The sequence below is a fragment of the Lithobates pipiens genome, unplaced genomic scaffold (genome assembly GCF_037356315.1).
Source record: "Lithobates pipiens isolate NorthernLeopardFrog02 unplaced genomic scaffold, aLitPip1_a1.2 Scaffold_28, whole genome shotgun sequence".
Classification (NCBI taxonomy): domain Eukaryota; kingdom Metazoa; phylum Chordata; class Amphibia; order Anura; family Ranidae; genus Lithobates; species Lithobates pipiens.
Window position 1 is genome coordinate 194,452,405 of NW_027507789.1, and position 116,247 is coordinate 194,568,651.

The window sequence follows — 116,247 nt, forward strand, 5'->3', positions numbered from 1 at the left end:
CGAAAGAGAAGCTGGACCAATTTTTGGACCAGTGCTATATCCCCCAGTTATCCCAACAGGGCCTTGATGCCCTCAACAACCCATTAACTTTAGAGGAACTTACTTTGGCGGTGGCACAAACGCCGAAAAATAAATCTCCGGGAGTCGGTCTGCCCACAGAAACATATAGGAAATATGGGGAAATATGGGTCTCCCTGCTTCCATGAACGAGGCTATCATAGTAGTCACCCCAAAGCCCGGTAAAGATCGGTTACAACCCGACACATACAGACCTATTTCACTTAATACAGATGTGAAATTACTAGCTAGGGTACTGGCCACTAGACTGTCGGGAGTTGTGGCGGACCTGGTTCATGGTTTTATCCCCACCCGCTTTACGGCACTGAATATCCATAGATTATTATATATGGAATTATTTGTGGGAGGTGCTGCGTCGTTTCGGACTAGGGGACAAATTTCCTGGGTACAGTTGTACGCTGCCCTCACAGCAAGGGTGAGGATTAACAACATTCTGAGGCATTTCCTTTGTTTCCGAGGCACATGGCAGGGGTGCCTATTGTCACCCTTGCATTGGAGCCTCTTGCGGCTATGGTAAGGACCTCCCCTAACATCGCACGCTTTTTGGCGCGGACAAACTGAGGGGGAAAAAAATATATATATCGCATTTTTACGCAGATGATACACTGCTGTACTTGGATATACTGGGGAGTCTTTGAGGGCAGTTATGTCCCTCATCGATCAAGTCGGGCAGCTCTCTTTGCCATTAACTGGCATGAATCAGTTCTCTTACCATTAGACCTTTTATTAACCCCTCTATCGGAAGATCTCTCACATATACAAGTTGTTACCGCCTTCAAATATTTGGGTATTGTGGTGACCAAAGACCCAGGAGACTACATTACACTAAGCCCAAAACCAATCTTGTGGAAATTTCAACAAAAACAAGCTAGTTGAAGTAGGCTACCACTATCAGTTACTGGGCGTGTAAATCTTATCAAGATGATCTGGGCACCACAGCTATTATACATTTTACATAACGCACCAATCTGGATACCAAAATATTGGTTCAGACGGATTGATTCGCAATTCAGGGCCCTTATTTGGAGGTGTGAAGTGGCACGTATTAAGATTGCCACTCTACAGCTCCCAAAAGATCAAGGTGGAATGGCTGTTCCGCATCCACAAATGTATTACTTTGCAGCCCAGTTACAGCACTTTACGAGTGGGGGGGGGGGGGGGGGGGTTGGGACCTGGCGACAGTCAGGGACCCCTCCTCGAGCCTCCTTGTTGGGATGGATGTAACTTACACAGCCCTGTCTCACATGGAAATGGGATTCCTTAACACCCAACTACTAATGAAAATATGGAAGGGAGTTAGGAGTACACTTGGAGTGACAGGATATATGCATCAAACCCCCATCTGGTGCAATCGCCTCTACATGGACCTTGCTAAGGTTCCCAAACAGCCAATTTGGGAGAGAGCAGGGATTCGATTCCCTTATCAAATTCCAAATGGCTCCATACTAAAGCCATGCTCTCAGTGGCTAGAGGAATTCCCTGTGCTCAGAGGCCACCACTTTCAATATGTTCAGCTACACTATGCTGGCAGATGCCAAGGTAGACACTCCAATTTGAAACTAGACGACTCAGCATTTCTGGATTCTATATTCTCTGAACCTGAGAAGAAAGGGATTATCTCAAGAATTTATACCCATTTGTTATCACATATACAAGCCCCCGACCTTCTACCATGCAGGGAGAAGTGGGGAAAAGAGACGTCGGCCCTATAGATGTAGAACAATGGGAGTAGATTTTGTAGGTGGGACCATTGGTGTCAGTGTCCGCAGCACAGAGACTATCCCATCTGTTCATTTTGCATATCGCACGCCGGTGCAGTTGCACAAACGGGGCAGAAGGTACACCCCTATCTGTCCGAAGTGTCAAGCCCATTCGGGAGGAGATCTTATCCATATGCTATGGAGAGGTCCTAAACTGGTGAGGTACTGGAGCTCCATTGTAGCCAAAATCAATAGCACTTTGCAGGTACAGCTGGAAATGGACCCACTGACATGCCTATTGGGGAGCCTTAATGGAGGACCTGTACACCCCCTTGGTGTACATTGCACTCACGAGACTCCCATCAGCAAATGCACCTAAAATAACACAATTGATCCAACAGGTTAAACTCTCATTTGAGGGAAAAAAAAAGAAAGAAATTCCCTCTCTCTAATTTATCCATTCTACTGTTCATGGGGGAATAGGGGGAGCAAAGAAGAATTAGGTTCTCTCTCTTCCTTCCCCCTAAACCCTGCCTGCTCCCCCTACACAAGCACACAGCCATATTCCCTGGTACATATAAAGAGGGACCATAGTTTCCATTTTTTTTATTACATTTCTCCTCTTTACCCTGCGTAATTGTGATACCTTTTTACATAGCATATATAAAATCGGCTATTTTATTTTTTTTTTTTAAAGCCATGACGAGATCGAGGAGGGCGACTCCCGCTTCCATAGGGCCGGAATACAAGCCTTTGCCGCATTCAGAAGATGAGCTGCCAACAAGTTTCAGTATTTACATTTTGAAAAGTCTGAAAGATGAAGAAATTATCTTGCTTGGTCAGATCCCAAATCTGTTAACGGTGCTATAAGCTCTCGCATTTTGGACCAGAAATCCACTAAGTTCTCACATGACCAGAAAATATGAAGCATAATGCCCTCTGACTCCACAATGCCAACAAGTATTCATCTTTTCCAGAGATTTTTTTGTAGTAGTGATGGGCAGGGCAGGACTTAGGGTGGTGGGGGCCCCTGGCCTTGAGTCACTTTCGGCCCCTGCCTTCTATACATTACCGTATTTATTGGCGTATAACACGCACCCCAAGTTTAGAAGGGAATTTTAAAGGAAAAAAAATAAATAAAAAAAACAACTTACATTTAAATGCCCATCAATTAAGCCTCATCAGTGTCCATCTGCAGCCTTGTCATTTGCACCCTTGCCCCAGTGTCATTTGCACCCTTGTCATTGCAGTCTTGAAGTTTGGCGCCGCCAAGATACAGAGTCCTGTGTATCTCGGCAGCTCTCAGGTCCTCTCACAGTCCCGAGCGTAGCCGAATATGCTCGTCTCAGCTCACAATCACGCCCAGTCACTATGTTATGTCCATCATAGGGCGGGACTGGGCTTGACCGCGAACAGAGTCGAGTATACTCGGCTATCTATCTCGGTGGGGCCCCCTATTGGGTGGGGCCCATGGGCTTGAGCCCAGTCAAGCCCAATGGTAGGTCTGGCCCTGGTGATGGGACTTTGTACCACCAGGATTTTATAGCATAGCTCTTGGTAATTACTAGCTGTTGAGGAATAATGGGCAAAATATAGAATATGGCTCCTTTGCCCTTTAGAAAAATATCCAAGTCTCTTTACCATTTCTGAAGGAATCTAGGAAGTCCACAGAAGGAGCTATTAATATTTTATATACCTCAGATACTCCATGGGTGGAAGGCTTTTCTATCAGACATAGGTTTTCCAATGGTGTGTTTAAATGGTCCAATCTCTCCCCACGAATAATGCCCTGTACACGCGAGCAAAATTTCCATCGGAAAAATGCGATGGGAGCTTTTGGTCGTATATTCTGACCGTGTGTATGCTCCATCCAACTTTTTCTGTCTGAATTTCCGCCAGTAAAAGATTTAGAGCAGGTTCTCTATTTTTCAGTCGAAAAAAGTTCCTATCGGCAATTCCGTTCGTCCGTATGCAATTCCGATGCGCAAAAGACCACGCATGCTCGGAAACTCAATACAAGTGCATAAATGTAGTAACCGACCTCTAGGATGCACATTGCTGCATAAGCCCAGGTTCACACTGGTACAACAAACGCTCTGACATTGGAAGCTCATGACACGTGAAAAATCAATGTTTCCCTATGGGAGCCATCTTAACCACTTCCCGACCAGCGCACGCCGATGTACATCAGGAGAATGGCAAAAAAAAAAAAAAAAAAAAAAAAGATAAAAATCGCGGATCCCCGCCATTACTAGTAAAAAAATTAAAAATTATTAATAAAAATGCCATAAAACTATCCCCTATTTTGTAAACGCTATAACTTTTGCGCAAACCAATCAATAATCGCCTATTGTGATTTTTTTTTACCAAGAATATGGATCGGCCTAAAAGAAATTTTTTTTTTTTTTATATATTTTTGGGGGATATTAATTATAACAAAAAGTATTAAATAAATTTTTTTCAAAATTGTCGCTCTATTTTTGTTTATAGCGCAAAAAATAAAAACCACAGGAGGTGATCAAATACCACCAAAAGAAAGCTCTATTTGTGGGGAAAAAAAAATTGTTTGGGAGCCATGTCGCATGACCGCGCAATTGTCAGTTAAAGCGACGCAGTGCCGAATCGCAAAAAGTGGTCTGGTCTTAAGCCAGCAAAATGGTCCGGTCTGAAAGTAGTTAACTGGTCTGACTTTGAAAATGCTCCCTGCACTACTTAGGTCCGACTTCAGCCCATTGAATATCACTGAAGTCGGATCAAAGTCAGATCCGACTTTGACATGCGACTTGTGCAGTGTTCCGATGATCTTGAAGGGAAACTCCATGTCAAATAAAAAAAAAAATGCCATGGGTTCCCCCTCCAAGAGCATACCAGGCCCTTCAGTTTGGTATGGATTTAGGGGGGTTCCCCTTAAAATACATACCAGACCGAAGGGCCTGGTATGCTCCTGGAGGGGGAACCCATGCCATTTTTTTTTTTTTTTTTTTTTTTTAGCTTGGCATGGAGTTGCCCCTTCAAGATCATCAGAGCACAAGTCGCATGCCAAAGTCAGATCAGTCAAGATGGCGATCCAACTCCAGTGATATTCCATGGGCTGAAGACGGACCTAAGTAGTACAGGGAGCATTTTCAAAGTCAGACCAGTTAGGACAGCTCCCATAGGGAAACATTGATTTTCACACGTCGTGCGACATGAGCTCCCAATATCAGAGCGATTGTTGTACCAGTGTGAACCCGGCCTCAAGGAGGAAGTCCTATGTGACTAGCTCACTGTTCAGGTAATGACAGCTAAGAATTTTTGAACACATCTGAGGGCATCATCATCCTGAAGACTGTGTAATGGATGTGATTAATAAATGTGCTCATGATGAAACGTGTATATATATATATATATATATATATATATATATATATTTTTTTTTTTTTAATAAGCCTTAATACATATTCATATATTTAGCAAAAGCTCGCCCTTCCCTAGCTTAGGAACTGGACTGACAGTCGACAGTTACCGAAAAGTTCACGCCTATTTCCAAGAATACATCCAGAATATAACAACAACAGAACATCAATGGATTAAAAAGAAGTAAGAAATGCTGCAGAAATGCTTGCAAGAGCAAAGCTACTTCCTCAAACGAGCACCAAGCTAAAACCAATGTTTTAGCAAGATATGTATTTTTAGATGTGTTTAACCACTTGCTTACTGGGCACTTAAACACCATTCTGCCCAGACCAATTTTCAGCTTTCGGTGCTCTCACAATTTGAATGACAATTACTCAGTCATGCAACACTGTACCCAAATGAATTTTTTGTCCTTTTTTTCCCACAAATAGAGCTTTCTTTTGGTGGTATTTGATCACCTCTGGGGTTTTTATTTTTTGCGCTATAAATGAAAAAAGACCGAAAATTTTGAAAAAAAACGCATATTTCTTTGTTTCTGTGACAAAATTATGCAAATTATTAATTTTTCTTCATAAATTTTGGTCACAATTTATACTGCTACATATCTTTGGTAAAAATAACCCAAATTATTGGATATTATTTGGTCTTTGTGAAAGTTAGAGAGTCTACAAGCTGTGGTGCGAATCGCACAAAATTGATCACATCTGATGTACTGGTGGCCTATCTCGCTTCTTGTGACCCGAACAAGTCAGAAAAGTCCAAATACCCCCCAAATGACCCCTTTTTGGAAAGTAGACATTCCAAGGTATTTAGTAAGAGGCATGGTGAGCTTTTTGATGTTGTCATTTTTTTCCCACAATTCTTTGCAAAATGAAGATTTTTCATTTTTTTTATTTTTCTCCACAAAATTGTCATTGTAATAGGTTATTTCTCTCACGTGGCATGTGTATACCACAAATGACACCCCCCAAAAAATTCTGCTACTCCTCCTGAATATTACAATACCACATGTGTGGGACTTTTTCACAGCCTGGCCACATAGAGAGGCCCAACATGCAGGGAGCGCCATCACGTGTTCTAGAAGCATAAATTACACATCTAACTTGTTGACTATTTATTACACTTTTGAAATACCAGGACAATGACACGTGACACTGATGACAGATGGCACTGATACGTGGCAATGATGACACTTATACGTGGCACTGATGACACGTGGCACTGATGACAGATGGCACTAATATGTGGCACTGATGACAGATGACAGATGACACTAATACGTGGCACTGATGACACGTGGCACTAATACGTGGCACTGATGGCACGTGGCACTAATACGTGGCACTAATACGTGGCACTAATACGTGCCACCGGTGACAGATGGCACTAATACGTGGCACCAATGACGCGTGACACTGATGACAGATGGCACTGATAAGTGGCATTGATGACACGTGACACTGACAACAGATGGCACGTGACACTGACAGGTGGCACTGATGACAAATGGCACTGATACATGGCACTGATGACAGATGGCACTATGTGGCACTGACGACACGTGGCACTGACGACACGTGGCACTGACGACACGTGGCACTGGGGGCAGGTGGCACTGGGGGCAGGTGGCACTGGGGGCAGGTGGCACTGGGGTGGATGGCACTGGGGGCAGGTAGCACTGGGGTGGATGGCACTGGGGGCAGGTAGCACTGGGTTGGATGGCACTGGGGGCAGGTGGCACTGGGGTGGATGGCACTGGGGCGGATGGCACTGGGGCAGATGGCACTGGGGCGGATGGCACTGGGGCAGATGGCACTGGGGCAGATGGCACTGCTGGGGGTGGATGGCACTGCTAGGGGAGGATGGCACTGCTAGGGGAGGATGGCACTTTATTTTATTTTTTTACTTTTTTTTCTTTCACAGTCAGAACGGCTGCCGCTGCAGCCGTTCATCTCTCCCCTCTCGCACTGTCTGTGCGAGGAAGGAGAGCGGCGCTGAGAGATGATCTCATATGTAAACATATGAGATCATCTCCCATTGGATACGCCGATCACGCTGTAAACGGCCGCTGTGATTGGCCGTTTACAGCGATCTGTGTTTGCCTGTCCCCGGGGGACACGGCGAACACAGAACTTCCGCGATGCGCGCCCGCGGCGGCGCGCATTGCGGAAGTAAACATCACGCCGTCCAGGGACGACAACCCGGACGAAGGCGCCTGCTCTACTGCCGTCATTCGGCCATAGGGCGGGCGCGAGGAGGTTATATACGCCAGTCTTGTTGACGTATCTCTTAATCTTTAATGGAATTGTATAAAAATCTTAAGAAGCAGAAATATTAAAGAGAAAGTATTTTACTCTGAACGTGTGTCAGCGTATTACTTCACAGCGTGCATGCTTTATATACAATCTGATTAGGGGTAGATATAATATATCAGACTTTTGTTCTGATCCAAAACAACTGCATAGGTGCTCAGAGGCCTCCAGTTCTGAATATAGCAGTCTTTGAATGTCACCAGGTCATCTACAATCACATCATTATTGTAAATTATTTTCACATTCGTTACAATCATCTCGCCACTGTCAACATTGTGCTGTTTTCACGTATTATGTACTTGTACCACAAACTTGAAAAATCATCAGTAAAAACGTATGGAAAGAAAAGTAGACGTAAAATGTATCTGGATGACTTTGCATTATACAGAACTTGTTTCACTTTCTTTTGTGCTGATCTCCTGCCGCCACTTTGTGTCTACATTCACTCCAGCAATGACAGCATGGGGTACCCCGGAGCAGGTTTCCTGAGGGTGACAACAGTGGACCATGTCTGTCATTTATATTGAAATGGCTGTTTTTTTAGTCTCCATCAGGGAGACAACACAGCAACATAAATAGGAGATAGGGATAGAGCGTTGTCACCCTATAACAGGAGGTGCCTGAACAAGAACTTCAATGGCAGGATCAACAGGTATTATATGAAAAATGCAGATTTAATAAAAAATAAAAAAAAAAGAACATTTAAAGGATTATAAGAGATTAACGATTGAATTTATACCTACTTGAGCAGGATTGCACACTTTTCTCAAAACATTATACATAACGCACAGTTGTGTACTCTATACTGTTTTATAAGGTGAATGATTAGCCGGGTGTGAGTTTCTTTCTTGTGCCTGTTTTTAAAATGCCTACACAGCCCCCAAATCCAGTACAACACACAGAGACTAGGACATGTCCTCCCCTTACCTGTAGAAAGGTGGAAGTGTCTTCATATTATATAACATGTTCCCAGCTCTGAGCCCACAAGGCGTCTCCTCTGCAATCCACAGGCAGGTCAGGTTTTCCAGCTTTCTCCCCACAGCTGATCTAATTAATTAGCCTACCTTACTAATGGGACATCTGTGCTGCCACCTGGAAACCAAGAAATTAACTGGATGGACTGGTGTCCTTATTCAACCTTACTAACTATGAAACTATGAAATGTGCTCTTCCTTTTTATATCATAATGCAATGCACTGCATCATGCATGGTTTCAGGTGCATTGTGTAACATATGAAAAAACAGATCCTGTGCCTTTTTATTTTTTTTAGCAAGCGTATATGCATCTGTGAGCTGGGGTGCAACTAATTTCGCATTACATCTCACTGCAATGCAGGGTCCTAACATAGGAGTATTTGTGCAGCCAATCAGAAATGTTTTTTATATTGACTACACAGTGCTATTTGCTGTAAGGTATCCCAGACTGTACCTTAACCACTTGCCTACCGGGCACTTTCACCCGCTTCCTGCCCAGGCCAATTTTCAGCTCTGTCGCACTTTGAATGACAATTGAGTGGTCATGCAACGCTGTACCAAAGCAAATGTTTATCATTTTTTTTTTCCTAGACAGATAGAGCTTTCTATTGGTGGTAAAAAAAAAAGTTTTCCTTAGTTTTTGTCATAAAATCTTGTAAATAAGTAATTTTTCTCCTTCACTGATGGGCACCGATGAGGCTGCAATAGGGTTGCCACCTCATCCCTTTAATCCCGAACATATATTAATTACACAGGTTCTGTGGCTGATTAACCACTTGCCGACCAGCCACCATAGTTTTACCATGGCAGAATGGCATGGCTGGGCGAAACAAGATTATGTAACGTCGCTTCGCCCGGTGGCCACTAGGGGCGCACCGGCTGCTCGCCACTGGAGCCAGTGCAAGTGCCCGGCAGTTGCGATCATCGCCGGACTCCCGCGATCGCTACTGACACGCTGAGAACCGGGATCTGTGTGTGTGTAAACACAGTTTCCTGTTCTCTGAGGGAAGAAGAGACAGATCGTCTGTTCATACAAAGTATGAACAGACGATCTGTCATCTCCCCTAGACAGTCCCATCCCCCCTTCAATTAGAACACAGAGAGGGAACACAATTAACCCCTTGATCGCCCCCTAGTGGTTAACCGCTTCCCTGCCAGTGACATTTTTATAGCTCTGATCGCTGTATAAATGCCAATGGTCCCAAAAATGTGTCAAAAGTGTCTGATGCGTCCGCCATAATGTCGCAGTCCCGATAACTACTTACTAGTAAAAATTTATAAAAAAAAATGCCATAAAACTATCCCCTATTTTGTAGACGCTATAACTTTTGTGCAAACCAATCAATATACGCTTATTGCGTATTTTTTAACCAAAAATATGTAAAAGAATACATATCGGCCTAAACTGAGGAAATTTTTTTTTTTATATATTTTTCGGGGGATATTTATTAGGGGTGCAACGGATCAAAAAACTCATGGATCAGATCGTTCCTCGGATCAGAGTCACGGATCGGATCATTTTTCGGATCAGCAAATAATAATTGAATTTGCAAAAACCTGTGGAAATTCCACCACCATATAGTCCCCACTGTAATATACATCTCCCCCACTGTAATACTGGCTGGGTATCGCCAAGTTTGGCTGGTTATCGCAGAGTATGGCTGGGTATTACTGAGTATGGCTGGGTATGGCCAGAGTATTGGCAGGGTATTGCAGAGTACTAGCAGGGTATTGGCAGGGTATTTGCACACTATGGCAGGGTATGGCAGAGTACTGGCAGGGTATTGCAGAGTACTAGCAGGGTATGGCAGAGTATTGGCAGGGTATGGCAGAGTACTGGCAGGGTATTGCAGAGTACTAGCAGTGTATGGCAGAGTACTGGCAGGGTATGGCAGAGTACTGGCAGGGTATTGCAGAGTACTAGCAGGGTATGGCAGAGTATTGCAGAGTACTAGCAGGGTATGGCAGAGTATTGGCAGGGTATGGCAGAGTACTGGCAGGGTATTGCAGAGTACTGGCAGAGTATGTAGGGATGGCTGTGACTGCACTTCTCACAGAGCAGCGCTGTGGACTCTACAGATGCAGCCCACAGCGCTGCTGCCATGTGATCTCTCCCCTCCATTGTACAGATCTGTACACAGAGGGGAGAGAGGAACCGGCGTCATCATGAAGCCGGTTTGTTTACAAGTGAACACGCCGTCATTCGATGGCGCGATCACATTGTAAACGCCGACGGGTGCACCAAGATGGCCTCCGCTTCGGAATTAGGCGGAAGCCGCTGCCTTTCCTAAGGCCGAGACCGCGGAGTGCACCGCAGATCGCGGCGTGTGCCGATCTGAACGGGGTGACCCGTTCAGATCATGGATCGGTGATGATCCGTTGCACCCCTAATATTTATTATATCAAAAAGTAAAATATATTGTGTTTTTTTTTTAATGTATGCTCGTTTTTTGTTTATAGCGAAACGTCGCACAACCGTGCAATTGTCAGTTAAAGCGACGCAGAACTGAATCGCAAAAAGTGCTCTGGTCGGGAAGGGGGTAAAATCTTCCAGGGCTGAAGTGGTTAAGGTGGTAATGAAACATTTTAGACATCCATGAATGGCATCAGCTGACCTAAAACAGTCGCTTGCAGCAGCTTAAACCACAATACCATAGACCGTATGTTGTTGCTCCCTCACCGTCCAATAACTGGTTGTGGGCAGGTAGAAGACCTGGGTGGTTTGTTTAACTGCAAGTTGGTAGGCTGGCAGAGCTGTATATATCAAGACTGTATGGACAAAAATAAAACTCTGACTGGTAAACAGCTCTCATATACACTACATTACCACAAGTATTGGGACGCCTTCCTTTACACGCACATGAATATGGCATCCGGGTCATAGTCCCTTGGGGTTCAATATTGCGTTGGCCCACTCTTTTCAGCTATAAAAACTATCTGGGAAGGCTGTCCCCAAGGTTTAGGAGTGTGTCTATGGGAATGTTTGAGCATTCTTCCAGAAGAGCATTTGTGAAGTCAGGAACTGATGTTGGACGAGAAGGCCTGGCTCGCAATCTCCCCTCTAATTCCTCCCAAAGGTGTTCTATCGGGTTGAGGTCAGGACTCTGTGCAGACCAGTCAAGTTCCTCTACCCCAAACTTGCTCATTCATGTCTTTATGGACCTTGCTTTGTGCACTGGTCCAAATCATTTGGTGGAGGGGGGATTATGGTGTGGGATTGTCCAGTTAAGGGAACCCTTAGGCGTCAGCATACCAAGACATTTTGGACAATTTCATGCTCCCAACTTTGTGGGAACAGTTTGGGGACAGTCCCTTCCTGTTCCAACATGACTGCGCACCAGTGTACAAAGCAAGGTCCATAAAGACATGGATGAGTCAGTTTGGGGTGGTGGAACTTGACTGGCCTGCAGAGTCCTGACCTCAACCCAATAGAATGGGATGAAAATGGGATGAAACCTTTGGGATGAATTTGAGTGGAGACGATAAGCCAGGCCTTCTCATCCACATCAGTGCCTGATCTCACAAATGCATTTCTGGAAGAATGGTCAAACATTCCCATAGACACTCTCCTAAACCTTGTGGACAGCCTTCCCAGAAGAGTTGAAGCTGTTATAGCTGCAAAGGGTGGGCCAACTCAATACTGAACCCTATGGACTAAGACTGGGGTGCCATTAAAGTTCACGTAAAGGCAGGTGTCCCAATACTTTTGGTAATATAGTGTGGATATTAAAGTGGTGTATTTAGCTATTTTCTTGGAGTTTCGTTTTTAGAATGAGCAGACGTGTGAGATTATTCTCCAGTGTCAGATGTTTCCTAGTGGCCTCCTCTGAGGCTTAGGCTTGTGGGATTACACAACGATAAATCTTCCACTATTCCACTATTATGAGCTGTGAATGTTATTACTAACTTTCCTCTGCAGCCGAATGTTCATTTCAAATGTAAGTGAATTTTAATATTCAAAGATCAGCTGGGTCTAGACAGCATTTATATAAAACCTCTATGTGTACAGTAATTTCCGGTGGACACTCTACTGTATCCTGAACTGGAACATTCAGCAAAGCATAGGATTACAATAGTAATTGGCTTCAATATTGTCTGACATACCAGTGCCAGATGCATACCATGAAATTGCCCATTTGTGAAGTGAAGACCTTCTTCCGAATCTTCAATATTAAGGGCTTTAGCAAAGATTCTTCCTTGCATCTGTGATTGGGAGGATGTACTGGGACAGGCTGCTGCAATGAATAATTAGGTCTGCTTACTGTAATCATGCGACCAGTCCTTAAGATGAAAGGCTCAGTGCAGCAAATTGGGATTGGGCCAGGACTGTTTTTTAAGACAGGGCAAAAGGGGCAGCCCTGGACCCCGTCATTGTAGTGGGGCCCAAAGCAGCTGCCTAATACTTGCCAACTATCCCAGTTTAAATTCCCTTATCCCTTGAAGTTTTAGTCCCGTGCTGTGTCCCGATATCTCAGTGCAAACTTCTGCTGCTGCTGCCCAGCTCTGCCCTATTGCCATGTACAGATGACTCACCTGCAGACCCTGTGTTTACATGTTAATTAGCTGCATAAATATGTGAATAGCCGTGGCCCGCGGCATTGATATTTAAATAGAGGCGGCATTCATATGTATATCATGTCCTCCTGAGGTTACATCCACCATCACGTCTGCTGAATGCTGCCCACTGGGGAGGTAAAGGATGCTTGAAAGTCCTGCCTATAATTGTGGTCATTAAGCTTAACATCATGTTTTGAAAAAGTAAGCAAATTGGAGGTGGATACTTCAAAATAACATGGTGCCACAGCCCCCTGAATTTTGGTGCATGTGAATATGCAGGCAGGCAGTGAGGAGATTATGTGCTGTAAACTTTAGGAACCAATCAGTGAGCAGTAATGCTAGGCACTAACTAACCTCTTGCAACCAATTAGGGAGCAGTAATAATGTGCAGTAACCGCTAACAACCAATTAGTGAGTGGTATTGATGTTCAGTAATCTCTAGCATTCAATCAGTGAGCAGTATTGATGTACAGTAATCTCTAGTAGTGATGGCCGAACGGTTCGCCCGGCGGTCGTTTCGCGGCGAATTTCCGACATTCGCGGTCCGCACGTTCGAACGCCTTTTTCCGTCGTTCGCCGCGGCGGACTTACGTGTTTAATGTATACAAGAACTTTAACCTTTGGTGACACGTTTATCATGTGATACAGGACAGCCAATTGAGACATGACAGCACATGGACACTTGTACATTCCCCCTAACCTATAAATACACCCGATCCGGTGGCCATTTTACATTCTTTCTTCTGTTAAGATAGGGACAGGTTCCTGTGTGGAGTAGGGAGAGATAAACCACTAGCTATTTGGTACACAAAAGTTCTTTTCAGGACTGGTATAGGTGTTAGGTGTTGATAGGTTTGCTGTGCTGCTGATTCTTGCAGCAGCCTGAGTGTCTTTTGTTAGTTTAGAGAAAGGGAAAGGACGGTGTATGCTACAGGGACAGCCAGATTAGTCTTTCATCATCATCATCATCATCATCATCATTAGCTGTTACTATCAAGGTCCACAAAAGAGCTGTTCCAGTAACCACTAATCGTTCTCTTTTTTTGCCAATTTGTATAGGGACAGGAAGGAAGCAGTGTTGTCAGGCAGTGAGGGTAATTTTAAAGACTTGCTGTTATTATTAGTTCCACAAAGGTTCTTTTCAGGACTGGTATCAGTGGTACAGTAATAGGCTTGTACATGTATAATATTCTTTCTTCCAAATATAGAAAGGATATTATACTTGACTGCTGCCCTTCTGCTGCAGTCTGCTAAACATTCACAACTCACTTGTTCCACAAAAGTTCTTATAAGGACTGGTAACTTGGTATAGGGTGCTACGGTACATAGGCTTGAGTGCGGTACAGTCTGCTGTTCTGTAAGGACCGCTATCGGTCCACAATAGATAGGGTTGACGTGCACCACTGCTGACCGCTGCCCTATACTGCAGCAGTCCTTCAGCGGTATAGGGACTGACGTACAGTCTGCTAATCACTAACACACAACCTGCTTGTTCCACAAAAGTTCTTATAAGGACTGGTAACTTGGTATAGGGTGCTACGGTACATAGGCTTGAGTGCGGTACAGTCTGCTGTTCTGTAAGGACCGCTATCGGTCCACAATAGATAGGGTTGACGTGCACCACTGCTGACCGCTGCCCTATACTGCAGCAGTCCTTCAGCGGTATAGGGACTGACGTACAGTCTGCTAAACACTAATACACAACCTGCTTGGTCCACAAAAGTTCTTATAAGGACTGGTAACTTGGTATAGGGTGCTACGGTACATAGGCTTGAGTGCGGTACAGTCTGCTGTTCTGTAAGGACCGCTATCGGTCCACAATAGATAGGGTTGACGTGCACCACTGCTGACCGCTGCCCTATACTGCAGCAGTCCTTCAGCGGTATAGGGACTGACGTACAGTCTGCTAAACACTAATACACAACCTGCTTGGTCCACAAAAGTTCTTATAAGGACTGGTAACTTGGTATAGGGTGCTACGGTACATAGGCTTGAGTGCGGTACAGTCTGCTGTTCTGTAAGGACCGCTATCGGTCCACAATAGATAGGGTTGACGTGCACCACTGCTGACCGCTCACCTATACTGCAGCAGTCCTTCAGCGGTATAGGGACTGACGTACAGTCTGCTAATCACTAACACACAACCTGCTTGTTCCACAAAAGTTCTTATAAGGACTGGTAACTTGGTATAGGGTGCTACGGTACATAGGCTTGAGTGCGGTACAGTCTGCTGTTCTGTAAGGACCGCTATCGGTCCACAATAGATAGGGTTGACGTGCACCACTGCTGACCGCTGCCCTATACTGCAGCAGTCCTTCAGCGGTATAGGGACTGACGTACAGTCTGCTAATCACTAACACACAACCTGCTTGTTCCACAAAAGTTCTTATAAGGACTGGTAACTTGGTATAGGGTGCTACGGTACATAGGCTTGAGTGCGGTACAGTCTGCTGTTCTGTAAGGACCGCTATCGGTCCACAATAGATAGGGTTGACGTGCACCACTGCTGACCGCTGCCCTATACTGCAGCAGTCCTTCAGCGGTATAGGGACTGACGTACAGTCTGCTAAACACTAATACACAACCTGCTTGGTCCACAAAAGTTCTTATAAGGACTGGTAACTTGGTATAGGGTGCTACGGTACATAGGCTTGAGTGCGGTACAGTCTGCTGTTCTGTAAGGACCGCTATCGGTCCACAATAGATAGGGTTGACGTGCACCACTGCTGACCGCTCACCTATACTGCAGCAGTCCTTCAGCGGTATAGGGACTGACGTACAGTCTGCTAATCACTAACACACAACCTGCTTGTTCCACAAAAGTTCTTATAAGGACTGGTAACTTGGTATAGGGTGCTACGGTACATAGGCTTGAGTGCGGTACAGTCTGCTGTTCTGTAAGGACCGCTATCGGTCCACAATAGATAGGGTTGACGTGCACCACTGCTGACCGCTGCCCTATACTGCAGCAGTCCTTCAGCGGTATAGGGACTGACGTACAGTCTGCTAATCACTAACACACAACCTGCTTGTTCCACAAAAGTTCTTATAAGGACTGGTAACTTGGTATAGGGTGCTACGGTACATAGGCTTGAGTGCGGTACAGTCTGCTGTTCTGTAAGGACCGCTATCGGTCCACAATAGATAGGGTTGACGTGCACCACTGCTGACCGCTGCCCTATACTGCAGCAGTCCTTCAGCGGTATAGGGACTGACGTACAGTCTGCTAAACACTAATACACAACCTGCTTGGTCCACAAAAGTTCTTATAAGGACTGGTAACTTGGTATAGGGTGCTACGGTACATAGGCTTGAGTGCGGTACAGTCTGCTGTTCTGTAAGGACCGCTATCGGTCCACAATAGATAGGGTTGACGTGCACCACTGCTGACCGCTGCCCTATACTGCAGCAGTCCTTCAGCGGTATAGGGACTGACGTACAGTCTGCTAAACACTAATACACAACCTGCTTGGTCCACAAAAGTTCTTATAAGGACTGGTAACTTGGTATAGGGTGCTACGGTACATAGGCTTGAGTGCGGTACAGTCTGCTGTTCTGTAAGGACCGCTATCGGTCCACAATAGATAGGGTTGACGTGCACCACTGCTGACCGCTCACCTATACTGCAGCAGTCCTTCAGCGGTATAGGGACTGACGTACAGTCTGCTAATCACTAACACACAACCTGCTTGTTCCACAAAAGTTCTTATAAGGACTGGTAACTTGGTATAGGGTGCTACGGTACATAGGCTTGAGTGCGGTACAGTCTGCTGTTCTGTAAGGACCGCTATCGGTCCACAATAGATAGGGTTGACGTGCACCACTGCTGACCGCTGCCCTATACTGCAGCAGTCCTTCAGCGGTATAGGGACTGACGTACAGTCTGCTAATCACTAACACACAACCTGCTTGTTCCACAAAAGTTCTTATAAGGACTGGTAACTTGGTATAGGGTGCTACGGTACATAGGCTTGAGTGCGGTACAGTCTGCTGTTCTGTAAGGACCGCTATCGGTCCACAATAGATAGGGTTGACGTGCACCACTGCTGACCGCTGCCCTATACTGCAGCAGTCCTTCAGCGGTATAGGGACTGACGTACAGTCTGCTAAACACTAATACACAACCTGCTTGGTCCACAAAAGTTCTTATAAGGACTGGTAACTTGGTATAGGGTGCTACGGTACATAGGCTTGAGTGCGGTACAGTCTGCTGTTCTGTAAGGACCGCTATCGGTCCACAATAGATAGGGTTGACGTGCACCACTGCTGACCGCTCACCTATACTGCAGCAGTCCTTCAGCGGTATAGGGACTGACGTACAGTCTGCTAATCACTAACACACAACCTGCTTGTTCCACAAAAGTTCTTATAAGGACTGGTAACTTGGTATAGGGTGCTACGGTACATAGGCTTGAGTGCGGTACAGTCTGCTGTTCTGTAAGGACCGCTATCGGTCCACAATAGATAGGGTTGACGTGCACCACTGCTGACCGCTGCCCTATACTGCAGCAGTCCTTCAGCGGTATAGGGACTGACGTACAGTCTGCTAATCACTAACACACAACCTGCTTGTTCCACAAAAGTTCTTATAAGGACTGGTAACTTGGTATAGGGTGCTACGGTACATAGGCTTGAGTGCGGTACAGTCTGCTGTTCTGTAAGGACCGCTATCGGTCCACAATAGATAGGGTTGACGTGCACCACTGCTGACCGCTGCCCTATACTGCAGCAGTCCTTCAGCGGTATAGGGACTGACGTACAGTCTGCTAAACACTAATACACAACCTGCTTGGTCCACAAAAGTTCTTATAAGGACTGGTAACTTGGTATAGGGTGCTACGGTACATAGGCTTGAGTGCGGTACAGTCTGCTGTTCTGTAAGGACCGCTATCGGTCCACAATAGATAGGGTTGACGTGCACCACTGCTGACCGCTGCCCTATACTGCAGCAGTCCTTCAGCGGTATAGGGACTGACGTACAGTCTGCTAAACACTAATACACAACCTGCTTGGTCCACAAAAGTTCTTATAAGGACTGGTAACTTGGTATAGGGTGCTACGGTACATAGGCTTGAGTGCGGTACAGTCTGCTGTTCTGTAAGGACCGCTATCGGTCCACAATAGATAGGGTTGACGTGCACCACTGCTGACCGCTGCCCTATACTGCAGCAGTCCTTCAGCGGTATAGGGACTGACGTACAGTCTGCTAAACACTAATACACAACCTGCTTGGTCCACAAAAGTTCTTATAAGGACTGGTAACTTGGTATAGGGTGCTACGGTACATAGGCTTGAGTGCGGTACAGTCTGCTGTTCTGTAAGGACCGCTATCGGTCCACAATAGATAGGGTTGACGTGCACCACTGCTGACCGCTGCCCTATACTGCAGCAGTCCTTCAGCGGTATAGGGACTGACGTACAGTCTGCTAAACACTAATACACAACCTGCTTGGTCCACAAAAGTTCTTATAAGGACTGGTAACTTGGTATAGGGTGCTACGGTACATAGGCTTGAGTGCGGTACAGTCTGCTGTTCTGTAAGGACCGCTATCGGTCCACAATAGATAGGGTTGACGTGCACCACTGCTGACCGCTCACCTATACTGCAGCAGTCCTTCAGCGGTATAGGGACTAAGAGTTTTGTCACAGGGTCATTTAAAAAATGACATGCAGAGGAAGAGGCAGGCCCTTCCGCAGGGGTGGTAGGGGTAGGGCAGGAGCAACAGGCTTGAGCCAAAGTGGGAAGTTGCAGAAGGTGCGTTCAATTACTTTAAAGGATGCACCAGACTTGGTTGAGTGGCTCGCTCAGCCTTACTCTTCTGCACCCTCCTCATCCTCTCGATCTGCACCCTCTTCTTCACTCTCTGCTATGTGCACCCCCAAAGACACTACCACCAACAACACGACCACCACCACCACCACCACATACCTTCCGCTTGAGTCACTGGAATTATTTTCCGATCCATATCAAGAGGACATTTCTGATGCGCAGCCACTCTTGGTATTGGATCAGGAAGAGGAGGTAGCAACAAGCGCTACTCAGCAGTCTGACGCCAGTACCCAGATCAGCCCAAGGAGGAGGTTGGTCCCCGGTGTTGCTGCCTACTCTACTTATAGCGGTGGGGAAGGTGACGTTGATGATGACGTGTCTAGTGATGTCACGTGGGTGCCCACAAGAGAGGAAGAGGAGGGGAGTTCAGAGGGAGATATGGACCAGCAGATAGGGAGGAGAAGCAGCAATGACTTACATTGCACAGCAGGGACAAAGCAGACTGCAAATGTATCAGGAGCGAGTCATCGACCATGTACGGTCACATCTGGCGCTCCCAGGACACCGGCACATGGCTCCGCAGTGTGGGCTTTTTTTAACGTGTCCGCTGCTGACAATAGCGTTGCCATCTGCAATCTTTGCAGTCAACGCGTTAGTCGCGGTAAGCCCAATACTCACCTAGGGACGACCGCCTTAAGAAGGCACATGAGCAGCCATCACCGAGCCCAGTGGGAGCAACGGAACACACAAAGCCACACTGCAGGCTCTCACCGTCCAGCCTCGTCTTCTACTTCTCCTTCTCCTCTCTCCTCACAATTGTCCTCCACTCCACCTTCCATCACGCCAAGCTCACATTTTTCTGCAAAAAGGCAGGCTTCCGTGGGCCTAATGTTTGAGCGTAAAAAAATGATGACGCCGGATAACCCTCTTGCCCAACGGTTGGCGGCTGGCTTGTCAGAACTCATAGCCCGCCAACTACTGCCATATAAACTGGTGGACTCGGAGGCCTTTCGCAAATTTGTGGCCATTGGAACACCACAATGGAAGGTCCCAGGAAGGAAGTATTTCTCAGAGAAGGGCATCCCAGAGCTATATGGCCATGTTCAGCGGCAAGTGAATGTATCTCTGGCACACAGTGTCGGTGCCAAGATACATCTGACCACAGACACGTGGTCTAGCAAACACGGGCAGGGAAGGTATATCAGTTTTACTGCCCACTGGGTGAACCTTCTGACGGCCGTCAAGCATGTAACCCGTGGCACCCGTGTAGATTTGGTTTTACCGCCACGGATTGCATGCAGGCCTGACTCTTCTTCTCCTCCTCCTACTCCATCCTCCTCCCTCTCCTCCTCAGCTGCCTCCTCCTTTTCCGCTGCTAGCGTCTCTTCCACTGCACCGCCCAAGCTCCCCAGAACCTATTCCACATGCCAGGTGAGACGTTGCCATGCCGTGCTGCGTCTGTTGTGCCTGGAAGCAAAGAGCCACACTGGCCCGGCACTCCTTTCAGCTTTGCGTTCACAGGCAGATGAGTGGCTAACACCGCTCAATTTGACAGTTGGTAAAGTGGTGTGTGACAACGGTGCCAATCTGCTTAGCGCATTGAAACAGGGCAAAATCACGCACGTGCCGTGCATGGCACACGTCTTAAACTTGGTCGTGCAGCGATTCCTTGTCAAATACCCTGGGGTCCAGGACATCTTGCGGCAGGCAAGGAAAATCTCGGCCCATTTCAGAAGATCTTACACGGCCATGGCTCGCCTTGCTGACATTCAGCGGCGACACCATCTGCCGGTCAGACGTCTTATTTGCGATTGCCCGACGCGATGGAACTCAACCTTCTATATGCTTGATAGGCTGCTCCAGCAGAAACGTGCAGTTAACGTCTACCTGTATGAACTCTGCGAAAGAAACGGTTCTGGGGAGCTGGGTTTTTTTTCACCGCGCCAGTGGCTGCTCATGCGCGACACATGCAGACTTCTGCGGCCATTTGAGGAGATCACCAAACTGGTCAGTCGCAGCCATGGCGCCATCAGTGACATGGTACCTTATGCCTTCTTTCTGGAGCGTGCATTGCGTCGTGTCATTGATCAGGCTGTGGAGGAGCAGGAGCGGGAAGATGAGGAAGTCGCAATGCTGGATGAATTCCCAGGGGGGGCTACTCTATCTGAGACAAGTCAACAACAGGAGTCTGATGAGGAGTCAGAGGAGGATGGTGCCGGGGCGGATGAGCAGGAGCAAGAAGAGCATGCTTTAAACCTTTCTGGGATCCCTGTTGTGCGAGGATGGGGAGAGGAGAATGAAGAGGACGACATTATCCTGGATGATGAGCAGGAGCCAGGCCACCACACCGCTTCCACTTTAGTGCAAATGGGGGCCTTCATGCTCCAGTGTTTTAATAGGGACCCCCGTATAAAAAGCATGAGGGTCAAGGACCAGTACTGGGTGGCAACGTACTTAGACCCCCGGTACAAACACAAAATGGCGGAAATGTTACCGCCGTCGCAGAGGGCTGTCAGAATGCAGCACTTCCAGGCCTTGCTTCGAGAAATGCTGCATTCTGCTTTTGCGTGCGCTGGCAGAGGAGCAATTCCCACTCCCAGAGAAGGATTTGCGGGTACCAATCCAACAGCGCCTGCAAGAAGAGGCCGGTTTGAAGATGTGTTGGTGACTTCGGATATGAGGTCATTCTTTCAGCCGACCCATCGACAGGTGTCATCCGGATCCAGCATCAGGGAACGCCTAGACCGTCAGGTGTCCGACTACATTGGGTTAACGGCCGATGTGGACGCTCTGAGGAGTGATGAACCCCTAGACTACTGGGTGGGCAGGCTTGACCTCTGGCCAGAGCTTGCCCAATTTGCAATCGAACTGTTGGCTTGCCCCTCATCCAGTGTCCTGTCCGAAAGGACGTTCAGCGCAGCAGGGGGGATTGTGACCGATAAGCGTACTCGCCTAGCTCACCACAGTGTTAACTACCTCACATTTCTAAAAATGAATGAGGCATGGATCTCGGAGGAATTCAACACATGTGATCAGTAGACCATGTATATGTCTATAAACAATTTTTGGAATCAAGCACACAGACCTTCTTAATTCATTTGGCTCACTTCCCTGACCCAAAAAAGCACACCGTACTATATGCCCCTACCCTCCTCTTTGAAGAGGTTGAGCGGTGTCATATTTCTACTGGGGCTGCTTATTATGAGGGGTTCCCACCATCCCTGTGCTGTGCTGACTTCCTCCTGGGTGTTCTTATTATGAGGGGCTCCCACCATCCCTGTGCTGTGCTGACTTCCTCCTGGGGGTTCTTATTATGAGGGGATCACACCATCCCTGTGCTGTGCTGACTTCCTCCTGGGGCTGCTTACGGTGCTGCTGTCAGCGCTGTATGTCACGGAGCTGCTGTCAGCGCTGTATGTCACGGAGCTGCTGTCAGCGCTGTATGTCACGGAGCTGCTGTCAGCGCTGTATGTCACGGAGCTGCTGTCAGCGCTGTATGTCACGGAGCTGCTGTCAGCGCTGTATGTCACGGAGCTGCTGTCAGCGCTGTATGTCACGGAGCTGCTGTCAGCGCTGTATGTCACGGAGCTGCTGTCAGCGCTGTATGTCACGGTGCTGCTGTCAGCGCTGTATGTCACGGAGCTGCTGTCAGCGCTGTATGTCACGGAGCTGCTGTCAGTGCTGTATGTCACGGAGCTGCTGTCAGCGCTGTATGTCACGGAGCTGCTGTCAGCGCTGTATGTCACGGAGCTGCTGTCAGCGCTGTATGTCACGGTGCTGCTGTCAGCGCTGTATGTCACGGAGCTGCTGTCAGCGCTGTATGTCACGGAGCTGCTGTCAGCGCTGTATGTCACGGAGCTGCTGTCAGCGCTGTATGTCACGGAGCTGCTGTCAGCGCTGTATGTCACGGAGCTGCTGTCAGCGCTGTATGTCACGGTGCTGATGTCAGTGCTCTGTATTACGGTGCTGCTGTCAGTGCTCTGTATCTCCTGCACCCTCTTGTTTGCCTACCCTGGTCCCTGACCTTCCCTCTCCTCCATTGCCTTCATTAGCTCCATAGTCCTGAATTGTCAGAACAATTTCCCAAATAAAAAAAAAATGCTTGTAGTTATCGATCCCAAATTCACCTCATACATGTATTATGCTATTGTCCAGGTGGTGGGACTACGTGCTACCCCCTAATAATTACCCCGTGGCCGCAAATTCGACCTAAAGGTTTGCGAAATTCGCCTCCCATTGAAGTCAATGGAGCCCGCGGCGAACGGTCGTTTTCGCGAACGTTTGTGTCCGTTCGCGTTTCGCGTTCGCGAAACGTCCCGTCGGAAGTTCGTCCATCACTAATCTCTAGCAACCAAACAATCAGAAGTCATGTGCAGTAACCTCTAACAACCAATTAGTGAGTGGTATTGATGTTCAGTAACCTCTAGCATTCAATCAGTGAGCAGTATTGATGTACAGTAATCTCTAGCAACCAAGCAACAAGCAGAAGTCATGTGCTGTAACCTCTAGAAAATAACAGTGAGCCATAATGTGTGCTGTAACCTCTAGCAGCCAGTCAGTGAGCGGTAATGATACACTGTAACCTCTGGCAACCAATCACAATCGTTATTCGATTCAGTAAACTGATTTTGAATCTAGCTGCTATTTATTGTATGTCTCAAAGCATGTGGAGAGCGAAATTGCATGGAACAGGGGGCCCAAGAAAATGCTTGCCCCGGGTCCAGTCAATATTAAAGACGGCCCTGGATTTGGCATAGGATACCTCGTCTGCACTGGGCAATGCAAGGCATCAAGCAGGGAATGTTCATTTTGAGGGCAAATAAAGTGGTTGAAAGGAAGCAAAATACTGTTGACAAGCCTCGCTACCTTCTATTTGCAATGCTGAATTAAAGGATTTGATCATCCTCAGAGTACAGCATCAATCCTTTAGGAGGGAGCCATTCTCTGCATTACTATGAACTGGAAGGATTCCTCCATAGCCACCAATCTGATTTACACTAGGGAGTAGATCCAGTCCATGGCAAGAACATGATGATACATAAGGCTCTTGATATCTCTCGTTGAGATCAGGGTTGCCAACCTTCCGCAGCATTTTTTTACTGACAAACGACGGAAAATTTACTGGCGGAGCACATTTTTTACTGGTAACCTGAGAAATTACAGAACTCCTATTGAAAATTAACACAGTGAATATTTGAATAGTATAAACATGATATGGAAACCCTGACAATACCTATCACAAATTTGTGTAGCGGATGACATTTTGGACAAAGTGTCATTCATGTGTAAATTTTGTTTTTGCCTCAGAACAGTAGTGGGGTTCTGAGGGTTAATTATGTAGGTTAACTTTGACATCAGTCTGGCCGGGCTGTGTTAGAAGTTCTGCCTGGTCATGTGTACAGTGAGGTGCACATGACAGGCCAGAACCAGGCCTGGTTGGACGTTTTGAGTATGAGCCTTCTCAGAACCAATCAGTGGGTGTGCCGGGCCCCGCTGGGGAGTCTGGGGAGGGGTACTTAAGACGTTGAGGTCACGTGTTCAGTAGGAGCTCGTGAGGCCCAAGCGGTCTGTTCTTGTTTCCTGGACCAGGGTAGCCCCGCAAGGGGTCCCGGTCATGGGGTGTTTGACACCCCGCAACATGCTTCTATTGATTACCCCTAATAGACCCGCCTGGTTTGGGAAAAGGATCCGTCTGTTCCCGAGTCTCGGAACCGGCTGGTCTGAGGTGCAGTAACTGAGGGAGGATTCAAGGTGTCCGGGCGTGCTCTCGGCTTGGAGGGGCACCACAGCTCGTGAAAGTGACAGGGGGAGAACTCTTCGGGGGAGGGCTAACAAGCTGGCATCCTGAGAAGTGCCTGGTTACTGAGTTGGAAAGGACATTGACGAATCCACACTTTTTCCAGTACTATCAAGGAGACAGAGAATGTTCCAGATACTGAGGAAAAAGGTTCCTGTTCACTTTCAGTTACAACTTGTTCAAGGTCAGAGATTTTACAAGTTCTGAATCGAAGCGCTGACTGCCATAATCTCTGGCTAGAGATTTGTTCAGCCTTGAAGCGCCCAGCTGCGAGTGGCTACTCTCTGGGTAGTACTAGAGACTTTGTTATGTCTGCAGTTCAAGGTACCTGAGTTCTTCACCCTTGCCCTTGTTCCTATACGAGACTGTGTCGTTGGATGTTACCCCTGCAAAATAAAACCTTTCAAAAAGGACTTTATTGGTGTCAACCCTGGGAACCCCTAGACATGGCAGAACAAGCCAAGCGGAGGTAACCGGTAAGCCCAATAAGTTAAGGCCGCCCTACAAAGGATTATGGCCGCTACATTCATTTGCTTGATTTACACTTAAAAAGTGTCAACACAGCATGAAATTATCAGCCCCTGATACTTACTGGCAGTTCTAAAAAAAACAACACAGATTTTTGCACTGTCAGTAAATTTACTGGAAGTTGCCAACCCTGATTGAGATGCTGATGCAGCATTAGCACAAGTCAGTAGTATTGACATTGCAGAGGTTGCAGGTTCAGATCCGGACCCTGACAGCACTGGCAGGCTATGGTAAAGTGTGTTTCTATTGATGCACAGTGTAGAGAGATACAAGTCCAGTCCTTACATGGAAGACTCCATAGAACGCTGCAAGAGAAAGGAGTCACCCTTAAACAGGAAACCTGGGACAGCAGTCATGGCATCAGCTTCAACTGGAACAAGCAAAGATTAAAAGATAAAGAAGCTGCAGTGCAAACATAGATGTTTTGTAACTAGAAATGTAATGATCGGCAAAAGATTCATTGAGCACTATGTATACAGTAAGAGACAGAACAGCAAAGCAGCCATCCTTGTGGTTCAGTCAGACTAAAACATCAGACTCAGCTGTCCAATAAGAAACTAATCATTCCATTCTGTATGCTGCAGCTTGAGCTACAAGGCCTGTAGACACAATTCTTTATTTTATTTCAACAGGTTGTCTGTATACCAAGATACATCTGTGTAAAGCCCCATACACACGGTCGGACTTTGTACAAACTTTTCCGTGGACTTTTGTACAAAGGGCGTGGTCCACAAGTTTGTATTGCATACACACGGTCGGACTTTTTGACAACAAACACGAACGTAGTGACGTCACAACATACTGACGCCACTTCAAAAGAGGACATTCAATGACTCCAGCGCCACCTTTGGTCAACTTCTGTATTGTAGTCTGATCTTTTGCATTGATTCTGAGCATGCGTGTTTGTACCTTGTACAAAAGTCCGATGCTTTTGCGTACACACGGTCGGACTTTGCTCCATCGGACTTTTGTTGCCATAAAGTTTGTCCGTTCACACAGCCAACAAAAGTCCGATGAAAACAGAAAAAGTTTGTCCGATGGAGCGTACACACAGTCGGATGTTGCTCCAAAACAGCTAATTTGCATGTTTGTTGTCAAAAAGTCCGACCGTGTGTACGGGCCTTTAGTTTAATAAAGCTTCATATCCTGGTTTGAAAAGAGGAATTCATATAGTAATATACAATATGTCAAATCTACCTTAAAAAGGAAAACATTTTAAATGTGTTTTTTTTTTTTTTTTTTTTAGTCCTGATCATAACAGAAATTATGTTTAAAAACACTATGCTGCACATTCTCTGCAAATGTGAAATACTTATAAATCTTGCAGTAGAATATAATTTTGAGGGTTGAAGTAGTTTCCTAATTTGCTAGTAACTGAGGCACTTGACATTTTCAGAGGGGGTCTGTAGTGGCAGCTTCCACATTCTGTCCCGGCTGTTGCTTCAACTTGTTTGTGAGTTGGTTTTTCAGCTGTTTTGAGCCAATTCTGAGTTGCTGTTGCATTTGCATGGAAAGAAAATCAGTTTGACGTCCTTAGGCCTCATTCATGTGTTGGATATATAACTTGGCTCATGCTGTATGTACTTACTATTGTTTGCAAGGCACTTGCCAGGAGGCGGATTCAACATCTGGGTGTCTGAGAACAATCAGGCAGGGCTGAAGTATGATTGAGCCTGGGATTGTGTGAATTCATCACCTAAGAGGTGTACTTGCTGGTTCTGCATCATCACTTATGATGAAGACTGGACATCTAAAGGAACCACTGATAATAATCCTACAGCTCTCAACATGTGTTATACAGCAAGTGCAGTTTTTACAAGTGGGTTACTATAACCATAAGAATACTCACAGCTGCAGCCACTACAAAAAGCAAGAGTGACATCTAGTGGTAATTTTAGATATGACACTGACAAGTCAAAAACTCTGAAAGTTTGGAAAACTTGTCAGCACTGAAATTCCTTCTCTCAACACAGCTCTCCAAATACACAGTATCTCACAAAAGTGAGTACACCCCTCACATTTGTCAAAATATTTTATTCTATCTTTTTATGTGACAACACTGAAGAAATGACACTTTGCTACAATGTAAAGTAGTGAGTGTACAGCTTGTATAACAGTGTAAATTTGCTGTCCCCTCAAAATAACGCAAGACACAGCCATTAATGTCTAAACCACTGGCAACAAAAGGGAGTACACTCCTAAATGAAAATGTCCAAATTGGGCACCTTTTCCCTCCCCGGTGTCATGTGACTCGTTCGTGTTACAAGGTCTCAGGTGTGAATGTGGAGCAGGTGTGTTAAATTTGGTGTTACCGCACTCACTCTCTCATATTGGTCACTGGAAGTTCAACATGGTACCTCATGGCAAAGGACTCTCTGAGGATAAAGATGGCCTAGGCTATAAGAAGATTGCCAAGACCCTGAAACTGAGCTGCAACACAGTGGCCAAGACCATACAGTGGTTTAACAGGACAGATTCCACTCAGAACAGACCTCGCCATGGGCGACCAAAGAAGTTAAATGCACATGCTTAGCGTCATATCCAGAGGCTGTCTTTGGGAAATAGACGTACGAGTGCTGCCAGCATTGCAGCAGAGGTTGAAAGGGTGGGGGTGTCAGCCTATCAGTGCCCAGAACATAAGCCGCACACTGCATCAAATTGGTCTGCATGGCCGTTGTTCCAGAAGGAAGTCTCTTCTAAAGATGATATACAAGAAAGCCAAACAGTTTGATGAAGACAAGCAGACTAAGAACATGGATTACTGGAACATTGTCCTGTGCTCTGATGAGACCAAGATAAAACGTATTTGGTTCAGATGGTGACAACCAGGAGAGGAACAAAAAGACAAGTGTGTCTTGCCTACAGTCAAGCATAGTGGTGGGAGTGTCATGGTCTGGGGCTGCATGAGTGCTGCCGGCACTGGGGATCTACAGTTCATTGAGGGAACCATGAATGCCAACATGTACTGTGACATACTGAAGCAGAGCATGATCCCCCTCCCCTTGGAGACTGGGTCACAGGGCAGTATTCCAACATGAGAACGACCCCAAACACATCTCCAAGATGACCACTGCCTTGCTAAAGAAGCTGAAGGTAAAGGTGATGGACTGGCCAAGCATGTCTCCAGACCTAAATCCTATTGAGCATCTGTGGGGTATCCTCAAACAGAAGGTGGAGGAGCACAAGGTCTCCAACATCCACCAGCTCTGTGATGTTGTCATGGAGAAGTAGAAGAGGACTCCAGTGGCAACCTATGAAGCTCTGGTGACCTCCATGCCCAAGAGGGTTAAGGCAGTGCTGGAAAATAATGGTGGCCACACAAAATATTGACACTTTGGGCCCACTTTGGACATTTTCACTTAGGGGTGTACTCACTTTTGTTGCCAGCGGTTTAGACATTAATGGCTGTGTCGAGTTATTTTGAGGGGACAGCAAATTTACACTGTTATACAAGCTGTACACTCACTACTTTACATTGTAGAGCAAAGTGTCATTTCTTCAGTGTTGTCACATGAAAAGATAGAATAAAATATTTACAAAAACGTGAGGGGTGTACTCACTTTTATGAGATACTGTATCTGAGCTTCTCTGTTGGTTCTAAAAGGCCAAAAACACCTAGGTATAATTAAAGCCAAAAGATTCCCCTCACTTTTGGTTCCATCCATATAAACATGTCACTAGAACAGGAAAAACTTTACCTGTAAATAAAGGACATTGGGGCTGATTTACTAAAGGCAAATAGCCTGTTCACTGCCAGTGCACTTCAAGTACAGTTGCTCTAGATCTGAGGGGAGGACGCAAGGAAAATGAAAAAAAAAAAAAACAGCATTTTTGCTTGCACATGAAGATTGGATGATAGAAACCAGCAGACCTTTCCCTCATTTCAGAGCTTCCCCTCTTGAGCAACTAAACTCGTGGGTGCACAGTATATTTGCCTTTAGTGAGTCAACCTCATTATCTGCAGCCGTCTCATTTGTGGGTATAGCATTTAGTATTTCTCAGTACAAAATGTCCGACTATGAGGAATACTCCTTTTTAATTCTACACAAAGAAATATTAAAAATGGCACAATTCTATTGTATATTTAAATATAATAATAATCTCCATGTATGAACTCACCAGGCGCTGCAGCTTAGAAATTCCACTGTACAGCACAGTTACGTCATTAGATGCATGAATGAAGTGCTGGGGTCCTATCTGTCTATTTCCAAATGGTTCCCTTTCACTGGACGTACAATTAACATGCAAATTAATGTGGTGCGAATTGGGCCCATTCATTTTAAATGGGCTCAAATCCTACTGAATTGCACCAGAGACACGCAGGCGCCTTTTTTAAAATGCACTGCAACCAAAACAACCTTTCGATCTGGTGCAGGCAAACCAAACTGCATTTGCGATCCATCTGGGGTGTCGTTAACTTTGTATTGCCACCCCCATCAGACTGCACAGTGTGATTGCAATGCGGTGCAGGAAATGCACAGAAATTGCAGCGTTTTCCAAGACTGAATATTTATGAACCGGGCCTAAAGGAGTTCCATGGTCACAGCATACACTTTCATGTTAGATCATTAGCACAGTAATAACAATACAAGCATAAGTCAATATTGACAATCCAGTATAACTTACTTGAAAAATCTCCTTTCGTGTTGCGAGTTCTGCCTGTTGTCTGGCCATCTCTTCCCTGAATGATTTGCAGCTTCTCCTCTGCTGTTTAATTTCTATGGACTACATATCCCATGGTACTGTGTTGTCTGAAAGCAGTGATTCCTAAACTGACTCCGCCTCCTGAAACTCCTCCTCTCAGCACCTCTGTAGTTCAGAAGGCAGGCTCTGTTAAATGTGTGGCACGGCATTGCCTATGCACAGAACAAGGAAGTAACTGTGTAGGGATCTTCACAAAGTGTGTTTACAGACTTAAAGATCATTCAGATTATTACACGTAGGCTGGAAATAATTGAAATACAATGTGGATATGAATAAATATTTTTTACATTTGACCAGAGATATATTTTAAAGTGTATATATAGCCCAGCCCTCAAATTTTCCACTCCCCTACTGAGGGCTGGTGAGCGTGAGCTGCCTGGGAACGGGGGGGGGGGGGGGGGGGCGAGCCCCACCGGCATGCGAGGTTGAGTGGGAGCCATTCTCCAGGTGGCCGGATTATCAGAGTGGGGAACATCGCTGTAGCGGCTTTCATTTCAATTGCCGTGTGTTCCCCGCACTCGCCGCCACATACAGCCCCGCCACTTTGATAGACAGATCCCCTGCCCAATCCCGGGACATGTGACATGTATCAAAGTACCCAGGCAAGGAGGTGGGGCTGTATGTGATGGCAAGCAGCGATTGAAATGTAAGCTGTTACAGAGTTGTTCCTTGCGCATTGATGATCCGGCCGACAATTTTCTCCTGTCTTCCCTTGCACTAATAGGCTGCATTGATGGACACAGGCAGGCTGCATTGATGGGCACAGGCAGGCGGCATTGATGGGCACAGGTAGGCTGCTTTGTTGGGCACAGGTGAAGCGGCACTGATGGATGCAGGTAGGCTGCATTGTTGGGCACAGGTGAAGCGGCATTGATGGATATAGGTAGGCTGCATTGTTGGGCACAGGTGAAGCGGCATTAATGGATACGGATAGGCTGCATTGTTGGGCACAGGTCAGGCTGCACTGATAAAGTTGTTGTTAATATTTATTTTTATAACTTAATTCTGCATGAAAAGAGTGTAATTTCATGAGATAATTTATGCAGGCGTGTTTAGGGGTGAAATTAGGGGCAGGGTAGGGGTTGGATGGGGCGAGTAACCCTTGAGGCCTGGCTAGTTGCTCAGGACTAGGAATTTTGAGCCCTGGTATAGCCAATAATGTCATTTTGGTTTGGATAGAGCAGGGAATGGAATAGGGGTATATAATAGGGTTATTGCCTTGTGTGTGCTCCATTAGGGAGATTTCCCTTCAGTTCCTGTCCCAGAGACATAACAGAAAGCAAGAGGAAAGCTCTACAAAGTGGAGGGCATTCACTTCTTAGTTATTTAAAGGAAAAGGTGTCCCCATTGGTGAACCTACCTAGCTGGGAAACAGACAAACAGACCTGATCTTACCAACTCTATCCAAAAATAAAGTGCATGCATAGTTTCTTTTATAACCATATAACAATCAATTTATGTGGAGCAAATAAATCAAGACAATCAAGAATATTTTATTATGTGTAGGGATATGCAAACCCAGATAAACGACCACATCCATTTCTTAAATAGAAATCTAGTTTTATTGAGATTAATACAAACTGGTTTCCACAACACTGTGTATGATACACACGGCTGCCAGAGAGGGGTGCGGGTCACCTAAAGTGTCAATCACAAAGGGGCAGCCTAAATCACTGCTGCAACAGTCCATTGCCAAAAGGGAAAGGGGTAGGAAAGTATACAATATATGGGCGTTTCTCGAAACCGTCATCTGCTGGGGGGGGTGTTACAAGCCTCAGCGGGGTGCAATGAGGCTTTTTAGATCCTCGGCAGGTGGGAGGTCCCAGGTAGCCAATATTATATATAAAAATACAACAAAGGCTCTCATTCGTCAAAGTGTGAGTGATGATTTGCTCAGACTGCCTAAAGCAGCCAATCAGCCTCCCTTACAGGGAGATTGAAAGACAGAATTTGAGCAACGTGGACTGTCTGAGATCATTTTGGAGGCTTTGATCATTTCGGCCCAGTTTCTGTTGAGTGACAGCCCGTACCTTTACCGATAAGGGAGGAGATACTGTACAATACAAAGTGCATAGAGCAGTACTGAGTAGAAACCGAACCGTTACCACAATTTGCCACACAGTGCTTGTAGCTGCCGGTCATGTATATACAAGAGATGAAGGAAATTTCCCCTCTGTAAAAGCACAGCCAAATTCTAGCCATAACGTTAAATAAAAAGTAAAAAAAAAAGTCTAAGCTACTCAACTCACAGCAAACAATTCACACAAAACCAAAAATATACAGGAAATTAATTTGGAATCCACAGATAACCACTTTCAGTGCTCTCCCCTATAATCCCTAAGCTGTGTTGTACATTTTGGTTTGTGTGGGAATGTTCTGGAAAAAGGTATCAAAAAGATCAAGTTATAGAATGAGAGACTACAGACTTCATTGATCAATGTGTGAGAGAGAGAAGTATCTGCGCTGTCCTCCTAAAATGGCAGCCGGGATGGGATTGGCTGGTAGAGGCAGCACAAACAGGTCTCTTGACTTGTTAAATGAGGCCTTCTGTCAGTCTGCAGATCATCTGATGAGATTACGACAGCAATAAGTTGCAGGCACTGAGGCAACCAAGCAAGGACCAGCTATGGTCCTATCCTGAGTGAAGCCATGGTTTCCTAGAAGCTGCTGTCTAGGTGACATCACAAGACCCAAGAGAGCCGATAGGAGCAGGAGAAGGTCCCTATAGTGTGGTTATCACTCCAGCACACCATGTCTGGCTGCGGGAGGAGGTCACTGTAGTATGGTTACCACTCCAGGTCATCATGTGTGGCTGCAGGAGGAGGTCACTATAGTATGGTTATCACTCCAGGTCACCATGTCTGGCTGCGGGAGGTGGTCACTGTGGTTACCACTCCAGGTCATCATGTGTGGCTACAGGAGGAGGTCCCTATAGCGTGGTTACCACCTTAGCTCACTATGTGTGGCTACAGGAGGAGGTCACTATAGTGTGGTTATCACTCCAGATCACCATGTCTGGCTGCGGGAGGTGGTCACTGTGGTTACCACTCCAGGTCATCGTGTGTGGCTACAGGAGGTTACTATGGCGTGGCTACCACTTTAGCTCGCTATGTGTGGCTACAGGAGGAGGTCACTATAGTGTGGTTACCACTTCAGCTCGCCATGTGTGGCTACAGGAGGAGGTCACTATAGTGTGGTTATCACTCCAGCCCACCATGTGTGGCTGCAGGAGGAGGTCACTATAGTGTTGCTATCACTACAGGTCACCATGTTTGCTGCAACCAGTAAACCTAAAGGTGTAAACCCCTAAAATGATAACGTGCTGTAAGAGTTAAAATTATGAGGCCAATCGGAACCAAGCTGGCTGTTCGGTACACCTACACTGTATATTCGCAACTCAGTGTTCATCAGTGGTCTGCAAACTGTGGCCCGAGGGCCGTATGTGGCCCTTTGCCTTTATCTGGCCCCCAGGTCACTATTCCTTCCACTGCCACCAATAGTGGGGCAAAACTCCTGACAATGACACCAACTGGGTACTATTCCTCCCAGTAATACCAATGATCGGGCACTTTTCCTACTCCTACTGACCACAGGGTCTATGTAACCGACTACCAACCCTGAGGCAACGTTTTAGCTCACGGATGCTGGGCCCGGGACATTTTCTACCCCCACTGGCCACAATCTGGCCTCCCCTAAAGTGTGAAGGACAGTAAACTTGCCCATTGTTTGAAAAGTTTGGAGACCCCTGGTTTATATGTATAAAATGCAGTACAAATACCAGAGGTGAGTTTAGATACAGTGAAATCAATTCCAAGAAAGGGATACACACACAGTGCTTCAGTAGTACAGAATATACCCCTGCAGTATGGGTATGACTATACAGAAGTCTGGCAATGTCCATAAATGACCTGTATTTCTAAAGTATCTAGACTGCAAATATGCTGTCAGGTCACCTTTTCGGGTCCTTCAGTGGTGGTCCCAGATCCACCTTCAGTTGGAGAAGCAATCCTCCACTATATACGGGGTAGTAAATTTAAATCAACGTTTATATTGGGTGGTTAGACCAACCACTATCCACCTACAACTGAACGGAAACTTTTGTTTTTTTTTACAGTGAAGTTTAATTTTTTTTTTTTCCATATGAAAATTTTCAGTGTATAAATGAATGTGTAATACTGTATTAACAGTGCCATACCACTAAAATTGACACTTACCAAAACAGAACCAGAGTCTCCTTTTCTCTATCACATTAACATGCAAGGACTTGTGCGAACATAACACATTTCTGTGCACACTTAGCTCTGACACATACCCATACACTGGTCAACAGAGATGCAGATAACAGGAATAATGTGACATAAGCTTTCAGTTGTGACGCTCCACAATGCAAACTTGTACTAGATCCCCATTTAAACCTTTGCCATTAACTGCACCTAGAATGGGTCTCTGCAGGACCTCTCAATGCTTTCGTTTTCATCTATGTGCTGCCTTTTAAAAAAAAAGAAATCCTCCTTGTTGCAGGTTACGGAAAAACCCCTTCAGCCTGTAAAATTCACTGAACCGTTGTCTTATGTGATTTGCAGACAGCAGTAAAGCTCCTTTACTCTGGAAAATGCATGGGAAATCCTATTAAATTGCACACAAAAAATTTCATAGATGCTAAAAAAATAATAATAATAATAATATTAATAATAATAAAAATGAATAAGGATGCATACATTTAAACATGCTGCTTGCAAAATAGAAGGTGCTCCTTTTGCTCAGTGAACCTGTCTACAATACCGTTACGAAGCAGGCACCACAGACTGAACAGGCACCTCCTGCTACCCTGTTTCCCCAAAAATAAGACCTAGTGTGATTGTCGGTGATGGCTGCAATATAAGCCCTACCCCCCCAAATAAGCCCTACCCGTGTTTCCCCGAAAATAAGTCCTACACTGAAATTAAGATCTACAAGGACTTTAACTAGGGCTTATATTGCAGCCGTCACCGACAATCATGCTAGGTCTTATTTTTGGGGAAAAAGGGTATCTGTAAAGCCTGCTTCAAGCTCATGGTGCCAGTTTCATAACCCCACAGGTTATATACAGATACAGGTCATCTGCAGAGTACATTTCTTTTAAAAGGCCGCACGTTTCTTAATCGTCTGATTATACCATCTCCCCAACCCAACCACTAGTATGCAGGAGCTCATTTGTGAATAATTACAAGTTAAATGCACAGAAAATGAGCAAAACATAATAATATTAATAAATACAACACATACAAAGAAAATGTTGTTTTCCTGGTGCCTGTCAGAGATTTTGTAACATGTAAAAATGCTCCGACAATAACACTCAAATCATAGCTTGCTGTTCAAAAAGGTATTCCAGGTAAATGGAGGACACCAACCAAACTAAGCAGTTAAGCTAGCCATACACGATTAGGATTTTTGATCGATCATCCATATGTATTTCTAAAAATTAATTCAGAGCGTTCGATGATGTCATCATTGACATTTTTTTTTTAAACTGAAAAAAAAAATGGTCATTAGATTGCCATGCCAACATTTCATATTTTAATGTTTGATTTTTGGAAGTGCAGAGGTGATGTAATTGTTGCATATAATGCATGTGATCGTATTAGCCAGTGCCTTGTACTTATGCATTTAGGGGAACAATTTTTTGAAAAAACGATTGTTTGGAAAATCAACAAATCTTTCGTTTTGGAAACAAAAGCAAACAAAAAAAAAAAAACATGCGTCCAAAACAAAAAAAAAAATCTTTTATGTGCCTATGTTTGATTGGTCCCAACATCTAATCATTGTAAATTTTTAATTAATATTTATAATTATATGTACATGAGCCCATAGGGTAATGGAGGATATATGGCAATAATTATAAATCTACTGCATATGCATTATACTTATTACACAAACCTTTGTTTGCATACCATTACATATATCATCGTTTAAACCAATGAACTCCAAACTGTGGCCTGGGGCCTGCAGCGGCCCTTTTGTTTGCCTTTATCCGGCCCCTGGGGATACTTTAACTCCAACTGACACCATCGATGGGGCATTATTCCTCCTACTCATACCAGCAATGAGGCACTATTCCTCCCACTAAAACCAAGGATGGGTCAGTATTCCTCCCACCAAAACCAATGATGGGTCAGTATTCCTCCCACCAAAACCAAATGATGGGTCAGTATTCCTCCCACCAAAACCAATGATGGGTCAGTATTCCTCCCACCAAAACCAATGATGGCTCAGTTTTCCTCCCGCTAAAACCAATGACAGAACACTATTCCTCCCACTAAAACCAATGATGGCTCAGTTTTCCTCCCACTAAAACCAATGACAGAACACTATTCCTCCCACTAAAACCAATGATGGCTCAGTTTTCCTCCCGCTAAAACCAATGACAGAACACTATTCCTCCCACTAAAACCAATGATGGGTCAGTATTCCTCCCACCAAAACCAATGATGGCTCAGTTTTCCTCCCGCTAAAACCAATGACAGAACACTATTCCTCCCACTAAAACCAATGATGGGTCAGTATTCCTCCCATCAAAACCAAAGGTGGGTCAGTTTTCCTCCCGCTAAAACCAATGATGGAGCACTATTCCTCCCACTAAAACCAATGATGGGTCAGTATTCCTCCAACTAAAACCAATGATGGAGCACTATTCCTCCAACTAAAACCAATGATGGAGCACTATTCCTCCCACTAAAACCAATGATGGAGCACTATTCCTCCCACTAAAACCAATGATGGGGCACTATTCCTCCCACTAAAACCAATGATGGAGCACTATTCCTCCCACTAAAACCAATGATGGGGCAGTATTCCTCCCACTAAAACCAATGATGGAGCACTATTCCTCCCACTAAAACCAATGATGGGGCACTATTCCTCCCACTAAAACCAATGATGGGGCACTATTCCTCCCACTAAAACCAATGATGGGGACTATTCCTCCCACTGACACCAATGATGGGGCACTATTCCTCCCACTGACACCAATGATGGGGCACTATTCCTCCCACTGACACCAATGATGGGGCACTATTCCTCCCACTGACACCAATGATGGGGCACTATTCCTCCCACTAATACCAATGATGGGGCACTATTCCTCCCACTGACACCAATGATGGGGCACTATTCCTCCCACTAATACCAATGATGGGGCACTATTCCATCCATTGATACAAATGATGTGGCCACAGTCTGGCCTTCCTAAAGCTAGGAGGACAGTAAACTGCCCCTTTGTTTAGAAAGTCTGGTTTAAACGAACAAATGTTCATTACAACAAAAGTTGTACTTCCAGATGGAAGTTATCTTAGCACATGCACATTACAATCATTTTTACTTTTCCCTGACTGATGACTGCATACCCTGTTAGTGTTTGAAGAAGAACTTTCCAATCGTCTCCTTCAAAATTTTCCGCTCAATACAGTCAAAAATCTGTTTTATCCCTCTTGACTTAAAAAAAAAAAAAGCGGAATAAATGTTTAGAAAATGATCGCTTTCTAACACAATGCTAATCGTGTATGGCTCACTTCAGAGTGTCTGAAATAATAATGTATGCTACCCTTTGCAGTCTGATTGGCAAGAGGTACTAGTATGTCAGTGCGTTAAAAAAAGGCCATCAATATTTTTGCCGATCTGCAAAATTCACGTACATGTCCTTCATGGACTTTCCTCTCACAGTTTAGCAAATAAAATTACATTTAAGACTTTTGCATTTAAAGAACACCTGCATAACGTAGAAGCTATTAACCTGGCCTCTATTTAAGAGCGGGCATCCTCTGGTGCCATTCAGTCCATACTGTATGTATTTACTGAAACCAGCACTAAAGCTATTTCACCATAGCTATGTGCTATTATTTATAGTCCTCTAAGTCAGTGGTTCTCAACCCTGTCCTCAAGTACCTCCATCAGGCCATGTTTTGGGAATTTCTCTTAGATAAAATAGCTGTCCAAAATACCAAGCCGTTGATCTGACTTAAAGCACCTGTGCAAGATAAAGGAAAACCTGCAAACATGGCCTGTTGGGGCTACTCGAGGACAGGGATGAGGACCAACTGATCTAAGATATCCCTGATGCAGTTTCTAAGAAATTGCAACCATAGGGATTGCAAAGCTGCTCATGGGATCCCCATGGCTCTAACAGTCATACATGCATGGAGTATGTACAAAGGTTGGGAAATGTGTGTGGTCTCTCGCAGAATTCTGAATCAGGAGAAAAAAAAAAAAAAAAAAAGCCCCGAATCAATAAGAACTTTACTTTCTGTGCTTCAAGTGGCAGTCATGATGAAGGATAAGACACAGGTTATGTGGCTTAGAAGATCAGCTCATTTACAAAACAGCAGTTTTTCCATCTTCAGAATATGGTGTCAAGCTTTGCAGAGTAAGACTCCCTAAATTGCATTATTTACAAGGAATGTGCTGGAAGAAATGTATCGTTATTGGCAAAAATGAAAAAAAAAAATTAAATCGAATGGCCAGTTCAAATTTAACTGGCTTGCCACGCCTGAAACGGCTTTCGGATTAATTTACAAGTCACAAAAAAAAGCGCCAACAAGTCCCTATCATAAGAAACGAAACCACGGCGTGGGGGAAAAAAAAATAAAAAAATTCAGAGATTTCAACACCTTTCGATGTTTCATAAATGCTACCTTCCTCCCCCTTACATGTACTCGACCATAGGATTTTTTTTTTTGTTTTAGTTAAAAAAATATATAAAATATATTCAAAAACATATTACAGAAGTAGATAGTGTACAATGCTCCAACTTATACAGGTATATACACAAACACACATTGGCTTCATTTTTAAACGTTTTGCAGTCATGGTGAAAGCCCTTGGATTGAGGACTGAGTTTACGATGCATGAGGTTAAAGACTTTTGTAGAGGTTAAGTGCTCAGGCATTATTGTATTGTAGCGGCATGCAATATTGTGGGGGATTTCCTCCTTTTTATAGAAAGTAGATTTAGTGCAGAACTCGACCCAAAACAGATGAAAGCATTTTCTGTGGAGTGGAGCAGATTTTGGTCCTCTGAAAGGTAAACTTAGGGATTGCTCACAGCAGACATCTTGTTACGTATGTCAAGGTGTGGCGTCACAACGCAATTTAGCGCATGCTTATCGCTGTTAAAAAAAGTCCCCACCCCCCTTTTTTTGCAACACAACTGAAGGTCCATGTCCGGATGTGTTCGCTCAAATCAGCCATGTCATTTGGCTTTGTGACAAAGTCCATATGGAATATGTGATGCCGTGCTACTTATTTTGGATGCACAAGTGTCAAGGCTTCCTTTAAAGATGACCTTACACTATGACTGCCTTAAGGCTCTGTTCCCACCTGAACCTATTGTTTTCAGGCAGAATGTTGCGCTATTTTACCTGCTATTTTAGCAGCAAGTTTGTACATGTCTTAAAGTTATCAATGTAAAAGAATGAAAAACACCTTAAGGCCCCTTCCACGTTGGGGCGGTGGGTCCGTTGGCGGTAAAGCGCCGCTATTTTTAGCGGCGCGTTACCGTCGTATTTCAGGGGTATTTGGCCGCTAGCGGGGCGCTTTTGTCCCCCCCGCTAGCGGCCGAAAAAAGGGTTAAAACCACCCGCTGCTACAGCGGCGCTTTGCCGGCGGTATAGCTACGCTGCCCATTCATTTCACTGGACAGGAGCGCGGGAGGAGCGGTATACACACCGCTCCAAAGATGCGGCTAGCAGGACTTTTTCTTACCGCCCTGCCAGCGCACCGCTCCAGTGTGAAAGGGCACCGGGACTCTCCTCCTGATTGGCTGAGACACAGAAACAGCGTCATTGGCTCCCGCGACTGTCAATGTGTGACAAGTGTGAAAGGGGTCTTAATCTTCTAAAAAACAAACAAAGATCCTGCACTTTTTTGAGCGACCGGCAATTTGCTTTAGGTGACAAAATGCTCAGATGTGAACAGGGGCCATTGAAATGAATGGGATTTGTCTTCTTGGGCGTTTTTAGAGCTGAGGCTTAGAGCAGAAAAACGCCCAAAAACGCCTAGGTGTGAACGGAGCCTAAAGAAATCGTCACTGCAACCCTAAATTATTCCATTCTGTAAAAAAAAAATACATAAAATAAATATGAAAAAAAAAAAAAAAAAAAAATCATATTTACCCCAATTCAGCAGGTGGCGCTCTTTAACAATATTAAAATCTGCAAAGTCTATTCCTTGCAGCTGTGCATAAAATGTGGTCTGAATGAATCAGAAAAGGGGCAACACCCCCTCTTTTCTCTACATTTTAAGACTGATCTATAATTAAAGTGGTTCTAAAGGTAATTTTTTTTTTCTTACTTGGATTCCACTTTCTGACTGCCGGCCCCTGCCTAAATACTTACCTGAATCTTCTATCAATCCAGCGCTGTGCCTGGCTGCATCGGTTCTCTGCCCTTTCCCAGCTCCCTCAAGAGCAGTGGGTGCTATTGGTTTCTGCTGCTGTCAAATCCTGTGAGGTGGGGGCAGTGCTGAGCCACACTGTGTGTGTCTATAGATGCACAAAAGTCCGGCTCAGGAGCGAGCCAGCCCCTAGGGGCGCCCCCATCGGAAGTTGCTTCATATGTTGGTGCACCGAGAAGAGGAGGAGCAGAGAGTGCTGACGCGGGGCCCAGAAAGAGGAGGAGCGGAGAATTCTGATGTGGAGCCCAGAAAAAGGAGCGGAAAATGCTGACACGGGGCTCAGAAAGTGGAGGAGAGAAGAATTCTGACGGGGGGGCCAGAAAGAGGAGGAGCGAAGAATGCTGACCCGAGGCCCAGAAAGAGGAGGAGCAAAGAATGCCGACGCGGGCCCCAGAAAGAGGAGTGGAGAACGCTGACGAGGGGCCCAGAAAGAGGAGGAACAGAGAACGCTAACACAGGGCCCAAAAAGAGGAGGAGCGGCGAACGCTGACGCAGGGCCCAAAAAGAGGAGGAGCGGAGAACGCTGATGCGAAGCCCAGAAAGAGGAGGAGCGGAGAACGCTGATGCGGGGCTCAGAAAGAGGAGGAGCGGAGAACGCTGACGCTGGGCCCCCGAAAGAGGAGGAGCGGAGAACGCCGACGCGGGGGCCCCAAAAGAGGAGGGGCGGAGAACGCCGACGCGGGGGCCCCAAAAGAGGAGGAGCGGAGAACGCTGACGCGGGGGCCCCAAAAGAGGAGGGGCGGAGAACGCCGACGCGGGGGCCCGAAAGAGGAGGTTTAGGGCTGCTCTGAGCAATACTATTGCACAGACTAGGTAAGTATACCATCTTTGTTATTTTAGAGGGAAAAAAAAGAATTTACAACTGCTTTAACTTTATAAATATATATGGCTCTGTCCTCCTGGAGAGCAAAGCAGATTGTCAGGGGTCAGTACTGTGATTTCTGTGCTACACCCACATATGAGGTAGTCACATAACATGGAAAAATATACCTGATGTTATGTCCATTCTATCTAGCTGATTTAGCAGAAAGCATGCAAGCAGTGCTGGCCTTTCTTATTAGAAACCCCAGAATCCTTTTTAAGCAGAGTGCCACAAATGCAATCTCTATGAACTGTTTAATTTTAATAATAAATATTTTATACACACAATAAAAAAAATTATACAAAACAGTTCCTAAATCTGTAAAAAAAAAAAAAAAATTGAAAAAAACATTATAGTTCCCCCCTTTAACTAAAATTGTAAATACTGCCAAATTTGAATGTACTAAAAATTACTGGTGCCACTGGCTTGCCATATAATCCTGGCAGTCTCTGTGAGTACCGGATTCTTAGCTGCCCCAATACAACATTCACTGAGCACACAGAGAGGTTACTGACTTTTTTGTTTCATGCAAGCATCACTGGGCTCTGAATGTCAGGTAAGACTTTACAATGGGATCTACGTGTAAGAGACTGATGACCTCACATATCACATGGCCAGATTAACAGGAACTAGCAAGCCCTAGGATGTCTTGTTAGTTCAGCACCCCTCGGATGAAAGGGGTGTGGGTTGGACTCTTCATTCAAGGTGTGCAATGTGAGCAAGCTTCGAAATATTGGAAGATCCTCTACATATTCTGTTACTTGTGCCCCCAGTCTGTGCATTCTATCCTTTACCTGTTACCCCAGCAGGTGGTAAGTCTTTGGTGTGGTAGAAACAGAGCATCTCAGCGTCATGCCAAACTATCACCTAAAATCCTTACAGCTGCCAAGAGAGCATGCAACTGTATAAATAGTAAAGGGGGTGGGGCTAAGCTGCTTCAGGGGGGTGGGGCTGTGCAATAAACCCATTAGGCATTGCTCACATACAGCTGTTCTGTTGTGCAACAATCCAGTGCTTAAAGCAGAACAAAACCCATTGATTTAACGGTTTCAAAAAAACAACAGTTACATTCCAGGTATGCTAACTGTCATAGTTGCTTGTGCTCTCAACCAAACTGTCAAATCATCAAATGTCTGGTGTCATAACTGATCACATGTGCAGCACCATGGCAGTTGCAAAGGCTAAGATGGCAGCTTCCTTGGCTGAAAAGGATAGGGGGATTTAGTTCCACTTTAACTGCGTAGGGTTTAGTTCTGCTTTAAATGTGGTTACAGGCAGTGAAAGAATTCAATGTGAAAACTCTTAAGCCACAATCACACAATCGGATTTTCGGCAGGGGATTATGTGATGACAGACTGTTTGCCTAAAATCCGATCGTTAGTACGCTCAGACAATTGTTGTCCAACTTTCCGCCAACAAATGTTGGATGGCAGGCTAGTGCATTTTTGTCGGACAACGGACTGTTGTCAGATTTTCGCATCGTGTGTACACAAGTCCGTCATACAAACACGCATGCTCAGAATCGATGCTCACCAAACATGACATTAGCAGAAAGGGCCCAAAGGGTGGCGCTCAAGAGCTGAAATTCCACGTAGTACTTCTACTATGTTTGTTGGGCGACAATTGTGTGCTGCTAGTATGCAAGACAAAATCCAGGCACAATGCCTTCGGACAAGTGTCTGACGCTCTGTCTGCCAACAATCCGATCGTGTGTACCAGGCTTTATAACTGGGAAAAAAAGACTTGTGTTTTCCCTCTATAACCCACTTTATTGCACTTAATCATTACCCATGCACTCAAAGTGGACTTGTACATGCTTAACTTCCAACTGCTCCTTCCACTACCCCATTCCGCTATGGGAGCAAGAACAGTTTCCCCACCCCCTAGGTGACAGTGCTGGGCCAAGCCAGGTGCTGTCATGATTGGAAGGAGAGCGACTCATATTCTCCCACCCTACTCAACTACCAGGTATTTGCTTTAATTACAGTTGCAGAATGGTGGAGGAACGCATGGCAGGTAGGTGCTACTGAGAAGGGGGGTATTAAAGAGAACCTGTTGCTTTTGCCCTGCACAGTTCTACTTTAAAGTCCAACAAGGCCTCTTACAGATCCCATTCGCACAAAAGGACCTACGGGGTCCTGAAACCTGGAAAGAGAATGAAACCTGCCCCATTCCACCCTACTTGCATCTGTTTTTTGGAGGAGTTCTGCTTCATCTTTAAAAAATAAGCTATATAAACGCACCTCATGCCATGGAAAGATGGGGTTATTTGCTCTGTGAGAGGGATTCATTTATATTTACAGAAAACATTGTGCGGGAGACGTCTGAGAAAAAAGCCTGTACAGACAGGAATCAGTCGACGGACTGCTCCAGAGAGGTGCTGCTGGTCAGGGGTCGTTTTGGCTCAGTGGCAGAGAAGAACCTGACGTCTTGGTCTCTATCCAGCTGCATGGCTTGTACGGTCTTCTCCACGGTCTCTAGGTGTGGGTTCCCCAGGCTGGTGAAATACGCTGTAGGAAACAGCACATGATTAAAACTCCTAGCAGATATCAGTGAAAACGACGCTGACACGTTTTAAAGGATTGCTCCATCTGCTGCCTTCTCCCCAGAATCTCACTTCTCCTGCTGCATTCTTTGTCATGCAAAATACAAAAAAAATAAAAAATCTCTTGGGACAGGTAGGGCCCCTTTGTATTTCCTTAAAGCGTTTGTTAACCCAAAAAAAAAAAAATGGACCCTGTTCCTTTAAAGCATTTTATACAGCACAGTGTTTGTGCTGTGTAATTTGGCCCACTGTAACACCTAAAATACCTGTCTGATCCTGCCAGTTTCTACCCCCCCCCCCCCCCCCCCATTGTAAACTGACCACGGTGTATAATGGCTGCTGAGCCCTGCACCGTGATCAGTTTACGTGCCTCCATCATCCCGCAGCTCTGCTATCTTCTCCCCTCTCTGCTCCTGTGTCCTCCTCCACCCTTCCCATTCTGCCTGTCTGCTCGTGACAGTGCTGACCTTCCCTCTTCCTGCTGCTTGCATAATAACCTGTATACACCATCAGCACTGCCTCCTATTGCAGTGTCTCCCTCTGCGTACGATTTATAAAAATAAATACAAAATTTTACAGCAGAGATTGCGGTCACATGACCGGCTAAGCTCTCTCCTCCCAACTGACGTCAGCGGGGGAATCTCAGCCTTCCCACTGTATCTGTCAGAGGAGGAAAGGAGAGAGCTGGCCAGTCATGTGATCGCTATCTCGGCTGTAAAATTAGGTATTTGCAGCATTTATCTTGTCCCCCTCTGCGTATAAATCATACACAGAGGGGGACACTTCAATAGGAGGCAGTGCTGATGGTGTATACAGGTTAGAGTGGCTTAACAACCACTTTAACTAAGCTTCAGGAAACATGTCAACAGTCCAGCAGTGTGGCCATCTATCAATCATGGGATCCTTGATAGGATCCATCCAATCATGAGAGAGGGGGGATGAGGAGGATGAGCAGAACTTCCTGTTTTAGGTGTAGTTCCACAAGAATGTAAGAACATGTCATAAAATTAGAGCTGACTCTGGTGTCCTGTTCACTCGTGTTATCTCAAGGATTCTAAGTAGCCCCCCTAGTTCTTATCTCGGACTACAAATAAAATGGGGGGGGGGGGGGATTCAATAAAGCTGCATCACCACTTTTCTGGTGTTAAACCCTCTTGTTATTGTGTTATGCCAAATTCATGAAGCAAAAGTGGAGCTAATTAAGACCAACCGTCTTTTGGCATACGAGAGACCCTTATGCAGATAGGTTTGCTAAAAAGTCTTCTAAAATTGGTGCCAAATTCAAGCACATGTTCTAGACGGGTACATGAATTTGGTGCACCGCTTTTAGAATACACGTAAGATACTTTTGCAAAATCTGTCTGCACCAGGCTTTTTTACGAAATCCAGTCTCTATGTTTTAAAGAAAGGAGAGTGGCTGGGTTTCAGTAGATTACCAACACACAGCTGAGCAGGGCTGACACCACTCAGTCCACAAAATATGTTGTGCGTTGTCAGCCCACAAAATTACTTAAGAGTCTATTTCTGGCAGATCAACAGTTTTTTTTCTGTACTTGCAGAAACTTTAAAGAAATAAATCATGACAAATCTGCACATATTGAAGACATGCACCGCATATGTTTTTTTTTCCCCTGACATACACTTTAATCCTGAAGTCAAACACTGTGAAGATGTCTGTTGTCACATCCAGGGCTCCCTCAGCAGCTGTAATCTGCCCCTGTAAGCAGTGCTAGTTCCAAGCTAGAAGTGCCTCTACAACCCACATTCTTCTGTGACATGCTGGAAAGAGTGGCACTACTGTGACTAAAGCCATCTAAAGATTATGTCATTTTCTTTCCTACAACCACAGTTTGCAGGAAAGAAAATCACGTGATTTCCCCCTCAGCAACATAGTCAGTGCTGATGGAGGAATCCCTCCCGCAGTGCCATTATGTACTACCAGTAGGGAGCATTCCATGCCGGCAGAACACAATGATTACTACTGGCGCAGTAATCACATGCAAACAAATCTCTCAGGCTGGTTATACTGAAGTCGATCGTTGGATTGACCTCAGTATAACCAGCCAGCCATAGATGGATCAAATTTTGTCTGGTCCCCACTGAACCAGCTGAGATTCGACGCATCGATGGCCAGATTTACTCAATTGCAACATACAACACCAGATGGGAGCCCCAAGGAAATGTTTCATGTCACTATTGTTTGTTCCCTTGTTTGTACCTTTTTCCAGAAGAGTCTGTTTAAGTGCCTTAGCCAGTAATACTCGCACATTGGGCACAGGGTCCGAGGCCAAGCTCAGAAGACTGGGGAGTAAGTGTGTAACAAACTGCTCGGCTGGCATACACTCCTCCTGCACCACCGCCTGCCAAACAAGAAACAAAGCCATTAACATAAAAGGAAAAAATTGTGTGTTATGTATACATGGTATTATTTATTATGATCACAGCAAAACCATTTCTTCTTTCTTGCTGAACAGGGAAAATTCCTATGAATATTTTATATTTACAATGTGCAAACCAGCTGGCAGGGAGCTTGAGGTAAGAGCAGGCTAATTTACAGCTACATTATGTATAGTCTGTGCTGTGATTAGACCTACACAGCAGGAGAAATCAGATTACACGATGTTGAATGACCTAGAGGGATAACACCATCTTTACTCAGACCTTCACAACATCATGTCAGTAGGATGCAAAGCTTCTATTACATTCGCTTCTGCTGCAAAAAAGGCAGTTATGTTCTGCTTTCTTGGTTCCCACCAATGAGACGCATCACTCATTTGCATCTAAAATCTATACAGATCTTCACAGAAATCATAATTTTGCTAAATTTATATATTGAACATATATATTAAAACAGGGGTCTCCAAACTTTTTAAACAAAGGGCTAGTTTACTATCCTTCACACTTTAGGGGGCCCGACTATGGCCATTGGGAGTAGAAATTATCCTGGCATCAGTGGGGGGGGGTAAACAATGCATCTTTGGTACTAGGGGGAAAAATAGTGCCCCGTCCTTGGTGTCTGTGGAAGGAATAGTGCCCTATCATTGGTGTCAGAGCTGCATGATTCTGGCCAAAACGAGAATCACTCATTTTTTGCTTAGAATAAAGATCACAATTATCGCGGCGTAACATCATCTTTCATATTATGCAAAAATAAATTGGGCTAACTTTATTGTTTTTTTTTTTATTCATTAGTTTGAAAGACCGCTGCGCAAATACAGTGTGACATAAAATATTGCAACAACCATGTTATTCTCTAGGGTCTCTGCTAAAAATAAATTATTATTTTTTGCTAGAAAATTACTTAGAACCCCCAAACATTTTAATATATATATATATATATATATATATATATATATAATGTTTGGGGGTTCCAAGTAATCTTCTAGCAAAAAAGTTTAGTCTTTAAGTGGTTAAACTACCCTCATTTACAGACCAAAGTTCATTCCTTTGATCTGAAGAACAAAATGTTACAATGTTTAGTTCGCTCAGCAGCTGAGGAATGTTGTGAAACTTGGCAGACTGCCTGTTTTGTTTTTTGGGAAAACTGTTGGCTTGAGCAGAGAACTCTGCATAGAATCAGCCTTTATTAAGATGGTATCGCGATCTCGATTCTTAATGATTAATCATGCAGCTCTAGTGTCAGTAGGATTATTAATACACCATTGTTGCCGTCTGTGGAAGGAATAGTGCCACATTGTTGGTGTCAGTGTAAGCAGTAGTGCCCCATTATTGGTGTCAGTGAGTTTAATAGCACCCCATTTTCAGTGTAAGTGGGAGAACTAGTGCCCAATAGTTGGTGTCAGTGGGATAAATAGTGCCCCATCATTGTTGTCAGTGGGATTAATAGTGCACCATTTTTGGTGTCAGTGGGATTAATAGTGCACCATCATTGTTGTCAGTGGGATTAATAGTGCACCATTTTTGGTGTCAGTGGGATTAATAGTGCCCCATTTGTGGTGATAATTTGAGGCATAGTGCCCCATCGTTGGTGTCAATGGGAGAAATAGTGCTCCATTGTTGATGTCAGTTGCCAGAATATTACCCCATTGTTGGTGTCAGTGTGAGGAATAGTGCCCCAAGGGCTGGATAAAGGCAAGCCAAGGGCTGCATCCCCCCCCCCCCAGCTGCTGTTTGGAGACCCCTGATTTAAAAATGGAGCTTATGGAACTTCTTTATGGTGTACTCTGGAGAGCACAGGTACTCTTCATAATAGAATGCATATGCATAGCTTGTGAAAGCAGAGTGTTAGAAGAGAAGGAAGACATTTTGTTGCGGCGGATGAGGAGATTACAGATTGTACATCAGAGGAGAAACAAGGAAATGCAAAAATACTTTGAGGTCAGCAATACCTGACAGATGAAAGCGAAGGCCTGCCTTCCCACCCATTTGTTGGAGTGTCGGAATTGCACAATCAACTCGTTGATGAAGTTAATTCCTAACTCCGTCTCCCCATTAGAATAGAACTTTCGCAATATTTCCACAATCTGAAAAAATAAAACAAAAAACACCATCATAAATATTTTTGTCTGAAAACAACTGAACTAAAAAGCCAGGGTGGCTACCACTGCAGGATTATTTTATTACTGGCAACAAAAACTCAATATTAAAATTCAGCTATGGCATCCTCCTCCACTCAGTTACATGAATAGCACTTTTACAGAAATGTGTGTATGGAATCCTGTGCTAAAGGTGCTCACTGTAAACCAACAGAAAAAGTTTTTTTTTCTAAATAAAACAACTATGGATGCAGCACTTACAAATATTTATACACAAAAAATACACAGATACGAACAAAAAAGTGTTGAACTGCCACTGTAAGCGATAACATCTGTCAGACGAAACGCATAAGGCGGAGCCTAGCAGTGAGATCATCACATCCGCCCAGAGGCTTGCCAGGCACTTGTACAATGCTTTTGACTTGTTTTCTGTCTGAGTAAATATTTTTTTTTTATAATAAATGGTGCTTAACATACTTTACCATCAGCATTCTCCTTAGATCTCCATGATCCCCATGACTAAGCTCTGGGGGAGAAAAGCCAAATGTGGGGTCATGGCCTGGTGAAAGCCCAGTCTGAGGTTGTCTCATACCACCATGGGACTCTCTGAATGTGCAGCACCAGGGATCTTTCCTCTCTTTCTTCCAGCATTCTCCTTAGGCCAGCCATACGCGATTGGGCAGGCTGAATGTATCAAGTTGATCAATCAATCCACTTGGGTACACCCAGCCTGACGGATTAGCTTGCGATTATCGCAAGTGTCTTCTATAGCCGCTAGTGATAATCAGGGTCTTCTTCCAGCGGGAATGGCATTGCCCGCCCGTAGGGAGAAGGCAACTGCCCGGCAGGAGGGATCCCCCTGAGAACACGGTCTGTGTTGATGTGGGAATTGTGCAAATTTGCAGAAAAGAAATTTGCTCCATGTATGGCTGGCCTTACTCTCCTCCTTGGGTATTAATTTTACTGCTCGATTTACGTGGAAGGAAAATCCAGTGGTAATCTGAATACTGTTTCGTGGAGCTGAGAGGAGCAAGGGTAAACTGTGGCTACCATGCATCTACTCTGGGATGTGTCACTAAAAGCACAGTCAGACTTCCTTATATCTGAGGATCTGGTAAGCTGCTGCGTGTCTCTCATGGTGGCTGAAGAAATTTAAATGCCATCTTCAAATCATGAAATACATTGGCTGCATGTCTACCCTCCTTTTATACCTACTATTCTTCCCCTATCCTCATCACCTTTCCTTTTTGCATGTGGTATCGGGCAGTTCACTAAAAACATGAATTCAGAGTAAAGAATTCAGCATGGCAACAACTGAATGTGAGTAGCATCAGACAAAAGGCTGTACACCATGGGTGCTCAACCTCTGGCCCTCCAACTGTTGTGGATCTAAAAGTCCCATCATGCCTCTGCCTTTGGGAGTCATGCTTGTAATTGTCAGCCTTGCAATGCCTCATGCGACTTGTTGTTCCGCAACAGCTGGAGGGCCACAGGCTGGGCACCCATGCTGTACACAAAGACTTTTGTCCAAATCAGTGGTACACTCTACCTCCTCCTCCTCATGCTAAGCCTGCCCCTGCAATTCAATATCTGGCTTTAAACTGTTGAATGTTAGCTGTTGATTTAGCAGTAGGAGGGGCAGGGCTTAACGTGAGCTTCAGCAGAAATGGAATACCAGAGTATAGCTTGGGCCTAAAATCCAAGGACATAGTGTAGGACCTCAGCACCTATCCATGGAGGAATTGAGCCTCACCCCAGCTATGGCTTGCAACAGCCCCGTGAACGAGTGGCAGGGCAGGGCTTAGTGCCAGGAGGGAGCGGGATTCCTTTTATTGCACTCCTTAATTGATAAACCAGGATGATTCCCTCTATAAGTATCTCTATTATTGACAGATGCTAATCATTGTACTTATTTGCTTTTGCCCAACACCTTTCTTCATTCCCGTATTATACAGTATTTACGATGATCCAAAAATAAGTAAACAGTTTACCAAATAAATTATTATATAAACAGATACAGTCTTGAGCACCACTTACCAGTTTAAAAGAGATCCACCTGACCTCAGATACTTTGTCAGAGCACAGCGTCAGTGCTATAACTCGCAAATAGTCATAGATGTCTTTGGGACTGTATAGTTCTAGGATGAGGATCATCTGCCTGGAACAAAACCCACACAAAGATTTTCTCAGTGCATTTTCAATAGTACTTAGAGACAGCACCTCCAACTGGAGAGGATTCATCATTACAGCAAAGATGACCAGACCAGTATGCAGACAGCCAGTGATGGCGAGTTTGTGTTTAAAAGATCCATCTGTAGACTGCCATATTGTGTGCCAGGTATGGAACATTCTGTGCACTTTGGATTATTTCAAGCAAACCTGCAAGCATTTTAAGGATTAAAAAATGGACACTACAGGTGTCTAGTAGATTAGCTGAGGACTCTTTATAGACTGGGAGCGATCTGGTGCACTAACAGCAACCAGCTACTTTTGTCCACCCCTCTTACCCTCCCCACATCACTATTGGATTAGTTACATGACAATACCACTGAGAACACCGTGTATGAATCAAAGAAAGCAGTCCTTTCCCTCTTTTCTAGAATACCTTTACCACTTCAATACTGGGCACTTTCACTCCCTTCTTGCCCAGGTCAATTTTCAAAGTTCAGTGCTGCTGCACTTTGAATGACAATTGCGCAGTCATACAACACTGCACCCAAATTATTTTTTCTTCTTGACTGATGGGCGCTGATAAGCTGCACAGATGGGCGCTGATAAGGAGGCAATGACCAGGCTGCTCTGACTATCAATGTAAATGTGCCCTATCAGCTCTCCTCACACAGTGACTGTGCATGAAGAAAGGAATACTGATAACCGGCAAGTATGTTTTACATGTGATCAGCTGTGATTGGATGGTAAAGGGCTGCTGTGATTGTCCGTTTACCTCAATCTGTGATCAGCTGTATCCAAAAGACAAAGGACACAGCGGTGTCAGAGCACGCCTGATTGCGTGTACTGGGAGGACGTCCATGGACGCCCTCTCAGAACTAGTGAGCTGCACGTGGTAGCCATCTTTCGGCTATAGTGTGGTATTGAAGTGGTAAACCACTTCCCGCAAAACGACCTACCCGTACGTCAGTACTTTGATGCTAAATACTATTTTCGGGAATGCCGTGCATTTCTCTTTAGGATAAAGGTGGTCTCTGTGGCGGATTCGGTGCAAGATCACTTTTATCAGCGCTTACCAATCGCGTCCTCTGCCGTGGGTGGCTGGCTGCCGACTGAGGGGAAGATGGCCCCTGCTTGGCCCCATGGCATGGGAGGGTGGAAGCAACGTCAAAACGTCACTTCCGCCTATAAATGTATATTGTGTAATGTTTGGGGGTTCTACGTAATTTTCTAGCAAAAAAAAACTGTTTTTAACTTGTAAACACCACATCTCAAAAAGAGGCTCGGCCCTTAATTGGTTAAATATTACACTACCTTTGTGACAGATAGTGCACTCTTTCACCCCACTGATAAAAAAATAAAATAAAATCTTTGCTACTAACAATCTGATTGTCTGGGAACACCAAATGCAGAGCCTTGTGGGTATGCAGGACAGGTATTCCCACAGGTTGTATGTTTCAGGTGTTTCTCGGAGATGCACTTTAACCACTTGCCGACCGCCGCACGACAATGTACGTCGACAGAATGGCACGGGCAGGCATATGGGCGTACATGTACGTCCCTGCCTTCCCGCGGGTGGGGGGCCCGATCGCCCCCCCCCCCCCCGTGCCTGCGGCGGTTGGTATTCGTTCGGGAGCGATCCGGGATGAGGGGGCGGCCATTCATTCATGGCCATCCCCTCGCGATCGCTCCCGACGAATGAAAATCCTCCGTGACATCACTTCCTCTCCTGTAATGTAAACACAGGAGAGGAAGTGATGTAATCTCTCCTCCGTGTCGGTATTTTTCGTTCCGACACCGAGGAGAGAGGATCGGTGAGTTGCACCAACACGACACTACACAGTAGAACATGACAGGCACACTCACACCCCCCCCGATCACCCCCCCAATTACCCCTGCCCCCCAGTCACAGTGACACCAATGTCATTTTTTTTTTTTTTTTTTTTTGCATTGGTGTCATTTGTGACTGTAATAACTGTTAGGGCAGTTAGGGTTAGCCCCCTTTAGTTCTAATGTACCCCCCCTAACCCCCCCAATAAAGGTTTAACCCCGTGATCACCCCCCCGTCGCCAGTGTCACTAAGGCTGGGTTCACATTGCAGCGGTTTATGAGAACGGATGTGATTCGCACCGCACTTCAGTGCAAATCACATCCGATCTCTGTGCGATTCGAGTTCAGCCATACAGATAGTATGGCTGAATTCGACCGCACCCGCCGCAAATTCGCACGGGACCCTTTTTTTGGTCCGCAGCAGAATCGGATCGCATGGGTGTTCACACCATGCGATCCGAGTTTGCAGATCGCACTCCGATATGCGAACTGATCTGGGGGTGTCATTAACATTTCACTGACACTCCCAGCAGTTCGCATAGGGCAGTGTGAACTGCCGCCGGGAGGCATGCGATGCGGGAACCCGCCGCGGATTCGTGGCGTTCCCGCATCACTCCAGTGTGAACCCAGCCTAATAAGCGATCGTTTTTCTGATCGCTGTATTAGTGTCACAGGTGACGCTAGTTAGGCAGGTAGGTATTTAGGTTCGCCGCAGCTTTTTATAGCGCCAGGGACCCCCATATACTACCGCATAAAGCCCCCTGATTGCCCCCTAGTTAACCCTTTCACCAGTGATCACCATATAACTGTTACAGGTGACGCTGGTTGGTTAGTTATTTTTTTTATAGTTTCAGGGCACCCGCCATTTATTACCTAGTCTCACTAGTGTACCCCTAAATTTAGGGGTGTCTACTTTCCAAAATGGGGTCATTTGGGGGGGGTTTGTGCCATCTTGGCATTTTATGGCCTTCAAAACTGTAACGCCCTTAGAAAGCCTGAAGGCGGTGCTTGGTTTTCGGGGCCCCGTACGCGGCTAGGCTCCCAAAAAGTCCCACATATGTGGTATCCCCGTACTCAGGAGAAGCAGCAGAATTTATTTTGGGGTGTCATTTCACATATGCCCATTGCATGCGTGAGCAATATATCATTTAGTGACAACTTTGTGAAAAAAAAAAAAAAAAAGTTTGTAATTTTCCCGCAACTTGTGGCAAAATATAAAATATTCCATGGACTCACCATGCCTCTCAGCAAATAGCTTGGGGTGTCTACTTTCTAAAATGGGGTCATTTGTGGGTGTTTTGTGCCATCTTGGCATTTTATGGCCTTCAAAACTGTAATAGGTAGTGAGGAGTGAAATCAAAAATTTACGCCCTTAGAAAGCCTGAAGGCGGTGCTTGGTTTTCGGGACCCCGTACGCGGCTAGGCTCCCAAAAAGTCCCACATATGTGGTATCCCCGTACTCAGGAGAAGCAGCAGAATTTATTTTGGGGTGTCATTTCACATATGCCCATAGCATGTGTGAGCAATATATCATTTAGTGACAACTTTGTGTAAAAAAAAAAAATTTTTTTTTTGTCATTATTCAATCGCTTGAGGCAAAAAAATAAAATATTCAATGGGCTCAACATGCCACTTATCAATTTCCTTAGGGGGTCTACTTTCCAAAATGGGTTCATTTGGGGGGGTTTTGTACTGCCCTGCCATTTTAGCACCTCAAGAAATGAGATAGGCAGTCGTAAACTAAAAGCTGCGTAAATTCCAGAAAACGTACCTTAGTTTGTAGATGTGACAACTTTTGCGCAAACCAATAAATATACAGTTATTGACTTTTTTTTTTACCAAAGACATGTGGCTGAATACATTTTGGCCTAAATGTATGACTAAAATTGAGTTTATTGGATTTTTCTAATAACAAAAAGTAGAAAATATCATTTTTTTTCAAAATTTGCGGTCTTTTTACGTTTATATCGCAAAAAATAAAAATCGCAGAGGCAATCAAATACCATCAAAAGAAAGCTCTATTTGTGGGAAGAAAAGGACGCAAATTTTGTTTGGGTACAACATTGCATGACCGCGCAATTACCAGTTAAAGCAGCGCAGTGCCAAATTGTAAAAAGACCTCTGGTCATTGACCAGCAAAATGGTCCGGTCTGAAAGTGGTTAATGACCCCATTTCTACAGAGCATCACCTTATAATACAATTGTCACTCACTCTGCTAATTCGTATCGGAACCTCCAGTTGCGGATGTTGTCAGTGGTCAGAAACTCCTGTAGTTGATAGAGGTAATCTCGCCTCATGTCTGCGTGAAGGAGCTTTGGAGACACAGAGAATTCATTCACAATTATCTCTTCAATCTGTCACACAGTGCATAAAACTTACAGCATATATCAACAGTAAACTATATCTTAAAGGAACAGTCCACCTTTCTAAAAAAAAAATTAAAAATGTACTAGCAATGTATTAATAAAAAGTGGGCATTTATCAATTTTTTATTCAAGCCCCCAGAGCATTGCAACCACAATCAGTGCTTCATGGGTGCAATGCACAGGCCCCTGCTTTGTTCACCCCCAGCCCAAGGTCTGTAAGGAGGTAAAGACCTTCTGTTATGGGGCTGATGAAGGGTAAAGACCTTCTGTTATGGGGCTGATGAAGTAACCAATGGTCTTGAAGAGCAATGACATCACCACCCTACTGCCACCACGACCTTCTGGGTACCTCTGTGACAGTAAACAAATTATTAAAATAGATTGTTTCTCTTAGAGGCAAAGTAGGGCGCAGGCATACTTCCCAGTTGGCTCTTTAAAGTTACACTTTTAGGTCTCTCGCACATGATACTCCTATTTGAGCATCTACTTTCTCCGACTCATTTTTTTTTTATGCATTTTTGCACTCATGCGTTCGTGCAATTTGTACGCAAATTTGTGCACGTTTTCGCGCATGCGCAGAAGCTTGTTCTCATGTTGTCAATGGATAATCTGTGCACAAGGCTTAAATTACTGACCAAAAATGCAAATTTTTCCATTTTTCTTTTTTTACTGAAGAATACACAGCGCTTGTTTAGGCGCCTGAATTAATGTGCTGTATTTTAGTAAAAAAATAAGCTGTACTGAGCTTTTTCAAGCTGCAGTGTGCAAGAGGCCTTTATGGGTACAGTTACAGCACCCATAAAATAAAGGAATTTCCCCAGTAGAGAAATACTTTAATATTATCCTTCTGGTGAATTCTACATCATTACAGCATTGAAACCGAGGATTTCATATGAAGAACTACACATTGGGTACAGTTACATTTGATTTTTTTCCTCCCAATTTACATCAATCAGGATGACACCCTACCACAATCTACTGGTGAGAGATTCTCGCTGGTACACATTACCTTAAGAAAGTCATACAAATGCTTTAGGACACCAATGCGCACTTCATCCAAGTCTTTCAGGAAGCCGTTGAAAATGGGGACCAGATCATCGGCGGTAAGCTTATCTCCGAGAATGACGGCCAGTTCATGGATGGAAAATGCAAGCGTTCGCCGCACCTTCCACTGAAAAGACAGACAAGACAAGCTTATCCCATATCAGTTAATATGACAACTGGTTGTACAGTTCTTGTGCAAAGTTCAAGTGCCCCCCCCAGGCTACCAGTAGACTGCAGCAAACACATTACTGAACCATTATCATTGTGAATGGTCAGTGACATTTTTGAACACTCACCTATTTTTCTTCCTCGTTCTGAAAAAAATAAAAATCATCATAACTACATTATACAGAGGTCTGCCATACCTGGACATCAGCTGCCAGTGTCTCGTAGGTGTCTTTAAGAAAATGCCAGTTTTGTCTCCCCAGTGTCAGGGCCACCCCTGGCAGGCTGTAAGCGCAGTGCTTAGTGATTTCTGTATCCACTGTCTGGGCCCGAACAGGGTCAGTCATGGAGAGGTACTGGTCGAGCAGTGGCTGTGGTACAACATCCTGTAGCACGTGAAGCAAATGTTAGTGATGTTTTATTCTTAAAAGCCAAAAAACTGATGACAGGATACAAGATAACAATATTAACTTCCACAGTACAGGATGAATATCACCTTTACCTCCATAATATTCAGATATCGCTTCTGCCATCACTGCACACTGCCATTCAAGACTATGAATTTTAGGAGAGATCTGACCCTGAGAGAGCCAGCGGCTAATTTTGCCACCCAGCATCCTTAAAAAACTGAACTACCAGTTGTAGGTAGAATGACCCTTTACGTTTTCACAGGCATAAATGACACCAACAATAGTATGAGCCAATAGCGTCAATGCGCATTAATAGGTGCGGTTGCTGAGCATTTAATGAGCATTAAAAACTCTCCCCCAAACGCCCTATGTGCGGTTTTGGCTGAAAACTGCACCACAAACGCCTACAATAGCTGGTTGTTAAGGAGCGGGCCGCAAAGCCAGCTGCTGCATCCTTTTTTCTTTTTCTTTTTTAAAGGTACATTTTTTCTTTCAGCTGCTGCATCCTTAACAACTGATGAGTCATCAGCTGTTAGCGGGGTTCCCTTCCGACAGCTGAATGTAAAAATAAAAGAATTGCCAGCAATTAAAAACAAAAAAAATCTAAGGAAAAATGGAGTGTGGTTTCCCAATCTATACCAGGCCTTTTGGCCACGTAGTTTTTAAATTTTTTTTTTTTTTTTTTTATTGCCGGCAATTCTTATTTTTTCACTCTGTGCTGTCCATTGTATCATTTGCATAGGGCATTATGGCCTGCTTTCAATGCCAGTGTGAACTTATCCTTACACTTCCAGAAGAGGCAGATAAGTGTGTCCTCCACTCAAAGCTGTAGTTTCCTTTTTGTGACCCACATCACTACTGTTTGTATTAACATAGGGGGGCAGATAGAGGATCTACAACCTGCGGGGGACACGGGCATCTGTCACAAGTTAAATATTCCAACAAAATCTCTAGCTTGAGGTAGGTGAAGATTGTCAGCACAGGCTAAGTATAGTACCTATTCTTTTAAAGGTAACTGGTTTGGGGAATTTTTTTTCCACGGTGACTATGTCACTTTAAACCAGGGGTCTTCAAACTACGGCCCTCCAGTTGTTCAGGAACTACAATTCCCATCATGCCTAGTCATGTCTGTGAATGTCAGTTTTACAATGCCTCATGGGATGTGTAGTTTCACAACAGCTGGAGGGCCGTAGTTTGAGGATCCCTGCTTTAAACAAACTTATTCTTTCATAGGAAGACACCTCCTTTTCTGTGCTCCTCTATACTCAGAAGCACTGGGTTTATGGGGGCTCTGGTAAATAAATGGAGGGGTGGCGAGTATCAGCAGGTCAGAGGTTGCACTTACAAGAGACCCTGTCACTTTTAGGGTACATTCTCTTTACAGCCCTTGGTTTTCTACTAGGCAAAAAGCAACGTTGCCAACAACTGAATATACACCCTCCTCCTTTCCCAGGGAACCACTATAATCTGAGACAGGTGGCTTAATGCGGCGGACAGGAATACTTCTATTTCTATTTCTAAAATGAATAATAAAAGGAAGTTAGGACTTTGTATGAGGCAAGAGGGCAGCTAAACAAGTCAAAATATATATAGTGACTAAATGACTTTATTCACGTAAGAGAGGGTATAGAATCGCACTCAGTATGCAGTACATTAAAAGCAACTACATAATGTAAACATTGAAAGAAGTACAGTTCATAGACATATGAAAATGACATATAAAAACATATTCAGATAGTTCATGTATATACAACCTTAAAACCAAAATGGCAGCACTGACATTCCAGTTAAAGAGGAAGTAAACCCTGATGAGTTTACTTCCTCTTTCATTCCCTGCAAAGGTAAAGCATAATTGACTAATATGCATCGCATAGTAGCCCATTATGTGTCACTTACCTGACACAGGAGCCAGCGAAGTCACCGCTGTCCCCTGTAGTCCGATGCATCCATCTTCTTGGTGGGTCTCGCAGCTCCGCCGCTGTCATTCGGCATGCGCACGGGAGCCGAGACGCGCGGCATCTTCGTTATCAAGGATGCCACGCTCAGTGCGCCTGCGCTGCTGTCTACGGCGCATGCGCCGTAGAAAGCGGTGCCCGTTTTCGGGCAAATATCTCCTAAACTGTATAGGTTTGGGAGATATTTCTTGGACCTACAGGTAAGCCTTAATCTAGGCTTACCTGTAGGTCAAAGTGGTTTGTAAGGGTTTACAACCACTTTAAAGAGGAAGTAAAGGCAAAAAAATAAAAAAAACACACCCTGTAAGGCAAAGGCATAATGAGCTAGTATGCATAGCATACTAGCTCATTATGAATAACTTACCTGAGAACGAAGTCCCTGAAGTGGTCGTCCGTCTTCCTCTTCGCAGTTGCCATGTATCCCGGAGTGACTTCCGAGTCTCGCTGCTCCGGCGCTGTGATTCGCTGGTGCCGCGATGACGTCACTCCCGCGCATGCGCACGGGAGCCGACACTCCCGGCATATCGCCGCGATCTGCGGCCTGCCCAGTGCGCCTGCGTGCCGCTGTCTACAGCGCATAGCTGTCTTCGGGTAAATATCTCCTAAATCGTGTAGGTTTAGGAGATATTTCTTGGACCTACAGGTAAGCCTTAATCTAGGCTTACCTGTAGGTCAAAGTGGTTTGTAAGGGTTTACAACCACTTTAACAATGTATGGAGTGTGTACTCCATAAATAGCAGTACACTGGAGTAAATGGGAGTGTCGGTGACACACTGACCTGAACTTTACACTTCTCTTCTTCCTGGTTCATTGTGTCCTCCTCTTCCTGTACAGAGTCATTATGAACCGGAGCCTCATTGTCTGGAATCTGATATGCAGAAAACAAAGAAATGATGAGATATGGATTCAGTGCAACAAAGACTGTATTTGTTGTGCTTTAACTAAAAAAAAAGTCTGTCTTTCAACATCCCATGCAGAAATAGATGCTACAGGGTGAACCTTAACAGCAGCACACATTTTTTTTATTTAGCTTTGAAAAATGATTTATTGACAGTCTATCTTTCATAGGGAAGATTCACCCTGTCGGGAAAAGAAGTAATGGGAAATCTCTCCAGTGGGGACACATAGTGCAAGAAAATCATTTTTTTCAGTAAAGTGTGGTACATGAGAATTTTTGTCTCTTCCTGTCCCAGTAATATCTTCTTATTTCTTGTTCTGCTGTCACATGGATATGATGTAAGGAGAAACCAAAGAGCAATAAACCCTTGGTAGAAGAATGTACTATAGACCCTGAGACAACCCCAGTCCCCTTAACCTGCCATGCTCATTCACTATTTACAACATGCTGGCCATTTCCCTATCAGTAACATTCACAAGCTGTAATGATTACCAGACAGCCTTTCTCTGTACAGGATTTGACCTTCCATGGCCTCCTGAAGTGTCAGGCCCAAACCACACCAGCTATCTGTATTAATTTTAGTCACGCAGACGTCTCAAACTGGTCCCACGAGGCATTGCAAGGCTCACAATTACAAGCATGACTTCCACAGGAAGAGGCATGATGGGACTTGTAGTATCGCAACAGCTAAAGAGCCGCCAGTTTGAGACCTCTGTAAGTATCAGCAGAGCTGAATAGTTTTTGGTACAAAACAAACCAGAGCCCCATCAATACTAGCAACTCTCTTCCATGGTCATCTACTGTAATAGCCTGCTCCCTATACAGCATGGCACACTAGGGCTAAAATCACTTGAAATATCCCATATATAAAACACATAAGACAGAGAGCTTCTTTTTTCAGACACCTTTATAAATGAGGCCCTCTTTCCTGAATTCTGTACAACACACACAAAACACTCCATGAATAAACAAACACATACAGAGCAACAGTCTGCTGCCAGATAATGTGCACACATAGCAAAGTCTGCAGACAGGAGACACTCACTGGGTCTTCAGAGGGGACTGTTCGCTCCGAGTGGTCCTCTTCCTCTGTATCTGGGCATGCAGTGCAGGTGGTGAGTGTAGATTCCTCTGCATCTGGGCATGCAGTGCAGGTGGTAGGTGTAGGTTCCTCCATATTTGGGCATGCAGTGCAGGTGGTAGGTGTAGGTTCCTCCGTATTTGGGCATTCAGCGCAGGTGGTAGGTGTAGGTTCCTCTGTATCTGGGCATGCAGTGCAGGTGGTAGGTGTAGGCTCCTCGAGTGGCTGCTTGTTCTCTTCTTGAGGTGAAGAATCCAGCACAGCTGCCCGCAGGGCTGCAGACAGAACCTCAACCTGGGCTGGAATACAATAGAGAGAGTAAATCACTATAAACTGCTGAAATAAACAAAGCCTGCCTATGAAAGAATAATGTCAAAATATAAGGCCAGCCCTACCAGGTCACGCAGTTTTGGGCGAGTTCTTCATCATGCCTGCTCAATTCTGAGCAAGGATTCAACTAAGGAGAGGATAATAATGTCTGCATCCATTCAAACTATGCCATGGCTGTGATGGGGAGTTAGGAGGTGCTCTTCTCCCATCCACAATACAAAATAGCTGGCTATTGTAGCTGCTGACTTGTTTCTTTTCCTTCTGATCACCTGAAATGTCAGTTATAAGTGGATGCCAACAGAACGAATAATAATTAATTGAGAGATGGAAACCGATTTAAGGATCAGGCAAGTCAAACTGCCAAGAGCTAGCATAAATACACAAATGCTGGCTTGTCAAATTTGACTCCTTGGATTCATCTGTGCAAACTATGTCGGTTTCTTACATCTCTCAGGGACTCTGGATTGCTGCATCAGAGTTCCCAGCTCCACCCACCTGTCACAGCTACTGCTAGGAGGACTTGCTTAGCTAACAAGTTGTAGAGGAGGAGGAGGAAGGCTCTATAGTGTAGGCAGAGCTGGAAACTCCAGGGTGGAGGTTTCTTTGCTAGAATACCCACATGACAAAGGGCCCTTTCACACTAGCAGTATTTGCCAGCGGATCTGCCTGCTCAGCGGGGATCTCTCCACTGATCCCCACTGAGCAGGCTGATGACAGGTCTATGGTGTGCGCCACTTGCAGCCTGCTGTCCTCAATGGGCTGTCGGATGGAAACGGGCTGCCTGTCCATTTCCACGTGACTGTCATCCGATCCACTACATGGATGGGAAATGGATTCCCATACGTCTGTTTTTAGCAGATAGGACTGAATCGGAAGCTGGTGGGTGTCAACAGACCATTGACATCTGCAGCTCCATGGAGAGCAATGGATGGTCTGATTGGCTTTGTCTGAAAAACTGACTGATTGGCCCGTCCGTGTGAAAGGAGGCTACAAAAAAGCCTTTGGGTCATTTATTATACCTGCGTCCGCTCATTACAGAACTGTCTATGTTCTACGGACTTGCCCCTTCAGTCCCATGAAGGATAATGTAATACAAACTCATCTTCTGTTACTCACATAGTATCCCTGGTCCAAATTTACAGTGCAGTTTACCTTGTACGTCCGGATCATCCATGTGTCCCTGTAAACTCTGCAGCACTTTTTCTATGTCCCTGCTGGCCAGACATGATTTAGGAACAGTGCCGGGATCTGGTTCCAATGGTGATTCTACAGGAAGCAGCTCCAGTTCCTCAGTGATGTCAGGCAATGGGCTCCTCCAGAAGAGGAAAGAGTTAAAGACGTCAGGTGGGCGCCCCTCTCCCGAAACATTGCTACCCAAAAGTCTCCTGCCGGGGTTCCCATCATCTTCTAGAGTGGAGATGCTTGTGATACTGTCCATGGGAGATGCCTGGGGGTCCTTGCTGGTCTGGCTTGGTGCTGCACACTTTGCAGAGCTATGATTATGTATACAAGGAATAACATAAATTACTCTGGACACTTTACAAAGGTCACTATTACCATTAAATTAGAATTTCAACGCAAAGCATAACCAAAGGAAAGCATATTTTCAGCTTAATATTTTATTGTTTACTAGGAAATAAGTAATTGTTTGACATCTACATGGTTTCTGTGGTTGCTGTTCCATATTACATGACCGCAAGGTACAGGTTTTCCTTTCTAGTGGATTTGTGTAAAAAATAAAATAAAAATTGCAGAAAACTCCTAAGATTACAGGACAGGTTATACAGAGCAGGATCTTAAAATGTTTACTCTTAAACCTCCCTTAAAACTGAACCTAAAGGGTCAGCCTACCCGAACATTATATTTTAATGATAGACGGAGTCTGGTAGGTGGAGTTAGCTCTTGGTTTCCTTTATGTCCCTTGATACTCCAGCAGTGAGAGCTCTGTCATAATTCCTGACTCTAATCCTTCCCATTTGTGAGAATTGGATGTCCCCGTCCAACTTTGTGTGTTTTATCTCCTGTGTTACATTCCCTCCAATATAAAATTAATAAAATCCAGCAGAGAGACTAGGAACCTGGAAGGTAGACCTGACATCTCATTGCATATATCTCACCAACAATGTCTCCAAGAGACGGAAGAGAATGTCAGGTGGTTAACCTCTCCAACATATACCGAATGCTGAAAAGTCAGTTTTTGGTCAATGGTCATTACAGAATTATTAAAGTGGTTGTAAACCCTTACAACACACTTTGACCTACAGGTAAGCCTAGATTAAGGCTTACCTGTAGGTCCAAGAAATATCTCCTAAACCTACATGGTTTAGGAGATATTTGCCCGAAGACAGGCACCGCTGTCTATGGCGCATGCGCCGTAGACAGCGGTGCGCAGGCGCACTCAGCGCGGCATTTCCAAGAACGGAGCTGCCGCGCGTGTCGGCTCCCGTGCGCATGCGCGGGAGTGACGTCATCGCGGCTTCGCCGAATGACAGCGGCGGAGCTGCGAGACCCCACCGACAACATGGATGCGCCGGACTACAGGGGACAGCGGTGACATCGCTGGCTCCTGTGTCAGGTAAGTGACACATAATGGACTACTATGCGATGCATAGTAGTCCATTATGCTTTGCCTTTGCAGGGAATGAAAGAGGAAGTAAACTCATCAGGGTTTACTTCCTCTTTAAGCAGCAACAGCTGCTTTCTTCCTGAAACTGCTTACTGTCTGGCTGTGTTTAATTTCACTGGCTGAAATACAAGTCTATCAGAAAGCAGAGGTCAGCCCCTTCAGAAATAATAAGGCCACAATTGTCCTATGATTCTTGTAGTGCTTGCTCTAATGAAGACAATCCCAGCACAATAAATTGCACTGATACAATGCAAGTTGTAGTATTTAATGTCACAGGCAGATGGCACTATTTATAAAACAAAACATTAAAGTGGAGCTCTACCCAACAGGGGGAGCTCCGCTTGTTCACACCCTCCCCCTTCCACTGTCACATTTGGCATTTTTTGGAGGAGAGGGTGGAGTGGGTACAGTAAGTAAATGCACAGTAAGAAACCGGCTGTGAAGCCTGAAAACTGGTTTCCCTTAGTGAAGATGCCGATGCCTGCACCTGAAGCCGATTGAAGAATCGGCTTGAGGTGCTGACATCGTGGGATCCCTGGACAGGTAAGTGTCCTTGTATTAAAAATCAGCAGCTACAGTATTTGCTGATTTTATTTTGCCAAGACTGGAGCTCCTCTTTAAACAAACCAGCCTTTGTGGTTAATGCCAGTATTACCTGTATCTAAGCCTATGACAACCACACTGTGGTATTTTAATTTACTTTAGCGGTGTTTTCTAAAAGTATTTTCTCTCAGTCCAAAACACACTTATGCCGCGTACACACGAGCGGACTTTTCAACGTCCAAAGTCCGACGGACTGAGTCCGTCAGACTATTCGATCGTGTGTGGGCTGCAACGGACTTTTGACTCGCCAAAGTCCGAAGGACTTTAGAATATGGAACATGCTTCAAATTTTCCCGACGGAACTCCGCCGGACCCGGTCCCTTCGAAAACTCCGCTCGTGTGTATGCTATTCCGATGGACTAAAACCGACGCTAGAGCAGCTATTGGCTACTGGCTATGAACTTCCGTATTCGAATCCAGTCGTACGTCATCACGTTCGAATCCGTCGGAGTTTAGTGTGATTGTGTGTGGCCAAGTCCGCTCCGCCGAAAAGTCCGTCAGAACTCCGTCGGAACTCCGGCAGAACTCCGACGGAACTCCTTCGGAAGTCTGTCGGACATAAGTCCTCTCGTGTGTACGGGGCTTTAGATTTCCTATGCCATGTGTTTAAAAGCCACCTATACAATTCACAGCTGCTGCAAGTATTTCACACTTCTGGGTGTGTAGAATACCTGATGTAATACCACATCCTCTGCGGGGGTGAAGGTATTTGACCCACCCCAAGTGTTGAATACCTTCAGCAGTGGCTTATCAAAACATGAGTCACTATTGCCTCTTCTATAATAGGCTGTCTTGTTTGAGAAACGTTAAATTTCATGTATTATTCTGCCATGCATTGTCAGAATTTCGCTCATTCAGCCGGCAGGCTAAATGGGAAAAAAATTCTACTGAAAGCCCTATACACACTAAAAGCTTCAAAGGAAGACTCTCCACTGCTGTCTACTGTATTCAGGCAGCTACAACAAACCACGGATGCCGTAGTATGAAGGCACTTCCGAACAGTGACTGCAACCAGTTAAGTCGATTTTTTTAATCAACTTTTGTTGAGCCAAGTGGCTTGTACAATCTATTGGGGGGGGGGGCTTTAGATTTGATTTGAGTCTTTTTAGAAAACAAAATGTTAAAATTTGAACAAAGTTTTAAATATACATTAAAGCAGAGTTACACCCAAAAATGGAACTTATGCTTTAAGGGACATGCCACATGTGCGATGTCATTTTATTTGGGGGGGGGTTCCAGCTCCCACTTGGGGCACCACGGCACCGGAAATTAGTTCACCTCTCCCCCCTCCCTCTCAGCAATCATCTGGAACACGTCACGGGTCCCAGATGATTTTCCGGTCAGCGCGGCTCGCACATGCGCAGTGAGTACCTGGCTGTGAAGCCACAGCTGGGCGCCCACAGTGATAATGCCGGCGCTGCAGAGAGGAGGGGGAGACGAGAAGGGCTTCGTTCCCTCGCATTGCTGGACCCTGGGACAGGTAAGTGTCCGATTATTAAAAGTCAGCAGCTGCAGTATTTGTAGTCGTCCTCTTTTCATTTTTTTTTTTTGTCGTAACTCCGCTTTAAAAGTAAAACAATTTGGGCTATACATACACTTGACCCTCCCAGGTAAGAGCTAGCTATGCAATGTCATCTTTTTCTCATTGGCTGCCTGCCAGTTACTGGCATCAGCATGCAGAATTAAACATGCTCTGGGGTCAGTGAACTTCAGTTATATAACCTCTGAAGTATAACGACATTTGGGTGACGGGCGCTTGCCTTGGTGACAGGTCGTACCTAGAGCTGCAGTCTTTGCTGTACTGAGTGTCCTCTGCGGGAGGCCGGATGCTCAGTGTCCCATCCTCCTTCACGTATAATCCTGCTGTGGATGGGTTGGCGAAGGTGGAGATGAAAGGACCCAAAGACTGGAAGGCAGTCTGTCGTACCTGTAATGCAGATCATATCATATGACAGGTAAACATAGAGAACTTACTCAGTGCTTTTCAGACAATCAAAGCTGGAAAAGGAGCTATTCACATGGAATCAAAAGTCAGCAGCCCCTCTTTTCTTTCCTCTGGTGCAATACAGCTTGTCTAGTAACTGCCACTTAGCAGGCGCTCATGGCAGTTACTGAAGAAATGCATTCTGGGATCTAATTTTAGATCTGAACATTTGTAAAACAATAAGCTCAATTTCCAAAGTTAAAGTGGAACTTTATATAAAAAATAAAAAAGGGCAAACAGGCAGCAATTTTTGATGCAAAAGAGATTTAATTTGTCTCTTCTGCATACCTGCCTGTCTGCCTCTGTACACTGAACTGTGCACACGCAGCTCACTGTAGAAATTCGGCAATGCAGAAGCCAACCAAAGACTTGCATGATGTAATATCAGCCGATCAATGAAAGCAACCAGCAATTGATACCTGGAAGTTTGTCAGCGGCAGACGAAAAAGATCCAGGACGCTGCATCACTGAATATACACAAAATTCATAGATGGGTTTTTCTCCAATTTAAAATGGAATTTATGCCTAATACTAGCTATGTTCAAAAATGTCCCCCCCCCCCCCCCCTCCTCCTACTATCTATGGCACTTATCCTGTGTAAGAAAAAAATGTGTATATTTACATTGCCTTGAAAAAGTATTTATACCACTTGAAATTTTCCACATTTTCTCATGTTACGACCAAAAATGTAAATGTATTTTATTGGGATTTTATGTGATAGACCAACACAAAGTGGCACATAATTGTGAAGTGAAAAGAAAAGGATTTTCAAACTTTTTTACAAATAAATATCTGAAAAGTGTGGTGTGCATTGTATTCTGCCCCCCGGAGTCAATACTTTGTAGAACCACCTTTCTCTGCAATTACAGCTGCAAGTCTTTTTGGGGATGTCTCTACCAACTTTACACATCTAGAGAGTGACATTTTTGCCCATTCTACTTTGCAAAATAGCTCAAGCTCTGTCAGATTGGATGGAGAGCGTCTGTGAGCAGCAATTTTCAAGTCTTGCCACAGATTCTCAATTCGATTTAGGTCTGGACTTTGACTCGGCCATTCTAATACATGAATATGCTTTGAGCTAAACCATTCCATTGTAGGTCTGGTTCTATGTTTAGGGTCACTGTCCTGCTGGAAGGTGAAACACCACCCTAGTCTCAAACCTTTTGCAGACTAACAGGTTTTCTTCTAAGATTTCCATGTATTTGGCTCCATCCATCTTCCCATCAACTCTGATCAGCTTCTCTGTCCCTGCTGAAGAAAAGCATCCCCACAACATGATGCCGCCACCACCATGTTTCACAGTGGGGAAGGTGTGTTCAGGGTGATATGCAGTGTTTTCCGCCACACATAGCATTTTGTTTTTAGCCCAAAAAGTTAAAATTGGACCAGAGCATCTTCTTCCACATTTTTTGTGTCCCCCACATGGCTTCTCACAAACTGCACTTTTTATGGCTTTCTTTCAACAATGGCTCTCTTTTGCCACTCTTCCATAAAGGGCAGATTTGTGCAGTGTGCAACTAATGGTTGCCCTGTGGACAGATTCTCCCACCTGAGCTGTGGATCTCTGCAGCTCCTCCAGAGTTACCATGGGCCTCTTGGCTGCTCCTCTGATTAATGCTCTCCTTGCCGGCCTGTCAGTTTAGGTGGACGGCCATGTCTTGGTAGGTTTGCAGTTGTGCCATACTCTTTCCATTTTCGGATGATGGATTGAACAGTGCTACGTGAGATGTTCAAAGCTTGGGATAATTTTTTTATTACCTAACCCTGCTTTAAATTTCTCCACAACTTTATCTCCGACCTGTCTGGTGTGTTTGTTGACCATCAAGATGCTGTTTGTTCGCTAAGGTTCCTTAACAAACCTCTGAGGGCTTCACAGAACAGCTGTATTTATACTGAGATTAAATTGCACACAGGTGGACTCGATTTACTAATTAGGCAACTTCTGAAGGCAATTGGTTCCACTAGATTTTAGTTAGGGGCATTAGAGTAAAGGGGACTGAACACAAATGCACCCCACACTTATCACATATTTATTTGTAAAAAAAAAATTAAAACCATTTATCATTTTCCTTCCACTTCACAATTATGTGCCACTTTGCGTTGGTCTATCACATAACATCCCAATAAAATACATTTAACTTTTTGGTTGTAACATGACAAAATGTGGAAAATTTCAAGGGGTGCGAATACTTTTTTAAGGCACTGTACCTATTTTCAGCCTGTTTTGGTCTGGTAGTGTGATTCCTCTTGTCATTGAGAGGCAACTCCAGAGTAGAGGAGAAAATGATTAACAATGTTTGGGAATCCCAGGAGGGGTGACATCAACCATAGGTTCCCATGTCGCATCCACTGCCGGTGCTCCCTCCTCTCCCCTGCAGCTGCTGCTGAATGTCACAGGGGAGCTGACTCATTTTATTTTTTACTCAGGTTAGTCAGTATGGGGGGGGGGGGCATATTAAGACTAGTTAGTGTTAGGCAGAAATTGTACTTTAAATGTGATACTGTCCACAGAGTGACAACACTGCTGGGCAATTTTACAGCAGAACAAAAAGCATAATCACCTTGTTACAGGAAATTGAAAAGAAAACGGGCAGGATCAACAGATAATACAAATATTTTAATAGGACGATGATTCAGAAAAGCAAAAACTGCTGTGTTAATGCTAGTGACAGACTGCATCTCTATGCCAATTTTTGTTTTGATCATAGTCACTATTCCTCAGAAGGCCGGTCGGTCCCTTCCTACCTTCTGTGCCTCTTTACTTGTCTATTACCACAATGGACATCCTCCCTGACCAAAAGAAAGGTACACATTTACTAAAACCGGAGAGTGCAAAATCTGGTGCAGCTGTGCTTGGTAGCCAATCAGCTTCTAACTTCAGGTTGTTCAATAATGCTTCGACAATAAAAACCTGGAAGCTGATTGGTTTAGAGCTGCACCAGATTTTACACACTCCAGTTTTATTAAATCAAACCTCATTGAGTTCCTGCACTTAAGGCATGCGCTTAGGTACGATCATTTTTTATTTATTTACAGGCAGCCCCTGAAGGTGAAGGTAGATAACACATTATTTTGAAGAGATGGTTTATGTAACCAGAATGTGCAAACCTAAGAAATGCTACAGTGAGGAACGAGGCGCAACTTACCCATCGGCAGGGGTCACTGATGAGGTTTATGAAAAGAGGGGAAAGCTTGGTCCGTCGCATCTCACTGGATGTTGTGTAGGACACAGCCATGAAGCACTCGGCGCACACTTTGCGCATCCCCCATGCACTGTCAGAGCACAGCTCCAGAAACTTGGGGATCTGCAGATATACATGAACTCTTAGAGGAGTGGATTCCAAAGTGACATTAATAAAACACATTTTGAAAAAAAAAAAAAAAAAAAAAAAAAAAAAAGACAAATGTACAATTTGGTTCAATTTAGACTAATAATGTGAAGATTAATAATGCTAAACTATAAAAAAATATATAGATAGAATTTAAAGTGCAAGCTCATCTTTCCAGAAAATCTGTAAGGTGAACTTACATTGGACCCCCCCCCCCCCCGTACCGGGCCGCTGCGTCACTGGTCCGGGGATTTGAAATCCCTGTGGCTTAATCTCCTATCCGTACCTCTCAGCATGTACGGACAAGAGGCATTCTAATTGGTCAGTCAGAATCCGTCTAGCCCGTCCTGTCAGCGCTGGAGGAGAGGAAGCCAGGAGGATTTCAAATCCCCAGACTCGTGAAACAGCGTCCCAGTGTCTGATAGTGGGGGATCGTGGGAAACTGGTAAAGCGGAACAGATTTTCTGTAAAGGTGAACTTACCCTTTAGAGGAAAATTATTGCATATTTTTCTATATATATATATTATTTTTTTTTTCCTATTGACACAAAATAGTTACAAATAATCTTTTATATTATTATCATCACAAGAACTCAATCACTCAGCACCCTCACAGTATGTACAAGCACGTTTATTAACAGCTTCAAGTACAAATATAATTTAAAACAATATTAAAAACAAGATTTTCTAAACATTACAGTGGGTGTAAACAAACTTTAGCATTTTCAGTCAATCCGCTGTGTTAGATAATGCTATATCTCCACTGTATTTGCTTTATTAAAAAAATGCCTCTGTATACCTTATTTCAGAGTGCTGCTCGGCGCTTACGTGACCGACCACCATTCCCTCTGCTGATCTGACAGCTACAGCGGGAGGAGCTGAGAATCCCACGCTGACGTCAGTCAGGAGGAGGAGAAAGGCAGTCAGTCACATGAGTGCCAAGCGCCGCTTGGTAATAAGCTATAGAGGCCATTTTTTTTTTTTAAATAAAGCACTTACAGTGGAGACATTGCATTAACTAACACAGGGGATTGCCTCAAAGTGCTGGTTATTTCAGCGGCAGGAGGGGAGGGGTGGGCACTGGCAAGAGCTGACAGGCAGGGAGGACAGAGGAGATCTGCGGCGGGACAGAGGCACGTAAACTGACAACGGTGGCAGGGCTCAGCAGCCATGATAAACGTGGTCAGTTTACAAGGGGGGTGGGCATTACCAGGCAGAATCAGCCAGGTATTTTAGATGATATAGGGACCAAATTACACAGCACAAGCACTATGCTGCTATTCATGCTTTGAAGGGACAGGATCAATTTGTTGTTTTTTTAGGGTAAGAAACGCTTTAAAGTAGTAAACCCATCCATACAATAGTTACATTTCCAGCACGTCGGAAATGTAACACTCCCATTGGCTGTGCTCTCAACCAAACTGTCAAACCATCCAATGGCTGGTGTCTTAGCTGATCACATGTGCTGCATCATGGCAGTTGTAGATTAAACAGAGGCCAAGATGGAAGCTTCCTTGGCTGAAAAAGATAGGGGAGTTAACTTCTACTTTAACCTTTTCTATCTGGTGGGAGCAGGCCCTTTAAAAGTTCCTAATGCCAGAAGGGGTTATGTGGGCTTCCTGGTCATGTGATTACTGAAACAGGCTGTCGCAGTGATCATGTGAGGCCGCGTACACACGGGCGGACTGTCTGTCCAACTTAGTCCGCTGAAACACATTTCAGCGGACAGTCCGCTCGTGTGTGGGCTTGAGCGGACTTTTTCAGCGGACAGTCTGGCGGACTAAAGTCTTTCGGAATGTTGGAAAGACTGTCCGCTGGACTCGCTTTTGGCCAGACAATCCGCCCGTGTGTGTGCCAGTCCGCCCATCTTTTGAAATGAGCGGACTTTTCCCGCCCGGAGAAAAGTCCGCTCATTTCGAGCGGGTATCCAGGTAGGCGGGGCCCGCGACGGAGACGTCGCGGGCCCCGCCGCCTGGTATGGACTTAAAGGGGAACCCCAACTCCGAAAAAAATCGGCGTGGGGGTTCCCCCCAAGTCCACAACAGACCCTTGTCCGAGCACGCTACCCGGCCGGCCAGCAAACGGGGGCGAGCGAGCGCCCCCCCCCCTCCTGAGCCGTACCAGGCCGCGTGCCCTCAACATGGGGGGGTGCCTTGGGGAAGGGGGGGCCGCGCGGCCCCCCCACCCCAAAGCACCTTGTCCCCATGTTGATGAGGACAAGGGCCTCTTCCCGACAACCCTGGCCGTTGGTTATCGGGGTCTGCGGGCGGGGGGCTTATCGGAATCCGGGAGCCCCCTTTAATAAGGGGGCCCCCGGATTCCGGCCCCCCACCCTATGTGAATGAGTATGGGGTACAATGTACCCCTACCCATTTACCTGTAAAATAAAAGTACCAAAAAAAACACAACACACGAGATAAAATATTTTATTGCACAGCTCCGGGGGTCTTCCGTCTTCGGGGGTCTTCTCGCCGGACTCCTCCGCTATCTTCTTGTAGCTCTTTTGCTAGCGGAGGAGTCCGGCTTTCTTCCTCTCCGCCGACCTCTTCTCCCGACTTCGGGGGTCTTGTCCCCCTCTTCGGTTCTTCTGCCAGGCCACCGCGCCTTCTTATAGCTCTTTTGCAGGCGGTGGCCCGGTCTTCTGTCGCCGCCGCCTTCCGTTCTTCTTCTTCTTCTCCTCCTCCTTCTTCTCCAGGAGATGTTGACTCGACGCTCTCTCCGGCCACAATGCCAGCGCCGCGCTGCGCGGCCACTTATATAGTGACAATGGGGCGGTGTCACAAGGCTTTATGTCACATGGGTTGGTCACATGGGTTGATGTCACATGGGGACTATGACATCGTAAGGGGGCGGGGTCACCATGTGACCAACCCATGTGACATAAAGCCATGTGACACCGCCCCATTGTCACTATATAAGTGGCCGCGCAGCGCGGCCCTGGTATTGTGGCCGGAGAGATCGTCGAGGCAACATCTCCTGGAGAAGAAGAAGAGGAGGAAGAAGAAGAAGAACGGAAGGCGACGGCGGCGACAGAAGACCGGGCCACCGCCTGCAAAAGAGCTATAAGAAGGCGCGGTGGCTCGGCAGAAGAACCGAAGAGGGGGACAAGACCCCCGAAGTCGGGAGAAGAGGCTGGCGGCGAGGAAGAAAGCCGGACTCCTCCGCTAGCAAAAGAGCTACAAGAAGATAGCGGAGGAGTCCGGCGAGAAGACCCCCGAAGACGGAAGACCCCCGGAGCTGTGCAATAAAATATTTTATCTCGTGTGTTGTGTTTTTTTTGGTACTTTTATTTTACAGGTGAATGGGTAGGGGTACATTGTACCCCATACTCATTCACATAGGGTGGGGGGCCGGTATCCGGGGGCCCCCTTATTAAAGGGGGCTCCCGGATTCCGATAAGCCCCCCGCCCGCAGACCCCGACAACCAACGGCTAGGGTTGTCGGGAAGAGGTCCTTGTCCTCATCAACATGGGGACAAGGTGCTTTGGGGTGGGGGGGCTGCACGGCCCCCCTTCCCCAAGGCACCCCCCCATGTTGAGGGCACGCGGCCTGGTACGGCTCAGGAGGGGGGGGCGCTCGCTCGCCCCCGTTTGCTGGCCGGCCGGGTAGCGTGCTCGGACAAGGGTCTGTTGTGGACTTTGGGGGGACCCCCACGCCGATTTTATTCGGCGTTGGGGTTCCCCTTTAAGTTCATTCCAGGCGGCGGGGTCAGCGACGTCTCCGTCGCGGGCCCCGCCTACCTGGAGACGCGCTTGAAATGAGCGGACTTTCCTCCGCGTGTGTGGGCGAGTCCGTTCATTTCAAAAGTAGGGCGGACTTAGTACGGCGAACTTAGTCTGCCGTATTAGTCCGCTCAAAAAGTGCCGTGTGTGGGCAAGTCCGTTCATTCAAAAGTTGAACGGACTGTCTGTCGGATTGTCTGACGAACTTAGTTGGCCAGACAATCCGCCCGTGTGTACGCGGCCTGATAGTCAGGAACCTGTTATACTGGCTCCTGAACATAAACAGTGACTGGGAGCTGGTGGTGACCGTGCAGCTACAGTGCTAGGAGGAACCAAGTGAACCCACTAACAGCACAAAACAGAGGCACCAGGCACGCATAAATGTGGCAGCCTGGGTGTTAAAACCCATCAACGTGCTGCCACATAGATGTGTATGGCTGGAAGGGCTTAATATACCTGAAAACACTTACACTACTGAAAATGCAGAGATCAGACTGCAGCCCCATCCAAATAAACTGTATTCTAATGAAAACAAATTCACATATCTGTGAACTGTGTTATCTATTATAAAATTTGTAATTCTGCTCAGTAAACCTTGTGATTTACATACCTCTGTCACACTGCACAGCAAAGAAAAGAACTCTTGGTTCAGCCTTGCAACTTCCTGTTAAATTTCCATCTGCACCGTGCTCACTGGACAAGGAATCATTATCCTTGCCTCAGTCCAATGAACTGGAAGACCACACAGTGTACAAAGACAGACTACCTTTTGCAATAACAAAAATGTATAAATTGACCCACATTAATAAAATAAAGAATGTGCATTTACTAAATTTTTGCAATGAAGCCTGCAGAGCATTGCAGACGTGATCAATGTGTTGTGGGTGCAATGCACAGACTCCTGCATTGTTTACATCCAAGCTCCAGGTCCATACTGACGTACAGATCTTCTATAATGTGGCTAGAGCAGGGGTCTCCAAACTTTCTAAACAAAAGGGCCAGTTTACTGTCCTTAAGACTTTTTGAGGGCCAGGCTGTGGACATTGGGAGTAAACATTGTCCTGGCGTCAGTGGGAGCAAACAGAGCATCTTTGGCATTAGTGGGAGGAATAGTGCCCCATCATTGGTGTAAGTAGAAGAATAGTGCTTCATCATTAGTATCAGTGGGAGGAATAGTGCCCCATTGTTGGTGTCAATGGGAGGAATAGTGTCTTGCATCAGTGCAAGGACTAGTGTCCCATTATTGGTTCAAATGGGAAAAATCGTGCCCCATTGTTGTTGTAACGGTAATAATGCCCTATTGTTCATGTCAGTGGGAGGAAAAGTGCTCTAAGGGCCAGATAAAAGCAAGCGAAGGACTGTATCTTGCCCAAAGGCTGCAGTTTGAAGACCCCTGGGCTAGAGGACGTAAACAATGGACTACAAGTGTCATCGCACTTGAGTCATCACTCTGAGTCTCTCTGCCGCTACAGATGGAACTTGTAGTCTTCTCATTCACGGATCCCAGTAAACGGATCTGTGAATGGAGGCTGTACTTTGAAGAATCACCCTGCGATTTAGTCAGGCAAAGGGGGTAATGGGCAGTGTGAGAGTGAGGGGCGTTGGGGAACGTGACCATGTTTCATTACTGTATATACTCTAAATATGGGTGTAACATGAAACATGGTTACAAAGGTGGACTAATGCACCAAAAACTCACACTCATACAATATTTTATCATGGAAAAGGAAAAGCATTTATGTTTTAAAGCTAAAACAAAACACGACCTGGGTTCCAGAACTAGTCTTACCAAATATTTCTCTGTAGATTCCTGGCCAACTGCATTGCACACGTCACCAAAGTTTGCTGCACAAACCTGAAAAAGATCAACAACATTGTTAAAGGTCACCCCCACCAATCAGCCTTATCCACTGAGATCCTTGCCAAAAAAAATGTCTTTTCTTTCTATTTTAGAGGGGAGAATTCCTACACGGAAGTCAGCAACACACAAAGTTGAATTAATCTTACAAAACACCAGCACCTGAATTTTGGTCCACATTTAGCAAACTTGAACCCGGTTCAATCTAAATATAGATGCATAGAAATCACACGCATACACTTGCGCATCATGTCACCTATTGTCCCATACCTTGCGGACTTGGAAGAGCTTGCTGTCGCTGCAGAGCTCACAGAATCGTGGCAGTAGCATCTGTTCTGCAGTTTGCCTGCCAAGCATGGAGATCATCTTACAAATAATCTGGAAGGAAAAGAGAAAAGTTTTATTCCACCAGACCGATTTGGGCAAATTAACGTAAGTGATACATTTCTGACTGAATCCTTTTATCTGTGAAAAAGTGTAGCGATAATGCTGCAGTATGACATCATAAGGAGAGCTTGAACTTCATTATGAAAGCCCTGCTTCCTTTTCCTAGACCCACCTAAAAGGGCTAAACTGGGCCAGTTTACATTGGAATCCGTTCTCTGATGTGAAGCAGTTACTCTTGACATGGGCTTCACATGTTGTGTCAACTAAAAAAAAATCCGGGATAGGGCCTGGTCAGCTGACCTCCTCATCTTTACAGCTTGTGTGGTAGAAATATACCGTATTTATCGGCGTATAACACCCCTTAAAATCAGGGGAAAATCGTGGGTGCGTGTTATACGCCGATCTCCCACTGATTGTGAGGAAAGGAGCGAGCAAAGGCGAGATACACAAAGCCAAGTGTACTTCGGCTAGACTCGGCTCCTCTCACAGTCTCGTCCACCTCCACTGATTGCGAGAGGAGCAAGCGCCACCGACATATAGAAAGCCGAGTGTACCTCGGCTAGACTCTGCTACTCTCGCAGTCCCGCCCCTGACTGTGAGCAGAGCCGAGTGTAGCCGAAGTAGACTCGGATTTGTGTATCTCGGCTCCGCTAGCTCCTCTCCGCTCAGTCAGCGGAGATCCGCGCCAATTTTAAATCAGGGCAATGCTGCAAAGAGACTAGCAATGCTGCAAAGACGCTGGGCGAGGCTGCAAAGGCGCTGGGCGAGGCTGCAAAGGCGCTGGGCGAGGCTGCAAAGGCGCTGGGCGAGGCTGCAAAGGCGCTGGGCGAGGCTGCAAAGGCGCTGGGCGAGGCTGCAAAGGCGCTGGGGCGAGGCTGCAAAGGCGCTGGGGCGAGGCTGCAAAGGCACTGGGCAAGGCTGCAAAGGCACTGGGCAAGGCTGCAAAGGCACTGGGCAAGGCTGCAAAGGCACTGGGCAAGGCTGCAAATAGCTGCATTTACATGTACAAATATTAAAGAGCAACTCTGACACGGCCACACCAGGCTGAACTTAGCTTTGCATTTATGTTATTATTCAAACAGGTCCCCATGTACTTCTATTTAATTTCAATCATTGGTTGATTGCAGATCTACATTGGCTGGAGAATCTTGGATGTCCTGGAAAGAAGTCCATTGACCTAAACGCATCGGAGGTGATGTCATCATGCATGTCGGAAGTGCAGTGACAGTAATTTTTAAAGCGGAGTTCCACCCAAAAATTGAACTTCCGCTTTAAGCACTCCTCACCCCCCTACATGCCACATTTGGCATATATTTTTTTTGGGGGGAGCTTTGTTAGGAGGGGGACTTCCTGTCCCACTTCCTCCTTCCGCCCAGGGACCGCCAAGCGACCCCTCCTTTAGCCTTAGGCGGCCCCTCCCCCTAGGTGATCTCCTGGGACACATGACAGGTCCCAGGAGATCGTCTGTCCATTCCGGGAGCGCAGCGCGACTTGCGCATGCTCCGTGCGTGCCCAGCCGTGAAGCCGAAAGCCGTCATGGCCGGGTGCCCAGAGTGGCGATGGAGGCGTCGGCGCAGAGGAAGGGGAGAGGAGCGGTTCTCCGTTTGGCCGCATCTCTGGACTGTGGAACAGGCAAGTGTCTGTTTATTAAAAGTCAGCAGCTAGACTTTTTTGTAGCTGCTGACTTTTAATAAACATAAAAAGCCTGGAACTCCGCTTAAAGTGGAAGTAGGCTTCCATCTGTGACTTACCTATAGGTAGGTTACATGCAGCTGGTGACATCACCGGGACATTCCCTCTGAAGGGATGACCACCCGAGTACTGTGCCATAAACAGTGGCTCCCGCACGCATGTGTCAGAGTGACGTCATTGTGGCTCTGGCCAGTCACACAGCCGGAGTCTGTAGACCCGGAAGGAAAACCGGGTGAAGATGGAAGCGTCTGCTGCAGTGACAGCTCAGTTCTGGAAGGCTTTGTTTTCAGCCAAGTTTAACATAATGCGCTAGTATGCAATGCCATTACCTTTCAGGTTAGGGAAAAAAAAAAAACATTCAGTGGTTTACTACCACTTTAAAGTGTTACTAAACCCAGGAGCCTGCGTTCACTATATTTGGTCTCCCACAGTACACAGAACATGGAAATGCAATAGTTTTAGTAACTATAAACCTGCTAAATACCTATTTTTTTTATCAGCAGTTAGAGCAGTCTTGTGACTTCTGTTTGTATTGGATCACCCCATCTGAGGAGGGCAGCATCCACCCAGTCTTGGAATACTGATGCCCTGGTTGCTCCTTACCTTAGAATGTGGAAGTGGCTACTTTTATTCTGTCAGTGTCTAGTTAAAGTTTTTAGGAGGAGTTTTCATTCTATTCTGACTGTCCTATAAGGCTGCAGGACCCCTGACCCTCTGTCTGGACGGTGCTGATCACAAACACCCTCCCAAGAAAAAAAAAAAAAGCTCTCTAGCACTACACACCAAACTGAGCATGTGCAGCTCTCCCCCAAGCCTCTGTTCTATCAGGAGATGGATTGGGGACAGTGGAAGAAGGGGAGGATCAGAGAAGGCAGGATCAAACAGTCTTTTTACACAATGCAGAGGATTAACCCCTTAGGTTCCACAGCGAGTATAACAAGCATGCTTTAACTGCATATACAGACTCATTTTACTGTTGTGGGTTTAGTAGCACTTTAACTGAGGTTCACTGGCTTTGTTTTGTTTTTTTGTTTCAATGGTTTTTATTGAAAGTTGCAAGACATTTAGACTTAAACTGTTTACCATAGCTCAGTATAAATTATACATAGTGAATTTTCCAGAAAAGTAAAGGATTTTCTTCCGGCCTGCACATGTTATCCTATTATTTCAATTCCAAGAAGGATAAAAATGATACCACAACCAATTAACATTTCTGTAGTCTAAAAGGTAATTATATTTCCTGGTCTCCCCGTCCCTGGTTCACAGGTTTTTATCAAGCATTTGGTTGTAACCGAATTTGTGTATATTAAAACACTGGATTTTAGCTCTTTTTAATAATTTTACATGGGGGATTCCTAATAGCGAAGAATGGAAGATCAGGAGTGCTGATTGCAAGATTTATTTTGAGGATCACAATACACATGTGTGGGGTTATGACTGGGTTTAAAGGAATATACACACATTTATAAAATGCATTTTTTTACAGATTGTACTTTGTTACATTTAAAATTCTTTTTTGGGAGCTTCTGACACTCATTTGGAAGAAAAGGGAAGACGATCTTTTCAGAGAGGATATAAAGGTCCAGAGGAGAGTTACAATGGAGTCTTATGGAAGGCTGTTTTTGAAACTTTGGAGGGTAAGGGTGTATATATTATTAACAGGGGCGGACTGACCATTCGACCAGGGGGGACAGTATTTAAAAATCTGTGGGGTTTTTTTTTGCATCTGTTTCTGAAATGTCCCTTCCCGACATCCTTTTGGTCTAAAAATCCTGAGATTATAGCTGCCCCACCTCTCCAGTACCTTCTCAGCCAATAGAAACACGTCTGTGTATACTGTTTATACATGTATGCAGGGCCCAGGACAAGGGGTGGGCAGGAGCGAGGGCTGCCCCTGGCGCAATGGTTTATTGCAAGGGTAGGGGGCAGCCTGACCCCAACCCAGGGGGAATGGGAGGCGCAGCTTGACATCTTTGCCCTGGGCACTGGATGACCTTGTCCCAGAACTGCATGTATGTGTATACTGTGTGATTGTATACTGTGTGGCCCCATAATTTCTGATTGCCCGGGGGCCCCATAAGTTGTCAGTCCGCCCCTGATTATTAATATTATATTTTGTGGTTTATTGGAGAACTTTTTTGATATAAGCACATTATAAGAATACAGTTGGTGCACATGTGGAGTTGGACAAACTACACTATATATTTTTTTGTTTTTTCAAAAGGAGTGTGGAATCCATTTTCTATATTGGACTATAAGGGGTTTAAGATCCCCGACACGTCATTTCTTTTGACTGGGGAATATAATAGTTAGCACTGACTTTCTATTTGTCATCTCTCGGAGTGCCTTCTCTGGTTTACCACAGTCTGCACACCATCATGGCTCCATTCTGTGTGGTTTACTGAATTCAGCTATCAATGATGAGTCATGAAGGGGTTATGTGACCCGCAGCAGAAAAGAATGAGACTCCTACACGGCGTCAAAAGTATGCAGTATGAATGTGCTTGTGCAAGCATGCTCAGGAGAACACCGACTCACGCCTACCCCTTTCACTTACATTCACAGCTTCCACTTTGAATTCGTCATCATTCTCGGGAGAGGAGAGTTCCAGCAGTATAGGGCACACTCTGTACTCGAGGTCGCTCTGGTCAATCAGGTCTTGCTCCAGCAGGATCAGCAGAGCTTCCTGGCTTGCTTTTCTCACCTAGGAACCAGAGATAAAATGTTTCAGCTATTTTGCAATTGGCAGCTTCTGCCTTTGAAGTGCAACTCCAGCCAAAAGTTTTTTTTACTGCTGCCTTTTGATCTTGTTATTGAATAGGAAAATGTAAGTGTCAGTGGCAATCTTATAGAGACAACCACTAGCAGCTGGTGCTAAAACAAACCCCCTCCAGATCTGCACTCACCACGGTCACGGCTCCCCTGATACGGCTTCCGTGTTAGCCCGGTCTTCTTTCCAGTTTCCAAATCTTCAGCATCCTGATTGGCCAGGACGAGAACCAACACCCGCAAGTAACACGATGGCGAATTATTGATTCAGGTGAGAGGGTTCAGGGCGCAGAGGACAACTTAAAACAAGCCAATTAGAGCCTCATGCTCTCCTAATAGACTCCCACTAGTCCGGCATCCGGCACAGTGCAGTGAGTGCGCACACATACCGTAGAATGATTTATTTTTAAATAAATGATAACATGACTAACATTTTTTACCTTAAAGCGGGAGTCCACCGGGAGTCCGCGTTTTTTTTTTTTTTTTTAAAAGCCAGCAGCTACAAATACTGCAGCTGCTGACTTTTAAAATAGTGACACTTACCTGTCCAGCGCGCCCGCGATGTCGGCACCCGAAGCCGATCTCTAGGTCGTCTGTCGGGTCCTGCCGCCGCCATCTTGGGTATGGGAATCAGGAAATGGAGCCTTTCGGCTTCATTTCCCGGTTCCCTACTGCGCATGCGCGAATCGCGCTGCGCAATAAGGACGCTCCCCGCTGCCTCTGGGATCTGTGTGTTTCCCAGCAGGCAGCGGGGCACTTGCGGGAAGGGGCGGGCACTTGCGGAAAGGGGCGTAAGTTACGCCCCTTTCTGCAGAGAGCTATCCCGGAAGTGGGTGCAGTTACCTGGATTATCCAGGTAACTGCACCCCCCTCCCCCCTGAAAGGTGCCGATTGTGGCACCGGAGGGGGGGAGGGTTCCGATGAGCGGAAGGTCCACTTTAGGGTGGACCTCCGCTTTAAAAATGTTAAAAAATGTTAGTCATATAATATATTTAAAAATAAATCGTTCCATGATTACCTTTCCTATTTGTCAAAACTTTTTTTTTGGGGGGGCCGTCGCTGGTGACACCTGTCAAAGAGGAAGGAGGAACCACCCCCACTTCCTATTGTGTCTAAGGGAAAGGAAGTGGTAAGAAAAAAAAGAGTGCAATTAAAACCTGAAACAGGCTCCAACCTGTCCTCGTCCTATCCAAACCTAGAAAAAAATTTTTTGAGTTGTATTAAATAGTGGACGGGATATTTACTTTGCTTTCTAGGCACTTTGAGAGGCTTAAAGTGGCCCTAAAGGCTGAAGATTTTTTGCTTTCATGCATTCTATGCACAAATTAAAGTGGTTGTAAAACCTTACAACATATTTTTGCTACAGGTAAGCCTATAATAAGGCTTACCTGTAGCTACCCTGGATAACTCCTAAACGTGAACGGTTTAGGAGATATCCCCTGTATTTGCCGATGTCATCGGCACATGTGCACTGAAGCAAAGTTAAGCAATTTCAGTATGTGCTGTTGCTTCAGTTATACTGTGCCGTTACCGGCGGCTCCCATGCACATATGCAGGAGTGACATCATCGTGGCTCTGGCCAATCACAGCGCCGGAGCCCGCGATACCCAGAAGTAACTCCGGGAGCGAAGTCACCGGCCGGACCGGTGAACGAGGACTGCTGCAGGGGCTTCGATCTAAGGTAAGTAATGCATAATGAGCTAGTATGCTATGCATACTAGCTCATTATGCCTTTGTCTTGCAGAATTATTTTTTTGGGGGGTTTACAACCACTTTAAAAAAACCTTCTGTGTGCAGCTCTTTCCCACCCCCACCCCCCTAGTACTTGCCTGCGCACCATTTCGATCCAGCGATGTGCACAAGAGCAAAGCCTCTCCTGGCTCTCTCCCTCCTCCTTGGCTCAGAGACAGCAGCAGGAGCCATTGGCACCTGCTGCTGTCAACCACAGCCAGTGAGGAGGGAGCAAAGGACACACAGAGCAGGACTTGGGAGCAAGCACGCCCGAGTGCCCACATAGCAAGTGGCTGAACTCAGCGTGGGGGGGTGAGCCCAAACCTTTGGCGGGGGACCCAAGAAGAGGAGGAATCAGGGCTGCTCTGTGCAAAACCATTGCACAGAGCAGGCAAGGATATTTTTGTTATTTAAAAAAAAAAAATCCTTTAGCATCACTTTTAATTACACCTGCTACAAGACAATTATGGAAGCCCTCATTGCCGATTCTGGCATGACTTCAGTGTCACCTTCTAAAAGTTCTGCCCTGAGCAGTTTTGGTTCTGTCACCCTCTGCAGCACAGGTCTGACCCTTCAAAGTCTACAAGGCATTCCTCCACACCAAATCACAGGGACCTGTAGAAGGACTGACTGGTCATATGCAAATTCCCAGATCAGTACCGTTTGCAGTAAATCCTGTACACACACCACTAATGCAGCACTGGTCGCCGAGGTTTGATATATGCTAGGGGGAGGGGCTAAATAAACCCTGTGAATGTTTTATTGCTCATTTTATGACTATCGAATGCGTTACACTAGATGCACATGCTTTTTGCAAGGGGTGTAAATTATCTAAGCATCCCTAACGATAGGAGACGCAGGGTTTAACATGCATGTGATAATGAGAAGCAAAGCAGCGTTCACTATAACCACACCAAAATGTAAAACCTCTCAATTATAAAACGTGGACAGGTTCAGCAAACCTGACGTCGGTGACCTCTCTCCAGAGCAATCGATTAGAGAGATCTATGCATCTTCCCTTACGCTGAAGGCAGGACAGGCAGAGGTCAGTCTGGCAGGCTGTTTACAGTGGACATTTTTACAATGCCTGCTTGCACAGACAGGCAGACATTCTACATCAGGATCCCAGTGAATGCTGCACCTGAGGGATAAAATAACTTAGGAGTTGCCCTGTTAAAGCTTCACACTGAACACGTCAAGAAAAGTGGGCAAACCGGTTCTCGCTGCACATTAGTGGAATGCTTTAACGCTCCCCTCTGTGCACGAAAATGCCATACCGATTCCTGGAAATCTAAACATATAGACGTCCTCTATATGACAATGTAAAGTGACCCACAGCATTCAATCGCCTTTCATTGCTCTGTTGATAAAAAGACTGGCTGCTTATTATGGGCTAGGAGCTGATTTAATATTTAAAGCCTAACTGTTCAGCTTGAGATCTATTATGTTTATTTGCTTGTACAATCCCCCCTGAAATGTTTACTAAATGTACCTTAACGTGGAACTTCATTCTCCCAATCAACATTGACTACTTTTAATCCCTAGCTGCTAGCATTAGTAACTACATAGGAAAGTATATTATGTTTACTTGTTTTAACCTTCTTTTTTTTTTTTTTCTTTACATTTCCAAAGTTACTTCCTGTTTTTTTTGCCTAGGCAAATGACGTCATATACCCCAGAAGTCTTCAGGAAGGGAGGAGGGGTTTACTCAGCCAAGTACATCCTCCTGTCTACATGCCCACTTGAACACATTCAAGCATACGTGTTTCAGAAATACTCACAAAAGAATGCAAAGTTGTAACCTACAAATTCTTTTTAAATGCAAGCACCTGCAGGGCAACTTTTGACAATTTTTTACATTTTTGGCTAAAGCTTGGCTTTAAAAGAGAAGTATGGGTTTCCTTTTTTTTTTTTTTTGCTTACATCTATTCTATGTGAGCTGCTGAAATCTAAAAATCTTTACAGCCATCTCAGAAGTGTCCCCATTCTGTTAAAATCAAGCTAAATACCTGTGGGAGGGTCTACAGACAATACCGACAATGGTCTGGCTCTGGAGTCTGGATCCACCCACTTTCCTGCCATTTTGATTGATTGATGTCGGCTCTCTGCTCGCTCCTGAGACTTCGTAGCTGCTCCCCCTTCCTTCTCCCTCCTCCCCCCTCTCTTCTCCCACCTCCTCTGCAGCATGTTCCGATGGTCAGAAAAATCCAACAAACATAAGAGCACTTCAGTCAGTGATTAAGGTAGGAGAAGTCACTGATAGTAATATGTAGAGGAGATTTACATACAAAGCACTATCTACCAGAGTGAAAACAATATATCTGTAAAGCAGATTACACATATGGATGTGACAGCACACAGACATTCCATGCATTACTGGTATGGAAAAATTTAATAAAATCACAGCTAACATTGTGAATAAATCCTTTTATTGACTATCTGGATTTTTATATGAGACAATGAAACCTTCCATTCACATCTACTTGTATTTTAATACTGAAGCCCAGAGCTCCTCAGACATGGACAGAGCTTTGCTCCCCCATAACCGAGCTAGTATTATCTAGTACTGATATAGTAATGATGTTCCCTTGATTGTAAATAGAGTATTACAGGATCACATGCCGTACAGAGTCATCACATGCCATGCGAGGACTCTGTGCGGCATGCGAGGACTCTGTGCGGCATGCGAGGGCTCTGTACAACACGTGATGGCTCTGTACAACACGTGATGGCTCTGTACAACACGTGATGGCTCTGTACGGCATGCGATCCTGTAATACTCTATTTAAAATCAAGGGAACATTATTACTATATCAGTATGGCGACGGCAGCCTCCGATAGCTGATGGAAACATTAGCTGCGGTGCCGACATCTCTGGACTCCAGGACAGGTAAGTGTCCTATTGTTAAAAGCCAGTGCTGCAGTATGTGTAGCTGCTGGCTTTTAATTTTTTTTTTTTTTTGGGGCGAACACCACCTTAAGGTCTCTAGCTCACATTCATACACATACTAGGGACAATTTAGACTGGAGCCATTTAACCTACCAGCATGGAGTGTGGGAGGAAACTGGAGAGCCAGGTAGGTGGTGCCGTGGTTGGGATTCAAACCAACGACCCTAGTGCTGCCGGGCGGAAAAGCTAACCACTTAGCCACCATGCTGCCCACCACACTGCTATAAGATGCCCATCACACTACTATTAGATGCCTAAGGTTTTTTTTTTTAGAACCGGGCGTGATACTTGAGCAATCAGAATTTGATTGGAATTGAAATGTATTTCTGATTTCAATATACATATAAAGAGCTGCATGAATTGTTAACGCTATATAAATACCAACAACGAATGAATAAAATGAATATATTTTTCATAGTGAGCCATGACAGTGTGAAATGTTACGGAATGAAGCTCTGACTTACCTGATTATTGGAATCTGTGAGATAGCGGACAAGGATGGGCAGTAAGTACTCAGAAAAGGCCCGGGGAAACTGAGGTCGGCTCTCCTGCAGGAAGAGGGTGATTTGTGGGACCTGCTCCATTAGCTCGGTGCGCACAGTAGGTTCTGTAATGAACAAAGAGAACACAAACTCCATTACATTTTTTATTACACAAAAAAAAAAAGAAAAGATGTTGCTCTGTACAAGCAACTTGGAATAGGATCGCTAGCTGTTCCTGGTCAAATCAGACTGAACACTATTATAAAGAGTGTCAGAGAAGCGCGGAGGGGACAAAGACAGAAATGGCTGCATCATCTCTCAGAAAATATCCCGCGCCATTAAAGTTCTGTTCTGCATGAATCAACCTCAGCAGGAAGACTTGTCCTCCAATAATGTAAAAGAGCAAAACTTTTAATAATGTAAAAGAGCAAAACTACCTCTTAAAGTAAATCTTTAGCTTAAAGTGGACCCCATCAGGCCTAAAGGTTCCCAAGACAGCAACAGTGCAGGATCCAATGTGGCTCAAGAGTAGGGATGAGCTCAGGCGTGTTCGAATGGTTCAGGTGCAGAGCCCGTCAGGAAGTCGGCGCAGTGCTGAGCTAATCACAGGCAGTGAGACATTGCCCGATCTCTGCAGCCGCATATCGGGGCAATGTCTCACTGCCTGTCATTAGCACAGCGCTGCGCCGACTTCCTAGCGGGCTCTACACATGGAGTGTGTGAACGATCATCCTTACTCGAAAGGGATCTTTTGGAAGACCAACCCAGGTACATGCAGGCACCTCAATGCATCTGTACTTCAGAACTGTTGCTAAACTATAAAAAAACATTTTTGACCATTTTATTGTAGATAATGCTATCCTCATAAAACAATACATTCAAATTTGCATGTAAAGTTTGTAATTATGCACAGATTTCTGTCCTAATGCAAACAAGTTTACTAAAACCTGCAGTGCTACTCAATAGTAAAAATGAATCTGACCCTAATATGTCATACATAAATATATACAACTAATTTTTCCTTTTTTTTTCTACATAAAACACATCCACATAACCAAAAATAATAATCAACCATAAAAGCTTAAATGACAAATACAGCCATAGCTTGTTTGGCTGTACTTCTCCTGTGGATCATAGGAGTGTAGTTCATTCTGCACTCCTGTGACCCGTTTTCTGCAGACGGCGGGCTGAAGGCTCAGAAAAAGATCACGACCATATGGTGAGGATCCACCCACATGTCTGGACAGGCACCCGGCTCAGCATCCCAGCGAGCCACACACTGATAGCCTGAGCCGGCCACTCTCGCCCCATCACAGCACAGCAGACAGCGGTGACTGACAGTCACCATCCTCTGCTCAGGGAGCCCTGAGAACCGAAGTGATCAGAGGTGATTGATCGCTCAGTTTCAAGCCTTAGAGCCAGCAGGGGACAGATGCAGCATTGGGCTGATGCTGCATTCCCCTAGGTAAGTAGGATTCTAAAATAAAATAGAATTACCGTACTTCTCTTTTAAAGTGGCTGCAAACCCTTGCATATATTCAGTGAAGTGACTGGCCTCAGGTGATGCAGAGATGAAACAAATTCTCCCATATACGTTGTACCTGTTTATCTGTAGTCTTTTCCTCTAAACATTCTTCACTTTGAACGGATGTAGAAAGCTTGTCTAAGGTGTCAGAAAGCAGGGAGCTGAAACAACACACTGCAGCGCTCAATGAGGAGAGCTCTGAGCGCTGTTTGGAGGGAAGGCACACACCCCCCTTTTACACAGCACACAGGAACAGAGCTGAGGCTGTCAATCACAAGCTGTGCTGAGCTCCTTCCCCATCACCTTTTTTCTTTTGATGTCAGAAACATGTCAGAAGTGACACATGCAGATAGCATAGAATGAGGCAGCAGACAGAAATGACATTTAGTGCTGTGGATTGAGACAAGTACACACTATAGAGGGATATGCTTTGTTCATATTTCATGTCTGAGGTTTAAAACCACTTTAATTGTGCATATAACACCAATAATTAACTTTCACCACACAGTCTTTATTCTGTCCCTAGAATACATAGAGGCTGTGCTTTCTGACTAAGGCTCCATGTACACTAGCAGCTCCTAAACTTGAGTGTAGGAGCGTTTGGTGGGGGTTTTTTTCGCAAAGCTCCTAAACTCAGCTCCATAAAAGCTTATGTGTCAATGTACACATAGGCTTTTAGGATCGTTTAGCAGCTGCTGCGGTTAGGAGAGATTCAACCTCCCCTAACCTCCCTCTCCTGAACGTGGGAAGAATCACGTTGAGGAAAGGAAAGTTTTGACCTTCGATTTTACCGCGTTTTGCATTTTCTCGCGGCCGGAAAATGCAGTAGTTCAAGTGTACATTAAGCCTAAGTGTGCACCATAGTATTTGGGGACTGATAGATCTATCTTTCCAAAATGTGTTGACATTTAACTACAGCAACCAATCGAAGCTTTGTCATAAAAAGCAGTACAACAACAACAGCGTAGGCCCCAGTACTGACCCGAGTCCTCCGACAGGCGAACAACGATCTCCATGACTGTGAGAAAGTCATCTTCTGTACTGCTGAAGTCTCTCAGCACATCCAGCAACCCACGTGCGATTATCTGTCTGTAGGAGAAGTATAGGAACACTGATTTAAAAGCATGAAGAGAGCGGGCTTTTCAGTGGACGGACATAACTGAGGTTCCAATGAATGAACATTGCTTGCTTTTATCGGGCTGTTTATGACCAGCTTTAGAAGGACAGGGGTTATGTCAATGAGCCAGTGGCAAGAGTTTACACTGGCTTTAAGAAGCAACTTAGCTGGAAGCAAGAAAGCAGGATAATCAGGGACAACAAAACCTTTACTCAAAGCACTGCCAACCTTCACTTATATTGGATGGATGGATGGATGGCACTGTAAGTGCAGGGTGCACCACAACAACTATATGCCAATAGTGGGCACATGATAGGACATCAGTCATGAATGTATACATAATAATATCTGAAGCTTAGATTATGTATTCCCAATTTCTTAGTGTTTCATGACAATGGACTCACCCCAGTGCTAGGCAATTTCTATGTAGCTATTTCGTGACAATGGAGCCATCCCAGAGCTCATCAATTTCCAGAAGACATTTTGCATCATGCATCTCCAAACTTAACAAAACATAGTCAGGAATTTGCGTTTGTTACATAGTTAGCAAGGTTGAATAAAGACACCAGTCCATCCAGTTCAACCTGAGGGAGTGTTGGTGCATGTCTACAATTGTCCCTATCCCTGTACATTGCACACTCACATTGGTCCCTACACCCTCAAGGAGCCCACAATCCAAGGTCCCCATTCATATCCTAGGGCCAATTTTGGACAGAAGCCAATTAACCTACCAGCACGTCTTTGGAGTGTGGGATGAAACCGGCGTACCCGGAGGAAACCCATGCAGGCACAGGGAGAACATGCAAACTCCAGGCAGGTAGTGTTGTGGTTGGGATTTAAACCAGCAACCCTTTTTACTGCTAGGCGAGAGTGCTACCCACTACACCACTGTGCCACCCTAGATTTGTAAAAATCTCAACTCTTAGGTGGTTATAATGGTGCAGCCTCACCTCTTAGGGATGGGTGTGTGTGTGTGCTGTTATTTGTATTTTCTCCCTGTCAGAGCAAAAATGTCAGCTCATTGTCAAGCATGGACCCTATTAAGGCTGATTTGTCCCTTGCTGGAGCTCAGGGCTGGTAAATGCCAAACTGCATAAAGAAGTAAAACTGTCCAGTAGCAAAGGCCCGGTGTTTGTGCAAATTCAAGTAAAAAATAATCACACCTAAATTGCAGCTGAAGCCGTGAACCAAATTGCACCAGACTCCACCCTGCAAACCAAAGCCGGACATGTGTGAACACGGGATTTAATAAAACATTTTTTTTTTAAATTACAGGAGAGGTACAGTTTCTCTTTCAGGGCCAGTTCACACCATAGAAAACGCAGTCTGGATGCATTTCTGCATGCACTTTTTTTCTGCGTTCCAGTGCGTTTTTGATACGTTCCAGTGAATCTTTCCCTCCCTTTTTTTTTTCATCTTAAATAGGGACATGCACATTTTTGATGTGTTAAGTTTTATTCTGGTGCATTTTTGATGGGTTTTTTCCACGTTCCAGTACAGTCCAGCACAGGAAAAATGCAGCATGTTCTACTTTTTCATTTTTTCTCTGAAACACACTGGAACTGACTGCGCTGGTGTGAACTTTGCCCCTGGAAACCATATAACCTACTTACCATGCGTTTTTGATGCAGAAAATGCACTGGACTCCACGTGGTGTGAACTGGCCTTCAGGCCTGCTTCACACTTGTGCATTTTCTTAGTGTGTTTTCAGTCTTGCAGAAACACACTACAATCCATTTAACATGCTTTGCTATGGATGTAGTTCACATTTGTGCATTTTATGGAAATGGCCAGGGATTTTTTTTTTCCTGGTTTTTGCTTCCATAGACTTCAATGGATCAAAAATGTGTATTGAAAGACACAAAATGCACCTGGAACATGCAAACCGCAACCTGCATAGGTGTGAACCAGGCCTCAAACAGTGGGGGTTGATTTACTAAAACTGAAGAGTGTAAAATCTGGTGCAGCTGCGCATGGTAGCCAATCAGCTTCTAACGTCAGCTTCTTCAATTAAAGCGGAGTTCTGCTTTAAAAATAAATAAAAGTCAGCTACAAATACTGCAGATGCTGACTTTTAATAATCAGACACTTAGGCTGTATTCACACCTATGCATTTTTAGTGCTTTTTGCATTTTGCACTACAAAACATGTTCCATAGGAAACCATGTTATATGTTCTGTAGTGCAAATCTGCAAAATGCAAAAAGCAACAAAACTGCAGAGGTGTGAATCCAGCCTTACCTGTCCCACTGTTCAGCGATGCGGGGGAAAGAAGCCCTGCTCCTCTCCGCGGTGCCAGCATTGTCACTGTGGGCGCCTTGCTGTGGCTTCACAGCCTGGCACCCACTGCGCATGCGTGAGCCACGCGCCGTGACTGGCCGTGCAATCATCTGGGACCTGTGACATGTCTCAGATGTTTGCCGAGAGGGAGGGGGGAGAGGTGATCTCCCTTCTGGTGCCGTGGTGCGTCGGGAGGAAGTGGGAGCTGGGACCATCTGAAAAGAGGGTACCCAACCCCCCCCCCCCCCCCAAAAAAAAGTTAAATTTTTGAGTGGAACGCCGCTTTAAGCTTTAACAAAAAAAACTGGAAGCTGATTGGTTTCTATGCAGAGCTGCACCAGATTTTGCACTCTCCAGTTTTAGTAAATCAACCCCACTGCATAGAAATGTCAGCACTTGACTTGCCCTGAGATAAAAGAAGCCAGCAGGTTGTTTTACCCACCCAGAACTGGACTATTCTTTTTTTTTTTTGGTAGCATCTTTCTTTAACTGCAAGGTCATAGCATTTACCTGTTGAATATATTATCACTAAAGGCGTATTTTTCCAGGCGTGCCAGGGGTGTGAGGTTGTCCTGCCCGGGAATGTCCAGGAAAGCACTTATCCTCATGCTTTCACAGTCTGGTCCATAATCCTCGAAGCCAACTTAAAGAAGAAGAAGAACAAAGAGAAGTGTTACATTTCCCAATAGTAAGGAGCAGACCTGTCTGGGTGTTACGTTACTCGGTGTGTGTCGGACGCAAGGGTGTCCTGTATCCACACCTATAGACGGAGCGTCTGGCGGCCAGACTTGGGTTACACAAACCAGCCCACGGAGATATTTAAGCTAATTTGTATCCAGCTCGGAGATAGTGATCTGTTAAGATGCTCAGCCCTGCTACAGGTTTCAAGAGCACAGCACTAATCCCCCTTAACGTGAAGTGTGAGCAGAATTTTAATTCCTACTCAGGAGGAATTACAGGAGATTTTACCGCCCAGTTTGCCCTTCCTTACCAGCCGCTGCGAGGCACAAGTGACATGGACTCAGACAGCATGGCTCCCTCCACTTCTTAAAAATAAGGCTCGGGGGCGCTGCACTTCCATCACGGCTAAAGTGTCCTAAAGATTCTGTCATTTGTTTTCTGAGTCACTTATTCCTCAATAAAACTATGGCTGACGCTCTATCCAAACCATATCCTTTTTTTTTTTTTTTTTTTATTATTATTATTATTATTATTATTATTGATAAGAGTGGGGGGAACAATTAGAACCCCTGCCAAGTTTTTCACTGCTACCTGGGGAGAAACTTCCCCTCACTTACTCTCCTGGGGGCAACAGCAACACATAAAGAACAATGCTTTCTTTAGTAGAGTGGGGGGAGATTTTTAACCATTGATGGATTGCATTAGGTTCCCTGTCAGGTTTTTATTGCTTTCTGTGTCCTCATGGAAGAGATTTTCCCTTACTTACCATTCCCAAGTTACTGAAACAGAAAAAAAAAAAAAAAATTTAAAGTGAGCCCAATTTTCCATGTATAATGTGAAAGATGATGCTACCCCACGAAAATTGTGATTTTTATTCTAAGCAAAAAAATCGTAATTCTAATTTTCCCCAGAATCATACAGCTCTAATATTCTGTGTGTTATTATTTTTTGTTTTGTTTTTTTTATTCATTAAAATGTACCCCCCAAAAAAATAAGCCTAAAAACCGCTGCGCAAATACCATGTGACATAAAAAAAATTGCAGCGATCATCATTTTATTCCCAAGGGTCTAAAAAAAAATATTATATAATATTTGGGTGTTATAAGTAATTTTCTAGCACAAAATGCTAATTTAAACGTGTAAACAAAAAGTGACATGTGCAAGGCCCTGTCACTTTTTGTTTACATGTTTAAATTAGCATTTTGTGCTAGAAAATTACTATCGCTGCAATTTTTTTTATGTCACACGGTATTTGCGCAGCGGTTTTTAGGCTTATTTTTTTTTGGGGGGGGGAGTACATTTTAATTAAAAAAACAAAAAACACACAGAATATTAGAGCTGTATGATTCTGGGTAAAATTAGAATTACGATTTTTTTGCTTAGAATAAAAATCACGATTCTCACGGGGTAGCATCATCTTTCACACTATACATGGAAAATTAACTTTACTTTTTTTTTTCTGTTTCAGTAACATGGGAACGGTAAGTAAGGGAAAATCTCTTCCATGAGGACACAGAAAGCAATAAAAACCTGACAGGGAACCTAATGCAATCCATAACTAAAAAAGAAGGGGGTTAGGCTCCATTCACACTTGTGCGACTTGTAATGCGACTTTGGCCACTAAATTTGCATGACAAGTTACACTTCATATTTTTCCATAATAACCGTTCATATATGTGAGTAGCAGCAAGGTTCCTGCACTACTTTTTTTAATTGTATGCGACTTGAGTGCCATAGACTGCAATATAAACCCTCAAAACTCACAAGAAAGTCACTGAATTTTAAGCGACTTGAGTGCCATAGACTGCAATATAAACCCTCAAGACTCACATGAAAGTCATACATGCGACAGTTGTGCAAGTGTTGCCCATTCACATTGGTCAAAGTTGCACCCATCCAAAGTTGCATTGCAAAGTTGCACGACTTTGGAGTGGTGTCAGTGTGAATGGGGCCTTAAACATGTCCTGTGTTTTTTTTGCAGTCGTCTGCACTGATTAGTATGCTGCCCTTTGAACTGCCGTTTTACATATAATGTTCTCCTTTTGTCCTTCCTTTCTCTGTGAAGTTCACTGCTGCAACCTTCATGGTGAATGATTAACTCCGGTACCTATAGATTCCACCATGTGATCCCAGAAGGAAATGACATCAGAGGACGATAATACTTATGTCAATAAAAACACAAGGAGATCAGGCTGTGGAGGCTTCCAACTTTCCCAAAGTAAAAACAATATAAAAAAAAAAGAAAAAAATCACACAATACAAAATAAACTGGATGAGTAATAGCAGACACAAAAATAGATGCAATATTAAAGAGATGAAAGTCAACTGAGGGGAAACAAAAGCCTGTTTTTAGCTATTAGTCTTAGCCTGCCTTCACACAGAAGTGGTGTGGGGAATCAGATGTGATTCAGACAAGAATCGCACCGCATTCCTGTTCAATTCACATGCGATTCTTTGCAGTGCGATTTGAGCCCATTCATTTTGTACGGATCAAAGCGCACCGCATGAACAAGGTGCATGCACTTTTTTTTTTGCTGCATTGGAATCAGAACGCACGGGTGTTCACACCTATGCAATCTGATTCTGCCAATCGCACTGCATTTTGCAAACCCTTTTTGGGGCATTGTGACGTTAACATGGATACCCACAGCGGCTTGCAGGAACGGAGTGCGAATGTGATGCGGTGCGGCAAACGCACCAGAATAGCTGCGAAATCCCGCACCACATCCGTGACAGTAAGGCCCATTTCACACTGGGGCGGGAACGGCGTCGGCGGTAAAGTGGCGCTATTTGTAGCGCCGCTTTACCGTTGTTTTAGCGCCAGTATGCGGCCGATAGCGGGGAGGTTTTAACCCCCCGCTAGCGGGCGAAAATGAGTTAAAACTGCCCGCAAAGCGCCATTGCAGTGGTGCTTTGCCAGCGGCATAGGCACGCTGCCCCATTGATTTCAATGGGTAGGAAGGGTTTAGTAGCGGTGAATACACCGCTCCAAAGATGTAGCTAGCAGGACTTTTTTCACAGTCCTGCTAGCGCACCGCTCCAGTGTGAAAGCCGGGGCTTTGACACTGGAGTGAAAGGGGCCAGATTTTTTCAGGCGCTATACAGGAGCTATTTTTAGCGCGGTAGCGCCTGAAAAACGCCCCAGTGTGAAAGGGGCTTTAAGAGCACTGTTCATGAGAACAGGGAGCACACATGAGCCCTGACAAAAATTTGTTTTAAGCCCCTGATCGGATCCACCTGTCTGTTTTTCAGGCAGACCTGATTGGACCATCTATTGCTCTCTATGGATGTTAGCGGACACAATGGAATCCGATCCAATCCTGTCGGCTAAAAGCAGACAGATGGGAATCTGTTCCGTCCGGTGGATCGGATTGGATGGCAGTGTTACTATCTGACTGACCCATGGAGGACTGACCCATATGCACTCTGCATCAGTGGAGCGGACACAGACCTGTCATCTGCCTGCTCAGCGGAGAGATCCCCTGCTAAGCAGGTGGATCCCCTTGCTGGAGCTTGCTCCGTCTAAAAGGGACCTTAAAAGTGGTTGTAAACCCTTACAGATGACTTTGTGCTACTGGCAAACCTATAATAAGGCTTACCTGTAGCTACCCAGAATATCTCCTAAACCCGCACAATTTAGGAGACATCCCCTGTATTTGCATGTGCCAACATCATGGGCACATGCGCACTGACACAAACTGAAGCAGTGGCACGTATGTGTGCCGTCACCGTGCGCATGCCCGGGACTGACGCCATTGCGGCTCCAGCCAATCACAGCACCGGAGCTGCAATACCCAGAAGTAACCCCCGGGAGTGATGTCACCAGACGGTGAGGTACGGTCACCTTAGCGAGGGCTTTGATCTTAGGTGAGTATTACATAATGAACTAGCTCATTATGCCTTTGTCTTGCAGGTATTAGTTGTTTCTTTTTTTCAAAGTGTGTTTACAACCACTTTAAAGGGCTTTCTTAGAAAGGGAAATAATAAAAAAGTGTAGCAAAAGTGAATAGAAACAAACACAGAACGAACAAGGTGCTTACACATTATAAGCTGCTTTCTGTGTGACCCACTTCCCTCCATTGGCTGCATTGTCTTTCTGCAGCTTCTCCTACTTTGGATCATTCAAGTGGTTGTAAACCCTTTACACCACTTTAAACTACAGGCAAGCCTACAATTAGGCTTACCCATAGCTGCACTGAATATCCCCTAAACTTGCACGCTTTAGGAGATATCCCTGTATTTGCATGTGCCGACCGTCATGCGGCACATGCGCACTTAAGCCAACTGAAACAACGGCACGTACTTGCCGTTGCTTCAGTTGTACTGTGCCGCTACCGGCGGCTCCCACACATGCATGGGAGTGACGCGGCTCTGGCCAATCACAGCACCGGATCCGCGATACCCGAAAGTAACCTCCGAGATAGATGTCGCTGGCCGGAGGGGGGAGACGAGGACGGCTGCAGGGGCTTAGTTCTCAGGTAAGTAATTTATAATGAGCTAGTATGCTATGCTATGCATACTAACTCATTATGCCTTTATGGGGAAGGGTGTTTTTTTGTTTTTCAGGAGGGTTTACAACCACTTTATCACTTAGAGGAAGATTTACTAAAGGCAAATCGACTGATCACTTTTTAAGTGAAGCTGCATTCGTTTTCCCCAGCGCTTAGTAAATGGTGTGAAGCTTCACTTTGTAAATACCTAATCAGATGCAAGGAAAAAAAAAAAAAAACATAATTTGTGCTTGCACATGATTGGAAGATGGAAATCAGAAGACACCACATTCACCAAGTTCTGGTGAAAATAAGCACAACTGCACTTGCAAAGTGCTCAGTCTATTCGTATTTAGTAAATCAAATCTTATGTCTGTTGTGCTGTTTGATCTGCGTATATTAACACAAGGACACATAGAAAACAATGATTGCACCCTATTCACACCATACACGTGTGGTGATGTGCACTGTGTAATCATAGCAGGGATGTTGCATTTGTACACAGTGCAGCTCACAGCGTGTCACAACCTGCTCTCTGGCACATAGTGCTCAACTAAATGTCATTTAGTTACAGCAAAAAAAAAAAGAAAAAAAAAAAAGAAGTAAACATTGAGGTGTTGTAACAAGGCAATGCACGGCCCTACACAATGTAGGCCAGCGCACACGCGTTTTAGTGTACACGTTGGTGTAAGCGAGCTCTTTACTCTGTGCCTGTGATTCTGGTACACTGTTGGTAGACTCAGGTTTAGATCGCTGTGCAAACAATGGAAAACCCGGCTCTGATAACTAAAACATACATTCCTGACCTTAGTGTTAAAGGGAACCTGTGTTTGGCTGCACCGCGGGCGTGCTGGCGCACGTTGTGTAGGGGCTGCGAGGGCTGGTCGGGCGTGTCAACACAGCGTATCAAGCCGTTTTTTATTGATATGGTGCAGTGACATTCAGTGGTGTGCCTGGCACTACATGAACAGGGCATTTACATAAATTACAACTGTGCCCTTGCCCCGAGCCTGTGTTTATCTACACAGCTCGATGGCCATCTGCTGTCTTTTACCACCTGTTCCTCTTCAATAAAAAACTTCCACTCCCTTGGCCTGTGTGAATCAGATCTTTGCAGGTTCTCCTCTTACCCATCTCTTCACACCTTCAGTGTCACTTACAAATCCTCTTCCTCTTTCAATATTTCCTATCTTTTCTATTCTCTTTCTACAACTTCTCCCCAGCTCACCCGATAGCCTCCCATGCCTTCAACGCCGATTTCTTTGCGGATGACACCATAAATCTGTCCTGAGCTACGTCACCAACCTCATCACAAAATACCAACCAAACGGTCCTCCCCGCTCCTCCCAAGACCTTCTGCTCTCTAGATACCTTTTCCCATGTCCACCTCCAGAACTTCTCCAGAGCCTCTCCCATCCCCTAGGTCTCCAAACACCAATCCGTCTGACTATCTCCTACTATGTCCCCCTTAGGCCACGTACACACGCGGGGACTGTTCGCCCAACTTTGTCCGTCAAACAGTTTCAGCAAACAGTCCGCTCAAAATTAGCATGGACGGACATGGCCACACACGACGTACGAACAGTTTGCTGAAACCGTGCGCGATGACGTGAACGGCACGTACGACGGGATGAAAAATACGACGTCCTATACACTGCATTATAACTTTCGGCATGTAAAGCCTTTCTGAGCATGCGCGGAACTTAGTTTGTCGAACTAGCCTACACACGAGGGAACTGTTCGCTGAAACAAGGTTTCAGCGGACAGTTTTTCGGAAATTCCGAAAAACCTTGTTCAGCGGACTGTTCGCTGAAACTGTCCGCTGAAAGCCCACACACGAGCGGACTGTTTGCCGAAACACTGTTCAGCGGACAAAGTTGGGCGAACAGTCCCCGCGGCCTTACACGATCCCAAAAAAAGCATCTCTTCAGCGAGGCCAACTCTGCTTCTACCTACAGTGCCTTAAACAAGTATTCATACTATAACTTTTTTCATTTCTTTCAACAATTGGGATGTTGATACCATGTTTTTGAGGAACTAAGCTTCATCCAACACCTTTAAAGAGGAAGTAAACCCTGATGAGTTTACTTCCTCTTTCATTCCCTGCAAAAGTAAAGCATAATGGACTACTATGCAATCGCATAGTAGCCCATTATGTGTCACTTACCTGACACAGGAGCCAGCGATGTCACCGCTGTCCCCTGTAGTCCGGCGCATCCATCTTCTCGGTTGGGTCTCGCTGCTCCGCCGCTGTCATTCGGCGAAGCCGCGATGACGTCACTCCCGCGCATGCGCACGGGAGCCGACATTCGTGGCATCTTCGTCGTCTATGATGCCGCGCTCAGTGCGCCGTAGACAGCAGTGCCGTGTAGGTTTAGGAGATATTTCTTGGAGCTACAGGTAAGCCTTAATCTAGGCTTAACTGTAGGTCAAAGTGTGTTGTAAGGGTTTACAACCACTTTAAATATAAGTATTCATACCCCTTGACATTTGCAGATGAGACCAAAATTAACTTTTTGTCCTAAGAGCAAAACGCTATATGTGGTGGAAAACTAACACTGCACATCACCCTGAACACACCATCCCCACCTTGAAACACGGTGGTGACAGCATCATGTTGTGGGCATGCTTTTCTTCACCATGGACAGGGAAGATGATCATAGATGATGGGAAGATGGATGGAGACAAATACAGGGCGATCTTAGAAGAAAACATATTAGAATCTGAAAAAGACTTGAGACTGGGGCGGAGGTTCACCTTCCAGCAGGACAATGACCCTAAACATACAGCCAGAGCTACAATGGAATGGTTTAGCTCAAATCATATTCATTTGTTAGAATGGCCCAGTCTAGACCTAAATCCAATTGAGAATCTGTGGTAAGACTTGAAAATTGCTGTTCACAGACGCTCTCCATCCAATCTGACAGAGCTTGAACATTTCACTCTCTAGATGTGCAAAGCTGGTAGAGACATCCCCTAAAAGACTTGCAGCTGTAATTGCAGTGAAAGACGGTTCTACAAAGTATTGACTCCACACTTTTCACATATTTATTTGTAAAAAATGTTGAAAACCATTTATCATTTTCCTTCCACTTCACAATTATGTGCCACTTTGTGTTGGTCTATCAAATAAAATCCCAATAAAATACATTTACGTTTTTGTTTGTAACATGAAAAAAATTGGGAAAAGTTCAAGGGGTATGAATACTTTTTCAAGGCACTGTAAATAAAGTTTTTTACTATCCTTCAGACTTTAGGAGGGCTGGACAGTGGCCAGTGGGATTAGATAATGTCCTGGCACCAGTGTGAGCAATTGTGCTCCATCATCGGTGTCAATGTCCCACCATTGGTGTCCATGGGAAGAATAGTGTCCCGCCATTGGTGTCCATGGGAAGTATAGTGTCCCACCATTGGTGCCCATGGGACGAATAGTGTCCCACCATTGGTGCCCATGGGACGAATAGTGTCCCACCATTGGTGCCCATGGGAAGAATAGTGTCCCACCATTGGTGCCCATGGGAAGAATAGTGTCCCACCATTGGTGCCCCTCGGGAAGAATAGTGTCCCACCATTGGTGCCCATGGGAAGAATAGTGCCCCATCATTGGTGTCCATGGGAAGAATAGTGCCCCATCATTGGTGTCAGTGGTGGTCAGTAAGCAGTCAAATTTGATCATTCAGCTGCTGGGTTTCATACTTCCCGGAGAGGGGTGGGAGGTGAAGGAGCAGATCGGCTCTCACCTCTCCCATCTGCACGAGGGAGGAGGAACTGTCAGTGCAGGCTCTGTGCTGTACGAGAGAGATTTTCTCAGCTCAGAGTCCTGCTGAGGAAGCACTGATAGGTGGAATTGATAAGCCATTAACCAGTCTTGCTGGTTAATGACTCTCCTTTCCTCACACAGACACAGCGTGGGAGGAAAGGACTGCCAATAACCGGCAAGCCAGTTTACATGTGATCAGCTGATCATGTGGTAAAGGGCTGTGGTGATTGACCCCTTACCCTGATGAGCTGCGTGGTGGATGCGCACCCCAGGGGGCATGAGGGAAGCAGGGTTCAGGGAGGATGTCCATGGACGCCCTCCCCTAACTGGAAGCCCGGGCTCGGATGGAAGGGGGTGGGGGCCCTGAAGGTTCTAGTTAGGCCACTGCTGTCTCCCTTTATTATTTGCATGTTCCCAATGCTGCAGCCAATGCCCGATTCTACAAGTCCTGACAGCCTTTGCGGTTGTCGGCTTCACCATGGCACTGTGGATTGCTGTAGTAGTTCATTGATTCTTCCTGTCAGTGCATCTGCTTTCCCACACGCATACGGGATCTACGGGTACACGGATACACTGACATGTCTGCAGGAGACCTGCATGGCACTAGTGATCTGCAGATCGTGGTTGCAATGCTTTACAGGCTTCAAAAAAATCATCAAATAATAAATGCATATTTTTTACCTGCAAAAAAAATAAATGTGTATTCATGCATTTATCTATTTATTTTAACGTGAACTTATCCTTTAAAGTCTTATTTCACAAGAGTAAAAAAAAAACAAAAAAAAAAAAAAAAAACAGTAGTGATTAGTTAATAATAGAACTTGAAACACAGGCACTGGAGGAAGTAAGAGACAAGTAAAGGAGGAAGTGGAGGCGTACGTGACGTACTACCCCGCAATGTAGACTTACAGTCATCCAGATCATCTTGAAGGTCCACGAAGTAGAGAGGAATCCCTAAGAGGAAACACAGCAGGAAGTCAGCAGAACATTGACATGCAGAGGACAAGGAAGACAAAACAACATTTAAAGGAACAGTCCATTCTATCTTCATGTGTATATAATGTATAGAACTAACAAATACAGATTACAGGAGGGGCAAGGATAAAGCTCTTCAACAACACTGTGTCGGTCCATTTTATATGCAAAATTATGTACCTGTGAGGAGGAGTCAGAAACTCCACACATAAAATTAGAGAAAATCAAACTTACGGCGTCACTTACTGTTATCAGTAAAAGACTTACCCTTAAAGTGCTAATAAACTCTATATAGGGTGCCTGGTCCTTTGGAGCCCCGCTAGACCCACCCTTCCATGAGGGCTCCTGGGAAGTGTGCCATAAGAGAACGTAATGACGCAGCCGACCCCACAAACGACATGCCTCAGGTAAATGATTGAAAACGGTTTGCTTGGGCTGTGCATGCGCAATGGGGCTATGAATTATGGGATATGTAGTACGGAGGGAAGGGGATCAGTTATGCTGCGTACACATGATCAAATTGTCCAGCGGACTTGATCCGGCAAACAATCCGCCGGACTTTATAAGGAACGGACTTGGCCACGCACGGACACACCGAAAGTCCGGTGATTTCTAACGCGATGACGTACAGCATGTACGACTGGACTAGAAAAAGAAAGTTCAACAGCCAGTAGCCAATAGCTTCCTTCTCGTAATTGGAGGGAGCACCAACAATGGGTGGGCCATTGAAGCCTATGGCAGCAAAAAAAATTAAACAGCATGCTGCTTGCGGCTGACCCTGGAATGTGGCCATGCCGCAATCACCCTGCATCTGTCTGCAGTGCAGGCTGTGGATGCCCAGTGCAGGTTAAAACAGGAGCTGTGGTGGCGGCGTATCACCTCCTAACTGCCTGTCAAATGCCCTCTGAAAAGCGATCCATTGTGGATCAGACCAAAGAGGAGCACCTATAAGTGGCGCACGTGCCTCTCAAACTGGCGGCCCTCCAGCTGTTGCGAAACTACAAGTCCCGTCATGACTCTGCCTGTGGGGAGTCATGCTTGTAACTGTCAGTCTTGTAATGCCTCATGGGACTTGTATATAAACAAAAAAGTCAGTGCTACTACCCATACATCACATAGATAGCAGAGCTCCCGGGTGCTCCATCCACAGTCCTTGGCTGAGTAGAGAAATGAGGAAAAGATGATCCGCACTCCGGTGATTGCCCTTAAAAAATGTAGTATTTATTAACAAGCCACAGTGACCAAAACGCAAATAAAAAAAGGTCGACGCGTTTTTCACCAGAACAGAAGTCAAGGAGACGTTTTCTATTGCGGACACTGGCTCTGGTGACAACATCCTAAAAGAACCCGTGTGATTCTCATGGAAGCTGGAAATCACTGCATCGGGCACCGCTACTACAATCATCTCTACTGGCATCTGTGCCAAGCGGCTGCCCTGCTGCCTAATGAACACAGAAGGTCACTCAGCACTGGTGCCACTCACAAAACACTTGGTCATTTTCTCACTAAAATGATCTCTGATTGGACAACGAGGAGGTGGTTACATCACCACCCCACCTCATCCAATCAGAGAATGCTTTGCATTCATTCAAATGTGAAATGTTCCCTGAATGGTGACCACGCTAAGTGAGCGACCTCCTGTGTTTGGGGCAGCTGCTTAGCATGGGACCCGGGAAGCAAGTGGAGATCAGTGAAGTGGCAGTGATTTCTAGAATCCAGGGGCATCAGCCATGTATGGTATATGCATAGTTACATTGGTCCAAGCTGCATAAATGTAAAGATATCCATACCTGGAATTCACCTTTAGCCCCAGTTCACACCGGAGCAGCAGGTCAAATCGCATGACAAGGCACACCCTTATTGACGACAATGGCACTATTCAAATCAGTGCAACGCCGACTTTGCGGTGCCGCAGCGATTCGAAAATGTAGTTCCTGCACTGTTTTTGGCGATTTCAGGTGCGACTTGCATAGACATCTCATAGACGTCGCACAGGTCTTTCAAGTTGCGCCTGAAATCGCACTGACATGCGGCTTTCAAATTGTGCAACTTCATCTGAAATCGCACAATTTCAAAGCCACATTTAATCTAGATCAGTATGTTGCTGTTTAACCGCTTGTCGACCAGCGCACGAGGATATACGTCGGCACAATGGCACGGCTGCGCAAATGGGCGTACAGGTACGTCCCCTTTAACCACTGACCGACCGCCATATAGCAGAATGATGGCGGCAAAGTGGCTTCAATATCCTGACTGGGCATCATATGATGTGCTCTGGATATTAAGGCACGCATCGCGTTGATCGGTGGTGCGGTTTGTCAGTCTGACACCGCGCAATTACGATCTCAGTAAAGACGCGAATAGAGGCGAGCCGATCGGCTGCTCCTTTGACGGGGGGGGGGGTCTGTGCTGATCGATTATCAGCGTAAACCCCCCCCCCCCCCCCGAGGATGCCTACACTGGGGATGCCCACGCTAGACCACCAGGGATGCCAGTCAGTGCCCACAATGGATGCCAATCAGTGCCCACAATGGGCATCACTGATTGGCATGCATTATTGTTTGGCACTGATTGGCATCCATCAGTGCAATACGTTACACTACAATGCCACCTATCAGTGCCCATCTGTGACGCCCATCAGTGCCCATCCATGGCGCCTATCTGTGCTCATCCGTGTCGCCTATCCATACCCATCTGTGACGCCTATCCATGCCTATTTGTGCCACCTATAAGTGCCCATCCGTGTCGCATATCAGTGCCACCTATCAGTGCCACCTCATCGGTGCCCGTCAGTGCAGGGGAAAACTTACTAATTTACAACGTTTTGTAACTGAAACAAAAAACATTTTTTTTCAAAATTTTCGGTCTTTTTTTTATTTGTTTACCAGAGGCGATCAAATACCACCAAAAGAAAGCTCTATTTGTGGGAACAAAATCATAAAAATATAGTTTGGGTAAAGTGTAGCATGGCAGCGCAATTGTCATTCAAAGTGCGACAGCGCTAAAAGCTGAAAATTGGTCTGGGCGGGAAGGTGTATAAGTGCCCGGTATTGAAGTGGTTAAGAAGCGTCACTGTGGGCATGTGCATGCGTCCCGCAGACTCTATGTCCACCGGTGTCATGCGATCGTGTCATGGAGTGGCAGAACAGGGGAGATGCCTATGTAAACAAGGCATTTCCCTGTTCTGCCTAGTGACATGACAGAGATATACTTCTCCCTGTCATCGGAAGCAGTGATCTCTGTTACACCCCCCCCCCCCCCCCCCCCCCGAGTTAGAACGCCTCCCTAGGACACACTTAACCCCTTGATCGACCCGTAGTGTTTAACACCTTCCCTGCCAGTGTCATTTATACAGTAATCAGTGCTTTTTTTATAGCACTAATCGCTGTATATATGGCAATGGTCCCAAAATAGTGTGAAAAGTGTCCACAATAATGTCGCAGTCCCGATAAAAATCGCAGATCGCCGCCATTACTAATGAAATAAAATAAATAATAATAAAAATGCCATAAATCTATCCCCTATTTTGCAGACGCTATAACTTTTGCACAAACCAATGTACACTTATTGCAATTTTTTTTTTTTTTACCACAAATATGTAGAAGAATACATATCAGCCTAAACTGAGGAAAAAAGTTTTTTTTTTTTTTTGGGGGGGGGATATCTATTATAGCAAAAAATATTGCTTTTTTTTCAAAATTGTCGCTCTTTTTTTATTTATAGCGCAAAAAATAAAAACCGCAGAGGTGATCAAATACCACCGAAAGAAATCTCTGTTTGTGGGGAAAAAAGGACGTCAATTTTGTTAGGGAGCCACGTCACACGACCGCCCAATTGTCAGTTAAAGCAACGCAGTGCCGAATCGCAAAAAGTGCTCTGGTCAGGAAGGGGGTAAATTCTTCCGGGGCTGAAGTGATTAAAAAGGAGAGGCTTTAGTAACACTTGAAGAATCTTCTCATGTACAAAATACAAAGGGCGCACCAGACAAAAGCTCTAGGAGTCCAATGTCTTTAAAAAGTGGTTGTAAACCCTTACAACACACTTTGACCTACAGGTAAGCCTAGATTAAAGCAGAGCTCCATCCTAAAGTGGAACCCTCCCCCCCTCCGGCGCCACAATTGGCACCTTTCAGGGGGGAGGGGGGTGCAGGTACCTGTACAGTACAGGTATCTGCACCCACTTCCGGCATAGATATCTGCAGAATCTACACCCTTTTCGCAGGTCCCCCGCTGTCTGCTGGGAAACACACGGATCCCAGAGACAGCGGGGACCATCCTTATTGCGCAGCGCGACTCTCGCATGCGCAGTAGGGAACCGGGAAATGAAGCCGCAAGGCTCCACTTCCTGATGCCCATACCCAAGATGGCGGCGGCAGCACCCGAGAGACGATCGAGAGATCGGCTTCGGGTGCCGACATCGCGGGCGCGCTGGGCGGGTAAGTGTCCTTATTTTAAAAGTCAGCAGGTGCAGTATTTGTAGCTGCTGGCTTTTAAAAAAAATAAATAAATAAAAAAAAAAGGAGATTAGGAGATATTTGCACGAAGACAGCGGCGCACAGGCGCACTGAGCGCGGCATTTTCAAACGACGGAGCTGCCGCGAGTGGCGGCTCCCGTGCGCATGCGCGGGAGAGACGTCATCGCGGCTTCGCCGAATGACAGCGGCGGAGCTGCGAGACCCCACCGAGAAGATGGATGCACCGGACTACAGGGGACAGCGGTGACTTCGCTGGCTCCTGTGTCAGGTAAGTGACACATAATGGACTACTATGCGATGCATAGTAGTCCATTATGCTTTGCCTTTGCAGGGAATGAAAGAGGAAGTAAACTCATCAGGGTTTACTTCCTCTTTAAATATTAGTATTAAAGGGATTGTAAACCCTCATAGTTTTTCACCTTAATACATTCTATGCAATAAAGTAAAAACCTCCTGTGCTGCAGCCCCCCAGAGCCCCCCTTTTACTTACATGAACCCGGTCTTTCCAGTGACGGGGATGAGCACACCACCTCCAGCCGCTGTCCCGGGTCCTGATTGGACAGATTGATAGCAGCGCAGCCATTGGCTCCCACTGCTGTCAATCAAATCCAATGACGCTGGTGCCGAGTCCTGCTATCTGCGGCAATGGATGCCGCAGCAGGGCACAGGAGCGTGCCCTCACGAATGCCCCCCGAGGGAGAGCCTCTCTCCAAAAGGTGCAGAAGAAGAGGAGGAGCCAGGAGCACCGCTGAGGGACCCCAGAAGAGGAGGATCGGAGCCACTCTGTGCAAAACCAACTGCACAGAGGTAAGGATAACATGTTTGTTTTTTTAAAACGAACCGCAACATATTCTTTAATGAGTAACAGAAGAACAGAAGATTTCCTACGCGTTTGGGAGGGCCAAAAGTATTTGTAAACTGACCCGCCTACTGATAAGGTTTACATTGATGCGATATTAAACCCAAAAGCAAATATTTATTACATTGCATCTTACCATTTCTTAGCTATGTGCGGCTTTGAAGTCGTGCTACTGCAGTGCGATTTCATTGCAGCTTGCAGACACTGTGTGCAAGGAGAGCGGGCGAACACTGGCACAAAGTGGGCACTGAACATGCAAACAATCATCAAGCAAGAGAGGAACCAAATCATGAATAATATAAAGACAAATGATATGCAATAAATGACTCATAAACCAGAGTCCATTGACAATTGCAGCCCATATAAAAATCCGGGGGCAGCTCCGGGAAGAAGCTCTGAAGGAAACACAAGAAATCGCACAGGCGCCTTCTAAGTGTAGCTGTATGGTAAGGGGTTTATTACAATCGAATCAGAACCAATCACAAGTGTAGTATATATAATCAGGTATGTACAGTAGCTCCAGCACTGTGGGATGGTTGATAGCACAACCCAGGGGGGTCCACAGGGGGCGGGCTCATCGGTCAGGTGGTTTGGATGGTCGGAGCAGGTGGATTCCGGCACTTTCTGGTCCGTGGAACGCACTTGGTAAGGCGGAGATGACGTCACTTCCTGGACGCAGCTAAAGGACGTGTGGGCAACGGGTGACGTGTTTGCGGAGCATGCGCTCTTTCTTCAGGCTGCCCGACACTCTGTGTGACTTCATTTAACAGATGCTAATGCAAGCAGCAATAAAATCGCACAAAAATAGTGCAGGGACCTTTTTCTGAGTCGCACCGATTTGAAGTGTTACACTGCTGCAAATAGGGTGCGACTTGTCATGCAACTTTGAACTGTCAAGGTAGATGGCAGGTCACACTGGTGTGAACCAGAGCTTAGGATGTGATGGCTGCATATGTTTTTTTGTTTTTTTTTCCTTCTTATGCCGCGTACACACGATCGGAATTTTGGTCGGCAAAAGCTCTGATGGTTTTCCGGCGGGATTACGCTCAAGCTGTCTTGCCCACGCACGGTCACACCAAATTCTGACCGCCAAGAACGCGGTGACGTACAACACGTACGACGGGACTAGAAAAAGGAACTTCAATAACAAGTAACCAATAGCTTCCGTCTCGTAGTTGAATCTGAGCATGCGTGAGTTTTTGCGCATCGGAATTGCATACACACGATCGGAATTTCTGATAGAAACTTTTTTCCGTCGGATAAATTGAGAACATGCTCTCAATCTTTTGCTGGCTGGAATACCGCCAGCAAAATTGCGATGGAGCATACACACGGTCGCATTTTCCCACGAAAAGCTCTCATCGGTCTTTTGCTGCCTGAAATTCCCACCGTGTGTACGCGGCATTAGGCTTTTTTTTTTTTTTTTATCTGGTGATCCAGCCAGTAAATCTGTTGTGTTTCAAAAGGATAACCTCTCTTGCAGATTTATCAGTTACAGGGATGAGAGAAACCATCTGACACAGACAGGGGTGCTTACAATGACCAGCTTCATGTAAACCCTTTATCCTAAAAGGAGCAAAACTGTTTGCTGTAACTGATTATAAAGCATTAGCTGCAGTTTGTAGTGCATTTAGAGTGGAAACTTCAGTCCTTTTTCCATCTATTAAATCTTCAGTCCTTGTTGCTTTAACTATGGATAGTAAAAGATTTTTTTTTCCTGCCAGTAAATCCCTTATACAGACCACTTCCTGTTTCTTGTCTGGTCATTCGCCTGGGCTTATGACATCATACACAGCTCTCTCTTTCATAAGTTTGCCAGGAATGGAGGGGGGGATGAGTCATGGGGGGGTGAGTCATAAGAGGGCCAATCAGAGCTGCATAGCTGGAGGTGTGTCTGTGTGAATCCAGGAAGTGAACAGGCAGCAGCTTCAGCTGCCCACAGTTAAAATGGCTGCAGCCAGACTCAGTGGAGGGAGATTTCTGCAGCATATTTGGCAGAATCGCAGTATATATAAAATAATATGCAAAGTGGTTGGAGGGAAGCTTCAGAATGGCAAAGACGTTTTTATTACAAATTATGTGAGCAGACTGCAGTTCCTCTTTAAATCTGCTAGCCCAACTGAAAATGCTGCTGTCCAAACACACCCCCTCTGCTCCTTCATCCAGAGTAGGGTGCGCTCTAATACAGGTGTGTTACTGGCCAGATCACCAGGTGAAAACAGAAGGGAAACAAAGGAAAAATAAAACAAAGGCAGCCACCACATCTAATGACTGGTAAGCTGCAATATATTAGATTTTTGGTTTTCAGGCCACTCTAACGTTCTCCCCTGTACTTCCAGATTTTATGCCTAGGGGAGAGTGGCATTGGTAGCGCTGGTATGCAGAGGCACCAGTTTTACGGATGCTACTATGGCAACATCTAAACCAAAAAGTTCCCCACTAGAGCTGCAGGAACCATTTCTTTTTTTTTTTTTTTTGCTTATACCCAATGCCACATTAATGCCAATGCAAGCACCGACAATCACCGCACCCAGTGATCTCGGGGTTACATGGTGCCACAGTAAAAAATACGAGAGCACCCCAATCCCTGCGCATGCGTAAACATGGCAATGTGTAAGCCAAATGATTCCCGCTAGAGTGCAATGTGCACAGGAATCGGCAGACTCTTATTTCTAGCCCTTACTATGGAGACGGGTAAAGTGAAAGGATAACCCCCCCAAGTGTGCAATGTCCCCGTGTGCCATAGAGTGCCAGGGAGTAAAGGGACAGATAATCTCACCAGGATAGATCCAGAGAATATGAAAGGAACCAAGAAAACAAGAGCCGGCATTTACCAGCGAAGATCTCTTTTTACAACATTGTTAATGGGGACTTTATTTTATTTTCCCCAACGCAGGTGAAATTCCTTTGGAAGAAGCCGTCTCCCAGCTCCTGAGTGTGCACTGCTGGAGCTCAGGCAGTCGACAGGCCGGGAATCCCACCGACTTCCCGACACTTCAGCTAAAGCATCAGCATGAAGTAAACAATCGGAAATGTCATGTATAGTGATAGTGAAAAGTGGGGTGTAAGCCCGGCCAGGACTGGGGGGTCATGACATTGCCAGACATGGAACCAATCTGATGGCATTATAGTCAATTCACTACCCATTGTCTACATGCCATACATAAACCCCTTTATTCACCCTGATCAATATATGGGCTCATCTCCACTGGCAGCAAACGAGGCGGATTTGGGGTGTTTTCTTACACCCCAAAAAAATCCTGCACACCCACAACAATGCAACTGAAAGATATTGTCCACACAGACGGGGCAATGCAAAAAAAAAAAAAAAACACGGGCCTTTAGTTCTGGTAGGATGTCCATGGGGCACATACACCATTTACACTGATAATTGGAGCACTAATTATCAGTGCAGCCCCAACAATACCACCTATCAGTGCTGCTTTACCAGAGTCTCCTCATCAGCACACATCAGAGCAGCCTCATCAGCACACATCAGGGCAGCCTCGACAGCACACATCAGGGCAGCCTCGACAGCACACATCAGGGCAGCCTCGACAGCACACATCAGGGCAGCCTCGACAGCACACATCAGGGCAGCCTCGACAGCACACATCAGGGCAGCCTCGACAGCACACATCAGGGCAGCCTCGACAGCACACATCAGGGCAGCCTCGACAGCGCACATCAGGGCAGCCTCGACAGCGCACATCAGGGCAGCCTCGACAGCGCACATCAGGGCAGCCTCGACAGCGCACATCAGGGCAGCCTCGACAGCGCACATCAGGGCAGCCTCGACAGCGCACATCAGGGCAGCCTCGACAGCGCACATCAGGGCAGCCTCGACAGCGCACATCAGGGCAGCCTCATCAGCGCACATCAGGGCAGCCTCATCAGCGCACATCAGGGCAGCCTCATCAGCGCACATCAGGGCAGCCTCATCAGCGCACATCAGGGCAGCCTCATCAGCGCACATCAGTGCAGCCTCATCAGCGCACATCAGTGCAGCCTCATCAGCGCACATCAGGGCAGCCTCATCAGCGCACATCAGGGCAGCCTCATCAGGGCACCCTCATCAGCGTACATCAGTGAAGCCTCATCCTTGCACATCAGAGCAGCCTCATCAGCGCACACGAATGTCACATCAGTGCCGCCTCATCCGTAGAAATCAGTGCACACAAAAGCCTCTATGGCCTAGGTTTTGAAATAGAATTCCAGATTACATATAACTAATCTGAAAACTGTCCCCTCCCCCTTCCAACACCTATGCTCACTAACATGTGTATACTGTACTTACCTATTCTCAGCCTGCTCCCCTGTGATCCGGCTCCCCTGTGTCAGCTGCAGGGGAGAGGAGGGAGCACTGACAATAGATGCCTTTGTCCATACAAATAAATGTGGCAGCACAGAGCTGGAATTTGTCCCAAACACACATCTACATTCTTTGTCAAGAGTAAGGATGAGCTCCGGCGTGTTCGCATGGTCCATGTGTGGAGCCCTCCAGGAAGTTGGCGCAGCGCTGTGCTAGTCACAGGCAGTGAGACATTACCCGATCTCTGTAGCTGCACATCGGAGCAATGTCTCTCTGCCTGTGATTAGCGCTGCGCCAACTTCCTAGAGGGCTCTGCACGTGGAGTGCGCGAACACGCCGGAGCTCATCCTTAGTCAGGAGTGTATACAATTCCACACCCCTCCACCATCACCAGTACTGGGGCAGGATTGTCCACCACTCAGGACAAGGATGAGGAACTCTGTCCCCCTCCCCCGCTGTTAAACATAGAATGGTTGTACCACCCTGCACCCACCACACGGGGCGTGCACTACACACGTGTGTGGCCAATCGCTTAGCAGCTACAGGGTACCATACACGGCGGTTATATCTTCATTGGGTATGTTGGAGAGCGGACGTGGAACTGCGGCTGCCGGCCAATCATCTGGACTGAACTACAGCGCCCCCTTCTGCCCACCACCCCCTGATCACTGTGGCAGCCAATCACATGATCACTGTGGCAGCCAATCACATGATCAGGAAGCCACTATAATGCCATGTTGCGCTTTTAAAGGGCCAGCAGGAAAGGTTAAAAAAACGTTAACGCGCGTTTGTGAGCGTTCAATACGCACAGCGCGCCAACGTTCTTCATGATATACACCGAGATCCTGATGTCACCATAATCCCCAATACAGGAACCGTACAACGCCACAGGACAGCGCTATGTATACAGATAACTGATTACATTATATAAAGATGACCCGGGGCTGTGATACAACGCCACAGCACATGTCAGCACTATAATAATAGAGCATACAGTGTGTGTACATATCTATATACATACATACAGTGTACAGGGAGGGGGGGGCAGTCCATGGGACACAACAATGGGCCCCTACACCACACACACCAATCACCCCCACACACCCCATTACCAGCACACAGGGCCCCACACCCCTCACACACACCTCACTGTACACTTACCGGCCATCTTGAGGGCTGAGCCGGGAGGACGGAAGCGCGTACCCTGCGCACCAGGCGCGTCCCCGAAAGCTCGCCCCTCAGGTTGCGCGCTCCCGGCGGAGGGGCTGGGGCTGGGGCTGCGGGGCCGAGGGTACGCGCGCAGCGGCGTTGGAGGATTCCCGTCACGTGATGCGCGCGCCCCCTAGCGGGGATTCCTAGGCTAGGCAAGCGGGTGCAGGGGATTGGCTGTTTACAGTTCCAAAGACTGGTGTTGCTTTTTTTTTTTTTTTTTTTCGAAATGTAACATTGTGTGTTGTTTATATTTTCTGACGGTATCTGTGTTCTTTTCCATCTACAAAAAAAAGATTGTTAATCACTTGATTGTTTGTTTTCTTTTTAAACGTAAAAAGAAACAAAATGCAACATTGTATCTATAACAATATACAGTATATATATATATATATATATATATATATTTTTTTTTTTTTACAATCATATATTATACATTTTATAATTATATATTTAATAATAATCATTTATATAATATATAAAATTAATGAATAATTGTATAATTATTATAACATATATTAACATATAGATATCCTGTTCCATTATCTGCCACTGATTAGAACTACAAAAATAATTTTTGAATTGAATCTATCGCTATTCAAAAGAAATGCACAAATATATATATATTATATTATAACCTTTTATAATTATATAATACTTAATAATAATAATTTATATAATTTATATAATGTAGCGCCGGCTCCTGAAGAGCACGCGCTATATGTTTTGAATGTTAATGTTACACCTGAACCGTAGTTTGGTTACAATTGTTCTAAATTTGGACCTCAGCATCAGTCTGACTGGACTATAGGATGTCCAGCCTGGCCACAAGGGGCACTGTCTCTTCTGGCAGGCATGGAACCACAGTCTAGTTGGGTGCTTTAAGTTGACTCTCTCTCAGAGCCCGCCCAGTGGGAGTGTCACTCTTGCTGTGCTTTCTGGGAGAGGGTACATAAGATATGGATGTCACGTGGTTCGGGGTTCCGGTCCAGAAGTAGGTTCTGACTCCATGGTCTTGGTCCTTCTGACCAGCCCCCAGGAAAGCTATGGCCTGGGGTGCGGATCCACCCGACTTGTCTCGGGGCTGGCTAGCCCGAGGCAGGGAAACTAAAGAAGGATTCCAAGGTGGTCCGGTGCCGTCTCCGGTAGTTGGAGAGGCCGGGCAACTTCGTAGCTATCCAGGGGAGGACTCTTCAGAAGAAGGCCACATACGGGTTGGCTTCATAGCAAGAGCCTGGAGGAGCTGAAGTACCTAAGTGAATCCAGTCTCGTGGGTATTGCCAAGCAGGCTGAAAGATCCAGGTATCACACTAGTGTTCTGCAAGTTTTAGTTTCCTGAAGTTCTACAACAACGTCTGTGGCAGAGACTTGTTCCTGAGTTAAGCACCTTGTTGGCTGCTAGGCCTTGTGAGAGAGGGACTGTCCAACCCGAGTGATCATCCAGCTGTGAATGGCTATTCTCTGGATCTAGTCAAAGTAAACAAGTCCTTCATTATTGACTTTGACACTAAGAGTACCTGAACTTCCTTCCTAACCCTCTGATCCTATTTTAAGAGACTGTCTACGTTTTTGCAATAAAAATCCCTTCACGCGGATCTGTCGTCAGTCTCTAAAGTTGCTGGGCATCTACCACGGGAAACCCCTAGACACAAATCAAGGAGAAGAAGGTAATGGTAAGCCCAATCAAACCAGCAGCTCCTTCGGGGTTTAGTGCTACACAATATATCTAATTAATTAAAAATTCTATAATTATTATAACGTATATTAACATATAGATATTGTGTTCCATTATCTGCCACTGCTTAGAACTACAAAAAAGCTAATTTTGAATCTATCACTATTCAAAAGAAATATACAAAAAAATACTGTTTTCCTTTTAATAATAAAAATGCAATATTGTATATACGACTATATACAGTATCTCACAAAAGTGAGTACACCCCTCATATTTTTGTAAATATTTTATTCTCTCTTTTCATGTGACAACACTGAAGAAATGACACTTTGCTACAATGTAAAGTAGTGAGTGTACAGTTTGTATAACAGTGTCAATTTGTTGTCCCCTCAAAATACCTCAACATACAGCCATTAATGTCTAAACTGCCGGTAACAAAAGTGAGTACACCCCTAAGTGAAAATGTCCAAATTGGGCCCAATTAGACATTTTATCTCCCCGGTGTCAAGTGACTTGTTAGTGTTACAAGGTCTCAGGTGTGAATGGGGAGAAGGTGTGTTAAATTTTCTGTTTTCACTCTTACTCTCTCATACTGGTCACTGGAAGTTCAACATGGCATCTCATGGCAAATAACTCTCTGAGGATCTGAAAAAAAAGAAATGTTCTCTACATAAATATATATAAATATATATTTATATATATATGTATGTATGTGTGTGTGTGTGTGTGTGTGTGTGTGTGTGTGTGTGTGTGTAAAAATATTCACTAACAAAGGAAAAAAAAAAGTTTTACCTGTTTATCGTTTATAAAATAGACATGAAAAGCCGGAAAATAATAATTAAATGTAGGAGAATAGGGAGTTAATTAAGGCTGATTATAGTAAATTAAGGGTTAATAAGGGGTTAAACAGAGGACTATTTGTTCATCCCTTTGATCTGCAGATGAAGAAACAGAAATATACAAAACAATGTTTCTTTTTATTTTAGTGTTTCAGGGCTGAGCAATGTTGTTAATAAACATTTCCGGCTGTTTTTTTTTTTTTTTTTTTGACAGCTCCAATTACCGGACTTCTTTAACACAGGGGTGTCCCATTGACAGTTTAAAGAACCAAGCCTGAAAGTATTGGTTTCAGGTATCGGTGCATAATATATATATATATATATATATATATATATATATATATATATACATATACATATATATATATATATATATATATACACGTATACTAGTGTTCCGTTATCACCCGTAGAACTAGCATAAAATTAATTTGAATCACTTTTGACTAGGAATAATGTAATACATTTTTTTATTTTACTATGCATGACATTTGTCCTCTATCCAAAGCCCAATTTTTGGTAAAGGGGCTGCAATACTCACCTCTTTTCTCCCGCAGACTTTCAATTCCATCACTTGAATTAAAGTATCACTTTATCTCCTTTTTCATTATACAATGTTTTAACAATCGAATGTAATATGTTTGAAAAAATACCTTTTGTATCACCTTGAGAATCCCACAATAGAAGTTTTCCATACTTTTTTAAGTTATAAGGGATGAGGCAATTACACGCTCAATCACATGAGTCGTTCTAATTTTTCTGTTCGTTATTGTGATCCTGTGTTGTCTTTGTTGAATGTAACCGTATCATAATAATTTTCCATTGGGATTAATAAAGTAAACTGAGCCCAGGTTCACACTTGTGTGAACACAGACATCGCATGTGATTCGCACCCACACTGTGGTGCCAATCGCATGCAATGACTGTGCAATGCAAGTTCAGCCATACAGTTGTATGAGCGAACTTGCATTGGATTTGCAGGAAAAATATTGCAGGGCCTTTTTTTTCCCCGCACTGAAATCAGATCGCATGGGTGTCATTAACATTGTATTCACACCCGCAGCAGTTCGCAGAGGGCAGTGTGAACTGCCTGTGGGAGAGATGTGGTGCTGGAATCCCACTGGTTAATGCGTCGCATATGTGTGAACCTAGGCAGACTCTGAATACAAGGAATTATGGCAGGATTTGGGCTTTATTCCTCCAACCAGGATAAAGATATGACACCTGGTGGTAAGATAACAATAGAGGCCCTGCATGCTCCTTCAGTCCAAAAGGTGAAGCCATGTCCACCCCAGGAAGATGGTAGATCCTACAAGTCTTTGCAGATCACCATAACAGGAAGCTTTCAATATCATCTTTTGCCTAGACTACTGCAACTCCCTCCTCATTGGCTTACCTCTAAATAGTCTATCCCCCCTTCAGTCCATCAGGAACACTGCTGCCAGGCTCATCCACCTTACAAACCGCTCTGCGTCTGCTACCCCTCTCTGCCAATCCCTCCATTGGCTGCCACTCAACCAACAAATCAAACTCAAGATACTAACAATAACTTACAAAGCCATCCACAATCTGGCCCCCAACTATATCTCTAACCTGGTCTCAAAATACCAACCAAATCATTCTCTTTGCTCCACCCAAGACCTCCTGCTCTCTAGTTCCCTTGTCACCTCATCCCATGCTCGCCTCCAGGACTTCTTCAGAGCCTCTCCCATCCTCTGGAATGCTCTACCCCAAACTGTCCAATTATCTCTTACTTTGTCCACTTTCAGATGATCCCTGAAAACTCATCTCTTCAGAGAAGTCTATCTGGCCCACACTTAACAACTGTACATTTATTTTCTCCATCAGTTTATCCCCTCTAAGGAGCAGGGCTCTCTGATTCCTTCTGTATTAAAGTGTATTATATTTGTACTGTTTACCCTCAAGTTGTAAAGCACTGTGTAAACTATGGGCACTATATAAATCCTGTATAATAATAATAATCAAGATCAGTATCTGTCACAGTGTATCTCCAAACAAATGTTGCTTTTATTTTTTGGACAGAGTAGGGAAGGATCAGAACCCCGTCAGGATTTGACTGCCTCCTGTGTCCCCACTAGGGAGATTCACCCCCTTCTATTAGACCAGGGCACAAACCAGGAGAGAAAGTGAGAGGAAATTCAAAGTTTTACAGGTGTCCCTGGAACAGGAGAAAAGGGCAAATCTTCCAGTGGGGACACCTGCATTACCTCCAAACCTTTTGACATTGGAACCACAGAAACCTTTTTAGCACAGAACGAAATACACTACAATACAATCTATGTTCTCTACTTTAGAGAGATGGGGTGGAAAAGCAGCAGTACACTGATCTTGCCATTGAAGAGCTGTGCAGGGAGGATCTGTCAGCACAAGTCTGACCATTGGAGGACAGGCAGGCTGTGCTCCCAGCACAACCTGAAAGCTGACCAGGCTGGGATGGATGAGCTCTTCTGCCTGGTGTGGTTAGTTTGAAATAGGAAAGCAGGGAGATTACCAGAAATTTCACACAAAGGAAGCAACAGAAAGAAAACAAGATACTTTTTTTTTATACAAGTCCATATATCAGGGAAATGAAATATTGTGGTAACATAATCTTTAACCACTTGCCGTCCGCGCTATAGCCGAATGACGGCCTCCCCTTTGCATGCTCCCCGCGTGCCCTGCAGGCGCGTGCTGTGATCATCGTATCACTGAGACTTGGGTGATCACAGATCCGAGTATGGGCCGGTTGCAGCCCTTTACCACGTGATCAGCTGTCAGCCAATGACAGCTGATCACATGGTGTAAACAAAAGCCTGGTGATCGGCTTTTTTTTCTCCTCACGTTGTCAGCGTGAGGAGAAAAAAAAGCCGATCACCGGCTTAAGTGCAAGGGACATCGGTCCCGAAGAGGAATGCCCCGTACACACGGTTGGAAATTCCAATGAAGAAAGTTCGATCGGATTATGTTGTCGGAAAATCCGATCGTGTGTTGGCTCTATCGGACTTTTTCCGTCGGATTTTCGATGCACAAAGTTTGAGAGCAGGATCTAAAATTTTTCGACAACAAAATCCGATCGCATAAATTCCGATCGTGTGTAGACAATTCCGACGGGCAAAGTGCCATGCATGCTCAGAATAATCTAAGAGACGAAAGCTATTGGCTACTGGCCCATTTATAGTCCCAACGTACGTGTTTGACGTCACCTCGTTCAGAACGATCGGATTTTCCGACAACTTTGTGCAACCCTGTGTATGCAACACAAGTTTCGGCCAAAATCCGTCGGAAAAAATCCGTCTAATTTTGTGGTCTGAATGTCCGATCATGTGTACAAGGCAGAAGAGACAATTCTGCCTCATCTGTGCCCACCAGTACCCCCTGCCAGTGCCACCTGCCATTGACACCTGCCAGTGCCCACCAGTGCCACTCATCAATGCCCAGGAGTGCCACGTATCAATGCACACCAGTGGTGCCAATCAGTGCCACCTAGCAGTGCTGCCTATCAATGTAACCTACCAGTGTCGATCAG

At 45.3% G+C, this 116,247-nt stretch overlaps 1 protein-coding gene across 1 annotated transcript; it reads right to left on the reverse strand.

Moving 5' to 3' along the window:
* Positions 1-31,356: 31,356 nt before the first annotated feature.
* Positions 31,357-110,290, reverse strand: LOC143935982 (serine/threonine-protein phosphatase 4 regulatory subunit 1-like). The gene is made up of 20 exons (XM_077460230.1): positions 110,160-110,290; positions 99,288-99,332; positions 89,958-90,090; positions 87,034-87,140; positions 84,509-84,651; positions 79,152-79,298; positions 74,786-74,893; positions 74,447-74,512; positions 68,753-68,911; positions 65,401-65,549; positions 61,546-61,886; positions 60,028-60,362; positions 58,863-58,952; positions 55,920-56,105; positions 55,520-55,681; positions 54,356-54,456; positions 50,182-50,302; positions 47,998-48,132; positions 45,867-46,008; positions 31,357-43,613 (listed from the first exon to the last, which is right to left on the reverse strand). The coding sequence occupies exons 1-20, from the start codon at positions 110,164-110,166 to the stop codon at positions 43,456-43,458; spliced, it is 2,835 nt and encodes a 944-aa protein (XP_077316356.1). The 5' UTR covers positions 110,167-110,290; the 3' UTR covers positions 31,357-43,455.
* Positions 110,291-116,247: the final 5,957 nt, after the last annotated feature.

Coding starts and splice junctions, on each gene's coding strand:
- LOC143935982 (XM_077460230.1), bottom strand. Junction 56,106..58,862: donor AAGAGAAGTGTAAAGTTCAG/GTCAGTGTGTCA, acceptor CACGTGCTACAG/GATGTTGTACCACAGCCACT. Junction 54,457..55,519: donor ATTTGTATGACTTTCTTAAG/GTAATGTGTACC, acceptor GTGTCTCCAAAG/CTCCTTCACGCAGACATGAG.